Source organism: Taudactylus pleione, unplaced genomic scaffold, assembly GCF_031769625.1.
Source record: "Taudactylus pleione unplaced genomic scaffold, aTauple2 ptg000547l, whole genome shotgun sequence".
NCBI lineage: Eukaryota > Metazoa > Chordata > Amphibia > Anura > Myobatrachidae > Taudactylus > Taudactylus pleione.
Window position 1 is genome coordinate 3,315,978 of NW_028284949.1, and position 136,523 is coordinate 3,452,500.

At 44.8% G+C, this 136,523-nt stretch overlaps 2 protein-coding genes and 1 pseudogene across 2 annotated transcripts; all 3 read right to left on the bottom strand.

Annotated features, from left to right (window-relative positions):
- Positions 1-7,058: 7,058 nt before the first annotated feature.
- Positions 7,059-7,775, bottom strand: LOC148500785 (uncharacterized). The gene has a single exon (XM_088451431.1). The coding sequence runs from the start codon at positions 7,773-7,775 to the stop codon at positions 7,059-7,061; it is 717 nt and encodes a 238-aa protein (XP_088307557.1).
- A 23,852-nt stretch (positions 7,776-31,627) lies between these two features.
- LOC148500786 (uncharacterized) lies at positions 31,628-120,727 on the bottom strand (annotated as a pseudogene).
- LOC148500787 (uncharacterized) lies at positions 78,691-79,407 on the bottom strand. The gene has a single exon (XM_088451421.1). It carries the CDS (start codon positions 79,405-79,407, stop codon positions 78,691-78,693), a length of 717 nt encoding a protein of 238 aa, XP_088307547.1.
- Positions 120,728-136,523: the final 15,796 nt, after the last annotated feature.

The window sequence follows — 136,523 nt, forward strand, 5'->3', positions numbered from 1 at the left end:
TAATGAACTAATGAAGTACACAAAAACAGTCTTTATGTGTAAATGGCAAGAACTTATAAGACCAATTTATTGACTGCTTACAGTTTTATTCCCGTGATCGGCTGGGTAGGGGCCCCGGTGCAACGCTTTGCCCAGGGCCTACAATTCTGTTAAGATGGCCCTGGGTTTTGGATCTGTATTTTTTCTAAAAAAATCACATAATTTTGGACCTGTTTTTGTTTCTACAGTATTATTAGCCTCAACAACATTTATTTTCAGTAATTTCTAGTCAATTTTGGCCACCTCACAGCTCACAATATTGATTTGTTTTCATCTAGTTTAGGGCCAAAAGGTTGCATCCAGCTAGCTGGCTGACTAAGCTAAGCGACAGCAGTGGGCGGCACTAACATGTGGCAGTTCAGCTTCGAACATGGCACAGAGTGGCATTGCAGTGGTAGACAGGATGGCAGTTTAATAAACTATATGACCCCTAGGAATTTAAAAAACAAGAATGTTTACCTTAACTAGGTCCGACGGTGTTGGAATATGTTTATGGACTGAAGACAGGGAAAGGACGGAAGGATTGATTAGTTTTTAATTTATTTAATTTAATGTTTTGATTCTTAAAATTTTTTATGAGGGAAGATCAATATAGGATCAAGTTCTTCAGTTAATAAAAGACATCTTTGATCTTTTTTTATTTTTGATACATCTAATAAAAAAAATTAGGTGACCTTGCTTGTGGTGGTGCTGCTAGAACCTACTGTAAACAGGCATTTACAAGTTTGTACTCAGGGAGGTTGTTAGGGATAATGGGACCAAGACTTGCTGTTTACATCAGAGGAAAGCAGCCTGTAGTTCTCCGGCTGAAGTAGAATTCCCAGCATCTGTGATGTTTGCTGGGCGTACTGGAAGTTATTTGTCAACAACAGGTGGTTACCTCAGCCTTCAGGTTACCTCAGCCTGCTTTACGCACTGTATGTACCATGTAAATATGTAGTTTTGTGACCAATATACTCAACTAATTTTTGTATTAAACGTATTTGCACTTTATTGCACACATCCTGGCAGGAAGATGCTCTGTGCTGCTGCTCATATTTGCCCACCCCATCAATTTGGTGGTTCAGAGTTTTCTTTAAAACAATGAAAGGGGCATACAGGAGATGCTGTCTGTGGCCATTACAATTTCTGGACATTCATAAATCATAAAATTAAAAATGTCAGTCAGCAATGCCCCAAACAGCACATAATGCAAAGAAAAGAGGTGCAGAATTGTCCTTGTGCCCTCCCACCCACCCTTATGTTGTATATATGAAACAGGACATTCACAGTTTAACAAACCAATCACTTCAGCAACAGGGACTGCCACTTGTGGCTGAAATGATTGGTTTGTTTGGGCCCCCACAAAAGAAGCTGCCAATGCGCAGTGGACATTGGTGGCAATGATCCCACACACAAACTGGCTTTACAACATAGGTAAGATCAGATGTTGTCATCATCATCATCATCATCATCATCATCAGTGTGTACATCCTATTCTTCACACAATATTAATTTGTCCCCGCTGGAATCCACCATTACAAGCGTTTCTGTAATTTTTTTACTTAATTGATGGTAAAGGTCTTCCTCATGGAATTTGTAATTAATTTTGATGAACATCATCTTTTGCACATTTTGGGGAAGTTATCTATTACGCCGATCACTGACAAGGTTCCTGGCTGCACTGAAAACTCTTTCACACTGGAGTGTGGGCAACTTAAGCAAAGCAAGCCAGTTTGTGTAAGTGACTCCAAATTGCCTCTTTTTCCTGGCAGTAGTGAAATGGACTGTCTGACATGCCTATTTGGATGCTATCCCTAAAATAATCATCCACCATTCTCTGAATGGTGACCGTATCAGACAAAGTCACGGTACACATGTCACTAAGTGTAGGCAGTTCTTTCAGACCCAACCAGATGTCATTAGGTTTTGCTGACTGATCTGCATCACCACCAGCAGTGGATCTCTTAGGAAAATGTAGTTTTCTCCTGGCAGCTGCAGAAACTGAAGAAGATGCTGCCATGTCACATACCTCTTCAGCTGACAATTTGCATCTTTTCAGATTTATGTCCGTCGGAAAGAAAGACACAAGGTATGACTTAAACCTAGGATCAAGTATGGTCGCCAAAATATAGTGATCTGATTTCAAGAGATTGATGACCCTTGGATCCTGGTGAAGCGAATGAAGGGCTTGATCTACACATCCAACATACTTAGCGGAATCACTCTGTTTCAGCTCCTCCTTCAGTTTTTCCAGCAGCTTTTGCAAAAAGTCTAATTAGGGGAATGACCTGACTCAAGCTGGCAGTGTCTGAACTAACTTCACATGTGGCAAGTTCAAAGGGTTTGAGAACCTTGCACAACCCAGAAATTATTCTCCACTGTGCTTGACTAAGGTGCATTCCCGCTCCTTTCCCTATATCATAGACCATTGTGTAGCCTTGGATGGCATTTTGCTGCTCCTCCATCCGCTGAATTATATAGAGGGTAAAATTCCACCTAGTTACTACCTCTTGCTTCAGCTGATGGCAGGACAAATTTAACAGTAGTTGCTGGTGCTGCAATCTTCGACACACAGTTGCTGAATGTCGAAAATGTCCCAAAATCATCTCCTGCATACCCCCTCATTTTTTTAAAATTTTGCCCCACCAAATTAATTGTGTGAGCAAAACATAGGACGTTTTTGAATTTGCCCACATGTAAGGCTCGCACAATATTGGTAGCATTGTCAGAAATCACAAATCCCGAGGAGAGTCAAAGTGGGGTACCAGTCATTTTGCAATGATTTCCCTGAGTTTTTCTAAGAGGTTCTCAGTGGTATGCTATTAGTGAAACCAGTGTTATACAGAGTAGCCTGCCTCTGAATGAGCTGGCATTTGTTAGATGCTGTTGCTGTTTGAACTGTTGGAGGCAATACACCTACCCAGTGGGCTGTCATTCATGTAATCTTTAGTTTGCCCTATCCCACTTGTCCACATATCTGTGGTTAAGTGGACAGTGGGCACAACTGCATTTTGGAGGACACTAATAAGGCTTTTTTTAATGTCCTTGTATAGACTGGGAATTGCTATTTTAGTGAAGTGGAATCTAGAAGGGACATGCTAGCGGGGACACAGGACCTCAATTAACTGTCTAAAACACACTGCATTAATGGCGGATACTGGACGCACATCTAATACCAGCATAGTTGATATGGCGTCAGTAATCCGCTGTGCAACTGGGTGTCTGCTGTCAAACTTGTTCCCCATTGCAAAGGATTGTTTGACAGTCAATTGTTTTGTTAAACTACTAAAAGTAGGCTTCTTCATGGTCCCCTTCTGGGATGAAGATCCACTCACAGTAGCAGCAACAGGCGTAGCACTCAAGGATCCTTCTGAGAAATCACGGATAGGAGAAGAGTCAGTTATTCTTATGAAATTGGATGCAGGACTACTTCCAATCACGACTGAGGGTGTTGATGATGATGCAGGGGTTGGTGGTGGATATTGCAGGCGCTTGGATCTAACAGAGAGATGGGAGCAGCTAAGTGACACTGGACTGATTGTTACGTTTATTTTAGCCAAAGTTTCTTAATTTGAAAAACGCTTTTCAATTTGATGAATGTGCTGCAAGTGACGTAACAGGGAGGAGGTTCCTAGATGGTTGAGGTCTTTAACTCTACTCACTCTTGCTTGGCAAATTTTATAGATGGCTTGACCGGATTTGGGTGGAAATAATTCCACACAAGTGAAGTGTATTTTTTTGCCTTTTGCCCCGGCATGACAACAGTGGGCAATAACTGTTGCCTGATTTACACAAACAACATCCTCGGCATCAACATCCTCATCATCCTTGTTAGCACCAACTACAGAAATATCCTCCTCATCCTCCTGGTGCAATTCCACAGAAGCAACCTCTATTTCTACGTCAGCATGTTGACTTGTGCTGCTCATCCCCACATTTGCAGAGGGCACACAAATGGTGGAAGGAGGATCCTCTTCAAGTACAGTATTAGAAAGGTCAGGCTCACACATGGCAACCGCGGACACATTTGGACTCTCCCCAGGAATCTGACTTTTCTGAGCACACAGTTGGTTCATGTGCCTTTAGCAATTTTAATTTTTTACACTTCTACAGGGAGAAGGGCTTACATCATCATAAGATGCAGAACCACCATCCATAAATAAAGGCCAAGGCCTTATCTTTTCCTTGCCACTTCGTGTAGTAAATGGCATATTGCTAATTGTTTGTTTCTCTGCAGTCAACTTAGCTTTTAATAATTTTTTTCAACACTGTAAAACATTGCTTGATTTTAGTTAGATGCCCTGACTTAAGCCCTGTATGCCCTTGGGCATCGTCTTTAGTAGATGATCTAGATGGACTTGTATCGTCATGACTGGTGGCACTGGCAGCAGCTCCACCATTAGTATGTGGTTCCTGCTCTCCTCTCAACTGATCGTTCTCCATATTAACAAACACGAATTAAGTGGGGTACAGCACACACGTCAATTTGTACCAATTTTAAATATTACACTGCGGTATCAATGACCTAAAGTGTCACAAGATTTTTTATGAATAAGAAAAACATAACACACTGTGCTACTACTTAGTGTCACAATATTTTTAATGAATACACTGCGTTTCCACTAATAGTGTCAATATTTTTTATGAATACACTGCGTTTCCACTAACAGTGACAATATTTTTTACGAATACACTGCGTTTCCACTAACAGTGACAATATTTTTTACGAATACACTGCGTTTCCACTAACAGTGACAATATTTTTTACGAATACACTGCGTTTCCACTAACAGTGACAATATTTTTTACGAATACACTGCGTTTCCACTAACAGTGACAATATTTTTTACGAATACACTGCATTTTCCACTTACAGGGCCAAATGTAATAGGGTGAGAGTTTAGAAAAGTGAGAGTTTCTGACACTTTATAAACTTTGCCAATGTAATAGAGTCCAAAAACAAAGTAACAGAGTGAACTTGCATGTTTTTTCAGACTTAAAAAACTGTCACGATTTAAAATCTCATTCAGATGTTTTCCCATTTTGAAGATAAAACTCAACCAATGTGAGAGTTTACTGCTAAACTCTCACATTTTCTAAACTCTCACCCTATTACATTTGGCCCACAGTGTCGCAAACATTACATGTATGAATATTACACTGTGGTCTGACAGGCAGTGTCACACTAAAAAAAATAATGATATAGGGTACAGCACAAAAAATATATATTATTTTTTTATTAATTATATAATTAATAGCTTTCATTTTTTTATACACTGGGCACCCTTGGATGGACAGAGCACCCCTGGACGGACACAGCAGCCCCTGCCCTGGACGGACACAGCAGGCCTTGTCCTGGATGGACACAGCAGCCCTTGTCCTGGGTGGACACAGCAGCCCCTGGATGGACACAGCAGTGTAAGGGCTCTATTTATTAACATTATTTTTACTAAAATAAAGTGAAAAAGGGTGTTCACACCCTTTTCACATTATTTTAGTATCACATAAATGTACTAAAGGGCAATTGAAGTAGAATTCGTAAAATTCTACTCCAAGCCCTAATTTTCACTTATTTTTAGTAATCAGATCGCATTTCCCATAATTGTAATGGGAAATGCGATCTGCATGCAAGTTACTAAAAATAAATTGTGAATAAAATACCTGGGGAGGCCCTGTGATAATAACTCCACCTGGAGGTGGCGCTATCCAGGGTCTCCCCCGGTTACCGGACTCCTGCTCCGCTCTAACGGGGAGAGCAGAGCCCAGAGCCGGCCCCAGTGATCAGCTGTGTGGTCTAAACAGATCACATGCTGATACACTGTAAAAAAAATTGTAAAAAAAGGGGAGGGGGGTCGCGATCACGGGGTGCACGGGCACTTGTCACGGTATTATTGGAGAAAATACCGTGATAAGTGTACGGAGGGGATTCGCAGGGACAGAGCTTTATTGCAAGCTCTGTCCCTGCAAGGGTTTTTTAGTAAATCCCTGTAATATCACACTACAATCTGCATCCAAAATGCGGATTGTAGTAAATAGAGCCCTAAGTGAGCACTGTCTGGGTCTCATTCACTGTGCTGAGACAGGCGGCTAAGCTGCCGGGTGTGTGTCTCCATCTGATCCTGCTTCTTTATTCTGGACAGCAGCGGTGTCCATTGTAGTGGCAATAGGGTCTGTAGTATGAAGGGGTGCCCTCCAGGCTTGTGTCATGCCTGGTTTAGCCGGAAGTTCGGCACTGGTGCAGTGTGCAGTCATCTGCCGGGCTTGGTAACTTAGCAGCATAGCAGCGTGCGGGCAGGTGGGCATGTCTGTAGGGGGTCGGCCAATCACAGCTTCAACTGGGATTTTATGTGACCCTGTATCTAACAATCTGGACTAAGTCTCCTCCTTTTGTTACTGCCATATTCCTCACACCGTTTTCTCTTCATAGGTTTTGGTAATGGTGTAACTATACCAGTTTCTAGGCATGTCTGTAGGGGGTCGGCCAATCACAGCTTCAACTGGGATTTTATGTGACCCTGTATCTAACAATCTGGATTAAGTCTCCTCCTTTTGTTACTGCCATATTCCTCACACCGTTTTCTCTTCATAGGTTTTGGTAATGGTGTAACTATTCCAGTTTCTATGCATCCAGTCTCTAGGCATGTCTGTAGGGGGTCGGCCAATCACAGCTTCAACTGGGATTTTATGTGACCATGTATCTAACAATCTGGACTAAATCTCCTCCTTTTGTTACTGCCATATTCCTCACACTGTTTTCTCTTCATAGGTTTTGGTAATGGTGTAACTATACCAGTCTCTAGGCTTCCAGTCTCTAGGCATGTCTGTAGGGGGTCGGCCAATCACAGCTTCAACTGGGATTTTATGTGACCCTGTATCTAACAATCTGGATTAAGTCTCCTCCTTTTGTTACTGCCATATTCCTCACACCGTTTTCTCTTCATAGGTTTTGGTAATGGTGTAACTATACCAGTTTCTAGGCATGTCTGTAGGGGGTCGGCCAATCACAGCTTCAACTGGGATTTTATGTGACCCTGTATCTAACAATCTGGATTAAGTCTCCTCCTTTTGTTACTGCCATATTCCTCACACCGTTTTCTCTTCATAGGTTTTGGTAATGGTGTAACTATACCAGTTTCTAGGCACCCAGTCTCTAGGCATGCTGGACTAAGTCTCCTCCTTTTGCTACTACCATGCTCTTCACGACGTTTCCTCTTCCTAGTCTTTGGAAATGGTGTAAAGCTTCCAGCTTCTAGGCACTTTATGAGATGTTCCCTCATTAGTTCATAGTTGTAGCTGCAGGCGGGAACGTCGTTGTGGAAGAGGATCTCCACAGCAGTTGCTATAGCATATATAGCACATTGACGTGAGTTTTTTGGCTGTTGCTCCACGTCCAGGATCTTGATGTTTTTCAGCGTGTTTTTTCGAACAACAATCCGGTAAAGGTCATACAGTTGTCTGAGAGCACATGGGGTTAACTCTGACTTTTGAGCACTGTCTGCAACTTGTATCTGCCTATTACGAAAGCAGGACATGAAGCAGTGTCTGCGACCTTTATCTGGGTGGATCTGTACAGCTGGCCCAGTGACAGGCGTGTAGGAGCTATACATTCCTCTCCATGTGCTCTGCAAGCCTTGTATATTAAATTGTTTCCGCAGTATGGTCTGGGCGGCATCAATGGTGCTGGCTTCCACAGACCCGCGGCCCAGCAGGGTGAGTCTATGGGTATCTCTTAGCCGTAAATGAGGCAGCCACATGACCTGTAAATGTGCAAGAAGAAACTTGAATTAGGGAAAAATGGCAATATGTTTCTACCTACTAAACCAATGTTACTTACATGTGCTGTAAAGACATGCACAGCATTGGCCCATTGCTTAGGACACTAGGTAATGGTATACAGGTGTAGTGTCGTACTACATATGTAATCAATGTAACAGTATAGTCAAAATATTTGCAGGAAGCCAATGAGAGTAAAATGAATCATTGGTATGTAACAAACAAATAGCATGAAGGAAACATGCTGATATATGAAATCCGGTCCTACGGATGTTTTGCAGCAAACCGGGAACTTTTCTTTACATAAGCTGAGCGATCCTGATGTCTGCGACAATGTGTAAGTAGTGTCACAGATTCTGTTGCACTTGGGGAGAGTTAAACAATAAAATATAAGAGTGGTAAAGAATGATCACCAAAGCCATAAGGTAACATGACTGCTTTTCCCCATTCTGCGCCTTCATGCCGCTGTGCACAAATGTCACTGTAAGATGGCAGTCTAGCACCTTTATGTTCTGGCTGATGACAATGTAGCTGTGGGTTATTATTCGGTTGCAGTTATGATAAAGTCAGTGTGGCCTGGCTGTGTTGGCCTATTAAGGAAAGAGTAGGAATGTCATGGTAGGTAACTTTGGCCTACAGTATTTCTGTTTGCAGGGGCTTCACTAGATATCAGCAACCAGGAAAGAGGTCCTGACAGTCAGGCATCTTTCTTCTTAGTCATGTGAGTGTTGGTAACATTATGTAACTTATTACGTTTCCAAATGGCGAGATGTGGAGTGTGGAAGGACAGTGTCAGCGTGCAGTAGTATACTCTCACATGTGCACTGACCATTGGCCAGAGAGGGATCCCAAGATCCCTCTCCCTTGTCACTGTAGCACATGAAGCATGCAGACACTGTCACCATGTGATGTCATTGTAGAGTAGGAACTGGGCAGTGACAATGCGATCACACGTAACCTCCCTGACGTGTGGGAGTGTCATGGGATTGTTGTGGACATGTAGTACTGTAAAAGCCACATGTGATTCTGAGTTGTACATATGGGGAATGGAAGTCAGTGTCTGATTGTCTCTCTTCTCTTGCACCTAGCATGGAGTTGGTGCAAGTGCAAATACTAATGATGATGGTGTCGGCGGCCGGCGTAATATTAATGGTCGGCGCAGGTTTCTATGTACAGATGCACAAACTCCTGCATGAGCTGAATGTATACCCGCATTAGCATAAGGTAGTGACTCTGAATTAAACTACTGTATAGTCACTTCTCATGTGACTCAGAATAAGCTCCTTAATGTATAGGGTAAGGCAGAGGGGATAAGATGGCGTACTAAGCCATTCCTTAGTAGTCTGTATGAGTTTAGCAATGGTTGTTATTAGTCAGTGACATATGTAATATACAGAGTATTCCTGGTATATGTATGTGTTTCATCATTGGGGACCTGGAATCAGCACCAAAAGAATTTTGTCGTTGATATTCGCAGACAAACTCTGAAAAGTTATCAGAGTTTACTGAACATTAGGCGGCCCTATCGGGCACATTACTTGAAAACATGTGGAAATATATAGCGGGTCCATTAGTGGTAATGAATAGGCCCCTAAGAGTGTCAGACACAAAGTAAGGTGAGGTATTAGTGATCTGTGTAAGGGTATAAGATTGCCCTACAGTGACTTCTATACAAGAGATTGTATTACAGTCATTTATTTTTTTTTTAAATATAAACACAGAGCTGATTGTGTGGGCCAGGGATAATCAACTTGCGGCCCTCCAGTTGCTGTAGAACTACACGTCCCAGCATGCTCTGCCTCAGTTTTGCTGTTAGGGCTGGCTAAAACTGTGGCAGGGCATGCTGGTATGTATAGTTCCGCAGCAGCTGGAGGGACGCATGTTGAATCCCCCTGATGTAGGACAAACAAGCCACAGCATGACACAGACAGAACAGGAGAGTACAATAAGAAATTCTAATTCTGAAATTGATGAGATACATTCTAAGGGGTCTAGTTACTAAGCAGTGTTAGGAGACAGAGTGAAAAGTGATAAGGTACCAGCCAATCAGCTCCTAACTGCCATCTCACAGGCTGTGTTTGAAAAATGACAGTTGGGAGCTGATTGGCTAGCACCTTATCACTTTTCACTCTGTCTCCTAACACTGCTTAGTAAATAGACCCCTAAGGCACTTATTTATATTATAGGTGTGGAAAGCCCAATTGCAGAAGAAAATATGATTAATGATGATTGGTAACAAAAACAATTAGAAATAAATAAAGAAAAGATGACAGGGAAAAAAATATTCCACCCTGCTATTAATACAAAATAGCTCTAAGCATGAATGGTCATAGCATGGTCTACTTACAGCTAATACCCGGGTAGGAACATGGTTGTGAGCAGGGCTGCCATCAGAAATGGTGGGGCCCGGGACTGATAAAATAGGCAGGCCTCCCCCAGGTTATTCGAATCAATCACTGTCCAGCTTTCTTCCCCCACTCCACCCCCTCCTCTTCCCCGATTATTAGATCCAGTCTCTGCCTACTGTGCACAGTATTTTTGTCACTTACCTTATTTCCGTGAAGAAGCTTCTGCTCCTACTCTGCTTCTTCCCTAGCACTGCATACGCTGCTCCAGCTCCTCTCAATCCGCGGCTCCTCCTCTCTCAGGCTCTCCCTCCAGCAGCACGGGGTAACGTAATGACGTCACACGCGTCAACTTCAAAAGAGGAAAACTTTATTGAACATAGCAAACAGGCAGTGTCTATCATGTAGGTTGGTGGAGGAGCGGGCCGAGCGGGCCCGCTGCCTCCTCCATTCATGGGGACCAGGTCGGCGGCCGGTAGCAGCGGAGCTGGGGGCTGTTCCCTTTTTCTTCTGTTTCCAGGCTGTACAGTGGTGACAGCAAGCAGGCCCCGGCGGGCCACCCCTCCTTCAGCCAGGGTCCTGGCCCGGGACTTCAGTCCCGGCAGTCCCCCCTGACGGCGGCCCTGGTTGTGAGGACCCTCTAAAAGCTGCATCCAGCACCAGTCTATGCCAGGCTTAGATGGTTCCACTATAATTGTGCCATGTTATTAAACTATATTTTCAAATAATATTTACTTTCAAATATTCTTACCTTAGACTCTCGTATCAGCAAAACGCGTTAAAGTAATGAAAAAATGTGTATATATAGCTATACCAAAATATAACTAACATACAACTCACTCTCATCCAATAACTAATTGTCCTGTACCAAGCAAGGCCTTTTTCTCACACCTAAGTGACATTACAAAGGCAGCCTATGACATCATCAGCCCCAACCTGCCTGCTATCCACCACTGCATGTAATGACTCCATGTGCTTTACTATAACGTGTGTTTACCAGGGATAGCTGGGCTACAAGAAAATGGCCATTGTTCCCCAGCATGCAGATGAAGCCAACAATTACATTCTAATTCCCATAACAACATTGTGTAAGGGCCTCTTTGTACAACCCAATAGTGACAAATGTATATAACACACGTAACTGTGACAAGGATGATGCCCCTCCCAGCTCTGGGCCCCATATTAGCTGTACCCCTTGTACCCATGGTAGTTACGCCCATGTGTACTTGATCAATGCTACCTAAAACCTGATTGGTTGCTATGGGCAAGTGCTCTACTGGTCCATGTCACTGCTTGATACAGTACATCACCAAAGCTTGCACCTAAATCTAATATTACTGAAACAGTTCTAGCATTAGTAATACAGTACATCTCTCTGTGAGATTTCTATCTGTATAGGGGAGAGGTCACAGCTCCTGATGTGGATTGCCACAATTAGCAGCAGTAAGGTGAGGTATTAGTGATCTGTGTAAGGGTATAAGATTGCCCTACAGTGATTCTATACAAGAGATTGTATTACAGTCATTTATTTTTTATAAATATCCACACAGAGCTGATTGTGTAGGCCAGGGATATTCAACTTGCGGCCCTCCAGTGGCTGTAGAACTACACTTCCCAGCATGCTCTGCCACAGTTTTGCTGTTAGGGCATGCTAAAACTGTGGCAGGGCATGCTGGTATGTGTAGTTCCGCAGCAGCTGGAGGGTCGCATGTTGAATCCCCCTGATGTAGGGCAAACAAGCCACAGCATGACACAGACAGAACAGGAGAGTACAATAAGAAATTCTAATTCTGAAATTGATGAGATACATTCTAAGGGGTCTAGTTACTAAGCAGTGTTAGGAGACAGAGTGAAAAGTGATAAGGTACCAGCCAATCAGCTCCTAACTGTCATCTCACAGGCTGTGTTTGAAAAATGACAGTTGGGAGCTGATTGGCTGGTACCTTATCACTTTTCACTCTGTCTCCTAACACTGCTTAGTAAATAGACCCCTAAGGCACTTCTTTATATTATAGGTGTGGAAAGCCCAATTGCAGAAGAAAATATGATTAATGATGATTGGTAACAAAAACAATTAGAAATAAATAAAGAAAAGATGACAGGGAAAAAAATATTCCACCCTACTATTAATATAACATAGCTCTAAGCATGAATGGTCATAGCATGGTCTACTTACAGCTAATACACGGGTAGGAACATGGTTGTGAGCAGGGCTGCCATCAGAAATGGTGGGGCCCGGGACTGATAAAATAGGCAGGGCCTCCCCCAGGTTATTAGAATCAGTCACTGTCCAGCTTTTTTCCCCCACTCCCCCTCCTCCTCTTCCCCGATTATTAGATCCAGTCTCTGACTACTGTGCACAGTATTTTTGTCACTTACCTTATTACCTTGAAGAAGCTTCTGCTCCTACTCTGCTTCTTCCCTAGCACTGCATACGCTGCTCCAGCTCCTCTCAGCCCGCGGCTCCTCCTATCTCAGGCTCTCCCTCCAGCAGCGCGGGGTAACGTAATGACGTCACACGCGTCAACTTCAAAAGAGGAAAACTTTATTGACCATAGCAAGCAGGCAGTGTCTATCATGTAGGTTGGTGAAGGAGCGGCCCGAGCGGGCCCGCTGCCTCCTCCGTTCATGGGGACCAGGTCAGCAGCCGGTAGCAGCGGCGCTGGGGGCTGTTCCCTTTTCCTTCTGTTTCCAGGCTGTACAGTGGTGATAGCAAGCAGGCCCCGGCGGGTCCCCCCTCCTTCAGCCAGGGTCCTGGCCCGGGACTTCAGTCCCGGCAGTCCCCCCTGACGGCGGCCCTGGTTGTGAGGTCCCTCTAAAAGCTGCCACCAGCACCAGTCTATGCCAGGCTTAGATGGTCCCACTATAATTGTGCCATGTTAATAAGCTATATTTTCAAATAATATTTACTTTCAAATATTCTTACCTTAGACTCTCGTATCAGCAAAACGTGTTAAAGTAATGAAAAAATGCGTATATATAGCTATACCAAAATATAACTAACATACAACTCACTCTCATCCAATAACTGATTGTCCTGTACGAAGCAGGGCCTTTTTCTCACACCTAAGTGACATTACAAAGGCAGCCTATGACATCATCAGCCCCAACCTGCCTGCTATCCACCACTGCATGTAATGACTCCATGTGCTTTACTATAATGTGTGTTTACCAGTGATAGCTGGGCTACAAGAAAATGGCCATTGTTCACCAGCATGTAGATGAAGCCAACAATTACATTCTAATTCCCATAACAACATTGTTTAAGGGCCTCTATGTACAACCCAATAGTGACAAATGTATATAACACACATAACTATGACAAGGATGATGCCCCCCCTCAGCTCTGGGCCCCATAGCAGCTGTACCCCTTGTACCCATGGTAGTTACTCCCATGTGTACTTGATCAATGCTACCTAAAACCTGATTGGTTGGTATGGGCAAGTGCTCTACTGGTCCATGTCACTGCTTGATACAGTACATCACCAAAGCTTGCACCTAAATCTAATATTACTGACACAGTTCTAGCATTAGTAATACAGTACATCTCTCTGTGAGATTTGGAACTGTATAGGGGAGAGGTCACAGCTCCTGATGTGGATTGCCACAATTAGCAGCAGTAAGGTGAGGTATTAGTGATCTGTGTAAGGGTATAAGATTGCCCTACAGTGATTCTATACAAGAGATTGTATTACAGTCATTTATTTTTTATAAATATCCACACAGAGCTGATTGTGTAGGCCAGGGATATTCAACTTGCGGCCCTCCAGTGGCTGTAGAACTACACGTTCCAGCATGCTCTGCCTCAGTTTTGCTGTTAGGGCATGCTAAAACTGTGGCAGGGCATGCTGGTATGTGTAGTTCCGCAGCAGCTGGAGGGACGCATGTTGAATCCCCCTGATGTAGGACAAACAAGCCACAGCATGACACAGACAGAACAGGAGAGTACAATAAGAAATTCTAATTCTGAAATTGATGAGATACATTCTAAGGGGTCTAGTTACTAAGCAGTGTTAGGAGACAGAGTGAAAAGTGATAAGGTGCCAGCCAATCAGCTCCTAACTACCATCTCACAGGCTGTGTTTGAAAAATGACAGTTGGGAGCTGATTGGCTAGCACCTTATCACTTTTCACTCTGTCTCCTAACACTGCTTAGTAAATAGACCCCTAAGGCACTTCTTTATATTATAGGTGTGGAAAGCCCAATTGCAGAAGAAAATATGATTAATGATGATTGGTAACAAAAACAATTAGAAATAAATAAAGAAAAGATGACAGGGAAAAAAATATTCCACCCTACTATTAATATAACATAGCTCTAAGCATGAATGGTCATAGCATGGTCTACTTACAGCTAATACACGGGTAGGAACATGGTTGTGAGCAGGGCTGCCATCAGAAATGGTGGGGCCCGGGACTGATAAAATAGGCAGGGCCTCCCCCAGGTTATTAGAATCAGTCACTGTCCAGCTTTTTTCCCCCACTCCCCCCCTCCTCTTCTCCGATTATTAGATCCAGTCTCTGCCTACTGTGCACAGTATTTTTGTCACTTACCTTATTTCCTTGAAGAAGCTTCTGCTCCTACTCTGCTTCTTCCCTAGCACTGCATACGCTGCTCCAGCTCCTCTCAATCCGCGGCTCCTCCTCTCTCAGGCTCTCCCTCCAGCAGCACGGGGTAACGTAATGACGTCACACGCGTCAACTTCAAAAGAGGAAAACTTTATTGAACATAGCAAACAGGCAGTGTCTATCATGTAGGTTGGTGGAGGAGCGGCCCGAGCGGGCCCGCTGCCTCCTCCATTCATGGGGACCAGGTCGGCGGCCGGTAGCAGCGGAGCTGGGGGCTGTTCCCTTTTTCTTCTGTTTCCAGGCTGTACAGTGGTGACAGCAAGCAGGCCCCGGCGGGCCACCCCTCCTTCAGCCAGGGTCCTGGCCCGGGACTTCAGTCCCGGCAGTCCCCCCTGACGGCGGCCCTGGTTGTGAGGACCCTCTAAAAGCTGCATCCAGCACCAGTCTATGCCAGGCTTAGATGGTCCCACTATAATTGTGCCATGTTATTAAACTATATTTTCAAATAATATTTACTTTCAAATATTCTTACCTTAGACTCTCGTATCAGCAAAACGCGTTAAAGTAATGAAAAAATGTGTATATATAGCTATACCAAAATATAACTAACATACAACTCACTCTCATCCAATAACTAATTGTCCTGTACCAAGCAAGGCCTTTTTCTCACACCTAAGTGACATTACAAAGGCAGCCTATGACATCATCAGCCCCAACCTGCCTGCTATCCACCACTGCATGTAATGACTCCATGTGCTTTACTATAACGTGTGTTTACCAGGGATAGCTGGGCTACAAGAAAATGGCCATTGTTCCCCAGCATGCAGATGAAGCCAACAATTACATTCTAATTCCCATAACAACATTGTGTAAGGGCCTCTTTGTACAACCCAATAGTGACAAATGTATATAACACACGTAACTGTGACAAGGATGATGCCCCTCCCAGCTCTGGGCCCCATATTAGCTGTACCCCTTGTACCCATGGTAGTTACGCCCATGTGTACTTGATCAATGCTACCTAAAACTTGATTGGTTGCTATGGGCAAGTGCTCTACTGGTCCATGTCACTGCTTGATACAGTACATCACCAAAGCTTGCACCTAAATCTAATATTACTGACACAGTTCTAGCATTAGTAATACAGTACATCTCTCTGTGAGATTTCTATCTGTATAGGGGAGAGGTCACAGCTCCTGATGTGGATTGCCACAATTAGCAGCAGTAAGGTGAGGTATTAGTGATCTGTGTAAGGGTATAAGATTGCCCTACAGTGATTCTATACAAGAGATTGTATTACAGTCATTTATTTTTTATAAATATCCACACAGAGCTGATTGTGTAGGCCAGGGATATTCAACTTGCGGCCCTCCAGTGGCTGTAGAACTACACTTCCCAGCATGCTCTGCCACAGTTTTGCTGTTAGGGCATGCTAAAACTGTGGCAGGGCATGCTGGTATGTGTAGTTCCGCAGCAGCTGGAGGGTCGCATGTTGAATCCCCCTGATGTAGGGCAAACAAGCCACAGCATGACACAGACAGAACAGGAGAGTACAATAAGAAATTCTAATTCTGAAATTGATGAGATACATTCTAAGGGGTCTAGTTACTAAGCAGTGTTAGGAGACAGAGTGAAAAGTGATAAGGTACCAGCCAATCAGCTCCTAACTGTCATCTCACAGGCTGTGTTTGAAAAATGACAGTTGGGAGCTGATTGGCTGGTACCTTATCACTTTTCACTCTGTCTCCTAACACTGCTTAGTAAATAGACCCCTAAGGCACTTCTTTATATTATAGGTGTGGAAAGCCCAATTGCAGAAGAAAATATGATTAATGATGATTGGTAACAAAAACAATTAGAAATAAATAAAGAAAAGATGACAGGGAAAAAAATATTCCACCCTACTATTAATATAACATAGCTCTAAGCATGAATGGTCATAGCATGGTCTACTTACAGCTAATACACGGGTAGGAACATGGTTGTGAGCAGGGCTGCCATCAGAAATGGTGGGGCCCGGGACTGATAAAATAGGCAGGGCCTCCCCCAGGTTATTAGAATCAGTCACTGTCCAGCTTTTTTCCCCCACTCCCCCTCCTCCTCTTCCCCGATTATTAGATCCAGTCTCTGACCACTGTGCACAGTATTTTTGTCACTTACCTTATTACCTTGAAGAAGCTTCTGCTCCTACTCTGCTTCTTCCCTAGCACTGCATACGCTGCTCCAGCTCCTCTCAGCCCGCGGCTCCTCCTATCTCAGGCTCTCCCTCCAGCAGCGCGGGGTAACGTAATGACGTCACACGCGTCAACTTCAAAAGAGGAAAACTTTATTGACCATAGCAAGCAGGCAGTGTCTATCATGTAGGTTGGTGAAGGAGCGGCCCGAGCGGGCCCGCTGCCTCCTCCGTTCATGGGGACCAGGTCAGCAGCCGGTAGCAGCGGCGCTGGGGGCTGTTCCCTTTTCCTTCTGTTTCCAGGCTGTACAGTGGTGATAGCAAGCAGGCCCCGGCGGGTCCCCCCTCCTTCAGCCAGGGTCCTGGCCCGGGACTTCAGTCCCGGCAGTCCCCCCTGACGGCGGCCCTGGTTGTGAGGTCCCTCTAAAAGCTGCAACCAGCACCAGTCTATGCCAGGCTTAGATGGTCCCACTATAATTGTGCCATGTTATTAAGCTATATTTTCAAATAATATTTACTTTCAAATATTCTTACCTTAGACTCTCGTATCAGCAAAATGTGTTAAAGTAATGAAAAAATGCGTATATATAGCTATACCAAAATATAACTAACATACAACTCACTCTCATCCAATAACTGATTGTCCTGTACCAAGCAGGGCCTTTTTCTCACACCTAAGTGACATTACAAAGGCAGCCTATGACATCATCAGCCCCAACCTGCCTGCTATCCACCACTGCATGTAATGACTCCATGTGCTTTACTATAACGTGTGTCTACCAGGGATAGCTGGGCTACAAGAAAATGGCCATTGTTCCCCAGCATGCAGATGAAGCCAACAATTACATTCTAATTCCCATAACAACATTGTGTAAGGGCCTCTATGTACAACCCAATAGTGACAAATGTATATAACACACGTAACTATGACAAGGATGATGGCCCCTCCCAGCTCTGGGCCCCATAGCAGCTGTACCCCTTGTACCCATGGTAGTTACTCCCATGTGTACTTGATCAATGCTACCTAAAACCTGATTGGTTGCTATGGGCAAGTGCTCTACTGGTCCATGTCACTGCTTGATACAGTACATCACCAAAGCTTGCACCTAAATCTAATATTACTGACACAGTTCTAGCATTAGTAATACAGTACATCTCTCTGTGAGATTGGGATCTGTATAGGGGAGAGGTCACAGCTCCTGATGTGGATTGCCACAATTAGCAGCAGTAAGGTGAGGTATTAGTGATCTATGTAAGGGTATAAGATTGCCCTACAGTGACTTCTATACAAGAGATTGTATTACAGTCATTTATTTTTTATAAATATCCACATAGAGCTGATTGTGTAGGCCAGGGATATTCAACTTGCGACCCTCCAGTGGCTGTAGAACTACACTTCCCAGCATGCTCTGCCACAGTTTTGCTGTTAGGGCATGCTAAAACTGTGGCAGGGCATGCTGGTATGTGTAGTTCCACAGCAGCTGGAGGGTCGCATGTTGAATCCCCCTGATGTAGGGCAAACAAGCCACAGCATGACACAGACAGAACAGGAGAGTACAATAAGAAATTCTAATTCTGAAATTGATGAGATACATTCTAAGGGGTCTAGTTACTAAGCAGTGTTAGGAGACAGAGTGAAAAGTGATAAGGTACCAGCCAATCAGCTCCTAACTGTCATCTCACAGGCTGTGTTTGAAAAATGACAGTTGGGAGCTGATTGGCTGGCACCTTATCACTTTTCACTCTGTTTCCTAACACTGCTTAGTAAATAGACCCCTAAGGCACTTATTTATATTATAAGTGTGGAAAGCCCAATTGCAGAAGAAAATATGATTAATGATGGTTGGTAACAAAAACAATTAGAAATAAATAAAGAAAAGATGACAGGGAAAAAAATATTCCACCCTACTATTAATACAAAATAGTTCTAAGCATGAATGGTCATAGCATGGTCTACTTACACGGGTAGGAACATGGTTGTGAGCAGGGCTGCCATCAGAAATGGTGGGGCCCGGGACTGATAAAATAGGCAGGGCCTCCCCCAGGTTATTAGAATCAGTCACTGTCCAGCTTTTATCCCCCACTCCCCCTCCTCCTCTTCCCCGATTATTAGATCCAGTCTCTGCCTACTGTGCACAGTATTTTTGTCACTTACCTTATTTCCTTGAAGAAGCTTCTGCTCCTACTCTGCTTCTTCCCTAGCACTGCATACGCTGCTCCAGCTCCTCTCGATCCGCGGCTCCTCCTCTCTCAGGCTCTCCCTCCAGCAGCGCAGGGTGACGTAATGACGTCACACGCGTCCACTTCAAAAGAGGAAAACATTATTGACCATAGCAAACAGGCAGTGTCTATCATGTAGGTTGGTGGAGGAGCGGCCCGAGCGGGCCCGCTGCCTCCTCCATTCATGGGGACCAGGTCGGCAGCCGGTAGCAGCGGCGCTGGGGGCTGTTCCCTTTTTCTTCTGTTTCCAGGCTGTACAGTGGTGATAGCAAGCAGGCCCCGGCGGGTCCCCCCTCCTTCAGCCACGGTCCTGGCCCGGGACTTCAGTCCAGGCAGTCCCCCCTGACGGCGGCCCTGGTTGTGAGGTCCCTCTAAAAACTGCAACCAGCACCAGTCTGTCAGGCTTAGATGGTCCCACTATAATTGTGCCATGTTATTAAGCTATATTTTCAAATAATATTTACTTTCAAATATTCTTACCTTAGACTCTCGTATCAGCAAAACGCGTTAAAGTAATGAAAAAATGCGTATATATAGCTATACCAAAATATAACCAACATACAACTCACTCTCATCCAATAACTAATTGTCCTGTACCAAGCAGGGCCTTTTTCTCACACCTAAGTGACATTACAAAGGCAGCCTATGACATCATCAGCCCCAACCTGCCTGCTATCCACCACTGCATGTAATGGCTCCATGTGCTTTACTATATGTGTTTACCAGGGATAGCTGGGCTACAAGAAAATGGCCATTGTTCAACAGCATGCAGATGAAGCCAACAATTACATTATAATTCCCATAACAACATTGTGTAAGGGCCTCTATGCAGGGTTGCCTACCTTTAACATTCTCTTCCCGGGAGAAGCCCGGGTAAGAGATGCAGCGGGGGCTGACAGGGGCGGGGCTTGACGATTCGCGTCATTAAGCCCCGCCCCCTCGTGATAAAATGGCTGCGATTGGGCACCATCTACATAGGGGGCGGGGCCAAATGCTGTGATTCATGCAGAATCACAGCTTAAGCCCCGCCCCCTTCACGGAGACCCGCGATTGCCGCGGGTATTCTCCTAATTCTGCCCACTTCACTAGGAAGTGGGCAGAATGCGGGAGAAATGCCTACCCTTCCGGCGGTGCGGGGGGTTACCCGAAAAATCGTGCGCCTCCCGCGAAAACCGGGAGGGTAGGCATGTATGCTTCTATGTACCACCCAATAGTGACAAATGTATATAACACACATAACTCTGACAAGGATCATGCCCCCCCTCAGCTCTGGGCCACATAGCAGCTGTACCCCTTGTACCCATGGTAGTTACGCCCATGTGTACTTGATCAATGCTACCTAAAACCTGATTGGTTGCTATGGGCAAGTGCTCTACTGGTCCATTTCACTGCTTGATACAGTACATCACCAAAGCTTGCACCTAAATCTAATATTACTGAGACAGTTCTAGCATTAGTAATACAGTACATCTCTCTGTGAGATTTCTATCTATATAGGGGAGAGGTCACAGCTCCTGATGTGGATTGCCACAATTAGCAGCAGTAAGGTGAGGTATTAGTGATCTGTGTAAAGATTGCCCTACAGTGACTTCTATACAAGAGATTGTATTACAGTCATTTATTTTTTTTAAATATCCACATAGAGCTGATTGTGTGGGCCAGGGATATTCAACTTGCGGCCCTCCAGTGGCTGTAGAACTACACATCCCAGCATGCTCTACCTCAGTTTTGCTGTTACGGCATGCTAAAACTGTGGCATGGCATGCTGGAATGTGTAGTACCACAGCAACTGGTGGGTCACAGGTTGCCTACCCCTGCTATAGACATGGAGAAGGCCCCAAGCCAGATTTTCAAAATGTGAGACAGGAACAACTAAAAATGGCACCACTCCTTATTTCATCTCAACTTTTCCTCTTAACATACTGTGTACAATGTGGAATGAATGAGTTACCCCATGTGCTAACACCTCCCACCCCCTTCCCGCCGATATCTTTTATCGCTGACTTTTAAGGCCCCCATACATCAGAGATTAATTGCAGCAATCGTGCAATTTGCAATCGATTGTGTATAAAAATCTTTTCCTTTTTCAATCGATTGTGGCAATTCTGCAATCTGCAATCGATTGAAAAAGGGAAAGATTTTTATACACAATCGATTGCAAATTGGACGATTGCTGCAATCAATCTCTGATGTATGGGAACCTTCACTCACAGCTCCTGAGGCTGCAAAGAAAAGTGCACCTCTGTGGTAAACCCCGCTAATCGGACTGTTCTAATAGGATTCCCCTCATAGGGCCGTATTCAATTAGCAGCGAAAACGGACATTTTTCGCAAAAAAACAGCGATATTTTCACCAAAAACTGGAGATAAGTTTTCTCCATCACAGACCAGGCAAAAAAAATGCAAAATCCCTATTTTTGGCTAAAAATTTGGGGATTTCTTTCAGAACCCTTTGGACACCCCCCTAATAATAAATGATCCCAAAATTTTTTTGTAAGTTGCGCACTTTGGCGAAAAACGACCGTGTAATTTTTGGTAAAAAACAAAACAAAAACATTGACAATGGTTTTAGTGTATTGGGTCTAATTTTTTGCGGTACGGAATGGATATGTGAAGAGTTTTAAACATCACACGCGGTCGCAGCAGGCGTTTTTTTGCGGTTTTTAAAAATGCATTTTTAAGACATGAAAATATACTTGCACCTATTTTAATGTACCCTCAATTTACGTGGAACAGTCATTTCCTGGAAAAAATAGTTTTGTATCATTTTCAATGTTTTTTATTTTTTTCCCCCAAAATTACGCGGTCGCTTTTCGCCAAAGTGCGCAACTTATGAATTTTTTGGGGATCGTTTATTATTAGGGGGGTGTCCAAAGGGTTCTGAAAGAAATCCCCACATTTTTAGCCAAAAATAGGGATTTTGCATTTTTTTTTTTCGCCTGGTCTGGGATGGAGAAAACTTATCTCTAGTTTTTGGCGAAAATATCAACGTTTTTTGGCCAAAAACTGCATTTTCACCAATGGAAAAAAAACCAGCCGTTTTTGCCGCTAATTGAATACGGCCCCATAGTGGTATATGTCAGCCATTTAGAACCATACCAACAATATATGACATGTAAACATCCCAGCCTGGTTACATGGTGTATTGCTGGCATGGTATATGGGAATAGGTTTCTCGTCTCTGCCGCCAATCTTTGGCCCAGCAAGTACGCTTCCTGCTTCTCTTTTTCTTTTGGTCATTTCTTACAGTGCCGTCACCATAGCAACCATACAACAAGCACAAGCTTTTTCTTTTCCGGTTCAAATTGATGATTGGGAAGTTAGTAGAATGTATTCTACACTTGCTGTACTGTAGAAAATGATGATGTGATGCCTCCAGTTCTCCAATACACTTCCTGGGTGGGATGTACTAAATGGAAAATGCAAAAAACACCTGTTCTCTGGGTTTTGCCGCATGTTCCATATGTACTATTGGGTGGTCACTGGGGCTTCGGACGCGGAGGGTTGTGATGCTCTGATAGTTTGTACAGTGCTGCACCACTAGCACCAGGTTCAGGTGTGTTCGGAATGCTTCGGTGGGCGATTTCCCCGTAGCTAAGGTAGGACACACTGTGACAGACAGACAAGCCTAATGATATCCCCTTTTGCAGACACAGTGACCAGTCAGAAAGGATGGTACAACGCAATTTTATTATTGCAAATAAATGAATTACAATTAATAGGAAATGTATATAATAGACAGAATGAAATCTTGCAGAATTCAATACCAAGCTGATTACTCAACACCTCCCTGTCCTCTACCGGTGACCCCAGCTGGCAAAGATGTAGGAATGACCTCAACCAAGAAAATATGACTGACTGCTCTCTGTCCGTGTAACACTTTGGAGATGGACGTACGCGGCACAGCATCATTTCAGGAAAGCAGAGAATAATTTACCTGCAGCTTATACTTGGATTACATGTTTTTATGCGGTGTATGTTAATCTGGGATGGAAAATACACCACGCCCAATCTATGAAGCCTTTGTAGTGCACCAGCTATGACAGCAAATAGTCTATGCAAAATAATTAGCTCCAAGCAGGGTTATGCACATGCAGGTTGGATAGGTCCTTGTAGTGCACCGGCTGTAACAACAAATAGTCTATGCAAAATAATTAGATCCAAGCAGGGTTATGCACATGCAGGTTAGATAGGTTCTTGTAGTGCACCGGCTATAACATTAAACAGTCTAAATACAAACACAATTCACTTATCAAGAGAGTGTTGCCAACTGAGGTCACACAGGGCTAAGAGATTACCAGCTACCAGAAAGCAATACTAAACAGGTTATGCAATAGTTAAGCAGGTACAGATTTAGCACTAAATCAGCGAATACACTTGAATAATACAGTGGGCAGTAATCAGCATTACAGAATAATATAGCAGACGAAGGGCCACGGCGGGCCACTATCAACCAATTCATTAACACCAATGGCCAACCGTAAACAGAGAAAAATACATATCAATGGCATGACATTTAGTTTAAAGATAGACATAGGAAGTATTGTACATCACCCACAGTTGCATCAGACATGAGCCGACACAAATAAATCACGTCCCCTCCCAGACATGAGCTGGAGGTTCACAGGAGAGAAATAACCACCAATATGACTCTTGGGGGACAGAAGGGGTAACCTATCCCTTACTTCCCTCCCACCCCCTATTTCAACACTTTACCTAATTTAAAGACACTGTCAATGAGAGTTTAAATGGCAGGCTAGTATAAACTGATAACCCCCTGTGTGGGCCTAAACGTAGGTACTGGGCACAACTGCACGGCGGCATCTCCTAGGAGGGGAGAAGGGACCCATTAAAAAGGCTGGGGACACACTAGAAGGCATTATGGGGAGGAGTAAAGGGGTAGACACAGTCTCACCACAGGCAGGGGCTCTTCCGCCCAAACGGATTCCTCGATACTGAAACAGGCACAGCCCAGGATGCAAAGCACCGCACCAGGCTGCGCTTAGTCGCTATGTCTGAGGGCACATGAGCTGGATAATCTGCTCCACAGGGTCCGGCAGCAGGCAACACTGCACAGGTTAAGATAGCGAGATCTCCCAGTGACCCCTTAACACAACAGCAGACGCAGCTCCTCAATCAGGGATATCCATTACAGCATCCGACAGTGCTTCTTCCTTCCATTACAGCATCAAGCGGCCAGTCGTCAGCGGTATTGCGGATCCTCCTCCCCACGCTCCGGTTCTCCGTAGCGTCCTCTACACCGGATGGCACAGCTCCTTTATGCGGCAACGATCCTCCTCAGTGGCGTTCACTCTCGCCCAGCAGCGCGTCCTCTCCCCGGAGGCAGTCTTACTCCTCTTCTGGGGCTGTCCTCTTCATTGCCCGCGCTAGCCAGCAGTCCAATTCATCCTCTGCCTGGGGTCTTCCTCTAAACGGGGATCCCCTTGAGTGGTGACTGCATCTAGCTCCAGGCAGCAGAGATCTTCTGGCTCCGGCAATGGTCACCAGCTCCTCAGCGGGGGTCCTCTGGTCCGCGGGCACTGCTCCAGGTAGCCTGCGGCTGAAAGGGTCTTCTCCCCGGGTCCTTCAGCACTCCCAGCAGTCCTCTGCGGCAGCTCTTTTTAGCGGGGCAGACAGCAGAGATGTCGGTGCAGTGGCAAACGCAGGATTTTAAGAGGGGGGTTTCCAAATGCTTGATTTTAGAGTGAGTGTGGCCAGTCCATGAATAATTAGCACTTAACCATATTTAATATGTGTCATACAAAGTGTAATGTGCATCATAATTCCAGCATATCCAAGACCAGCGATCCCAGTAAGCCAATAAATGTGGCAGTAGGGCCATCCTGCCTGAGCTAAATGTTTTTTTATTTCAGATGGGGGCTCCATTCCAGAGCATTGGAGCAAGTCCGGGAGTCTGGGGGTGCAGCAGAAAAACCTAGCACTACCCTGGGCATATATGTACATATTGGTCTTCTTATGAACTGAATAGTGTATTATACTATATTAATAATTTACCCTATTGATGGTCTATAGCATTACACCCCTAAAAGTGCATGTTTTCCAGATCTCCTAGTTGGTGCACAGGTGTATTTAATACTGGCTGACACATATTAAAAGATCAACAGGGGGTGCTATTTATTTCATTTGTGATTCTGAGAAGAACATGCAGTAAAATTCTATTATTTTACAATTTCTATTGTGGTTATGGGCTGGGGAGGGGGGTTTCCAGGCAACTGGAAACCACCCCTGCATGTGCCTATGTGGTGGGTCCGGATGCCACTTCACTTCCCTGGCAGCAGCACTCCCCAGTCAGCAGCAGTGGGACCCTCTCCTGGTCAACAGTCGCAGGTGAGTCAGGCAGGTGCCACTCCACACAGTCCCGGCAGTACACTCCTAGGGGGTGGCAGGTTCAGTAGTACTCCCCACTCCGTCCCGCAATCCCTCTCCCCCACAGCGGGGATCCTCCCAGCAGCTCGGCCAGCTCTTTATTTCTTGACAGCAATGTTGTCCACATTCAGCCCATCTCACAGGGCATCAGCCCATCGACCCAGTTTCGAGCGCTCAGTGCTTGCGACCGGTTCTGAATCAGGCCCAAAGTTCACTATATCTGCCTATTATAAGGAATGGGGCTGCAGTATATCTATGTGTACATACATAAAAAAAAATTGGGGGACCCCTCTCCGGGCTCTCGGGAGCCATTATTTATAACATTGGTGCCTTCTCTGGCCCTCCTCCCTGGCATAGTCTGGGAATAATTATTGGACCAGGGGATCCAGTAGCAGACCACCCACAGATCTCTCTGCCCTGCAACCTGGGGGGCCAATCAATGGGGGAGACGTTTTCCAGGGTTTCTGGGTCGTTGGACAGAGCACTAATCTTCCCTTGGACTGCACAAGCCCAGAAGGGACTAACAGAAGCAGGGTCACACAAAGGGCCTGATTCAGAGCCGCTCGCTCTGAATCAGGGCCGGGCTTTTTTTTTTTAGAGCGGCCTCTTGGCCGCCGGCATAGCTGTGGGTGACCACCCACAGCTTATGCGAGTGGCCAGGATGATTTTCGCGATGGTCAAGACCATCGCGGCCATCGGGCTTGCGACGAGAACTTTTTGGTAGGGTCTCGTTCATCTCAAGCCCCAGAGAGCTTTCGGCTCTAACAGAGCTGGTAGCTCTCCACTGACATCACTTGTTCTCATGGGAACGCCTCCGTTTGGGCAGCCACCCCCCCGGGCCTCCCACCAAAGGGGGCGAGCTGTCACTCTACATCGACAGCTCGCCCCCTTTGGTGCGAGACCCGGAGCGACGGAGTGCCCGTCGCTAGCCGGGTCTCGCGCATGCGCCCGACGGAGCCGGCTCCATCGTGCGCATGCGCTGTGGGCGACCATCGACCCGGTTGCGAGCGCTCAGCGCTTGCGACCGGTTCTGAATCAGGCCCAAAGTTCACTATATCTGCCTATTAAAAGGAATGGAGCTGCAGTATATCTATGTGCACATACATAAAAAAAAATTGGGGGACCCCTGTTTGGGACACAAATATGGGGGTACCACAGGGTAACACCAGCTTTTGAGGGATCCCAGCATGCCCTGCAGCCGCCGCGTCACTCTGCGCATGCATGCACAGATGGACTCCCGGTTCATAAACCCGGATGTCCAAGGCGCAGTGTTGATCGCAAAGGTTCTTATTGGAAGAGCCGTCCTTTGCTGTACTGATTGCATATGCGATCAGTAAGGAAGCGGTGACTGGCGGGATGTACTCCGCACGGTTAGTACATCCCGCTCCCTGTAAGTATGTGTATTTGCTGGTAATCACGCCCTTTTCCAGCCCGTTATGCTAATTGTGTTTACATCTGGCATCAGCATAGCCTGACATCTGTAGATTGTGTATGGTGGTACAATCTTTTCTTCCAATATTATAGACAGATGAGCTTCGGGGATGGCAAGTTGTAGATTGTATAGGTGTGTACACAAGGTGCAATAAAAAGAAAATAGCAATAACCAATAATAAAAAAAATATTACTAAGAATTATGCCTGGCATTGATCTATTAGTAGTTACCAGCTTGTTTGCCCCTGATATGCCAGTTTTTAACTTTTCTGATGTGCGTGTGAGTTATCCTACGTAACCCATTGTGCTTTTAACATACTAAACTATGGGCCTGATACAGAGTCGTACAGTATTGTACAGCTGCAGGTAAAACGGCTGTGCGGTACCCTGCAACTAATATGCTCATACAGCAGGAGGCGTCTGGTTTAAAGAGACGCCTCCTGACAGCATCGCAGATCTGAGTGCTGCGTATAAAGACGCAGCATCGGATCTTTTGCAAGACCATCGGCTACTTGAGTAACCCGGGAAACTGTGAGAGATCTTGCAGTAGAAGGCTGGAGCATGTGTAATACAGACCCTGCGCATGTGCCAATCCTCTAACATCGGAGTACTACACAAAACAGATAAGTGTTGATGTTGCCTATAGCAATCAACCAGATTCTACCTATCATTTCTCTATTGCATTCTAGAAAATAATACACATAATCTGATTGGTTGCTTCGGACAACAACACCAATTGTTTATTTTAGAAGATTTAGTAAATATAACCCTTAAGGGCTAATTCTGAGTCAGATGCAGGTGCGGCCATGTCTGCGTAATTTGCTGCAATTGTGTCTGCGTCGTTTGCTGCAGTTGTGTCTGCGTCGTTTGCTCCAGTTGTGTCTGCCTCGTTTGCTGCAGTTGTGTTTGTGTCGTTTGCTGCAGTCGTGTCTACGTCGTTTGCTGCGTTGTGTCTGTGTCGTTTGTTGCAGTTGTGTCTGCGTCGTTTGCTGCAGTTGTCTCTGCGTCATTTGCTGCAGTTGTGTCTGTGTTATTTGCTGCAGTTGTGTCTGCGTCGTTTGCTGCAATTGTGTCTGCGTCATTTGCTGCAGTTGTGTCTGCGTCATTTGCTGCAGTTGTGTCTGCGTCGATTGCTGCAGTTGTGTCTGCCTCGTTTGCTGCAGTTGTGTCTGTGTCGTTTGCTGCAGTTGTGTCTGTGTCGTTTGCTACAGTCCAAAATCCAGATCCAAAACCAAAACCGAAAAACAAAACACCAAAAAAAAATAATCCAAAAACAGATTCAGATCCAAAACCAGGGGAGATCCAGATCCAAAACCAAAACACGGGTGTCAGTGCACATCTCTAGTTATAACTATGGGGGTCGCCCGGTGATCCGCAATGGAGGCCAAGGAACAAACCGCCTAAGGGGGTCCATTAAGGGGCCCGGCACTTAATACATAACGCTTCCTGAGTCAAATCCTCCGTACTCATACCTGCAGCGGAATCGGTATGTTGCACCGCCAGCCGCATATTTTGGAGAGGGTAAACTGTCCTTTTAGGAGCTCATATTCAAATAAATTTACAAACTGCTAAATATGTGGGTGTGGTCACTATCCCAAAAGTTATTGGCTCAGTATATGACACTTAAGTTTAAGAAAGCCACACAGGGCCGGCGCTACCACTAGGCAAACTTAGGCAGCTACCTAGGGTGCCGGCCACTAGAGGGCGCTTCTCAGTCCACATATCAGAAACCTGAAGGATGGCCACGCCCCTCCATGTGACATCAGACAAATTTGGCGCTGTTTTCTTCTATTGATTTATATATATATATATATATATAGTATGACAAAAAATAGGGTGACAGCAACCGCTAGTGTCCCAAGCCCGTAAAATTATGACTGAGCAGTGTGTTAAAAATATAACATCAGTTTTATTTAGTAAAAATAAATCAGGCAAAAAATATATTACATAAAATATCACTTTAAACGTAGGCTAGAAATAGGCGGAATATTAAAACAACACTAAAAAAACAGCACTAAAAAAATATATATTATTTCACTTATTATTTATATATATATATATATATATATATATATATATATATATATGTATATACATATATATATATATATATATATATTATATGACAGAAAATAGGGTAACAGCAACCTCTGGTGTCCCAAGCCCGTAAAGTTATGACTGAGCAGTGAGTTAAAAATATAACATCAGTTTTATTTAGTAAGAACAAATCAAGCAAAAAATATATTCCATAAAATATCACTTTAAACGTAGGCTAGAAATAGGTAGAATAATAAAACAACACTAAAAAAACAGCACTCAAAAAAATATATAAATTCAGACACTTTTGCACTGGTAGTCACATAAAAACGGCACTTGAAAAAAAAAAAATTTGAATATAAAAAATATAAGTAAAAGATGGTAAGATGCTTAGCTTTCAGGAGAGGTGCAGTCTGGGAAGGCCGAACGCGTTTCGTCAAATAGACTTTATTAAGGGTGTGCACACTGCTCAGTCATAATTTTACGGGCTTGGGACACCAGAGGTCGCTGTCACCCTATTTTTTGTCTTACAATTTGTTTATATAGGCCACTTACTATTGCCTTTTTTACTTAGGGTTGAGCTGACACCTAGTATATCCATTGGGAGTGTCAAATACGACTGAGTTCTACTAAATTGTGTTATAAAGACTGGTGCACTGTGGTGCTGTATACAGCCTTCATATAATATATATATATATATATATATATATATATAAAATAAGCTTACTATATCATCCCTTCGGGTCATGTGTATATTATTAGGGAGCTGTGTCTGTGAGCTGGGCGGAGGGTTTGGGGGAAAACAGGGGCGGCATTGTGAACCTTTGCCTAGGGCTCCCTGAAACCTTGCACCGGCCCTGAAGCCACAAATTACCCTTTTTTTGTCTAAGTCACATTAGATGTTCCCCATGTGTTAATTCTATTATACATTATTTATATTGTGCTAAAATAAACTGTGGCATCAAACATAACTACGAAAATAAATAAATTACAAGAGAGGGGGGTGGGTTTAAGGTAATAGTCAACAAAAACAGGTATTTGAAGTGATAGAAGTAGAGATTCATTGCTTAAAGAATGGTAGCCGCAGAAAGATGGGATAGCATATGGATACTATATTCACAGGAGTGAGAATTTAATTACAGGTATACACAAGGAGTCCAACCCTGGAGGAAATTTATCCTTATCATGCTGCTGTTAGGGAGTCTGATGTTAGGTGCCAAAAAAGCAGATCTGATGTCAGACAAGAGGTCTGAGTAGATCTTCTGATATAAAGATTTGCATGAGAAGTAGAAATGTGCATTCCAAAAGAATTCTCTAGATCACAGGTTCTCAAACTTGGTCCTCAGGACCCCAAACAGTGCATGTTTTTCAGGTCTCCTCACATAATCGCAAGTGTTTTAAAATGTGTCAGTGAATAATGAATACACCTGTGCACCTGCTATGTGATGTGGAAAACGTGAACTGTGTGGGGTCCTGAGGACCGAGTTTGAGAACCACTGCTTTATATCTTGGTTCTCATGTCCGGTTTGGCCTTTTGACTGGCTGTGATAGGCTGAAGAAAGATTGAGGGTCTCATTCAGAACCGCTTGTAAGCGGCCGTTCGCTCGTTCCGAGCGATGTTCGCACATCTGCGCATGCGTACGGTTTGTAATACACATGCGCGAACCAGTCAGTGCGGACGAAAATCGTTTGTTCGCTATATAGCGAATGCCTGCTATTTTGAGTGACAGGAGGAGGCGTATGTGGGTGGTAACAGGGGAAGGTGCTTGAAAACGGGGAGTGGAATTCAGAACGCAGGCGTGCTTAAAGGTCAAAACGGGCGTTTTATGGGTGTGCATAATTAATACAGCAGTGTCATTGACCACGTCACTTGGTTGTTTTAAAGCCAGAACTGCTCGCAATATAGCGGTAGGAAAAACCAGCCACAAGAATAGCCCCTTTTTTGTGAACGAACGACCGCAAATAGCGTCTGGCTCTGAATCTGAGTTTAATACTGAAACTTTTGAAAACTGCTCTCCAGAATTATGAAATAATTTGCATCCCACAACCTAAAGTGCATCCGGAAAGTATTCACAGCGCTTCACTTTTTCCACATTTTGTTATGTTACAGCCTTATTCCAAACTGGAATAAATTTATTTTTGTCCTCAAAATTCTACACACAATACCCCATAAAAACAACATGTAAAAAGTTTTTTTTGAGATTTTTGCAAATTTAATAAAAAAAAAACAACTAAGAAATCACATGTACATAAGTATTCACAGCCCTTAGCCTAGAGCTGTAGTGAAAAATAGGGGACACAAATTGTGTGGAGTCCCCCTAATTTTTTTCTAACTAGCACTAGGCTGTAACAGCCAGAGCAGTTGTCAATATACCACGGAGACACATAGCGTGGGGCCTGTCTGCCATAACGTCAACCAGCCCTAGACTGCTGGAACCCCTAGAGAAGTGGGGATTCCAAAAAACAATGCCCCCCCCCCCCCAAGGACAACTAGCCCTGGGTATTTCACCTGTAAAAAAATAAAAATAAATTACAGGACATACCATGCAAAGTCTTTAATTCAACCTCCCCTACACATCCCTTGTTTACCTATTTCACAATCCAAATAGATACATCATCTTTCTCTGTACTCGTCCACTTGTGTGAATTCCATTTTATAACTTTCCATAAGATCACAGAATTGTCTTCCCACCTTCGTGAAGTCTCCGATGTTTCACAAGACTTGATTTAGTTGCATAACATTTCCAACAGTCAGAGCATGAAAATGGCTTCTCACCCATGTGACTTCTCTGATGGTTGATAAGATCTGATTTGTTTCTAAAACGTTTCTCACATTAGGAACATGGAACTGGCTTCTCACCTGCATGAGATCACTTATAATCAATAAAAGCAGAACTGCATTTAAAATGTTTCCCACACTAAGAGGAAACGGCCTCTCACCTGTGCGAGTTCTCTGATGATTAACAAAATCTGATCTAGTTGTAAAACATTTCCCACATTCAGAGCATGTAAATGTATTTTCACCTGTGTGCAGATTCTGATGTCTAGAAAGACTTCCTTTGTAATTAAAACATTTCCCACACTCAGAACATGTTAACGGCTTCTCACCTGTGTGCAGTTTCTGATGTAGAAAAAGAAAAGCTTTCAGAACATGTAAATGGCTTTGCACACATGTGAGTTCTCTGAAGAGTAATAAGACTTGATTTGTTTGTAAAACATTTCTCACATTCTGAACATAAAAACGGCTTCTCACCCGTGTGAGTTCTATAATGTGAAACAAGACCTGAGTTCTGTGAAAAACACTTCCCACACTCAGAACATGGAAATGGTCTCTCGCCTGTGTGTACTCTTTGGTGTATGGCAACTTTTGATTTCTGTGCAAAACATTTCCCACACTCAGGACATGTAGACCATTTACCACCAGTGTGAGCTGTATCCGGTTTGTGTAGAGTTGGGGTAATGGGGTTTTCTCAGGAATCTTGTGCGATGTCATTATCTTCTAATTTACAATATGGAGATAAAATTAGATTTCTCCCAACACTATTTCTGACATTGCAGCCGTCTGTTGAGAATAAAATAAATGTATGGAAATAAAATCACAAAGAGAATACAATTTCTGCTATTGCAAAATACATATAAAGGACTTATGCTTGGGCCGTATGTATTACAACAGTCACCACAATAAGATGGAACATAACAATTGTATTTATACCTCCAGCTCAGACATTATGTGATGGCTTTAACACACAATAAGTAAAATTGGCCAGTCCCTGACATTCCAGAAATTCTACTTAACTCTTTTTTCCCCACAACAAAAACAAGTACAATAATGACATCTTTATGGAGGTAGTAAGGAGAGAGGGAAGGCTACACTGCAAGTGGAGAGAGGGAGGGCTACACTGCAAGCGAGAGGAGGTAGTAAGGAGGAGAAAGGGAGGGCTACACTGCAAGCGAGAGGCCAGTGCTCCACATGAGTGACAGGTAAGTGCCATCGGTGATGAGGCCAAGATAGAATATGATACCTGTAGGGTTTAAATTTAAAAATGATACTGAACTTTGGAGATTACCGTATCAATAGAAGGGGAGGGGGCAGAGGATTTCCATTTGTGGGCTATAGTAGCCTGATTGGCTAGTAAAATATGACCCAATACATAACGATCAAACTTGGGAACAGGCAGGGGATACCAGTATAACCAGGCCAGTGTCAGGTCAGGGAGGACAGGGATTTTCAAGAAGAAATTTACTTAAAAACCTCCACCCAAAATGGATATATATAATGGGCAACCCCAAAAACCATGGAATATGCCCACCACCAGGTTGCACAGCCTCCAAGCAAAACTTCAAGGACATTGGCCACATTTCATGGAACCTAACAGGAGCAGGATAAAGCCCATTAAAAGGAACTTACTCTGCATTTCAGCATGCTTAGCACATGTCAAGACGCGATAAGACATGATATACAATCCCACTGCTTGGTGATGTAGCTGCAACAAAGGTCTGCCTCCTATTGTAGTTGTACCACAGTAATCCTAATCAAAACAGGCTGTGAAAAAAAGATTCCAATATACAATTGCCTCCCCCTGGATTTATGGCAAGACAACTAACTCAGAGGTCGTGCGGGAGGCAGGTGTAAGATATTGGTGGTTTTATGTGCCTCTCTTACCGAATTCATAAACTGAAGGTACGGCCTGATTTACCCGAAGTTGGTCAAAAGATAAAAACAACTGAGGAGAGAAAATATCAGTAGTGCTGGGAAGACTGCTCGTCTGTCACAGGGATAGATTCATATCGGGTATTAAACATATGACATAAAATACAGTAATAAACCAATAAAAATGAATTGTATATCCCTAGAAAAAAAACACTGGCTATAATCTCTCATACATGCCGTATCATATAATGAGACAGTCTCATCTTAAAGGTCGAGGAGGGTGGGAGCTAATTCCACACAAAATGTGATATAGAAATGGTTTATACAACATCAGGGCCTGGAGTCGTGCCTTTAGGGAGTTGTACAATTACATATTTCACCTCCCACATGGTCCATGGGACACTCAGGCAATGCTCTTATATGTAGAGGGTATGTTGGGACCAGACAGGAAAGACGATACAGGTGAGTCAGAGTGATGGACATTGGTGCAGAACCAAAATGATACAGTTAGGATTAATAAGACTCTGACTGTCTAGAATGAATTTAATTCTTATACGGACCCAATGACCAGGCAGATTCCAAGCCAATAGCCCACCTGCTTTATTTTATATAATATAATATAACATGTATATAACATATATGGAAGGAAAAGAAATTGAACATAGGGGGGAATTCAATTAGCCGCAATAATAATGCGATAATTTAAAATATGTTACGTTATCACATCCTTTGCGGGTTATTACTGCTCATCATGGCTATGCGCGTTCACTATTTCCTGCAATCCTATTACAAAAGCCAGAATGCGGTATTCGCGATATTATTTTTTGTACATTTTGAAGCGATAAGTATAGGTAATATGGGGAAATGTGCCTGTACCCCAATAAAAGGCAAATGGATATAGGATAACAATATGATTAGTGGCCCTATTGAAAGTATTTGGGGTTCTTAAAATTTGTCAAATGGCTGTTATACGCATGTTTCTTTTTTTGTATATTCTGTTTTTATTAGAATATTTAGGAAAAAAATATTACAAGTGATATAAACATTTCACATCTGATAAACCCGAAGCAGATAATAATTAATTAATTAAATATTCGTTTTCTTAGAAAATCAGGCTAATAGCACAAATAACACAATCTTATATCAAAAAATAAATAAAGAAAATCGAAAAACAGAGAGAAAGAGAAGGACAAGAATAGAAAAGCAGAGAAGGGAAGGGAGGAGAAGAAAGAAGAAAAAGAGGGACTATCGTGTGTATAAGAGTAATAATAGTTGTTACTCTAAGGATCATAATTTATGTTGTGGATGAGGTGGAAGACATATAATTCCTATATGTATCTGAAGACTTATAGTCTAGCCAAGGCGACCAGGTATTGGCAAAGTCAGAGGGCTTATCTAGAGAGGAATATAAAATATCCTCCATTGACATAAAATAATCAAGCCTACAAAACCAGTCTTTACGTGTAGGAGGAGTAGTAGATCTCCAGAGTACAGGTATCACAGCACGAGCTGCGTTACTCAGATGGCGAAGCAGGGATTTCTTGAACTGGGATAGTGGGACCGACGAATGGTTAATTAACCAAAATTCAGGGCCTGTGGGAATGGGAAAGCCTAAAATTTGTTGAGAGATACAGATAACATCGGACCAAAAATTTGATAGTGAAGGACAATCCCACCAAATATGTCGGAGAGAACCTACAGCGGAAGAGCATCTCCAACAAGTATTGGGAACTGATGGGAACATGGAATGCAATATGACAGGATGACGATACCATCGCATTAAAATCTTATATTGTGTTTCCATAACGGTAATATAAATAGAGCTAATGTGGGTTTTAAGAAAGTAGTAAGTCACGTCTGATTCTAGGTCTCTTTCGGGACCAAATAAATTGACGGATCAGTAAAGTGAGTGATCGGAACCAAGATTCCGGAACAGCAATTGGCAACGTCTGGAGAACATAGAGCAGTTTGGGTAGTGTATTCATCTTCACCACATTAATCTTTCCCAACCACAAAAGCTGCTTCAGGTGCCATTGGGAATAATCCGAGCGGATCGAGGAAAGAAAGGGAAGAAAATTTGTTTGGAATAATTGTGACAAATTTCTAGTAAGTTTAATCCCTAAATATGTGATATGGGACGGGTGCCAGGTAAATGGGAAGGAACCTTGTAAACTCGCTATTGTAGGGGAGGGGGCAGATAAATTAAGGGCACTGGATTTTGAAAAATTCATTTTAAAATTGGATAATTTCCCGAACTTTTCAAATTCCAACATCAAGTGTGGTAAAGATATGACCGGTTGAGAAATAATAGCTAGGAGATGATCAGCAAATAATGCGAGTTTATATTCTATCCCGCCAACCTGAACGCCTGAAATATGAGGGTTGATTCTAATAGACCTCGCCAAGGCTTCCATGCAAAGCACAAAGATTAGCGGGGATAGTGGGCATCCCTGTCGAGTGCCATTACTTATTAAAAAGGGATCTGATAAGGTGCCATTGACCCTCACTCTAGCTGATGGAGACTCATATAGGGCTAAAACCCTCTGTATAGCGAGAGGACCCAATCCCACGTGTCCGAGAACAGATCTCATAAATAGCCAACTAATCCTATCAAACGCTTTTTCAGCGTCAGTTGATAGAAGAATGGTAGGTACATTTGTCTGAGACACTAACTGAATCAGGTTGAGAATTTTAGTTGTATTATCACGAGCTTCTCTGCCCCTGACAAACCCTACTTGATCATTGTGAACCAATTGTGGGAGAAGTGGATGTAATCTATTGGCTATGAGTTTGGCGTATAATTTAAGATCAACGTTAAGGAGTGAAATGGGTCTGTAGCTCGGACACAGGGAGGGGTCCTTGCCTGATTTAGGGATTACAGAAATATATACTTCTAAAGATTGTCTAGAAAACTGAGAGTCTGCGGAAATTGTGTTAAAGGCATTTAAAAGCATAGGGGCGAATTTATCCTTAAAAGTGTTATAGTATGCGGTGGTTAGACCATCTGGGCCCGGGCTTTTACCTGAAGGGGAAGAAGATAAGACAGAATCGAGTTCTTTCATTGTGAAGGGAAGCTCTAGGGCGTCTCTATCTGAAGGAGACAAGGTGGGAAAGGTGGCTGTGGAGAGGTAGTTTAATATGTCATGGGAAGAAACAGGAGGTGATGATGTAGAAGAGGAACCCGCCAGGTTATAGAGAGTCGAATAATATTGTCGAAAACAGGAAGCAATTTTAGATGACAATGAATGCGAAGAGCCTGAACTATCTTTAATAGTTGAGATAAATCCAGAAGCTCGCTGAGTCCTCAAAGCCCGTGCTAGAAGCTTCCCTGGCTTATTACCCCACTGATAAAACCGGCTCCTACATTTCCGTAAAGATAACTTTATGTTGTCGGAAAGTAACCTATTAAGTTTCGCACGAGCCTCCGACAATTTCAAATAAATATCGCCAGATAGAGATGATTTATGTGAAGTCTCCAGTAGATTGATATGCTGGAGTAAAGTCGAGATCTGTGCAGGTTTCCGTTTCTTAATGTAAGAGCCGAGTTGAATAAATTTGCCTCTAATTACACATTTATGAGATTCCCAGATAGTAACCCGTGAAACTTCGTGAGTTACATTAAAGGCAAGATAGTCCGAGAGAGCCGTGTCAACTTCTGTCTTACAATAGGGATCTTGTAATAGGGATTCATTAAGCCGCCAAGACCACTGACCGAGAGAAAACCCAGGTAATGTCAATGTTAAAGAAACAGGGGCATGATCCGACCACGTGATGGGACCAATATTGGCGTCAGCGAGCAAATGGAGATGTCTGTGACTCAAAAATAAATAATCCAAACGAGAGTATGTCTTGTGGGGGTTGGAATAGAATGAATAGTCACGACCTGTGGGATGCAAAATTCTCCAGGAGTCGGCCAGCTGGTGATCATGGAAACTCTGTTTAACCTGTCTATACTTAGCCTGTGAGAAACGAGGGGAATTAGAAGAAACATCAAGTATAGGATCCATAGTCCAGTTAAGGTCTCCCCCTAAAATTATAATACCCTTTAACCGAGAATCAAGCTGGTCTAGAACAGATTTCAGAAAGCTATGTTGTGCCTGATTAGGGGCATATACATTAATAAACGTAAAGTCCTGGTGAAAAAGTTGACAAGTAATTACAAGTACTCTATCTGGAATCAGCTTATAAGTTTTAACATCGGAAATGGGTAATCGTTTTGAAAAAAGAATCGCAACTCCCTTAGATTTCCCTTCAGGACTATTACTAAAGAACACCGTAGGATAATGACGGTCAAGAAGGGAAGGGGAACGAACCCCAGATTTAAAATGAGTTTCCTGAATCATAGCTACGTCGACTTTATCTGCCCATAAAGAGCGTAAAAGCTTAGATCTTTTTTCAGGGATATTTAGACCTCGAGCATTAATGGAGGAAACAATAAGCTTGGCAGCTGTAGTCATTTGAGAAGATTTGTAGGGAAGTATGGTAGTGGTCCCTGGGAGAAAGAGAGGGAAAGAAAAGCAGGGGAAAACGAAAGGCAAAAGAAGACAAAAAAAAGAGAAAAAACAAGAAAGCAAAAAAATACAACATTATACAACATCAAGAACATTAGAATTCCCGCGTCTGAGACAGTGGAAAATTTATAATAAACCAATATCTCAGTAAATGGTAACATAGATAGCGGGTTGGGGGTCATAGGGGGTCATAGTCAAACGCAGTCTTAATATAAAACAAAGATACATTTAAACAGTGACATCTTGGCAATAGAAAAGACAATTGCGGATACTAAATATCTATAAACTAGAAAATGTTAGTAAGATTGGGATTAGAACATGAAAACATGTAACTACAGTGAGGGTAATCAATCGTCTCCGAAATGTAGAACCAGAAACAAATAATCGAGACCTACAAGACCATATTGGCATAGTCAGTGTGATCAAAATAAATCACAAATTTAGATATTACATCCAAAATTATTTTCTAGGGTATGAATATGATAATAAATCTGAACATAGTAGAAAACATTAAGCTTGTAGCAAAAATATACTATCAGGAAAAAACCTCAAGTGTCCTCCAATTCAGGCGGATGAGGATGAGTTTTCAATCGTCTTCTGGAATGTTGAACCGAACGCCAAGAAGGGTGGGCCTCTGAGCGGGGAGGTAAGACAAATTGGGCCAGAGGATCTTTCCATTCAGGCGTTTCAACAAGTGGTAGTCCTAGCATAGAGCAGAACACTGGAAGATCTGAGGGAGTATGAAGAAGATGTGTTTTACCGGAGAAAGTAACCTGAAGATGAAACGGAAAGCCCCATCAGTATTTCAATTGCCTCTTGCGGAGTTCGTCAGTTAGCGGTTTTAAGGCTCTGCGAAGTTGAAGGGTATGCCAAGATAAGTCTTGATATATGTGGATAGTCTCTCCATTGAAGTCGACACCCTCCAATTGCCTGACTTTACGCATAATCTCATCTTTTTGGGAAAAATAGTGCAAGCGACAGATTACATCCCTTGGCTTATCAGATGAAAGACCTCGGGGACGTAAAGCCCGATGAGCTCTGTCGAAAACAATTTTATCATGCGGGTCATGGCCGAGGATTTCATTGAAAATTTTAGTGAGGGCGTCGATAATGTTAGGAGGTTGGACATCTTCGGGAAGGCCTCTGATGCGGATGTTATTTCGTCTCCCTCTGTTATCTAGATCACCCACCCTGGATTTTAGAGATTGCAGTTCAGCGGACTGTGATGAGATGATATCTGTCAACTTAGATAGTGTTGTGTCCGTAGATTCTTGAGTCTCTTCCAATGACGTGAGATGATCTGAAAGTAAAGACAAGTCCCGTTTAACAGACGCCATTTCCTGCCTGATGGTAGTTTGTAGGTCCTGTTTGGAGGCAGTATCTTGATGTATGTCAAGATTTCTTTAATCTCGCTGCCCAGTTTGGAAGAGGATTGAAGGGCGGAATCCTCAACTGAGGAAGGGCTTGGCGGGTTAGACGAATTTGAAAGCGAATCAGATGGATTGAGTGCAGGAACTTCTTTGGAGGGGGTAGGGAGAAGGAAGGGTCTCAGGTCCGATTGAGAGGAATAATTTCGGGGACGAGGGTCCTCCCTCTTTTGAGCAGATTTTTTATCTTTGCCCATGATCAGAGATGATAAAATAATATGAAGGCAAAGTGAGCATGCGGAATGTAATACTTAAAAAGACGTCACATAGAGAGACTGCAAATGAGCACAGAACCCCCGAGGCGGCTGGCTAGGTATTCATGTTGAAAGCCAATATCACATTTTCAATGAAGCTAGTATCAGAGTCTCGAGTAATTCCGTATATTAATATAGAAGTATATGAGGTATGTATAGCCAAAAGAAAACCTTCAATATTTTAAATGGGAGTGATTGGTATTAGTAAGGGAGGACTTGTAGAATGTATAAATTGTGGTTATAGCTGTATACCACAAGGTGGCACCAAATCCTCAATTAGGGAGAAGTAGAATTGGGAGACTTGAGAGAAGCTGGTATTTAATTCCCCTGGAATGAACAGCTGGCTGAGATATTAGTAATTGAAAACACCAGAGCAATGGAGCATTAACACTCACCAGTGGTGTCAGGGAACCAGCAGGACCTCAGGAGCATCCCATCCGGACCCCTCCAGCAGCCATCAGTTGTCTCAAGGTCGTGCCCAGTTAACTTCACGACTGGGTGCAGGACACAAGGGCAACACTAAATGTACTGCCTCTAATCTACCCAGAGATGCCGGCAGCAGTCCCAGCTGAGCAGCCAGGCGGTAGCAGCAGGGAGTCGGATGCCGCTTCCAAGGGAGGGTGACTTGATGCAGGAGACAGACAGTCGCAGCCTCAACTGAGCGGCAATAACAGGGATCCGGAAGCCGCCTCCGAGAGCGAGCGGTGCGACACGGGGGAGCCAGGAGCAGTGATCTCAGCCGGACAGCAGCAGCACAAAGCCAGAAGCCGCACTCGAGGGCGGGCGGTGAGAAGGGAGAGACCCGGATTCAGCGTCCCCAGTCCAGCAGCCGGGCGGTGGCGGCGGCCGGGACCTGGCGTCCACGTCAGAGAGGAAGCGGCGAGGAGCAGGATATCCGGAAGCAGCGGCGGCAGCAGCAGGGAGCCGGAGGCCGCGTTCGAGGGCAGGCGGAGATCGCGGCCAGGAGGACCAGTCTGGGGTCACTCCTCTCCACCAAGGTAAGTGTAGGCAGCCAGGGGTCCACGGGAACTGCAAGGAACCACCAGGGGTACACGATGTGGGAAGGGTGGCTAGCAGGGTGCCGGAGCCTCTCTCTGGGTTAGGTGAGAAATTGAGTCCCAGGCCTTGAGGGAGCAGTTAGGCCGCAGACCGCAAAATCACACAAAGTGGTTCCCGACTCTGCTGAGCCCAGTTCCTCTGGTCTCAGGTGGGCGTCTGGGGGTGGTGGACACCCCTCGAGTCCAGGGGGATGTCAACAGCGGGTCAATTTGACTCTGTAGCTCAGGAGCCGATGTGACTTACATCTGTTCCCTAGACCAGCCAGGCCACGCCCCCCATACGCATGTTTCTAACACACTGACCTAATGATAGAAAGTGTTTTTTGGCAAAGTAATTGTTCTTTTTAAATTGGGGGTACATAAAATGTCTAAAAAGTTTATATGTTTGTGTCATTTAAAAGCTCTAACATCAACCTGCAATCTTAAAAACACATGTCCCACTCATACAGCACCCCCATATACCTGTCACACTCATACAGCACCCCCATATACCTGCCCCTCATACAGCACCCCCATATACCTGTCCCACTCATACAGCACCCTTATATACCTGTCCCATTCATACAGCACCCCCATATACCTGTCCCACTCATACAGCATCCCCATATACCTGTCCTCATACAGCACCCACATATACCTGTCACTCATACAGCACCCCCATATACCTGTCCCACTCATACAGCACCCCCATATACCTGTCCCACTCATACAGCACCCCATATACCTGTCCCACTCATATAGCACCCCCATATACATGTCCCACTCATACAGCACCCCCATATACCTATCCCACTTATATAGCACCCCCATATACCTATCTCACTTATATAGCACCCCCATATACCTGTCACACTCATACAGCACCCTCAAATACCTGTCACACTCATACAGCACCCCCATATACCTGTCTCACTCATACAGCACCCCCATATACTTGTCACACTCATACAGCACCCCCATATACATGTCCTACTCATACAGCACCCCCATATACCTATCCCACTTATATAGCACCCCCATATACCTATCCCACTTATATAGCACCCCCATATACCTGTCACACTCATACAGCACCCCCATATATCTGTCACACTCATACAGCACCCCCATATACCTGTCACACACATACAGCACCCCCATATACCTGTCACGCTCATACAGCACCCCCATATATCTGTCACGCTCATACAGCACCCCCATATATCTGTCACACTCATACAGCACCTCCATATACCTGTCACACTCATACAGCACCCCCATATACCTGTCACACTCATTCAGCACTCCCATATACCTGTCCCACTCATACAGCACCCCCATATACCTGTCCCACTCATACAGCACCCCCATATACCTGTCCTCATACAACACCCCCATATACCTGTCCCACTCATACAGCACCCCCATATACTTGTCCCACTCATTCAGCACTCCCATATACCTGTCTCACTCATACAGCACCCCCATATACCTGTCCTCATACAACACCCCCATATACCTGTCACACTCATACAGCACCCCTATATACCTGTCACACTCATACAGCACCCCCATATACCTGTCACACTCATACAGCATCCATACATACGGCGATGCTATTATTAGCATCAAGCGATCGCATATTATTAGCATCATGCGATCGCATATCTCACCATACCCCATACACACATTAAATACGCACAGTTGCACTGTTAACACCATACGCACATTAGCGACTGCATAATAACCTGCGTACGAACGCTGTTTATTAGCTTCATGCGTACGCATCTTCCCCAAATTAAAAGTCCTCACTACATAAATACAGACAGTCACTAAAACATACAAAGGGATCAACCCTGCAAAACATGTACCATGATGAACTTTAACTAGCATCCTTTCCCAAACCCCTAATACTCATACACTGCACACTTACATAAGAGGTTCCATAGCTCCAAAGTGTAATATCTAAGGTTTATTCATTTATTACTAATGTTGTGAAATAAAGATTATTTGATATCTAAGGTTTAGTACATGATAAGCAAACCGTGTTTGGTGTTGTACTGATCTACTCTGTGGCAACAGCTTTCCGGTGTCATCAGAAGATTGCAACATGCATTTGCAACTTAAGGACTGTAGACAGTTAAAATGTACTATGTAATATTAGCAGCTTAGATTTGCATGCAGCGGGAAAAAGGAGACGAAAGGCTGTTGGAGGCTGACCTGTGTCCATTTGAATCGACCTGTTAAATGTCCTGTAACAGAAGCACCGTGACGGAGAACCAATGGAATCATACCAAACTTGCCTATTGTATTGCCTATCCCTGTAAGGGTATATATGTGCTCTCAGATCCCAAACGGGAGTCTTCTTGCTGATGCTGTTGACGGAGGTTTCTTGTTGATACCGGTATCTGGTCCCAGAGCGCGTGAGTATGTAATAACTGTACCTTGGGTCTGTATGATTTATTTGCGCTAAATTGTCTTTAGATCACAGCGTGTAACCTACTGTTTTTATGTTGAATAATAACCTTTTGTGCTTTGGAAACACATTCAAAGTCTGAAGGCATTTATTTACTGTATGACTCATTACGCTAAATAGCGATAATTCTAGAAGGTATAGGCAGGATTTAGAAGGTATAGGCAGGATCGTATAGAGGTTTAGAAGGTATAGGCAGGATCGTATAGAGGTTTAAACCCAGTATCGTTAGTTGGGGGCTCGCAGTGCTAATCACGCAAACCTGTCTGTAACACTCGGTATCGAACTCTCAGCAAAAGGGTGGAGGCACCTGACAGGAGAAAGCATTGTGCATTCGGAATCTGTTACCACCGTTGTTGCTGAGAGTGCGCTATCTGTTACTGTGACTTTAGGAACGCTGATTGAGAATCCAGGGACGGGGGAGGAAAAAGTTTATTTTCCTTCGTCGATAGGTTTTTTTTCCGTTTTTGTTTTATGTGTTAAAAAGGGGTAGTCGCATGCAGCTAAGTTGCAATATAGCGTAAGAGTCATAATATCGTTGTGTAGTAGTCACATTATTGTGTATGCGACTATTCGCACAATAGCGTATCCGTATTTCCGGTCTTGCTGCCACATGTTTTAAACAAAGCCGTTGAGATTACATTATCTATTGTTTCCAATAACTGGGTTAACGTGTATTTTTCTGCGCAGGAAAAAAGTGTGTAACTGAGTATTTGTTTAGGGTGTAACACGGGTCCTAAATGTTAAGGGTATCGCAGGACCCTTAAGTGCTAGGCGTAACGAGCAGCCTAGCAACTCGGTAGCAGCTTACCGTTTACTTTACACAAAGCAGGTGTATGGGTTGTTATTTTTGTTAGGGTTCGGCTCTCAGTGTGATTGCAGTATTCAGTAATCGGTTAGGCTTATTTGAGCACTGTAATTGAACCGCATAGTTTTGGCTAAACTGTGATTGTGAACTGGTGAGAGGGTGGACGAAATCAACTTGAAAACAAAGGGTATAATATGGCCCCCTAGCGGTTGAAAGGTAGTCAAAAAGGGATTTCTGCGTGGGAGCAGCTTTTCTTCCATAGGTGAGTGGAGGTGTCTAGAGGTCTTCCATAGGGTTTGTGGATACGCCATTTTTCCAAGACGTCCACAGGTAAGTGAAAGTATCTTGACTGTCTTTCACCAGTTTAAATTTTTATTGAAAAACGTAGGAGTTGTCCCAGGGTGGGAGCCACGCAAACAGTAGAGATGTTAGACAATGATGTGCTGCTAATGGAAGTGCCGCTTGGATCGGCATGCCGTATAATGCATACTAAGTATGGTGCTTATGCAATTAGGTACTGTGATGTATGGTTTAAGATGACGATAAAGAGTGTAAGACCGTTTCCCAGAATTGGTAGTTTTCATAAGGATGTATTGAACAATGTCCGAGACCACATCAGTCTGGTGTGTTCTCGAGTGAAAAAGGTAAAATATAATGAATGTTTAAAATTGTGGCAGCATGAAGGGGATGCGTGGCTTAAAGGTGTGCAAGCGACGCAAACTAGCGTTGCGAACGCATTACCAGAAAGTACACCCTATGCGGACGGGGGTGCAGGTACAGTTGTTGAAAAAACCCATAAAAATGTAACAAGTAATTTGTACCCTCTCTTAAGTAACCATAAGGAAAATGTTTATGATGTGGATAATGAGCCTATTGTTATGTCTGCCATTTCCCATGCTGTACACATGTTAGATGCTCTACCACGGCAAGCACAAGTGGTGCCACCATCTTCATCAGTGATAGTACAGGAAGTGTTAACATCCACTGCACCCATAGAGGAAGTTGTTAACCCTATACGTAGCAGTAATAGACTAAACCCCCAGCCAGGTAATAAGGTCAAAAGTAGCAGTGCGGCCGGTCTGCATCCCATCTAGACAACAACTGTTCCGAATGGGAATGCAGATGCGAACGGAGTAGTGCCCACAAGGGAAGTAGTAATGCATTGTCCTTGGACAAGAGCGGAGCTAAATTACATAATGAATGATTTCCCCGATCCCAAAAAGGAATTAGCCAAATGTCAAAGATTTTTGAAAAATTTGGGTAGTTCTCCCGAGCCAACCAATAAAGATTGGCGAGTGGTGTTAAGGGCCTGTCTACCACGCAATACCGACGTGACAAAATTTATCACGGATTGTGTATTGGATGGAGGTGTTCCCTTAACAGACGAAATTAACCAAGGTAACATTTCCCGTATTGTAACTCAATTAGGGATATATTTTCCAGTAGTAGTTAACTGGAGCAAAATTTTCACCATAAAACAAAAAGACAGTGAATCTGCAGAAGATTATTGTAACCGGGCTCTGCAGGCTATCACCCAGTACACTGGGTTAGAAGATATTAAAGGTAGCACTCACCACAGGGGAATGATTGTCACTGTACTCATGGATGGTTTTAAAGAGAACCTAAAGATCCGGGTTCAGACCTCACAGCCTGGCTGGAGGGGAGTCACTGTAGACACCCTCATAGAATCCGCAATTGAACATGACAAGAACATCTCTAAAAAGAGAGAGACCCAGAGTGAGAATCTAATGGCTGTCAGTATTCAAGCTCTAGAAGGAATGACGGTAACATCACAGCCAGCATCCACACCTGCACCTGAACAGTTACACGTCCTCACTAATCCTACACCACCGCAAACACAGCCTTACCCCACTTATCACACACAACCACAATTCCCGTACTATCCACAAACCCCATATTTCCCACAATATCCTCTCCCTCAATATCCTTACCCATACCCACCACCTTTCCCTCCTGCTCAACCCACACAACAATCCTTTCATCCACCCCACCCACGAAAGTGTTTTAATTGCAACCAGCCAGGACATGTAAGTAAGAACTGTACTTTATTGGAGAGTGGGAGCCAACGCTAGGGGTTAGGTCATACCTGTAGTCTACAGATAGTCAGGTTAACGGGAAGTACCAGGGAAGAACCGGTAATGATGGTTGATGTAGCTGGTACTAAATATCCTTTTCTTGTAGACACACGGGCGACCAGGTCAGTGATAAAATCTCCCGTAAATTTACAGGTAACCAACGAGACAGTACCAGCAATGGGCGTAACGGGTAAAGTGCAACATTATCCTTTAACAAAATCCGCAGAGGTCACTATCGGGCCATTGCATACCAGGCATTCATTTCTGCTGGCAGCGGCAGCCCCTACTAACCTACTGGGAAGGGATTTGTTATGTAAAATGGGATGTGTCATATACTGTACCCCTGATGGTGTATTTTTAGATATCCCAAAGAGAGTTGCGCACGAGGTGAGGGATATATTGGACACTCCCCAAAGGATAATGTACCACTCTACCGGTTTAAGTTAAAATCGATCTCAGGTAGATCAAATATTATCCCAAATTCCAGATTCACTTTGGACCAAGGATGGACAGGACACTGGATTAATGGCAAACGTAAGTCCCATAATGGTAAATTTAAAAAGTGGTAGGCAAGCTCCAAAAATTCCCCAGTACCCACTAAAACAGGAGGTAGATATAGGGGTTTATCCCATAATTGAGCGATTATTACAACAGGGAATTTTAGGCCCTCATTCAGAGCCACTCGCTAGCGGCAGTACGCTCGTTCCGAGCGATGTTCGCACATCTGCGCATGCGTACGGATCGTTATACGCATGCGCGAACCAGTCAGTGCGGCCGAAATTCATGTGCTCGCAATATAGCGAATGCCTGCTATTTTGAGTGACAGAATGAGGCGTATGTGGGTGGTAACAGGGGAAGGTGCTTGAAAATGGGGAGTGGAGATCCGAACGCAGGCGTGCTTAAAGGTCAAAACGGGCGTTTTATGGGTGTGCATAATTAATACAGCAGCGTCATTGACCACGTCACTGGGTTATTTTAAAGCCAGAACTGCTCGCAAGATTGTGGTAGCAAAAACCAACCACAAGAATAGCGAGCAGTTCATACGCTGTACGATGTACTCGATTAATCTAATAAATAGCGGACATGACGTATGGTGCGTGCGGCCAGGGGGCGTTTTTATCAAAAAAACGAGCGTATGTTTTGCTCGCTCGTTCAGACTTAGAGGTGGGAACAGACTGCAATTTGCGAACGGATCATTTGAATAGCCACCCCTTGTTTTTGAACGAACGACCACAAATAGCGAACGGCTCTGAATCAGGCCCTTAGTTCGTACAGACAGTGTAGCCAACAGTCCCATCTTTCTGGTAAAGAAGAGTGGTGGGAGGGGTTATAGGTTGGTACAAGGCCTTAGAGGTGTTAATAAGGTGGTAGAGAGCCAATTTCCCGTAGTGCCAAATCCAGCTGTCATTCTCATGCAAATCCCGCCAAATGCAACCCACTTCACTGTCATTGACCTCTGTTCTGTTTTCTTCTCTGTGCCTCTTCATCCTGACTGTCAGTACATATTCGCTTTCACATACAGGGGTGTACAATACACATGGACACGATTGCCCCAAGTTTTCATAGACAGCCCCAGTATCTTTTCCCAGGCCTTGCACGACTGTTTACAATCTTTTCAACCTGCCAATGGGTCTGTTCTAATACAATATGTAGACGATTTATTGCTATGTTCTGATTAGTTTATGTCATGTTTAAATGATACTAAACTTTTGTTGCTTCATCTCTCGAAAACAGGACACAAGGTTGCTAAGGACAAACTATAGCCGTGCCAAGCCAGAGTTAAATACTTAGGACATTGCCTAACCCAGGGGTTACGACATCGAACTACTGATCGAATCCAGGCCATACAGAACATGACACTGCCGCAGAACCAACAGCAAATTTGTACCTGCTTGGGAATGTGTGAATACTGCAGAATGTGGATCCCAGGTTTTTCTATTTTGGCCTTGCCATTACAGGACTTAGGACTTCATTCAGAGTCGGTCTAAGCGGCCGCACGGTCGTACAGAAAAAGAGGCCGGATATGCAAATGATTCCCTCGCAAGTTGCGACCCTAAGTTCGGATCGTTAGCTGGTCGACCAAGGGGTTGATGCGGTCGGACCGCTAAAAATACGCCCACATGTCGTACGCATAGCACGTCATCTCCGGCTACATAAGGATTAAACACGAGCATCGACAGCCATCGGAACTGGACGTAGAGCTAAAGGTTGACCTGACCCTCTCTTAAGCTCTACGATCATTTCAGTGTAAAACCTCCCATGTCACGTGTGCCATGACACTACTTTGTAATTTATGCACTCCCAGAAAATGCTGTTCGCATAATGAGGCACGCCTGCGTTCGGATCTCCACTCCCCCGTTTTCAAGCACCTTCCCCTGTTACCACCCACAAACGCCTCAATCTGTCACTCAAACTATGTACCTGGCTGTGTTCAAGGAGAGAGAAATTTCTGATCGTAGCGGCTAGTTTGCGCAAGCGCATTGCGAACTTTGCGCATGCGCAGTATAGCGAACATCGGTGGGTACGACCGTGCGGCCGCTTCGACCGACTCTGAATGAGGTCCTTAGTCTCTTCCTCAAAGCCCGACCGTGTCATACACACAGAGGAATCAGAGCAGGCTTTCCTTAATCTTAAGGATAGTCTGACAAAAGCACCTGCATTGGGAATACCTGATTATGAAAAACCTTTTGATTTGTATTGTACGGAAGCCGATGGTTGCGCAGCAGGTGTCCTCACACAAAAACATGGTGATGCCAGTAGGCACGTAGCATACTACAGTGCACAATTGGACACTGTGGCAAGATCACTCCCAACGTGTTTAAGAAGTGTAGCAGCAACTGCTCTATTGGTCAGTAAGAGTGAGGTTGTGGTACTAGGCCATGATATGATTGTCTATACTCCCCATGCTGTATCTGCTCTGCTGAACTCTGCCCAAACCAGACACGTCTCTTCGGCTAGATTTACCAAGTGAGAACTAGCTCTAATAGTCCCTGCAAACATCACTGTTAAACGATGCAGTACGTTAAACCCAGCAACGTATTTACCATATGTGCAATGTGATGCACAAAGGGTGGAGGGAGACGGGTTGCTGGCGGGAAGTGAGTTCAGCGGACATAGTGATGCACATGATTGTATGGAATATCTGAACCAGACCTGTACTGCTAGACCTGACATACGTGACACACCTTTAGAGAATGTGGATGTGACATTTTACATGGATGGGAGTTGTCATAGACAAACAGACACAGGTGAATTATGTACAGGTTATGCTGTTGTAAATGACACAGACATCATAGAAGCTGGACCCCTTGGTCCTCCTCACTCAGCCCAGGTGGCGGAGTTAGTAGCACTTAAAAGAGCATGTGAATTGGCAGCAGGCAAATCTGCTAACATTTACACTGACTCTAGGTATGCGTTCAGAGTGGTACACGATTTCGGAGCTCTATGGCGTCTGAGAAATTTTAGGACAGCAGCAGGCACACCAGTTGCACATTCCAGACATATAAAACAATTACTAAAAGCAATTCAACTGCCCAAAATGGTGGCAGTAATTAAGTGTAAAGCCCATACATGTGAGGATGATCCGGTGTCACTGGGCAACAACAGAGCAGATGAAGCTGCAAAATGGGCAGCAGGGTTAAAAATGAATGTACTAACAGAACAAATTAAGGCCCTGATTCAGACCCACTCGCGAGCGGCTGTCCGCTCGCAAGTGGGTCGATGTTCTGCACTGAGCATGCGCACGACGGAGGGAGCTCCGTCGTGAGCATGCGCCAGACGCGACGAGCGAAGGACTGTCCTTCGCTCGTTCTGTCTGATCAAAGGGGGCGTGCTGTGGATGTTGATTGACAGCACATCCCCTTTGGTGGGCGTCCCGGGGGCGTGCCTCCCTGACGGGGGCGTTCCTAAGGGAACGCCTCCCGTTAGAAGCCGGCCCACTGACATCACTAGTGATGTCAGTGGGAGTGATTTTGGCTCTGATAGAGCCAAAATCACTCCGGGCCTTGCGGTTAAAAACCTCAACCGCAGGCTCCGGCACGCAGTTTCGATGGTCGCGATGGTCAAGACCATCGCGGCCATCAAACTGCACGCTCGTATAGGCTGTGGGTGGTGACCCACAGCTATACGAGCGTCCAGGAGGACGCTCCATAGTTATGGAGGACGGCCCTCATTCAGAGCGTGCGCTCTGCTCAGAGCGTACGGCTCTGTATGAGGGCCTATGTCTTTTCAAACAATTGATATGCTGAAATTAATTGAGATGCAAAACGTGTTCTACCCAGGAAAAGTCAGTCTGGAAGTCCAAGGGATGTGGGCAAGAGTCCTCTGGACTCTGGAGGGACGGACAAGGTAAGCCAGTAGCTCCCAAGGCATATTACCCCAGCCTGGCTGAGGCAGCGCACGGTCTGACTCACTTGGGAAAGCAAGGTATGTGCAAATTGGTGAGAGCATACTGGTGCGCACCGGGTTTCTCTTCTCAAGCGGAAAAGAGAGCAATGTCCTGTCTGACCTGCTTGAGGAAAAACATTGGGAAAACGATCCCTACCAAACCATCTCACATTCCACCGACTGACGGACCTTTCCAGGTAATACAAATTGATTTCATCCAATTACCACCCTGCAGGAATCTCAAGTATGTATTAGTGTGCACTGATGTGTTTTCCATTTGGGTTGAGGCCTACCCAGCGGCCACTAATACTGCTGCATTTACTGCCAAGAAAATTGTACAGGAGTTTGTATGCAGATACGGTATCCTTAAAATTATCGAGAGTGACAAGGGTACTCATTTCACAGGTGATGTTTTTCAAAATATGTGTAAACTGATGGGTATTAATAGTCGACTTCACACCCCCTACCGACCGCAAGCTAGTGCCAAGGTAGAGAGGATGAATGGGACTATTAAAAATAAACTAAGTAAAATCATGGCAGAGACTGGACTAGGATGGCCGGAAGCATTACCGTTGGTCCTGCATTGCATAAGGACCACTCCTAGACCTCCTCTAAATCTGTCCCCCTTTGAAATACTGTTTGGTAGACAACCTCATTTGTTATTATAAGTCCGCAGGAAGATTTGAAAGGTAACAACGAGGTAACCGTAAAGTATCTTAAATCAATGAGTAAACAGTTAAAACAGCAACAGCAGAAACTGAAATTGTTGTCACATGATATGCCTGAAACTAACTGTCATGATGTTGAACCTGGAGAATGTTATGATCAGAAATTTCTTGCATTCAGGTTGTTTGACCGATCGTTGGGAGGGTCCATATCAGGTGTTGCTGACGAGTACCACCTCTTTGAAGGTGGCCGAGAGAGATACCTGGGTCCATTCCACTCAATGCAAAAAGATCAACAAACCGGTAGAGAAACAAGGCGGAGACAAGGCTGATAACGTGGACCTGTCGATCGCGAGCTTGTTCCAGGAGGATTAAAAGGTTGTAGTGAGATACTTGAGCTAAAGAAATTTGCAGGCCCTTGCTGCGGCGATGGACTGGTCTGCTGTGTTCATTTTTATATTCCCTTCCAGAGTTTCCATCATCCTGGTTTGTCCGGGGATATCTGGTTTCTGTGACGGGGGACTGATAGAGGAGATGGGAGCTGATGGCAGTGCTGATGGAGTGGAGTCAAGAGGAGGAGCGCTATGCCAATCAGGGGAGTGTCTGACCAATCTTAGTACTGTAATTGTTAAGAGATCTGCTGTTTTGGATACTCGGGGACAGTGTGAAGGTCTATCGTCTGAAGATTATTGTATGTGTGAGTTCTGTGTGTCCGTAATTGTCAACCTAAGCATAATCAATATTGGGGTGGGTATTCTTTAGAGGATTATCCCACCATGGTGGGCAGAATTTTGAACCAAACTGACTGTTGGGTGTGCTCTCATGTGCCCCAAGGACAACATAATGTAGGATTAGAGCCATTCCCATTAAATGTCTCTGAAATTATAGAATCACAAAGAGGGCATGAACTAGATGGAAATTTCTTAAGTCCAAACCACCTAATTTTAAACTCCACCAGTACCAAGTAGATAAATCACTTTCATGTTTAAACATCACCAACTCCAATGAACCAGGAAGTTGGGAGGTGACTAGGAATAATCAGACGATGGCCTTCTCACAAAGAGCTGACCGTGAGCCTATGAATTATGAATTGTTACGTACAATTAGGTCAGGTGGAAGACACTTCCGATATAAATATACACTAAGAAACACCAAAGAAATGATTGGTAGAGTACCAGAAGGGTATTGTGCCAAGATATTACAACGAGAAACTTGTATGAGTCAAATGGGAGAACCTGAAGTAGGATCACTTGCTAGGGAAGTGTGTGGGTTATTGATGTTTACCATCCCTTATGTTCTCCCTGATGATGTATATTTTATATGTGGAACGAAAGCATATAAGTGGCTCTCCCCGAGTTCCGAAGGTTTGTGTTACCTGGGAAGAGTAGTCCCAGAGGTTATGACCCTCACACATGTTGAAATGCTTGGTATTCATAAAAACACACCATCACCATATCTTCACACATAGTATGAACACAGAGACAAAAGGAATATGATACCTGGTGATGTGCATAAAGCCACTCAGTTAATTAGTGAGACAACTGGCTTTCAAGTTTTAGTAGCACTGGATCCCACCAGGATCGCTCGAAGTACACTAAATTTTAGATATATCCAAGATCTTGCTAAATTGATTGATAATATCACCGAGATGTATGATGACATCTTCAGGTATACAGGTAGGGAATTGCAAGCGTATAAGAAAGAACTGGTGCAACACAGACTAGTGCTAAATTACTTAACAGCTGTCACCGGAGGGTATTGCGTAACTTTGGCCTCCCAATTTGGAGTGAAGTGTTGCACTTATGTCACAAATGATACCAGCGACCCCAAGGAGGTGATAGACCGGAAGATGGATGAGATTCAGCAGCTAAAATGGGAATTTCGAAGGAACCATAATGCTTCAGTGGCTGAAGTAGAGGAGAAGGTAGAGGAATGAGTTTCATGGTTGAACCCAGGGAAATGGTTCTTAAGTCTAGGGGAATGGGTCCAGGAAATGATCGCAAGCATAGGTAAACTCCTGCTCCTTATACTGGTTGTCATCATAGTAATTGGCATGTGTGTCAGGTGTGTTCCTACTGTGTTGAAGTGTGAAAAATGTAAAAATAAGGTAAACCGGAAGACTGAAATTATGTTGGTGGTTAGTAGTGACAATATGAATACTGAGGTAAATGTAGAACTGCATTATAATCCTGAACTAGGAAATACCATCGTATAATGTATCAATATTTAGACATGCATAAAATGTATTATTAAAATGTTATTTTTAAACACCTTAAATAATGTAAGTCCCTATTCCCCCTCAAGACTTCCTTTATAGGATAGGTGCATCCCCACATCTTTCCCATGATCTCCCAAGATCCGCGGTGTGCGTATAATGGTAGTTTTATGTCCCCTACTAGAGACCCATTATTGATGGATTAAGAACCACCTTGTGCCATCCCATAATAACATTAAATAATATATCATAATGTAAGCCTAAAAATTAAATTTAAGATCAGTATATGATAGCATGTTGGTTGCTATCAAAGGGTGGACTGTCGAAGCTGGATAATTGGCTAAGACAGAATCAGTTTAAAATTAGATTGGAACGACGCCATCTTGCGAATGGCGACAAGACTCCATTTTAATAATGAGATCTGCACGGCGCCATCTTGCGAATGGCTGCCCAGCGCCATTTTAGCGAAACTCACACTTAAGTACATACGGCGATGCTATTATTAGCATCATGCGATCGCATATCTCACCATACCCCATACACACATTAAATACGCACAGTTGCACTGTTAACACCATACGCACATTAGCGACTGTTTGCTAGGGGTCCGTCAACATCCTCAACTATTTGCATCGGGATACATATACGTGTTGTCAACAATCACAGTGTCGACAAGAAGAATGTGAACCTGGCAATGTCGGCATCATTAGGTCAGCAAGTGTACAACCATAAACATGCTAAAGTAGCATATTTTCCTTGTCGACTTTCCATTTGCAACTGCCTATAACCACCAGAGGCATATTTGTCTGGTTTTCTGGTCTGAATGGGCTTGCAATTACTGTACTCGGCCTATGTCAAATCGCCTGGTCCGGCCTATCTAGACACAAGCAGGCATAAGCGGCAGAAATGGGCAAATCTGCATTGGCGCACCGATCTGGTCACATGCAAAAGCAATCATACAAGTTACACTACACAAACTGGCGTAGTAGCTGGACAGACATGCTATTCCAATAGATCTTGGATGACTCCTTGAATAATTTCAACAACACCACTAATATTGTCAATATATAAGAATGTAATAGCAGTAAAATAAATACAAATTGATTAACATCATTGGTTTAATAAGTATGTGAAGATAAAGATGTTAGATCAAAAATATGACTGGTTCACCAGGTGCTGAGACATATAACATACAACCTGTATAAAATCTAGGGGTGAGCGGGTTCGGATTTCTGAAATCCGAACCCCCCCGAGCCCCCCCTATCCGAGGCAGATCCGAGTCAGGCTCGACTTTTCCCGCCTGACTCGGATCTGAAATCGAGGCAAAACGTCATCATCCCGCCTTCCGAGTCTCGCGGGTTTTGGATCCTATATAAGGTACCTGCGTCAGCGCCATTTTCTCACTCGGCTGTGGACAGTGAAGAGGGAGGGTGGGAGTTAGGGCTGGCTGGGCTGTTTAGTGTAGTGTAGTGTAGTGCAGAGTAGTGTTGTGCTGTGCTGTGCTGCTGTTGTCCACTACTTCAAAGTCCATAGGGTTGGCTGTGTTGTGCTGTGCTGCTGTTGTTAATAGGGGCTGTGTCCACTACTTCAAAGTCCATAGGGGCTGGCTGGACTGTGTTGTGCAGTCAGTTCTCCATAGGGGCTGTGTCCACTCCAAAGTCCTGTGCAGTGTCCCAGTCCTAAAGGGGTGCTGTAGTGTTGTCCAGGGGGTGCTCTGTCCATCAGGGGTGCTCCCCCCAAGTGCTAAAAAAATAATATTTTTTGTGTGTTTGTGAATTGTGTGCGCAGTAGCCGCACATGCATCAACAAAGTAGTGCCAAGCGTGCGCCTGTGTCATAAGTAAAGGGCCGGCTGGCTTGACCGTTAAAGGGTGCTGTAACCCCCAAAGTACACTCCAGTCCAAACCAAAAAAAAAATTATTTTCTGTGTTTGTGAATTGTGTGCGCAGTAGCCGCACGTGCATCAACAAAGTAGTGCCAAGCGTGCGCCTGTGTCATAAGTAAAGGGCCGGCTGGCTTGACCGTTAAAGGGTGCTGTAACCCCCAAAGTACACTCCAGTCCAAACCAAAAAAATAAATATTTTCTGTGTTTGTGAACTGTGTGCGCAGTAGCCGCACGTGCATCAACAAAGTAGTGCCAAGCGTGCGCCTGTGTCATAAGTAAAGGGCCGGCTGGCTTGACCGTTAAAGGGTGCTGTAACCCCCAAAGTACACTCCAAACCAAAAAAATTATTTTCTGTGTTTGTGAATTGTGTGCGCAGTAGCCGCACGTGCATCAACAAAGTAGTGCCAAGCGTGCGCCTGTGTCATAAGTAAAGGGCCGGCTGGCTTGACCGTTAAAGGGTGCTGTAACCCCCAAAGTACACTCCAGTCCAAACCAAAAAAAAAATTATTTTCTGTGTTTGTGAATTGTGTGCGCAGTAGCCGCACGTGCATCAACAAAGTAGTGCCAAGCGTGCGCCTGTGTCATAAGTAAAGGGCCGGCTGGCTTGACCATTAAAGGGTGCTGTAACCCCCAAAGTACACTCCAGTCCAAACCAAAAAAAAAATAATTTTCTGTGTTTGTGAATTGTGTGCGCAGTAGCCGCATGTGCATCAACAAAGTAGTGCCAAGCGTGCGCCTGTGTCATAAGTAAAGGGCCGGCTGGCTTGACCGTTAAAGGGTGCTGTAACCCCCAAAGTACACTCCAGTCCAAACCAAAAAAAAAAATATTTTCTGTGTTTGTGAATTGTGTGCGCAGTAGCCGCACGTGCATCAACAAAGTAGTGCCAAGCGTGCGCCTGTGTCATAAGTAAAGGGCCGGCTGGCTTGACCGTTAAAGGGTGCTGTAACCCCCAAAGTACACTCCAGTCCAAACCAAAAAAAAATTATTTTCTGTGTTTGTGAATTGTGTGCGCAGTAGCCGCACGTGCATCAACAAAGTAGTGCCAAGCGTGCGCCTGTGTCATAAGTAAAGGGCCGGCTGGCTTGACTGTTAAAGGGTGCTGTAACCCCCAAAGTACACTCCAGTCCAAACCAAAAAAAAAAATATTTTCTGTGTTTGTGAATTGTGTGCGCAGAAGCCGCACGTGCATCAACAAAGTAGTGCCAAGCGTGCGCCTGTGTCATAAGTAAAGGGCCGGCTGGCTTGACCGTTAAAGGGTGCTGTAACCCCCAAAGTACACTCCAGTCCAAACCAAAAAAAAAATAATTTTCTGTGTTTGTGAATTGTGTGCGCAGTAGCCGCACGTGCATCAACAAAGTAGTGCCAAGCGTGCGCCTGTGTCATAAGTAAGGGGCCAGCTGGCTTGACCGTTAAAGGGTGCTGTAACCCCCAAAGTACACTCCAAACCCAAAAAATATATATTTTCTGTGTTTGTGAATTGTGTGCGCAGTAGCCGCACGTGCATCAACAAAGTAGTGCCAAGCGTGCGCCTGTGTCATAAGTAAAGGGCCGGCTGGCTTGACCGTTAAAGGGTGCTGTAACCCCCAAAGTACACTCCAGTCCAAACCAAAAAAAAAAATATTTTCTGTGTTTGTGAATTGTGTGCGCAGTAGCCGCACGTGCATCAACAAAGCAGTGCCAAGCGTGTGCCTGTGTCATAAGTAAAGGGCCGGCTGGCTTGACCGTTAAAGGGTGCTGTAACCCCCAAAGTACACTCCAGTCCAAACCAAAAACAAAATAATTTTCTGTTTGCGAATTGTGTGCGCCGTAGCCGCACGTGCATCAACAAAGGAGCAGCGCCAAGCGTGCGCCTGTGTCCCATAAGTAAAGAGCCGGCTGGCTTATTTCATAAAGGCTGGTGTACCCCACAAAGTGCACTACTCTCCAGCAAAAATAAAAAAATATTTTCTGTGTTTAGCCACACGTATATATCAAATCTATATAACATAAATGGAGGACCAAACTTTCTCCGATAAAAATAAAATAGAGAAAGATCAAGAACCACTTCCTCCTAGTGCTGAAGCTGCTGCCACTAGTCATGACATAGACAATAACATGCCATCAACGTCATCTGCCAAGGCCGATGCCCAATGTCATAATAGAGGGCACATACAATCCCAAATGACAAAGTTCAGGAAAATGACCTTGAAAAAAACATTTAAATCAGCTGAAGAGAAACGTAAACTTGCCAATATGCCATTTACGACACGGAGTGGCAAGGAACGGCTAAGGTCGATCCCTAGTATGTTCATGACTAGTGGTTCAGCTTCACATGACGATGGAAGCCCTCCTCCCACTAAAAAAATCAAAAGAGTTAAGCTGGCAAAAGCACAGCGAAGAACTGTGCTTTCTAAGAAGATATCACAAATCCCCAAGGAGAGTCCAAATGTGGTGGTGGTTGCGATGCCTGACCTTCCCAGCACTGGACGGGAAGAGGTGGCTCTTTCCACCATTTGCACGCCCCCTGCAAGTGCTGAAAGGAGCACCCACAGTCCACTTGCTGATATGCAAATTGAAGATGTCACTGTTGAAGTACAACAGGATGAGGATACTGGTGTAGCTGGTGCTGAGGAGGAAGTTGGCGAGGAGGATTCTGATGGTGATGTGGTTTGTTTAAATCAGGCTCCGGGGAAGACAGTTGTTGTCCGTGGGATGAAAAAGCCCATCACGGTCATGCCTGGGCAGAAGACCAAACATTCCACCTCTTTGGTCTGGCAATATTTCTATCCAAATCCGGACAACAACTGTCTTGCCATATGTACCTTATGTAAAGGTGGAATAAGTAGGGGTAGGGACGTTAACCACCTAGGAACCTCCTCCCTTATACGGCACCTGCAGCGCGTTCATAATAAGTTACTGTCAAGTTCAGAAACTTTGGCTAAGACCGTAAGCAGTCCAGGGACACCTAAATCCCGTTGTCCTGTTGTATCCAAGCGCATGCAAACAACACCGTCAACTCCCTCCTCGTCAATTTCCTCCTTAGTCAGGATCGGAAGTAGTCCTGCAGGCCATGTCACTGGCATGACTGACTCTCCTATCGGGGATTCATCCGGAGGATCCTGCATTGCTACGCCTCCTGCTGTTGCTGCTGCTGGGAGTCGTTCATCATCCCAGAGAGGAAGTAGGAACACCACTACTTTTACTAAACAACTGACCCTCCAACAGTCCTTAGCGAGGAGGATGAAGTACGACAGCAGTCATCCTGAAGCAAAACGTATAACTGAGGCCTTGACTGCTATGTTGGTGTTAGACGTGCGTCCGGTATCCGCCATTAGTGCAGTGGGATTTAGACAATTGATGGAGGTAGTGTGTCCCCGGTTCCAAATCCCGTCTAGATTCCACTTCACTAGGCAGGCGATACCGAGACTGTACAGAAACGTCAGAAAAAGTGTCCTCAGTGTCCTGAAAAATGCCGTTGTACCCAATGTCCACTTAACCACGGACATGTGGACAAGTGGAACAGGGCAGACTAAGGACTATATGACTGTGACAGCCCACTGGGTAGATGTATCACCTTACGCGCAAACAGCAGCAGCGTCACCAGTCGCAGCATCTCAGAAACGCCAGCTCGTTCCAAGGCAGGCTATGCTGTGTATCACCGGTTTCAGTAAGAGGCACACCGCCGACAACCTCTTAGAGAAACTGAGGGAAATCACCGCCCAGTGGCTTACCCCACTTAGACTCTCCTGGGGATTTGTGATATCTGACAATGCCACCAATATTGTGCGGGCATTACATCTGGGCAAATTCCAGCACGTCCCATGTTTTGCTCACACAATAAACTTGGTGGTGCAGAATTTTCTGAAAAGCGACAGGGGCGTGCAGGAGACGCTTTGGGTGGCCCGAAAAATTTCTGGCCACTTTCGCCATTCAGCGACTGCGTGCCGAAGACTGGAGTGCCAGCAAACACTCTTGAACCTGCCCCGCCATCACCTGAAGCAAGAGGTTGTGACGCGGTGGAACTCAACCCTCTATATGCTTCAGAGGATGGAGGAGCAGCAAAAGGCCATTCAAGCCTATACATCCACCCATGACATAGGCAAAGGAGGGGGTATGCACCTCACTCAAGCGCAGTGGAGAATGATTTCCGTGTTGTGCAAGGTTCTCCAGCCCTTCGAACTTGCCACACGTGAAGTCAGTTCAGACACTGCCAGCTTGAGTCAGGTCATTCCCCTCATCAGGCTTTTGCAGAAGCAGCTGGAGAAAGTGAAGGAGGAGCTAAGACGGAGCGATTCCGCTCGGCATGTGGGACTTGTGGATGAAGCCCTTCATTCGCTTTGCCAGGATTCCAGGGTGGTCAATCTGTTGAAATCAGACCACTACATTTTGGCCACCGTGCTTGATCCTAGGTTTAAAGCCTATGTGGTGTCTCTCTTTCCAGCCGACACAAGCCTGCAGAGGTGCAAAGACCTGCTGGTGAACACACTGTCAGCTGAAGCGGAACGTGACACGTCAACAGCTCCTTCTTCATTTTCTCCTGCAACTGGGGCTGCCAGGAAAAAACTTAGGTATCCTAAGCAACCCGCTGGCGGTGATGCAGGGCAGGCAGGACCAAGTTTGGACATCTGGTCCGGACTGAAGGACCTGGCAACAATTTCTGACATGTCTACTGTCACTGCATATGATACTGTCACCATTGACAGAATGGTGGAGGATTACATCGGTGACAGCATCCAAGTAGACATGTCAGACAGTCCATACCTGTACTGGCAGGAAAAAGAGGCAATTTGGAGGCCCCTGTACAAACTGGCTCTATTTTACCTGAGTTGCCCCCCCTCCAGTGTGTACTCCGAAGGAGTGTTTAGTGCAGCCGGGAACCTTGTCAGCGAAAGGCGTAGGAGGTTGCTTCCACAGAATGTGGAGAAGATGATGTTCATCAAAATGAATTATCAGCTCTTCCAGGGAGACCAGCCTCCAGAACTTACAGAGGGACCTGTGGTGGTGGATTCAAGTGGGGACGAGTTAATACTTTGTGAGGATGAGGATGTACACACTGAAGAGGGTGAGGAATCGGTGGATGAGGAGGACGAGGATGACATCTTGCCTCCGTAGAGCCAGTTTGTGCAGGGACAGATTAATTGCCAGCTTGTTTTGTGGGGGCCCAAACGAACCAATCATTTCAGCCACAGTTGTGTGGCAGACCCTGGCGCTGAAATGATTGGTTTGTTAAAGTGTGCATGTCCTGTTTATACAACATAAGGGTGGGTGGGAGGGCCCAAGGACAATTCCATCTTGCACCTCTTTTTTTTCTTTGCATTATGTACAGTTTGGGGCCTAGTTTTTCAAACTGCCATCCTGTCTGCCACTGCAGTATCACGCCTAGATGGGTCACGTGTTTGTGCCGCCCACTCGTGTCGCTTAGCATAGTCATCCAGCTACCTCGGTGCAACCTTTTGGACATAAAAACACTATTGTGAGGTGTGAGGTGTTCAGAATAGACTGGAAATTAGTGGAAATTAAGGTTATTGAGGTTAATAATAGCATAGGAGCAGAAAAACCTACAAATTCTGTGATTTTAGCTGTTTTTATGCTTTTTTTCAAAAAAATACAGATCCAAAACACAAAACCCAGAACCCAAAACACGGAAGGGTGGTTTTGGCAAAACCAATCCAGATCCAAAACACGAAGAAAGATCCAGATCCAAATCCAAAACACAAAACACGAAAAGTGGCCAGTGCACAATCATGTATATAATAGTGATACAGTAATATTGTGTTACTGCCATACACTGTAAGAAGCCACAGGATCCTGAGAGTCCTCTGTGCTGGTGAGCCTGGGGCTGGGGTCCCTCTGATCTGAATAGTGATCTAACACAACACTGTGCTGCTAGATACCGGCAACCATTTTCTTGTAGTACAGCTGGTGAATATCCTATGCTGGACAGATGCTGTACTTTGTTTCTGTGGGATAACACAAACTCTGTCTTGTGAATAGCGGAACCTGCATGTGGTCTGACTGGTAACAATGTTATAATTAAGAGTAAAATGTGCAATTATTATTATTACAGTACCGTACTCAGCGAAAACGGTGGCGGCCATTTTGTTATAGTCTCCCAGGCAGCGATTATTTTTACAGTAGATACCCTGCCTGTAACAAGTGACGCTGCGGAGTGGGCGGAGCCACAGAGGCAGGAGGCGCCATATTGTACCAGGTCACAGTGGCTTCTCTTTCTGGGTTAGATTACCACAACAGTGATTTTTTTTTTTTTCACCTCGAGTATGGTGTGAGACGATAACTAGGCGGAGGTAATATATATCTGTAATACATATTATTATATAGGGGAGGGGAGTGTAAATTGAAATATGATGAGGAATAACACAGCTCCCAGCACACACTGATATGTATTAGTAGTATTATCTTATTTATATATTATAGGATTATTATATTATTTACTATTATTATATAGAGGAGTGAGGACTGAACAGTGATAAATGAGGGGGAGATAACACAGCTCCCAGCACACACTGGTATGTGGTGTTATTATTATATAGAGGAGAGGGGACTGTACTGTGATATACAGTATGATGGGGATAACACAGCTCCCAGCACACACTGATATGTGGTATTATTATTATATAGAGGAGAGGGGACTGTACAGTGATATATGATGGGGGATAACGCATCTCCCAGCACACACTGATATGTGGTATTATTATTATATAGAGGAGAGGGACTGTACAGTGATATATGATAGAGGATAACGCAGCTCCCAGCACACACTGATATGAAGTATTATTATTATTATTATTATTATTATTATATAGAGGAGAGGGGACTGTACAGTGAAATATGATGGGGAATAACACAGCTCCCAGCACACACTGATATGTGGTATTATTATTATTATATAGGGAGAGAGGACCATGCAGTGATATATGATGGGGATAACACAGCTCCCAGCACACACTGATTGGTATTATTATTATTACATAGAGGAGAGGGGACTGTAAAGTGATATATAATGAGGGAATAACACAGCTCCCAGCACACACTGATATGTGGTATTATTATTATATAGAGGAGAGGGGACTGTACATAGATATATGAGGGGAATAACAGCTCCCAGCAGACACTGATATGTGGTATTATTATTATATAGGGGGAGGAGACTGTACAGTGATATATGATGGGGGATAACACAGCTCCCAGCACACACTGATATGTGGTATTATTATTTAGAGGAGAGGGGACTGTACAGTGATATATGATGGGGGATAACACAGCTCCCAGCACACACTGATATGTGGTATTATTATATAGAGGAGAGGGGACTTTACAGTGATATATGATGGGGAACAGTACAGCTCCCAGCACACACTGATATGTGGTGTTATTATATAGAGGATAGGGGACTGTACAGTGATAAATGATGAGGAATAAGGAAGCTCTGACGGGATGCAGTCGGGAAACCGGCTAACGTGATCCCGACAGCCGGCTTCCCGACTGCTTTATCCTGGTGTGGGTTAAATGACAGGTGTCTATATCTAGACGCCTGTCATTTTCCCGACGCCGGGAGACAGGCGCCCGGCATCCCGATCGAAGGGATGCCGGGCACCGCGAGTGGACAGCCGCTGGGGGGAGGGTTAGGTTTAGCGCACCCGGGGGGGACTTAGGGTTAGGCACCCCCCCAGGAGGGTTAGGCTAGGGGGAGGGAGGGTTAGGTTTAGGCACCCCCAGGGGGGACTTAGGGTTAGGCACCCCCCCGGGGAGGGGGGGTTAGGGTTAGGCACTTACAGGGGGGGATTAGGGTTAAGCACTTGGGGGGGAGGTTAGGGTTAGGCACCCCTAAGGAGGGTTAGGGGGGTTAGGTTAGGTTAGTTATTACTTATTATTACGATCGGGATTTCCAGCGCTGTCGGGCTGCCGCTGGCGGGATCTGTTCATCTGTCGGGCTGCCGCTGCCGGGAATCGTACCGCCGGCCATGCGACGTCGACGCTGCCGCGCAATGCGCTGGGGAGGGGGGAGAACACCCGGGACACCTGGAGGTACAGCAGCAGGTGAGTCACTGGAGGGGGCGAGAGGAACGATAAGGGAGTCACTGGAGGGGGGAGAGGGCATTACAAATTGTGGCTATGTGTAAAGGAATTATGATACTTGGCATTATGTGTAAAGGCATTACAATATGGGGCATTATGTGTAAAGGGCATTACTGCATGGTATAATGTGTAAGGGGAATTACTGCATGGCATAATGTGTTATAAGGGGTACTACTTGAATGGACTCTGTGTGGCATAACGTACGTACTCTGGCAGCGCCATATTCATAAACTGCTGCAGTGTAATGCGAGTAGTGGGCAGTAATGTGTGGTGCAATTTTAATTGGGGGAGTTAATGCGTGACGACTTCCCTTCCCCACAAGGCCACGCCCCTTTTGCAGAGTGAGCTGTCCATAATTACAATATGGGGGGCGCCAGTCCCTTACTTTGCCATGGGCGCTCGGACCCCTAGATACACCCCTGCTGGATCTGATCATAATTGTGGCCGGAGGCAGGCCACACGGGGTTAATGGCTGCCACAGCACTGAAGGGGTTAACCCCCGTGCTGTGCCGCCATTTTTAAAAGGACAAAAAGGCGCCAGGCGCCCATTTTTAAAAGGACAAAAAGGCGCCAGGCGCCCATTTTTAAAAGGACAAAAAGGCGCCAGGCGCCCATTGTAAATGTATACTCTGCGCTACGCGCTGAGTGTTGATAAGTGTGTTTTTAATGTTCTATATGCCGCGGCCTGGACTTGCTGCACTGGGGGAGTGTAGGTAGAGTGTGTCATGGCCGCTGCGGGACAGGGAGAGCCAGCTCCCACTGCGACCAGCGCTGAAACAGTTAAAGTGGACAGTTTAAAAGTACATTGCACATGGTTCATAGTAAACTGTATTAATAAACACATTTTGCGGTAGAGCACTGCATCTGCAATGCATTGGTGTATAAAGTAAAGTAGTATAGTCTATGACATGTTTGAATATATATTTGTATGTAATATGGGTTTAAATTAGGGATGTGCAGGCTCGGTTCTACTCGGTTCCGTTCGGGTGTTTTTACCGAATCTTATTGGGTATCAGCTGTCACGAGTTTTGGATAGCCAATAAGATTCGGTAAAAAAACCCGAACGGAACCGAGTAGAACCGAGCCTGCACATCCCTAGTTTAAATGCACTTATAGAAATGTAAAATGTCCTGACCTTTGGAGACAAACTGCTCGTTAGACATCCTCGCCTAGGGATAGATATGGTAATTACCCTAGCCTGGCAGTGGGGATGGATATGGTAATTACCCTAGCCTGGCAGTGGGGATGGATATGGTAATTACCCTAGCCTGGCAGTGGAGGGTTAGGTGTTGACTGAAGAAGCCTTTCCTTTGAAATGCGGGCTAGGGAGACACCTGTGTGTCTGTATACGATACCAAGCAAATTTGTAAAAGACAAGTTGTTTGTGTTTAGGAAGCTTCTATGTTGTGTAAGAGCTTAGAAGGTGTAAGACTCAGAAAGCCCAAACTGGTTTAGTCATAGACATGTGAAGAGACGAATGCAATAGAAATTTGCATTATATTTACCGTTTCAGAAACAGTATATGCTAACTCAGTCTGTGCTTAGGAAACCAAATGTTTTTGGGTGGTATCAAGGAAATTGATTTCATTTCTGTGAAATGTAAGACGTATTTATTTATGTTTTGTGAGAGAGCCTGATTGGCTAGAAGGAACACAGGGTGGATTTGCCCCCCTGTGATGTTGTGTGTAAGAATGACATAAAAAGAGGACCTGTGAGCCCTGTATGGGTACAACCCTGTAACTTCTTTGAGGAGAAGAATTGCTGCTTGATTTTCTGTGTGATATTCCCCTTCAGGCGGAAGGGAGGGTCTTCTTTAAGACATTGAGCAATAAAACACCATTTGCCTTTACTTCAATTGCCTCAATCTTGCGACCAACAGAATTGCGCCAAAACGCTATTCCGTTCTCCTGCTGTTCTGGGTAAGAGCTCAGCGTCTCCAAGTTCAAGCCCTCTGCCAGCTATCGTGCAGACCTGGTCCATTGCGAGGGATCAGGTGGGAACAGCCGACACCAAACAGGAGGTGTGTCCGCAGTTAATCAAACGCATACGCAGCAGAAGCGGTTCCAGGTGCCGAGGCAGGAACCTGATTGTAACGTAAAAAGCGGTTCCAAACATCAATGGTAGAGCTTGGTGGTGGCAGCATCGTTACACGCCCACGGCGCAGTGGGCGGATTCAGTGACAGGCAGTCACTGACGGTGAGTGGGAGTTCAAAAGTCTGACCAGTTTAACCGCTGAATCAGCGGGTTTAATGTTGATGAGGGATAGTATATTCCTGCTGTTTCAAACTCACAGTGGTGTTGGACATTATTCTCTATCTCTTCCAAAGTAGGAATCATAGGAGAACGCCATAATTGAGCAATCCTAATTTTAGTTGCTATAAGGATGTGTCCCATTATATATCGTTCATTTATAGTCAGGGATTCCTTATATATGTGAAAGAGAGCTATAACAGGCTATGGAGATATAGATATCTTTAAAATTTTAGATATCAGAGTAAACACCTTTCTCCATAATATAGTGATACAGGGACAAGACCAAAATATGTGGAGTAAGGAGCCCACGTGGCCACATTTCCGCCAACATAGATTAGATTGGGATGGTGAGATGGTAGGCATTAATTTAGGAGTGAAGTATTGACGATGGAGTAACCGATAATACTATTCCATATGGGATATACATTTGGATAATTTAAAACTTGTTTTAAAAATTAGACGGCAATCGTCTTCTGAGAAGACGCAGGATAGATCTACTTCCCATTTCTGTATAGTTGTAGGTTTATTAAATTCTGTAGGTGTAGTTAGGTAGAAGTACCACCATGTGATACCGCCTTTGCTATTAGTTTTATTTAGTTGGTTGACTAAGAGTTTAGGAAGGTCGTGGACAGTATGAGGGGATGGGGTTATACTGTGTAGCCAATGTCTGATTTGTAGATATTTATAAAATTCCCGAGAAGAAATGTTAAATTGTGTGTTAATTTGAGTAAATGGATATTGCCATAAGTTGTAATTTCTTTAAGGGAGAGTATACCCTGTGTTCTCCAAGTCTCAAGACTTAAGTTAGATATAAGGGTAGCCAACCCTTCCAGAGTAAAGCCGGTTGAGGGTAAATTAAGATCTGAAATCACTTTAACCATTTCCAACCAGGCTTTTCTGGTTGTGGATACTGCCGTGGATCTTTCAACCCACAGAATTTTAACCAGAGTTGGCAACCATAAACAGTAAGTGAGCGGGAAGGGTGAAACCATATCACATTCAAGCTGGACCCAAGGCTTTAATTTTTCTTTTGAGAACCAAGGGGTTAATTGTGCTAGCAAAGATGCTATTTGGTACCAATGTAAATCTGGAAGTCCCTGACCACCTTCTGATAGTGGTAGGGATAGTTGTTTTCGTGCCAATCTGGGTTTCTTACCCTTCTATATATAGGAAGTAAAAAGTTTTTGGATCTTGATATGGATATAGTTTGGAATTAATATGGGTATTGTTCGAAAAAAATACAATATTTTTGGCAGTGCAACCATCTTTAAGGCTGAAAGCCTGCCCATCCATGATACATTGTACATCATCCAATCGTTTAATAACAATGACAATTGTCGAATCAGAGGTAGATAATTAGCTGCAATTAGACTGTTAGTAGTAGCTGTTAAGTGGATTCCAAAATATTTTATAGTGATCCTGCCAAGCATATGAATAAATCGCTTTAAGGGATGTCAATAGACTTTGGGAAAAGTTAATAGGGAGTGCCTCCGTTTTGGAGCAGTTCAATTTATAGTAGGAGATATCCGAAAATGTTTCTATCAAACCATGTAGAGCAGATAGGGTGTTGGTCAGATCTGTGAGGGTCAGAAGAATGTCATCGGCGAACAGGCTTGTTTTATACATTTTACCAAAAAGTAAGGGTCCCGAAATATTATGGTCCTTTCTAATGGCCTCTGCCAGGGGCTCTATCGCCAGGGCAAACACCAGTGGGGAAAGAGGGCACCCCTGTCTTGTGCCATTTGTAATCAAAAATGGAGTGGATAATATACCACTGACAAAAACTCTGGCCGAAGGGGAAGAGTATAATTCCAATATTGATGTTAAGATACTGCTTTTAATTCCAAATTTCTCCAAAACTGCTCTCAAGTAGCTCCAGTTTAATCTATCGAACGCTTTTTCCGCGTCTAATGATAGGAGGAGAAGGGGTTGATCAGAACTGGAGAATGCTTCAATAATATTAATCACCTTTCTCGTATTGTCAGGACCTTGCCTTCCCATCACAAATCCTACCTGGTCTTGGTGTATTAGCGCGGGAAGATATATATTAAGTCTATTTGATAAGAGCTTGGCGAATATTTTTATATCCGTATTTAGGAGGGATATCGGCCTATAATTAGTCATGGATGTCAAGTTTTTTCCTGGCTTGGGAAAGGCTACTATTCTTGCCTCTAGCATTTCTCCTGGAAACGAGCCCCCTGATGAGATATCATTAAACATTTGTGTTAAAATAGGAGACAGTATGTCTTGGAAGCTTTTAAAAAATGTATTTATATATCCGTCCGGTCCAGGTGCCTTGTCTAAGGGGAGGGAGCCTATTACTGATATGATTTCCTCCTCGGACCAAGGATCAGCCAGAGAACTTAAAGTATCCTCATCCAATGATGGCAGATCGACGGTACCGAGAAAACTCTCAATCTGCGCTGGCGTAGGTTGGGACGTTGACGGGTCATCTTTTAAATTATACAGGGAAGAATAATACTGCGCAAAGGATTCTGCTATATCATAGGGGTCTGTAATTTTGATACCTTTAATATTGGATATTGTTCTAATACTCTCTTTTGCTTTTTTCCCCCTCAACTTCCGTGCTAGTAAACGACCAGCCCTGTCTCCGAGATTATAGCACTTTTGACGTAGCTTGAACATTGTCTGGTGCACCTTTTTAAGAGCCAGAGTGTTCCATTCTGTTCTAACCCTGAGTGATTCTCTATATAGTGTATCATCATTTGGGTTAAGTTTATGTTTAGCGTCCAGGTCTGCCAATCGACATTCGATATCTACTTGGTGAAGAACGGCTGCCTTATGTAAACGAGCCGCTGCCTGGATCGCTGATCCTCTTATAACAGCATTTAGAGAACACCAGAATGTGAACGAGGAGGTATCTTCTGGTTTGGTGGTTTCTATATACATGGTGAGGGCATTAGAAATGATTTGTTTAGCTTCCGGATTTTCTAGGAGATATTCTCTCAAATGCCAAGGTCCCGGGGGCGTTCTTAATCTGGTGATATCCCAATCTATAGAGAGAGCCGCATGATCTGACCATGCAACTGGTAGGATTAAAGATTGTTTAATATATGGTAAGGACCATTTTTCTGTTATGGCTAAATCGATACGAGAATATGTTTTGTGTACCTGGGAATAAAAGGTGTAGTCTCTCTCCCCGGGATGTCCCGCCCTCCAAACATCATAAAACTCATATTCACTGAGACTTCGTCTAAAGCCGTGAGAACGATCTGAAGAGGGACATGAACCCATCTTAGATCTGGATGTGGATTTATCCCAAAACGGGTCAGGCACTATATTGAAATCCCCTAATAGTAGTAAAATACCTTATTTACATGACTGGAGGGTTGTGCAAAATTTCCTGATAAAAGGCACTTGTTTCATGTTTGGGGCGTAGATTGTTGCAATCGTCACTTGAATATTATCTATTTTACCTACAAGTATTATGTAGCGGCCTTAATGATCCTTTATTTGTTTTTCCAAAACAAAATTACATGCATTAGAAAATAGAATCGCCACTCCTGCTTTCTTACATGGGCCGTTGGATGTGTAACAAAGAGGATATTTGAAATGAGAGAATTGAGGTGGGGAAGAATGCTGGAAATGGGTTTCTTGTATAGCAATTATATGGGCTCTGCATTTAGCAAAATGTCTCAATGCCAGATTTCTTTTATTGGGGGAGTAGAGTCCCTTAACATTAATAGAAATGATCTTAACCATTTGGATATAAAAAAATCAATGCTTGGTATTAGTTTAGTATATAGATTAGAAGATCCGCGCTAATTGATGGTGCAGTGTGTGTATTGTTCCCAATTAAGGATACAGATGACTAGACCCCACAAAATATTAATTTACTTTATTAATAGAATTGATGAGATTTTAAAAAATAATACATTTCTTGGAGTCACAGTGCTCCCTATGCAGCTAAATAACAGGTCAATGGATAATGTTCCTGAATTGGCTATTTATGTTCCAAAGTTTAAAGAGTACCCTGACCGGGATTTTTGTCTTTAGGTCTGCACTACCCTGACCGGGTGAAGTAAACAGTTATGGGATTCCCTGATCGGGTGTAAGTTTTTAAATGAATCCGCTGTTGTGCAATTTGTTAGCTGATTTGAAAATTATTAGGGAGAGTGAAGAATTGTTCCAATAGGTGAAGCGGGGAGGGGGGGAATGTTGCTGGGGGCTGTGTCTGGTGGAGCGGCGTCCCGTGTCCTACCAGGTGCACAACTTACCCAGTGTAGCGCTCACCTCCTGGTGAGCGATGGATTGGTCTTCTGTTCTCAGCGTCCTAGCAGATGTCCTTCTTTCTGCTAAGTCTCTGGGCTGCTTTACTCACCGGTCCGTCGCATTCTTCCGAGGTGCCGCGCTCTCACAAGAATGCGTGGCCCTCGATGTTCACGCTCCGGGAACCGTTCGCTCAACTCGTCGGAGCGAGGAGACTAGGTGTTGGTATACTCACCGTTCCGTTGCGTTCCTTCCGAGGTGCCGCGCTTTCACGAGATTGCGCAGTCCTCGGTGTTTACTCTCCGGGATCCGGTCGCTCGACTCGCTGGAGCGAGGAGACTTGTGGGGATGGTGTGTCCAATCGTTGATGTGTGGTAATGTGCTCCGACGCGTATCGGCCACTTGGCCTTCCTCAGGGAGTTAAGTGAGCTTCCTCTTGGTTGTGGTGTCTATTTATAGGGAATAGGAGTTCTGGCGCCATCTTTGTTGTGGTATCGTGCCATAGTTCTCACATCCGGAATCCCTGGATGTATCTTTATGGGGGCCATTTTGATAAAGGGAAAACAACTTGGTTTTGCCAGTTTCTTGTTTTTAATGGTGTAGTTGTTAATCTTCCTCATTAGTCAATATCTAAGTAATTATCCCAATCTAGATTGTCTACTCTTAGGTAGTATATTGGTAGGAATTAAATTAATTAATTTAATACTTTTGTAGATTGCACTGGCCTAATTTGCGTAGTCGCTGATCATTCATTCAAAAATACGGCTTTGATTTCGTTATCTATGTTCAGGCCTCGGGGTTGAATGTCTTCAGGGTGAAAATCCATTTGAGCTCATTGCGATTAAGCACCTTCTCAAAATCTCCTCCCCTCCAATTCTTTTCAATCAGGTCAATCCCTATGAATCTCAAACCCTGTGGATTCTGGTTATGTTTCTCCTTGAAGTGGAGTGAGAGGCTATGTGTGTCTAGCCCTTTTCTAATATTGCGGATGTGTTCTGATATTCTCACTTTAAGTGTGCGGATAGTTCGGCCTACATATTGCAGACCACAGGGGCATTGGATGAGGTATATTACCCCTGTGTTATTGCAACTAATATGGTGTTTGATCTTGTACGTTAGATTGGTGGATGTGGATTGAAATTGCTCTATCCTCATTGGGGTAGGTAGCCAATGAGGCATTTAACCCCCGTCGCCCAAGGCCGCAATACAAATCTTATCTTAACACATTAGCATTCAAAAAGAATATATCAACTGGTAGGCATCTGTCGAAGCTGGATAATTGGCTAAGACAGAATCAGTTTAAAATTAGATTGGAACGACGCCATCTTGCGAATGGCAACAAGATCCATTTTAAAAATGAGATCTGCACGACGCCATATTGCGAATGGCCGCCCTGCACCATTTTAGTGAAACTCACACTTAAGTACCGCCGCCTAAACCTAAGTCCTCCCCGGGGGAATGCCTAACCCTAAGTCCTCCCCGGGGGTGCCTAACCCTAGCCCTCCCTCCTCCTAGCCTAACCCTAACCTCCCGGGGGGTGGTGCCTAACCCTAAGTCCCCCACGGGGGCCCTAAACCTAACCATGCCCCCGCCGCCAAAAGCGCGCCGTTCTCCTGGCATCGGTAATATGACAGGCGTCTGGGCCATGTACGAATGGTCATGACGCCTGTCATTTAACCCTCGCTGGGATAAAGCAGTTGGGAAGCCGGCTGTCGGGATCAGGTCCGCCGGCTTCCCGACTGCATACCCATGGTATAATAGTAACATCTGTTATGTTGCAGTCTCTGATATGTGTTTGAGGGCAGCAAAAACAAAAAAAGTCATCATTTACCATAGTCCAAATTAATTATTTCGTTATTATTGTTATTACATAATGAACTAATGAAGTACACAAAAACAGTCTTTATGTGTAAATGGCAAGAACTTATAAGACCAATTTATTGACTGCTTACAGTTTTATTCCCGTGATTGGCTGGGTAGGGGCCCCGGTGCAACGCTTTGCCCAGGGCCTACAATTCTGTTAAGATGGCCCTGGGTTTTGGATCTGTATTTTTTCTAAAAAAATCACATAATTTTGGACCTGTTTTTGTTTCTACAGTATTATTAACCTCAACAACATTTATTTTCAGTAATTTCTAGTCAATTTTGGCCACCTCACAGCTCACAATATTGATTTGTTTTCATCTAGTTTAGGGCCAAAAGGTTGCATCCAGCTAGCTGGCTGACTAAGCTAAGCGACAGCAGTGGGCGGCACTAACATGTGGCAGTTCAGCTTCGAACATGGCACAGAGTGGCATTGCAGTGGTAGACAGGATGGCAGTTTAATAAACTATATGACCCCTAGGAATTTAAAAAACAAGAATGTTTACCTTAACTAGGTCCGACGGTGTTGGAATATGTTTATGGACTGAAGACAGGGAAAGGACGGAAGGATTGATTCGTTTTTAATTTATTTAATTTAATGTTTTGATTCTTAAAATTTTTTATGAGGGAAGATCAATCTAGGATCAAGTTCTTCAGTTAATAAAATACATCTTTGATCTTTTTTTATTTTTGATACATCTAATAAAAAAAATTAGGTGACCTTGCTTGTGGTGGTGCTGCTAGAACCTACTGTAAACAGGCATTTACAAGTTTGTACTCAGGGAGGTTGTTAGGGATAATGGGACCAAGACTTGCTGTTTACATCAGAGGAAAGCAGCCTGTAGTTCTCCAGCTGAAGTAGAATTCCCAGCATCTGTGATGTTTGCTGGGCGTACTGGAAGTTATTTGTCAACAACAGGTGGTTACCTCAGCCTTCAGGTTACCTCAGCCTGCTTTACGCACTGTATGTACCATGTAAATATGTAGTTTTGTGACCAATATACTCAACTAATTTTTGTATTAAACGTATTTGCACTTTATTGCACACATCCTGGCAGGAAGATGCTCTGTGCTGCTGCTCATATTTGCCCACCCCATCAATTTGGTGGTTCAGAGTTTTCTTTAAAACAATGAAAGGGGCATACAGGAGATGCTGTCTGTGGCCATTACAATTTCTGGACATTCATAAATCATAAAATTAAAAATGCCAGTCAGCAATGCCCCAAACAGCACATAATGCAAAGAAAAGAGGTGCAGAATTGTCCTTGTGCCCTCCCACCCACCCTTATGTTGTATATATGAAACAGGACATTCACAGTTTAACAAACCAATCACTTCAGCAACAGGGACTGCCACTTGTGGCTGAAATGATTGGTTTGTTTGGGCCCCCACAAAACAAGCTGCCAATGCGCAGTGGACATTGGTGGCAATGATCCCACACACAAACTGGCTTTACAACATAGGTAAGATCAGATGTTGTCATCATCATCATCATCATCCGTGTGTACATCCTATTCTTCACACAATATTAATTCGTCCCCGCTGGAATCCACCATTACAAGCGTTTCTGTAATTTTTTTACTTAATTGATGGTAAAGGTCTTCCTCATGGAATTTGTAATTAATTTTGATGAACATCATCTTTTGCACATTTTGGGGAAGTTATCTATTACGCCGATCACTGACAAGGTTCCTGGCTGCACTGAAAACTCTTTCACACTGGAGTGTGGGCAACTTAAGCAAAGCAAGCCAGTTTGTGTAAGTGACTCCAAATTGCCTCTTTTTCCTGGCAGTAGTGAAATGGACTGTCTGACATGCCTATTTGGATGCTATCCCTAAAATAATCATCCACCATTCTCTGAATGGTGACCGTATCAGACAAAGTCACGGTACACATGTCACTAAGTGTAGGCAGTTCTTTCAGACCCAACCAGATGTCATTAGGTTTTGCTGACTGATCTGCATCACCACCAGCAGTGGATCTCTTAGGAAAATGTAGTTTTCTCCTGGCAGCTGCAGAAACTGAAGAAGATGCTGCCATGTCACATACCTCTTCAGCTGACAATTTGCATCTTTTCAGATTTATGTCCGTCGGAAAGAAAGACACAAGGTATGACTTAAACCTAGGATCAAGTATGGTCGCCAAAATATAGTGATCTGATTTCAAGAGATTGATGACCCTTGGATCCTGGTGAAGCGAATGAAGGGCTTGATCTACATATCCAACATACTTAGCGGAATCACTCTGTTTCAGCTCCTCCTTCAGTTTTTCCAGCAGCTTTTGCAAAAAGTCTAATTAGGGGAATGACCTGACTCAAGCTGGCAGTGTCTGAACTAACTTCACATGTGGCAAGTTCAAAGGGTTTGAGAACCTTGCACAACCCAGAAATTATTCTCCACTGTGCTTGACTAAGGTGCATTCCCGCTCCTTTCCCTATATCATAGACCATTGTGTAGCCTTGGATGGCCTTTTGCTGCTCCTCCATCCGCTGAATTATATAGAGGGTAAAATTCCACCTAGTTACTACCTCTTGCTTCAGCTGATGGCAGGACAAATTTAACAGTAGTTGCTGGTGCTGCAATCTTCGACACACAGTTGCTGAATGTCGAAAATGTCCCAAAATCATCTCCTGCATACCCCCTCATTTTTTTAAAATTTTGCCCCACCAAATTAATTGTGTGAGAAAAACATAGGACGTTTTTGAATTTGCCCACATGTAAGGCTCGCACAATATTGGTAGCATTGTCAGAAATCACAAATCCCGAGGAGAGTCAAAGTGGGGTACCAGTCATTTTGCAATGATTTCCCTGAGTTTTTCTAAGAGGTTCTCAGTGGTATGCTATTAGTGAAACCAGTGTTATACAGAGTAGCCTGCCTCTGAATGAGCTGGCATTTGTTAGATGCTGTTGCTGTTTGAACTGTTGGAGGCAATACACCTACCCAGTGGGCTGTCATTCATGTAATCTTTAGTTTGCCCTATCCCACTTGTCCACATATCTGTGGTTAAGTGGACAGTGGGCACAACTGCATTTTGGAGGACACTAATAAGGCTTTTTTTAATGTCCTTGTATAGACTGGGAATTGCTATTTTAGTGAAGTGGAATCTAGAAGGGACATGCTAGCGGGGACACAGGACCTCAATTAACTGTCTAAAACACACTGCATTAATGGCGGATACTGGACGCACATCTAATACCAGCATAGTTGATATGGCGTCAGTAATCCGCTGTGCAACTGGGTGTCTGCTGTCAAACTTGTTCCCCATTGCAAAGGATTGTTTGACAGTCAATTGTTTTGTTAAACTACTAAAAGTAGGCTTCTTCATGGTCCCCTTCTGGGATGAAGATCCACTCACAGTAGCAGCAACAGGCGTAGCACTCAAGGATCCTTCTGAGAAATCACGGATAGGAGAAGAGTCAGTTATTCTTATGAAATTGGATGCAGGACTACTTCCAATCACGACTGAGGGTGTTGATGATGATGCAGGGGTTGGTGGTGGATATTGCAGGCGCTTGGATCTAACAGAGAGATGGGAGCAGCTAAGTGACACTGGACTGATTGTTACGTTTATTTTAGCCAAAGTTTCTTAAATTGAAAAACGCTTTTCAATTTGATGAATGTGCTGCAAGTGACGTAACAGGGAGGAGGTTCCTAGATGGTTGAGGTCTTTAACTCTACTCACTCTTGCTTGGCAAATTTTATAGATGGCTTGACCGGATTTGGGTGGAAATAATTCCACACAAGTGAAGTGTATTTTTTTGCCTTTTGCCCCGGCATGACAACAGTGGGCAATAACTGTTGCCTGATTTACACAAACAACATCCTCGGCATCAACATCCTCATCATCCTTGTTAGCACCAACTACAGAAATATCCTCCTCATCCTCCTGGTGCAATTCCACAGAAGCAACCTCTATTTCTACGTCAGCATGTTGACTTGTGCTGCTCATCCCCACATTTGCAGAGGGCACACAAATGGTGGAAGGAGGATCCTTCAAGTACAGTATTAGAAAGGTCAGGCTCACACATGGCAACCGCGGACACATTTGGACTCTCCCCAGGAATCTGACTTTTCTGAGCACACAGTTGGTTCATGTGCCTTTAGCAATTTTAATTTTTTACACTTCTACAGGGAGAAGGGTTTACATCATCATAAGATGCAGAACCACCATCCATAAATAAAGGCCAAGCCTTATCTTTTCCTTGCCACTTCGTGTAGTAAATGGCATATTGCTAATTGTTTGTTTCTCTGCAGTCAACTTAGCTTTTAATTATTTTTTTCAACACTGTAAAACATTGCTTGATTTTAGTTAGATGCCCTGACTTAAGCCCTGTATGCCCTTGGGCATCGTCTTTAGTAGATGATCTAGATGGACTTGTATCGTCATGACTGGTGGCACTGGCAGCAGCTCCACCATTAGTATGTGGTTCCTGCTCTCCTCTCAACTGATCGTTCTCCATATTAACAAACACGAATTAAGTGGGGTACAGCACACACGTCAATTTGTACCAATTTTAAATATTACACTGCGGTATCAATGACCTAAAGTGTCACAAGATTTTTTATGAATAAGAAAAACATAACACACTGTGCTACTACTTAGTGTCACAATATTTTTAATGAATACACTGCGTTTCCACTAATAGTGTCAATATTTTTTATGAATACACTGCGTTTCCACTAACAGTGACAATATTTTTTACGAATACACTGCGTTTCCACTAACAGTGACAATATTTTTTACGAATACACTGCGTTTCCACTAACAGTGACAATATTTTTTACGAATACACTGCGTTTCCACTAACAGTGACAATATTTTTTACGAATACACTGCGTTTCCACTAACAGTGACAATATTTTTTACGAATACACTGCATTTTCCACTTACAGGGCCAAATGTAATAGGGTGAGAGTTTAGAAAAGTGAGAGTTTCTGACACTTTTTAAACTTTGCCAATGTAATAGAGTCCAAAAACAAAGTAACAGAGTGAACTTGCATGTTTTTTCAGACTTAAAAAACTGTCACGATTTAAAATCTCATTCAGATGTTTTCCCATTTTGAAGATAAAACTCAACCAATGTGAGAGTTTACTGCTAAACTCTCACATTTTCTAAACTCTCACCCTATTACATTTGGCCCACAGTGTCGCAAACATTACATGTATGAATATTACACTGTGGTCTGACAGGCAGTGTCACAGTAAAAAAAATAATGATATAGGGTACAGCACAAAAAATATATATTATTTTTTTATTAATTATATAATTAATAGCTTTCATTTTTTTATACACTGGGCACCCTTGGATGGACAGAGCACCCCTGGATGGACACAGCAGCCCCTGCCCTGGACGGACACAGCAGGCCTTGTCCTGGATGGACACAGCAGCCCTTGTCCTGGGTGGACACAGCAGCCCCTGGATGGACACAGCAGTGTAAGGGCTCTATTTATTAACATTATTTTTACTAAAATAAAGTGAAAAAGGGTGTTCACACCCTTTTCACATTATTTTAGTATCACATAAATGTACTAAAGGGCAATTGAAGTAGAATTCGTAAAATTCTACTCCAAGCCCTAATTTTCACTTATTTTTAGTAATCAGATCGCATTTCCCATAATTGTAATGGGAAATGCGATCTGCGTGCAAGTTACTAAAAATAAATTGTGAAAAAAATACCTGGGGAGGCCCTGTGATAATAACTCCACCTGGAGGTGGCGCTATCCAGGGTCTCCCCCGGTTACCGGACTCCTGCTCTGCTCTAACGGGGAGAGCAGAGCCCAGAGCCGGCCCCAGTGATCAGCTGTGTGGTCTAAACAGATCACATGCTGATACACTGTAAAAAAAAATTGTAAAAGGGAGGGGGGGTCGCGATCATGGGGTGCACGGGCACTTGTCACGGTATTATTGGAGAAAATACCGTGATAAGTGTACGGAGGGGATTCGCAGGGACAGAGCTTTATTGCAAGCTCTTGCCCTGCAAGGGGTTTTTAGTAAATTCCTGTAATATCACACTACAATCTGCATCCAAAATGCGGATTGTAGTAAATAGAGCCCTAAGTGAGCACTGTCTGTGTCTCATTCACTGTGCTGAGACAGGCGGCTAAGCTGCCGGATGTGTGTCTCCATCTGATCCTGCTTCTTTATTCTGGACAGCAGCGGTGTCCATTGTAGTGGCAATAGGGTCTGTAGTACGAAGGGGTGCCCTCCAGGCTTGTGTCATGCCTGGTTTAGCCGGAAGTTCGGCACTGGTGCAGCGTGTAGTCATCTGCCGGGCTTGGTAACTTAGCAGCATAGCAGCGTGCGGGCAGGTGGGCATGTCTGTAGGGGGTCGGCCAATCACAGCTTCAACTGGGATTTTATGTGACCCTGTATCTAACAATCTGGACTAAGTCTTCTCCTTTTGTTACTGCCATATTCCTCACACCGTTTTCTCTTCATAGGTTTTGGTAATGGTGTAATTATTCCAGTTTCTAGGCTTCCAGTCTCTAGGCATGTCTGTAGGGCGTTGGCCAATCACAGCTTCAACTGGGATTTTATGTGACCCTGTATCTAACAATCTGGACTAAGTCTCCTCCTTTTGTTACTGCCATATTCCTCACACCGTTTTCTCTTCATAGGTTTTGGTAATGGTGTAACTATTCCAGTTTCTAGGCTTCCAGTCTCTAGGTATGTCTGTAGGGCGTTGGCCAATCACAGCTTCAACTGGGATTTTATGTGACCCTGTATCTAACAATCTGGACTAAGTCTCCTCCTTTTGTTACTGCCATATTCCTCACACCGTTTTCTCTTCATAGGTTTTGGTAATGGTGTAACTATACCAGTTTCTAGGCATCCAGTCTCTAGGCATGTCTGTAGGGGGTCGGCCAATCACAGCTTCAACTGGGATTTTATGTGACCCTGTATCTAACAATCTGGATTAAGTCTCCTCCTTTTGTTACTGCCATATTCCTCACACCGTTTTCTCTTCATAGGTTTTGGTAATGGTGTAACTATACCAGTTTCTAGGCACCCAGTCTCTAGGCATGCTGGACTAAGTCTCCTCCTTTTGCTACTACCATGCTCTTCACGACGTTTCCTCTTCCTAATCTTTGGAAACGGTGTAAAGCTTCCAGCTTCTAGGCACTTTATGAGATGTTCCCTCATTAGTTCATAGTTATAGCTGCAGGCGGGAACGTCGTTGTGGAAGAGGATCTCCACAGCAGTTGCTATAGCATATATAGCACATTGACGTGAGTTTTTTGGCTGTTGCTCCACGTCCAGGATCTTGATGTTTTTCAGCGTGTTTTTTCGAACAACAATCCGGTAAAGGTCATACAGTTGTCTGAGAGCACATGGGGTTAACTCTGACTTTTGAGCACTGTCTGCAACTTGTATCTGCCTATTACGAAAGCAGGACATGAAGCAGTGTCTGCGACCTTTATCTGGGTGGATCTGTACAGCTGGCCCAGTGACAGGCGTGTAGGAGCTATACATTCCTCTCCATGTGCTCTGCAAGCCTTGTATATTAAATTGTTTCCGCAGTATGGTCTGGGCGGCATCAATGGTGCTGGCTTCCACAGATCCGTGACCCTGCAGGGTGAGTCTATGGGTATCTCTTAGCCGTAAATGAGGCAGCCACATGACCTGTAAATGTGCAAGAAGAAACTTGAATTAGGGAAAATGGCAATATGTTTCTACCTACTAAACCAATGTTACTTACATGTGCTGTAAAGACACATGCACAGCATTGGCCCATTGCTTAGGACACTAGGTAATGGTATACAGGTGTAGTGTCGTACTACATATGTAATCAATGTAACAGTATAGTCAAAATATTTGCAGGAAGCCAATGAGAGTAAAATGAATCATTGGTATGTAACAAACAAATAGCATGAAGGAAACATGCTGATATATGAAATCCGGTCCTACGGATGTTTTGCAGCAAACCGGGAACTTTTCTTCACATAAGCTGAGCGATCCAGATGTCTGCGACAATGTGTAAGTAGTGTCACAGATTCTGTTGCACTTGGGGAGAGTTAAACAATAAAATATAAGAGTGGTAAAGAATGATCACCAAAGCCATAAGGTAACATGACTGCTTTTCCCCATTCTGCGCCTTCATGCCGCTGTGCACAAATGTCACTGTAAGATGGCAGTCTAGCACCTTTATGTTCTGGCTGATGACAATGTAGCTGTGGGTTATTATTCGGTTGCAGTTATGATAAAGTCAGTGTGGCCTGGCTGTGTTGGCCTATTAAGGAAAGAGTAGTTATGTCATGGTAGGTAACTTTGGCCTACAGTATTTCTGTTTGCAGGGGCTTCACTAGACATCAGCAACCAGGAAAGAGGTCCTGACAGTCAGGCATCTTTCTTCTTAGTCATGTGAGTGTTGGTAACATTATGTAACTTATTACGTTTCCAAATGGCGAGATGTGGAGTGTAGAAGGACAGTGTCAGCGTGCAGTAGTATACTCTCACATGTGCACTGACCATTGGCCAGAGAGGGATCCCAAGATCCCTCTCCCTTGTCACTGTAGCACATGAAGCATGCAGACACTGTCACCATGTGATGTCATTGTAGAGTAGGAACTGGGCAGTGACAATACGATCACACGTAACCTCCCTGACGTGTGGGAGTGTCATGGGATTGTTGTGGACATGTAGTACTGTAAAAGTCACATGTGATTCTGAGTTGTACATATGGGGAATGGAAGTCAGTGTCTGATTGTCTCTCTTCTCTTGCACCTAGTATGGAGTTGGTGCAAGTGCAAATGCTAATGATGATGGTGTCGGCGGCCGGCGTAATATTAATGGTCGGCGCATGTTTCTATGTACAGATGCACAAACTCCTGCATGAGCTGAATGTATACCCGCATTAGCATAAGGTAGTGACTCTGAATTAAACTACTGTATAGTCACTTCTCATGTGACTCAGAATAAGCTCCTTAATGTATAGGGTAAGGCAGAGGGGATAAGATGGCATACTAAGCCATTCCTTAGTAGTCTGTATGAGTTTAGCAATGGTTGTTATTAGTCAGTGACATATGTAATATACAGAGTATTCCTGGTATATGTATGTGTTTCATCATTGGGGACCTGGAATCAGCACCAAAAGAATGTTGGCGTTGATATTCGCAGACAAACTCTGAAAAGTTATCAGAGTTTGCTGAACATTAGGCGGCCATATCGGGCACATTACTTGAAAACATGTGGAAATATATAGCGGGTCCATTAGTGGTAATGAATAGGCCCCTAAGTGTGTCAGACACAAAGTAAGGTGAGGTATTAGTGATCTGTGTAAGGGTATAAGATTGCCCTACAGTGACTTCTATACAAGAGATTGTATTACAATCATTTTTTTTTTTTTTTAAATATCCACATAGAGCTGATTGTGTGGGGCCAGGGATATTCAACTTGCGGCCCTCCAGTTGCTGTAGAACTACACGTCCCAGCATGCTCTGCCTCGGTTTTGCTGTTAGGGCTGGCTAAAACTGTGGCAGGGCATGCTGGTATGTGTAGTTCCGCAGCAGCTGGAGGGACGCATGTTGAATCCCCCTGATGTAGGACAAACAAGCCACAGCATGACACAGACAGAACAGGGGAGTACAATAAGACAACCTAATTCTGAAATTGATGAGATACATTCTAAGGGGTCTAGTTACTAAGCAGTGTTAGGAGACAGAGTGAACAGTGATAAGGTACCAGCCAATCAGTTCCTAACTGCCATCTCACAGGCTGTGTTTGAAAAATGACAGTTGGGAGCTGATTGGCTGGCACCTTATCACTTTTCACTCTGTCTCCTAACACTGCTTAGTAAATAGCCCCCTAAGGCACTTATTTATATTATAAGTGTGGAAAGCCCAATTGCAGAAGAAAATATGATTAATGATGATTGGTAACAAAAACAATTAGAAATAAATAAAGAAAAGATGACAGGGAAAAAAATATTCCACCCTGCTATTAATACAAAATAGCTCTAAGCATGAATGGTCATAGCATGGTCTACTTACAGCTAATACACGGGTAGGAACATGGTTGTGAGCGGGGCTGCCATCAGAAATGGTGGGGCCCGGGACTGATAAAATAGGCAGGGCCCCCCCAGGTTATTAGAATCAGTCACTGACCAGCTTTTTTCCCCCACTCCCCCCCTCCTCTTCCCCCGATTATTACATCCAGTCTCTGCCTACTGTGCACAGTATTTTTGTCACTTACCTTATTTCCTTGAAGAAGCTTCTGCTCCTACTCTGCTTCTTCCCTAGCACTGCAGACGCTGCTCCAGCGCCTCTCGGTCCGCGGCTCCTCCTCTCTCAGGCTCTCCCTCCAGCAGCGCGGGGTGACGTAATGACGTCACGCGCGTCAACTTCAAAAGAGGAAAACATTATTGACCATAGCAAGCAGGCAGTGTCTATCATGTAGGTCGGTGGAGGAGCGGCCCGAGCGGGCCCGCTGCCTCCTCCATTCATGGGGATCAGGTTGGCAGCCGGTAGCAGCGGCGCTGGGGGCTGTTCCCTTTTTTTTTGTTTCCAGGCTGTACAGTGGTGATAGCAAGCAGGCCCCGGCGGGCCCCCCCTCCTTCAGCCAGGGTCCGGGCCCCAGACTTCAGTCCCGGCAGTCCCCCCTGACGGCGGCCCTGGTTGTGAGATCCCTCTAAAAGCTGCAACCAGCACCAGTCTATGCCAGGCTTAGATGGTCCCACTATAATTGTGCCATGTTATTAAACTATATTTTCAAATAATATTTACTTTCAAATATTCTTACCTTAGACTCTCGTATCAGCAAAACGCGTTAAAGTAATGAAAAAATGCATATATATAGCTATACCAAAATATAACCAACATACAACTCACTCTCATCCAATAACTGATTGTCCTGTACCAAGCAGGGCCTTTTTCTCACACCTAAGTGACATTACAAAGGCAGCCTATGACATCATCAGCCCCAACCTGCCTGCTATCCACCACTGCATGTAATGGCTCCATGTGCTTTACTATAACATGTGTTTACCAGGGATAGCTGGGCTACAAGAAAATGGCCATTGTTCAACAGCATGCAGATGAAGCCAACAATTACATTCTAATTCCCATAACAACATTGTTTAAGGGCCTCTATGTACAACCCAATAGTGACAAATGTATATAACACACATAACTATGACAAGGATGATGCCCCCCCTCAGCTCTGGGCCCCATAGCAGCTGTACCCCTTGTACCCATGGTAGTTACGCCCATGTGTACTTGATCAATGCTACCTAAAACCTGATTGGTTGGTATGGCAACTGCTCTACTGGTCCATGTCACTGCTTGATACAGTACATCACCAAAGCTTGCACCTAAATCTAATATTACTGACACAGTTCTAGCATTAGTAATACAGTACATCTCTCTGTGAGATTTCTATCTGTATAGGGGAGAGGTCACAGCTCCTGATGTGGATTGCCACAATTAGCAGCAGTAAGGTGAGGTATTAGTGATCTGTGTAAGGGTATAAGATTGCCCTACAGTGACTTCTATACAAGAGATTGTATTACAGTCATTTATGTTTTTAAATATCCACATAGAGCTGATTGTGTAGGCCAGGGATATTCGACTTGCGGCCCTCCAGTGGCTGTAGAACTACACGTCCCAGCATGCTCTGCCTCAGTTTTGCTGTTAGGGCATGCTAAAACTGTGGCAGGGCATGCTGGTAGGTGTAGTTCCGCAGCAGCTGGAGGGACACATGTTGAATCCCCCTGATGTAGGACAAACAAGCCACAGCATGACACAGACAGAACAGGAGAGTACAATAAGAAATTCTAATTCTGAAATTGATGAGATACATTCTAAGGGGTCTAGTTACTAAGCAGTGTTAGGAGACAGAGTGAAAAGTGATAAGGTACCAGCCAATCAGCTCCTAACTACCATCTCACATTCTGTGTTTGAAAAATGACAGTTGGGAGCTGATTGGCTGGCACCTTATCACTTTTCCCTCTGTCTCCTAACACTGCTTAGTAAATAGACCCCTAAGGCACTTATTTATATTATAAGTGTGGAAAGCCCAATTGCAGGAAAAAATATGATTAATGATGATTGGTAACAAAAACAATTAGAAATAAAGAAAGAAAAGATGACAGGGAAAAAAATATTCCACCCTACTATTAATATAACATAGCTTTAAGCATGAATGGTCATAGCATGGTCTACTTACAGCTAATACACGGGTAGGAACATGGTTGTGAGCAGGGCTGCCATCAGAAATGGTGGGGCCCGGGACTGATAATATAGGCAGGGCCCCCCCAGGTTATTAGAATCAGTCTCTATCCAGCTTTTTTCCCCCACTCCCCCCCTCCTCTTCCCCGATTATTAGATCCAGTCTCTGCCTAATGTGCACAGTATTTTTGTCACTTACCTTATTTCCTTGAAGAAGCTTCTGCTCCTACTCTGCTTCTTCCCTAGCACTGCATACATTGCTCCAGCTCCTCTCGCTCCGCGGCTCCTCCTCTCTCAGGCTCTCCCTCCAGCAGCGCAGGGTGACGTAATGACGTCACACGCGTCAACTTCAAAAGAGGAAAACTTTATTGACCATAGCAAGCAGGCAGTGTCTATCATGTAGGTTGGTGAAGGAGCGGCCCGAGCGGGCCCGCTGCCTCCTCCATTCATGGGGACCAGGTCAGCGGCTGGTAGCAGCGGCGCTGGGGGCTGTTCCCTTTTCCTTCTGTTTCCAGGCTGTACAGTGGTGATAGCAAGCAGGCCCCGGCGGGCCCCCCCTCCTTCAGCCACGGTCCTGGCCCGGGACTCCAGTCCCGGCAGTCCCCCCTGGTTGTGAGGTCCCTCTAAAAACTGCAACCAGCACCAGTCTATGCCAGGCTTAGATGGTCCCACTATAATTGTGCCATGTTATTAAACTATCTTTTCAAATAATATTTACTTTCAAATATTCTTACCTTAGACTCTCATATCAGCAAAACGCGTTAAAGTAATGAAAAAATGTGTATATATAGCTATACCAAAATATAACCAACATACAACTCACTCTCATCCAATAACTGATTGTCCTGTACCAAGCAGGGCCTTTTTCTCACACCTAAGTGACATTACAAAGGCAGCCTATGACATCATCAGCTCCAACCTGCCTGCTATCCACCACTGCATGTAATGATCCATGTGCTTTACTATAAAGTGTGTCTACCAGGGATAGCTGGGCTACAAGAAAATGGCCATTGTTCACCAGCATGCAGATGAAGCCAACAATTACATTCTAATTCCCATAACAACATTTAGGGGAATTCAATATGGGTGTAAAAACTCCGTTTTTGCGTTAATATCGCACCTATGACGTTATTATCGCAGGTTTTAGTTTTACACCGTATTCAATTTCAAAGACTTTTCGCAGGTTCGAAAAGTCTTTGATAAAAAACGAGGATAACTTTTCACCATTGAATAGGTGTCGAAAAAAAGTGCAGAATTGGGGTTTAGGGGTGCAGGCTTAAAAAAAATAGCCTGCACCCCTGGGAATGACATTTTAAAAATAACTGTCAAAAAAAAAAAAAAATCGAGACACCCCAAAAAATTTATTAAAAAATTGGGGCAAAAAAAAAAGGGAAAAAATTGTTTAAAACTAGTGAAATAGGTTCTGGGCTATTCTGCAAGTATGCGGCAGCTGTTTTCTAGAATAGATTTATAGCGGCAGGTGCACAATTGCAGAATTTTTAAAAACTTACTTTAGGGACATCAAAATATGCTAGTACCCATTTTCATGTACCCCAAATTTGATGGGACCACTTAAAAAAATGTAAAAAATAACCTAAGTGCTCTTCTGCATCACTTCTTCAATGTCGAGAAAAAAGCTCCTGCCGCAGCTGTTTAAATCCCCGACTTTCATTTGCTGGCTAAAATGGGGGGACCCATAGTGATCCCCCAAGTTTTTACAACTTTAGGGGGGTCCTACAATTTTTTCCAGGAAAATTTCGTTTTTTTACGCAAATCCCACTTCGCCAGGTCCTGTTTTTGGAGGTTTTATATTGAATACGGGGATAAAGCGGGCGCGTGCCCGATACTTTATTCCTGAAAACTCTCTGATGTGGAGCGAAAAGTCCAGCACGGACTTTTCGCTCCCATATTGAATACCCCTCATTGTGTAAGGGCCTCTATGTACAACCCAATAGTGAAAAATTTATATAACACACGTAACTGTGACAAGGATGATGCCCCCCCTCAGCTCTGGGCCCTATATTAGCTGTACCCCATGTACCAATGGTAGTTACGCCCATGTGTACTTGATCAGTGCTACCTAAAACCTAATTGTTTGCTTTGGGCAAGTGCTCTACTGGTCCATGTCACTGCTTGATACAGTACATCACCAAAGCTTGCACCTAAATCTAATATTACTGACACAGTTCTAGCATTAGTAATACAGTACATCTCTCTGTGAGATTGGGATCTGTATAGGGGAGAGGTCACAGCTCCTGAAGTGGATTGCCACAATTAGCAGCAGTAAGGTGAGGTATTAGTGATCTGTGTAAGGGTATAATATTGCCCTACAGTGATTCTATACAAGAGATTGTATTACAGTCATTTATGTTTTTAAATATCCACATAGAGCTGATTGTGTAGGCCAGGGATATTCAACTTGCGGCCCTCCAGTGGCTGTAGAACTACACATCCCAGCATGCTCTGCCTCAATTTTGCTGTTATCACATGCTAAAACTGTGGCAGGGCATGCTGGTATGTGTAGTTCTGCAGCAGCTGGAGGGACGCATGTTGAATCCCCCTGATGTAGGACAAACAAGCCACAGCATGACATAGACAGAACAGGAGAGTACAATAAGAAATTCTAATTCTGAAATTGATGAGATACATTCTAAGGGGTCTAGTTACTAAGCAGTGTTAGGAGACAGAGTGAAAAGTGATAAGGTACCAGCCAATCAGCTCCTAACTACCATCTCACAGGCTGTGTTTGAAAAATGACAGTTGGGAGCTGATTGGCTGGCACCTTATCACTTTTCACTCTGTCTCCTAACACTGCTTAGTAACTAGACCCCTAAGGCACTTATTTATATTATAAGTGTGGAAAGCCCAATTGCAGAAGAAAATCTGATTAATGATGACTGGCAACAAAAACAATTAGAAATAAATAAAGAAAAGATGACAGGGAAAAAAATATTCCACCCTACTATTAATACAAAGTAGCTCTAAGCATGAATGGTCATAGCATGGTCTACTTACAGCTAATACACGGGTAGGAACATGGTTGTGAGGTCCCTCTAAAAGCTGCAACCAGCACCAGTCTATGCCAGGCTTAGATGGTCCCACTATAATTGTGCCATGTTATTAAACTATCTTTTCAAATAATATTTACTTTCAAATATTCTTACCTTAGACTCTCGTATCAGCAAAACGCGTTAAAGTAATGAAAAAATGCGTATATATAGCTATACCAAAATATAACTAACATACAACTCACTCTCATCCAATAACTGATTGTCCTGTACCAAGCAGGGCCTTTTTCTCACACCTAAGTGACATTACATAAGCAGCCTATGACATCATCAGCCTCACCCTGCCTGCTATCCACCACTGCATGTAATGGCTCCATGTGCTTTACTATAATGTGTGTCTACCAGGGATAGCTGGGCTACAAGAAAATGGCCATTGTTCCCCAGCATGCAGATGAAGCCAACAATTATATTCTAATTCCCATAACAACATTGTGTAAGGGTCTCTATGTACAACCCAATAGTGACAAATGTATATAACACACGTAACTGTGACAAGGATGATGCCCCCCCTCAGCTATGGGCCCCATAGCAGCTGTACCCCTTGTACCCATGGTAGTTACACCCATGTGCACTTGATCAATGCTACCTAAAACCTGATTGGTTGCTATGGGCAAGTGCTCTACTGGTCCATGTCACTGCTTGATACAGTACATCACCAAAGCTTGCACCTAAATCTAATATTACTGACACAGTTCTAGCAGTAGTAATACAGTACATCTCTCTGTGAGATTTCTATCTATATAGGGGAGAGGTCACAGCTCCTGATGTGGATTGCCACAATTAGCAGCAGTAAGGTGAGGTATTAGTGATCTGTGTAAGGGTATAAGATTGCCCTACAGTGACTTCTATACAAGAGATTGTATTACAGTCATTTATTTTTTATAAATATCCACATAGAGCTGATTGTGTAGGCCAGGGATATTCAACTTGCGGCCCGACAGTGGCTGTAGAACTATACATCCCAGCATGCTCTGCCTCAATTTTGCTGTTAAGGCATGCTAAATCTGTGGCCGGGCATGCTGGTATGTGCAGTTCCACAGCAGCTGGAGGGATGCATGTTGAATCCCCCTGATGTAGGACAAACAAGCCACAGCATGACACAGACACAACAGGAGAGTACAATAAGAAATTCTAATTCTGAAATTGATGAAATACATTCTAAGGCACTTATTTATATTATAGGTGTGGAAAGCCCAATTGCAGAGAACAATTGCAGAATTCAAAAGTCTTCTGGACATACCAAAAAGTATTAATCAAAGTAAAGGTGCATATTCACTACACGAGAGTGGAAAGACTGTTGGATTACAACATCGTAATCGTGCAATCGTTCATCATCCTGTGAAGTGGATAATGTGCTATATGTAGTTCAGTGCAGGCCCCTCCCTCATCTCCGAACATGCACTTAATTGCACTTACCTGCATGCACAACCTGTTGATATCGGCAGAGTGGCCTGCATGTTCGAACGATGACAGATGCCGGTAACGACCAGCGGGATTCTGCATCGCTGGTCGTTGCCGACATACTCACTGCACGATTAATGAATGATAACGATGTCGTAATCGTTCAATTATTTATTTTTATCGTGTAGTGGATATGCACCTTAACAATCAAAATCAGGAACAAAGTAAGAAAATTCCTACTAAGAGCAGCATGTCCAAGTTTTAGGGCTCTATTTACTACAATCCGCATTGGTAATGCAGATTGTAGTGTGATATTACCGACTGAATTCACATTGCGAATTCAGGCAATATCACAGGGATTTACTAAAAATCCCTTGCAGGGATAGAGCTTGCGATAAAGTTCTGTCCCTGCGAATCCCTTCCACACACTTATCACGGTATTTTCGCAAAACATACCGTGACAATTGCCCCCGCATGCGCCGACTGGCTGCTGCTGATACCACCCGGGCGTTAAGCCCCTTCCCCCGCGACCCCCCCTCCCTTAATTGCACTTACCTGCATGATCCGGGCTCCGGTGATGTCCTCCATGGCTCCGGTCAGCTGACATTCCATACTGCACTGGGACCCGGTCACCTGATGACCGGGCCGCAGTGCAGTACGGGAGACCAGCTGACCAGAGGGAGGACATCACCGAAGCCCCGAACTCCGGTCCCTGGACTCAGGTAAGTAAATTTTTTATTTTTTTTTGCAGTGTATCAGCGTGTGGTCTGTTTAGACCACACAGCTGATTACTGGGGCCTGCTCCGGGCTCTGCTCTGCCCGTTATAGCGGAGCAGGAGTCCGGTAACCGGGGAAGACCCTGGATAACGCCACCTCCAGGTGGCGTTATTATCACAGGGCCTCCCCAGCTATTTTTTTCACAATTTAAGTTTAGTAACTTGCACACAGATTGCATTTCCCATTACAATTATGGGAAATGTGATCTGATTACTAAAAATAAGTGATACTTAGGTGTTGGAGTAGAATTTTATGAATTCTACTCCAATTGCCCTTTAGGTGATACTAAAATAATGTGAAAAGGATGTGAAAACACCCTTTTTCACATTATTTTAGTAAAAATAATGTTAATAAATAGAGCCCTTAGTCATTTTCCTTCCATATACATCCAATAATGTTACAAAAGTAATTATCAAACATCTGTACAGCTCTCTATGTTGAACGACAAAGTCATTACATGGTTTCCAGTGCTACTATCAAGAATTCAACAGCGCAGAAAGTACTTTAGGCTGAAGTCTACAAATGACTAATTATATCACCTATGAACCAAAAAAGAAGGATTGAACTATGACGTTTAGTGACTAGCCTACAATTATGTATGTAAATGACAATAGTACGTCTTCAAACTCTAATATGAAAACATAAGATCTAATAATTAGATTTTTTTTCAACACAAAGAAATAATTAATTAATCCATTTTTGGTTATTGACTATTTCCCTCCCTATATGTTGGTTCTTTGCTACAGTAGTTATCTGTATTACTGCTACAGTATGTGATAGTCTATCAGCTCTCATTAGATCATAAGGATGAAGCTGCATTATACTGTGGACCAGGTGTAGGCAACCTGTGGAACTCCAGATGCTGTGGGACTACACATCCCAGCATGCCCTGCTACAGTTTTGCTGTTAGGGCATGCTAAAACTGTGGCATGGCATGCTGGGATGTGTAGTACCACAGCAACTGGTTGGTCACAGGTTGTCTACCCCTGCAATAGACATGGAGAAGGCCCCAGCTCAGATTTTCAAAATGTGGAACAGGAACAACTAAAAATGGCCCCACTCCTTATTTCACCTCAACTTTTCCTCTTCACATACTGTGTACAATGTGGAATCAATGAGTTTCCCCATGCGCTAACACCCCCATCCCCTTCCCGCCGATGTCTTTTATCGCTGACTTTTAAGGCTCCCATACATCAGAGATTGATTGCAGCAATCGTGCAATTTGCAATCGATTGTGTATAAAAATCTTTCCCTTTTTCAATCGATTGCATATTGCACAATTGCTGCAATAAATCTCTGATGTATGGGGGCCTTAACTCACAGCTCCTGAGGCTGCAAAGAAAAGTGCACCTCTGTGGTAAACCCCGCTAATCGGCCTATGCTAATAGGATTCCCCTCATAGGGCCGTATTCAGTTAGCGGCGAAAACTGACATTTTTCGCAAAAAAAACGATATTTTCGCCAAAAACTGGAGATAAGTTTTCTCCATCCCAGACCAGGTGTTTTTCGCCAAAGTGCGCAACTTACGAATTTTTTTGGGATCATTTATTATTAGGGGGGGTGTCCAAAGGGTTCTGAAAGAAATCCCCACATTTTTAGCCAAAAATAGGGATTTTGCATTTTTTTTTTCGCCTGATATGGGATGGAGAAAACTTATCTCCAGTTTTTGGCAAAAAACGTCCGTTTTCGCCAATGGCAAAAAAAACAGCCATTTTCGCCACTAATTGAATACCGCCCCATAGTGGTATATGTCAGCCATTTAGAACCATACCATAAATATATTACATGTAAACATCCCAGCCTGGTTACATGGTGTATTGCTGGCATGGTATATGGGGATAGGAGTCTCGTCTCTGCAGCCGATCTTTGACCCAGCAAGTACGCTTACAGCGCTGTCACCATAGCAACCATACAACAAGCACAAGCATGATTGGGAAGTTACAGAATGTATTCTACACTTGCTGTACTGTAGAAAATGATGATGTGATGCCTCCAGTTCTCCAATACACTTCCTGGGTGGGATGTACTAAATGGAAAATGCAAAAAACACCTGTTCTCTGGGTTTTGCCGCATGTTCCATATGTACTATTGGGTGGTCACTGGGGCTCCGGACGCGGAGGGTTGTGATGCTCTGATAGTTTGTACAGTGCTGCACCACTAGCACCAGGTTCAGGTGTGTTCGTATGCTTCGCTGGGAGATTTCCCCGTAGCTAAGGTAGGACACACCGTGACAGAGAGACAAGCCTGATGATATCCCCTTTTGCAGACACAGTGACCAGTCAGGAAGGAGGGTACAATGCTATTTTATTATTGCAAATAAATGAATTACAATTAATAGGAAATGTATACAATAGACAGAATGAAATCTTGCAGAATTCAATACCAAGCTGATTACTCAACACCTCCCTGTCCTCTACCGGTGACCCCAGCTGGCAAAGCCGTAGGAATGACCTCAACCAAGAAAATATGACTGACTGCTCTCTGTCCGTGTAACACTTTGGAGATGGACGTACGCGGCACAGCATCATTTCAGGAAAACAGAGAATAATTTACCTGCAGCTTATACTTGGATTACATGTATTTATGTGGTGTATGTTACTCTGGGATGGAAAATGCACCATGCCCAATCTATGAAGCCTTTGTAGTGCACCGGCTATGACAGCAAATAGTCTATGCAAAATAATGAGCTCCAAGCAGGGTTATGCACATGCAGGTTGGATAGGTTCTTGTAGTGCACCCGCTATAACAGCAAATAGTCTATGCAAAATAATGAGCTCCAAGCAGGGTTATGCACATGCAGGTTGGATAGGTTCTTGTAGTGCACCAGCTATGACAGCAAATAGTCTATGCAAAATAATTAGCTCCAAGCAGGGTTATGCACATGCAGGTTGGATAGGTTCTTGTAGTGCACCGGCTATAACAACAAATAGTCTATGCAAAATAATGAGCTCCATGCAGGCTAATGCACATGCAGGTTGGATAGGTTCTTGTAGTGCACCCGCTATAACAGCAAATAGTCTATGCAAAATAATGAGCTCCAAGCAGGGTTATGCACATGCAGGTTGGATAGGTTCTTGTAGTGCACCAGCTATGACAGCAAATAGTCTATGCAAAATAATTAGCTCCAAGCAGGGTTATGCACATGCAGGTTGGATAGGTTCTTGTAGTGCACCAGCTATGACAGCAAATAGTCTATGCAAAATAATGAGCTCCATGCAGGCTAATGCACATGCAGGTTGGATAGGTTCTTGTAGTGCACCCGCTATAACAGCAAATAGTCTATGCAAAATAATGAGCTCCAAGCAGGGTTATGCACATGCAGGTTGGATAGGTTCTTGTAGTGCACCAGCTATGACAGCAAATAGTCTATGCAAAATAATTAGCTCCAAGCAGGGTTATGCACATGCAGGTTGGATAGGTTCTTGTAGTGCACCGGCTATAACAACAAATAGTCTATGCAAAATAATGAGCTCCATGCAGGCTAATGCACATGCAGGTTGGATAGGTTCTTGTAGTGCACCGGCTATAACAACAAATAGTCTATGCAAAATAATGAGCTCCATGCAGGCTAATGCACATGCAGGTTGGATAGGTTCTTGTAGTGCACCGGCTATAACAACAAATAGTCTATGCAAAATAATGAGCTCCAAGCAGGGTTATGCACATGTAGGTTGGATAGGTTCTTGTAGTCCACCTGCTATAACAGCAAATAGTCTATGCCAAATAATTAGCTCCAAGCAGGTTGGATAGGTTCTTGTAGTGTACCGGCTATATCAACAAATAGTCTATGCAAAATAATGAGCTCCATGCAGGGTTATGCACATGCAGGTTGGATAGGTTCTTGTAGTGCACCAGCTATGACAGCAAATAGTCTATGCAAAATAATTAGCTCCAAGCAGGGTTATGCACATGCAGGTTGGATAGGTTCTTGTAGTGCACCGGCTATAACAACAAATAGTCTATGCAAAATAATGAGCTCCAAGCAGGGTTATGCACATGCAGGTTGGATAGGTTCTTGTAGTGCACCCGCTATAACAGCAAATAGTCTATGCAAAATAATGAGCTCCAAGCAGGGTTATGCACATGCAGGTTGGATAGGTTCTTGTAGTGCACCAGCTATGACAGCAAATAGTCTATGCAAAATAATTAGCTCCAAGCAGGGTTATGCACATGCAGGTTGGATAGGTTCTTGTAGCGCACCGGCTATAACAACAAATAGTCTATGCAAAATAATGAGCTCCATGCAGGCTAATGCACATGCAGGTTGGATAGGTTCTTGTAGTGCACCGGCTATAACAACAAATAGTCTATGCAAAATAATGAGCTCCATGCAGGCTAATGCACATGCAGGTTGGATAGGTTCTTGTAGTGCACCGGCTATAACAACAAATAGTCTATGCAAAATAATGAGCTCCAAGCAGGGTTATGCACATGTAGGTTGGATAGGTTCTTGTAGTCCACCTGCTATAACAGCAAATAGTCTATGCCAAATAATTAGCTCCAAGCAGGTTGGATAGGTTCTTGTAGTGTACCGGCTATATCAACAAATAGTCTATGCAAAATAATTAGCTCCATGCAGGGTTATGCACATGTAGGTTGGATAGGTTCTTGTAGTGCACCGACTATGACAGCAAATAGTCTATGCAAAATAATGAGCTCCGAGCAGGGTTATGCACATGCAGGTTGGATAGGTTCTTGTAGTGCTCCGGCTATAACAAGAAATAGTCTATGCAAAATAATTAGCTCCAAGCAGGGTTATGCACATGCAGGTTGGATAGGTTCTTGTAGTGCTCCGGCTATAACAAGAAATAGTCTATGCAAAATAATTAGCTCCAAGCAGGGTTATGCACATGCAGGTTGGATAGGTTCTTGTAGTGCACCGACTATGACAGCAAATAGTCTATGCAAAATAATGAGCTCCGAGCAGGGTTATGCACATGCAGGTTGGATAGGTTCTTGTAGTGCTCCGGCTATAACAAGAAATAGTCTATGCAAAATAATTAGCTCCAAGCAGGGTTATGCACATGCAGGTTGGATAGGTTCTTGTAGTGCACCGGTTATAACAGTAAACAGTCTAAATACAAACACCAATCACTTATCAAGAGAGTGTTGCCAACTGAGGTCACACAGGGCTAAGAGATTACCAGCTACCAGAAAGCAATACTAAACAGGTTATGCAATAGTTAAGCAGGTACAGATTTAGCACTAAATCAGCGAATACACTTGAATAATACAGTGGGCAGTAAACAGCATTACAGAATAATATAGCAGACGAAGGGCCACGGCGGGCCACTATCAACCAATTAATTAACAACAATGGCCAACCATAAACAGATAAAAATACATATCAATGGCATGACATTTAGTTTAAAGATAAACATAGGAAGTATTGTACATCACCCACAGTTGCATCAGACATGAGCCGACACAAATAAATCACGTCCCCTCCCAGACATGAGCTGGAGGTTCACAGGAGAGAAATAACCACCAATATGAATCTTGGGGGACAGAAGGGATAACGTATCCCTTCCCCCCCTATTTCAACACTTTACGTAATTTAAAGACACTCTCAATGACAGTTTAAATGGCAGGCTAGTATGAACTGATAACCCCCTGTGTGGGCCTAAACGTAGGTACTGGGCACAACTGCACGGCGGCAGCTCCTAGGAGGGGAGAAGTGATCCACTAAAAGGGCTGGGGACACACTAGAAGGCATTATGGGGAGGAGTAAAGGGGTAGACACAGTCTCACCACAGGCAGGGGCTCTTCCGCCCAAATGGATTCCTCGATACTGGAACAGGCACAGCCCGGGATGCAAAGCACCGCACCAGGTTGCGATTAGTCGCTATGTCTGGAGGCACATGAGCTGGATAATCTGCTCCACAGGCTCAGGCAGCAGGCAACACTGCACAGGTTAAGATAGCGAGATCTCCCAGTGACCCGTTAACACAACAGCAGACGCAGCTCCTCAATCAGGGATATCCATTACAGCATCCGACAGTGCTTCTTCCTTCAGGGCTCCGTACAGGCAGCCAGTCGTCAGCGGTATCGCGGATCCTCCTCCCCACGCTCCGGTTCTCCGCAGCGTCCTCTTCACCGGATGGCACAGCTCCTTTATCCGCCAACGATCTCGCCCAGCAGCGCGTCCTCTCCCCGGCGGCAGTCTCACTCCTCTTCTGGGGCTGTCCTCTTCATTGCCCGTGCTAGCCAGCAGTCCAGTTCATTCTCTGCGTGGGGTCTTCCTCTAAACGGGGATCCCCAAGAGTGGAGACTGCATCTAGCTCCAGGCAGCAGAGATCTTCTGGCTCCGGCAACGGTCACCAGCTCCTCAGTGGGGGTCCTCTGGTCCGCGGGCACTGCTCCAGGTAGCCTGCGGCTGAAGGGGTCTTCTCCCCGGGTCCATCAGCACTCCCAGCAGTCCTCTGCGGAAGCTCTTTCTAGCGGGGCAGACAGCAGAGATGTCGGTGGGTCTGGATGCCACTTCACTTCCCCGGCAGCAGCGCTCCCCAGTCAGCAGCAGTGGGACCCTCTCCTGGGTCCTAGCAACAGTCAACAGTGGCAGGTGAGTCAGGCACAGGTGCCACTCCAGACAGTCCCGACAGTACTCTCCTAGGGGGTGGCAGGTTCAGCAGCACTCCCCACTCCGTCCCGCAATCCTCCCCAACAGCGGGGATCCTCCCAGCAGCCCGGCCAGCTCTTTAGTTTGGGACAGCAGTGCTGCCCACATGCAGCCCATCTCACAGGGCAGCAGCCCGGCAGGTCTCTCCGGGCTATTTATAACTTTGGTGCCTTCTCTGGCCCTCCTCCCTGGCACAGTCCGGGAATAATTATTGGACCAGGGGATCCAGTAGCAGACCACCCACAGATCCCTCTGCCCTGCAACCTGGGGGTCAATCAATGGGGGGGCCATTTTCCAGGGTTTCTGGGTAGCTGGACAGAGCACTAATCTTCCCTTGGGCTGCACATGCCCAGAAGGGACTAACAGAGGCAGGGTCACTATATCTGCCTATTATAAGGAATGGGGCTGCAGTATATCTATGTGTACATACAAAAAAAAAAATTGGGGGACCCCTATTTGGGACACAAATATGGGGGTAGCACAGGGTAACACCAGCTTTTGAGGGATCCCAGCATGCCCTGCAGCCGCCGCGTCACTCTGCGCATGCATGCGCAGATGGACTCCCGGTTCATAAACCCGGATGTCCAGGGCGCAGCGTTGATCGCAAAGGACAGTTCTTATTGGAAGAGCCGTTATTTGTTGTACTGATTGAATATGTGATCAGTAAGGAAGCGGTGACTGGCGGGATGTACTCCACACGGTTAGTACATCCCGCTCCCTGTAAGTTTGTTTATTTGCTGTTAATCACGCCCTTTTCCAACCTGTTATGCTAATTGTGTTTACATCTGGCATCAGCATAGCCTGACATCTATAGATTGTGGACCTCATTCAGAGGCGGTCGCAATAAGCGATTGCTCTCTCTGAATGAGGGCGGGCGCTTCTGTTATTTTGGTGCGGCCTCCTGGTCGCAAGCTAAGCTGTGGGTTACCACCCACAGCTTAGCTAGCGACCAGGGTGATGGTCGCGATGGTGATCACCATCACGACCATCGGGGCTTGCGACCAGATCCTAAGGTTGGGTCTGGGCACTCGCAAGCCCCAGGGAGCTTCCTGCTCTGATCGAGCAGGAAGCTCCCCACTGACATCACTGATGATGTCAGTGCAGCACCCACAAAATGGTAGGCGTTCCTTAAGGAACGCCTCCGTTTTCTAAACCACCCCCCTGGCCCACCTACAAAAAGGGGTGAGCTGTCGATCAACATCGACAGCCGCCCCTTTTGTAGTGAGCTCCGGAGCGAGAGAGTTTGTCTCTCGCTCCGGGGCTTGCGGACGCGCAATGCGGCCGCTGCGCGTGCGCAGGGCCACCCATCGATCCGGTTGCGAGCACACCGGTGCTTGCAACCGGGTCAGAATGACCCCCGGTGTATGGTGGTACAATCTTTTCTTCCAATATTATAGACAGATGAGTTTCGGGGATGGCAAGTTGTAGATTGTATAGGTGTGTACACAAGGTGCAATAAATAGAAAATAGCAATAACCAATAATAAAAAAATAATTACTAAGCATTATGCCTGGCATTGATCTATTCGTAGTTACCAGCTTGTTTGCCCCTGATATGCCAGTTTTTAACTTTTCTGATGTGCGTGTGAGTTATCCTACGTAACCCATTGTGCTAATAACATACTATACTATGGGCCTGATACAGAGTTGTACAGTATTGTACAGCTGCAGGTAAAACGGCTGTGCGGTACCCTGCAACTAATATGCTCATACAGCAGGAGGCGTCTGGTTTAAAGAGACGCCTCCTGACAGCATCGCAGATCTGAGTGCTGCATATAAAGACGCAGCATCGGATCTTTTGCAAGACCATCGGCTATTTGAGTAACCCTGGGAAACTGTGAGAGATCTTGCAGTAGAAGGCCGGTGCATGTGCAATACAGACCCTGCGCATGTGCCAATCCTCTAACATCGGAGTACTACACAAAACAGATAAGTGTTGATGTTGCCTATAGCTACCAACCAGATTCTATCTATCATTTCTCTATTGCATTCTAGAAAATAATACACATAATCTGATTGGTTGCATCGGACAACATCACCAATTTTCTATTTTAGAAGATTCAGTAAATATAACCCTTAAGGGCTAATATTGAGTCAGATGCAGGTGCGGCCATGTCTGCGTCGTTTGCTGCAGTTGTGTCTGCGTCGTTTGCTGCAGTTGTGTCTGCGTCGTTTGATGCAGTTGTGTCTGCGTCGTTTGCTGCAGTTGTTTCTGCCTCGTTTGCTGCAGTTGTGTCTGCGTCGTTTGCTGCAGTTGTGTCTGCGTCGTTTGCTGCAGTTGTGTCTGCGTGGTTTGCTGCAGTTGTGTCTGCGTCGTTTGATGCAGTTGTGTCTGCCTCGTTTGCTGCAGTTGTGTCTGCCTCGTTTGCTGCAGTTGTGTCTGCGTCGTTTGCTACAGTTGTGTCTGCGTCATATGCTGCAGTTGTGTCTGCGTTGTTTGCTGCAGTTGTGTCTGCGTCGTTTGCTGCAGTTGTGTCTGCGTCGTTTGCTACAGTTGTGTCTGCGTCGTTTGCTGCAGTTGTGTCTGGTCGTTTGCTGCAGTTGTGTCTGCGTGGTTTGCTGCAGTTGTGTCTGCGTCGTTTGATGCAGTTGTGTCTGCCTCGTTTGCTGCAGTTGTGTCTGCCTCGTTTGCTGCAGTTGTGTCTGCGTCGTTTGCTACAGTTGTGTCTGCGTCATATGCTGCAGTTGTGTCTGCGTTGTTTGCTGCAGTTGTGTCTGCGTCGTTTGCTGCAGTTGTGTCTGCGTCGTTTGCTACAGTTGTGTCTGCGTCGTTTGCTGCAGTTGTGTCTGGTCGTTTGCTGCAGTTGTGTCTGCGTCGTTTGCTGCAGTTGTGTCTGCGTCGTTTGCTGCAGTCGTGTCTGCGTTGTTTGCTAGTTTCATGGGCGATTTTCACAAAACTGAGATATCCACTTGCAGCATCTTCAGAAAGTGTATATCTGTCGTAAGGCCCCATACACGGGGCGATTTGTATCCGATCCGATCTCGCATACGATTCCCTTGAAAATTCTTCCCTTGACATTCTGTACGATTTGTATTTAGAAATGGTGCAATTCTACAAACGACCATACGATCCGATGTATCTTAAACGATTGTAAATAATTTACGATCAATCGTATGCAGCAAATACACACACGATGCATCTGTTGGAATGACACAAGGGGAGGGCTTATCTAGGGGGTATAAAAGGCAGCATCCATGTTAGATCTGTGCACACTGCTCAGTGACTAGTGAGGCTTGGTTTTATATCATGCTGAACGCTGTACTTTGCTAGTGTGTTTTGCTTTGTTAAGACTTGCCTTTTACAAAGTGTGTTATTTCTCTACTTTTTGATGGATTCCATTAGAGATGAGCGTGTTCGGTTCTCAGAGAACCAAACCCACCCGAATTTCGAGGATGCGGGGCGATCCGAGGCGATCCCTAATCGAGGCAAAACCTCGCGATCTGCTGTCAGATCTCGAGGTTTTGCCTTGAGCGGCCATTTTTTAAAATCCCTTTGCCTTCAATGGGCAAAGCACTGATTGGCTGACAGAGCCATCTGTCACGGCTCTCAGCCAATCAGCATTAAGCCCATTGAATGCAGGGAAAAAAGAAGAGGGTGCTGGTACACGTTGCCGGCAACTCCAGCTGCCAACAAACCTGCTGCCGGCACCCCCCGCTGCCGACACACCAGCTGTCGGCAGCCCCACTGCTGACACCGCCGGCAGCCCCACTGCTGACACCACTAGCTCTCCCATGCTTCCGACACCGCCGGCAGCTTACATTGAGAACACCCCTGCACTGCCGACATAGTCAGCAAACCTGCACTGAGGACACCGCTGGCACCCCCACTTTGCCGACACCGCCGGTACCCTGCACTGAGGACACTGCCAGCACTCCCACACTGCCATTCCATGTTCTGAGGACACCGTCGGCAACCTCCGCACTGCCAACACAGCCAGCAAACCTGCACTGAAGACACCGCTGGCACCCCCACACTGCCAACACTGCCGGTACCCTTCACTGAGGACACTGCCAGCACTTCCACACTGCCATTCCATTTACTGAGGACACAGTCAGCAACCCCTGCACTGCCGACACAGCCAGCAAACCTACACTGAAGACACCGCTGGCACCCCCGACATCGCCAGTACCCTTCACTGAGAACACTGCCAGCACTTCCACACTGCCATTCCATTTACTGAAAACACCGTCAGCAACCCCCGCACTGCCGACACAGCCAGCAAACCTGCACTGAAGACACCTCTGGAACCCCCGCACTGCTGACACCCTTCACTGAAGACACTGCCAGCACTCCCACACTGCCATTCCATTTACTGAGAACACCGTCAGCAACCCCCGCACTGCCGACACAGCCAGCAAACCTGCACTGAAGACACCGCTGGCACCCCCGCACTGCCGACATCGCCGGTACCCTTCACTGAGGACACTGCCATCCCTGCAGCACTGCCATCCGATGTACTGAGGACACCGTCGGCAACCCCGTACTGTCGACACTGCTGTCACAGTAAGTGTACTTTTGGTGTATCCAACCTGCACTGCATCCAACCTACTATGTATCCCGCACTGTATTCAACCCACACTGCAGCCGGCCTCCACTGTATCCAACCCACACTGTATCCCGCACTATATCAGACCCGCGCTGTATCCAACCCACACCGTATCCCGCACTATATTAGACCCGCACTGTAACCCACACCGTATCCCGCACTATATTAGACCCGCACTGTAACCCATACCGTATCCCGCACTATATTAGACTCGCACTGTAACCCACACCGTATCCCGCACTATATTAGACTCGCACTGTAACCCACACTGTATCCCGCACTATATTAGACTCGCACTGCAACCCACACCGTATCCCGCAATATATTAGACCCGCACTGTAACCCACACCGTATCCCGCACTATATTAGACTCGCACTGTAACCCACACCGTATCCCGCACTATATTAGACTCGCACTGCAACCCACACCGTATCCCGCAATATATTAGACCCGCACTGTAACCCACACCGTATCCCGCACTATATTAGACTCGCACTGTAACCCACACTGTATCCCGCACTATATTAGACCCGCACTGTAACCCACACCGTATCCCGCACTATATTAGACCCGCACTGTAACCCACACTATATTAGACTCGCACTGCAACCCACACCGTATCCCGCAATATATTAGATCCGCGCTGTAACCCACACTGTATCCCGCACTATATTAGACCCGCACTGTAACCCACACTGTATCCCGCACTATATTAGACTCGCACTGTAACCCACACCGTATCCCACACTATATTAGACCCGCACTGTAACCCACACTGTATCCCGCACTATATTAGACTCGCACTGTAACCCACACTGTATCCCGCACTATATTAGACCCGCACTGTAACCCACACTGTATCCCGCACTATATCAGACCCGCACTGTAACCCACACCGTATCCCGCACTATATTAGACTCGCACTGTAACCCACACTGTATCCCGCACTATATTAGACTCGCACTGTAACCCACACCGTATCCCGCACTATATCAGACTCGCACTGTAACCCACACCGTATCCCGCACTATATTAGACCTGCGCTGTAACCCACACCGTATCCCGCACTATATCAGACTCGCACTGTAACCCACACCGTATCCCGCACTATATTAGACCCGCGCTGTAACCCACACCGTATCCCGCACTATATCAGACTCGCACTGTAACCCACACTGTATCCCGCACTATATTAGACCCGCGCTGTAACCCACACTGTTTCCGACCTGCACTGTTTCTGACTCACAGGTGCGGAAGGTACGAGCACTGTTTTTAATGGTCAGGGAGATTTTGGGGAACTGTTCAAGAAAACGTCTGATTGATCGAGGCTTTACAAGGGTCAGTCATTGGTGGCCCGGCACCCCCCATGAGGAAAATACAGACTGGGCAGTGAGAATAGGCATGTGCTGGGGGCAACTAATTGTTTTGAGCAAGGATATTACAGGCACGGTGTTGATTTGTAGTAAATGTCTGAGTTGCATTGTTACTTTCTATTGAACGTACTTGTTAGTTGGTTTGGCCTATGTCTGTGTTGGTGAACAATATTGTGTGAAGTGGTCAAAATTGACTGGAAATTACTGGAAATAAATGTTATTGAGGTTAATAATACTGTAGGGACAAAAAAAGGCCCAAATTATGTGATTTTAGCTGTTTTTATCATTTTTTGAAAAAAAATATCCAGATCCAAAACCAAAACCGAAAAACAAAACACCAAAAAAAAAATAATCCAAAACCAGAGTCAGATCCAAAACCAGGGGAGATCCAGATCCAAAACCAAAACACGGGTGTCAGTGCACATCTCTAGTTATAAATATGGGTGTCGCCCGGCGATCCGCAATGGAGGCCAAGGAACAAACTGCCCAAGGGGGTCCATTAAGGGGCCCGGCACTTAATACATAACCCTTCCTGAGTCAAATCCTCTGTACTCACACCTGCAGCGGAATCGGTATGTTACACCACCGGCCGCATGTTTTGGTGAGGTTACACTGTCCTTTTAGGAGTTCATATTCACATAAATTTACAAACTGCAAAATATGTGGGTGTGGTCACTATCCCAAAAGTTATTGGCTCAGTATATGACACTTAAGTTTAAGAAAGCCACACAGGGCCGGCGCTACCACTAGGCAAACTTAGGCAGCTACCTATGGCGCCGGCCACTAGAGGGCGCTTTTCTGTCCACATATCAGGAGCCTGAAGGATCGCCACGCCCCTCCATGTGATGTCACACAAGGGGCGGGGCCACAATTGCCAGTGATTACAGCAATACCCGAAGCATCCTCCTCAGGATACTTTGGGGAGCTGTAAGGGCAGCAGTGTGACCGACTTGTTACTCATGGGCTGGCTGCTGGCACTGACAGACTGTATGTGGTACTCTAGAGAAAGATGGCTGATTGCAGAAATCCCCATGTGGGTGCTGAGCGAATTTCATAGTACAGGAGTAATCAAGGGACATCTCAGATGGTGGTGACCAAGCTCTGGAGATGGTTCACGGATTAGAGATGGTGGAATGAGAATTGTGGTGGATTTATAATTATAATGATATTAGCAGCGATCATCATAAGTTGGAGGTGGTGGTGACCAAGCTCTGGAGATGGTTGGATAAACGGAGATAGTGGAATGAGACTCAGGCTGGCTGCTGGTACTGTGCTGCACATAGTCACACACACAGCCTGCCAGTACCAGCAGCAGCCTGTGCCCGTGATGTGATGAGGAGAAGAGCGCATTGTGTGCTACCGCATTCATTCACTTACCGTCTCCTCCGCACGGACGCCCTCACCGCCTCGTCCATACCTCCGCACCCGCCCAGTGCTGCTCAGCCTCAGGGTTGCTGATGGCGCTTAGTGAGCCCCACAAACTCGTCGTCCAGTCCGGTGGCTGGCAGTCCATCCGCCCGCCCACGCTAGCTGTGAAGGCTGAAGCAGGCTAAGCTAGCAGCCAGTGGCCACTGTAGTATCCGCACCGGTACCACGTCTTCCACATAGCCGCTGCCCGCCGAAATCACAGACTGCGCGGGCCAGGAAGGGATGGCGTGTGACGGGGGTAGGGCGAAAGTGCACCAGTGGGGTGGGTGGGCTGGGCAGAGCCCGGCATGACAGTGACAGCCAGAGCCGGGCCAGCCAGGGAAAATGCCGGTAGAAAATCAGCGCGCCCTCTGTAGGTGGCGCCCTTGTGCGGCCGCTCAGTTGGAACATGCCTGGAGCCGGCCCTGATTCTAGGCACCCTGCTAGCCAGATGAGGCTATCATAAAAAAGTTTTGAGGGCCAGACTAAATGATTACAGGGGCCTTATACGGCCCCCGGGCCTGAGGTTCCCCATCCCTGATCTACATGCTGCAGGCGGGAGGTTCCCCTGCTCTGAGCTAGTGTAATGTGCTGTGCTGTCCAGGCTGTCATCCCTCACACAGCCAGCCAACAGGACAGCTCCGACCCTGCTGCTCCTTCCTCTCCCCTCCTCACTCCAGTCCCAGACTCCCAGCCAGTCACAGAGTAGCTCCGCCCCCTAGATGGCACAGTGCCTGAGACGAGGAGCTGTGATGGCTAGGAGCAGCAGCAGCCATGCTGAGAGAGTGGCAGTCAGGCTGGTAAGTGATGGGAGCTGCTGACTGTGTATATCCTGTGTCAGAGGTAACCTGACACCAACAAGTGCAGCACATGGAATTATTTAGTTATGAAAACACTTCTGTGCCCCCCTCCCCCCTGCTGCTGGAGGCTGATAGAGATGAGTTAATTCCCCCATACACCAGCAATTGATTGCAGCAATCGTGCAATTTGCAATCGATTGTGTATAAAAATCTTTCCCTTATTTCAATCGATTGCAGATTGCAGAATTGCCACAATCGATTGAAAAAGGAAAAGATTTTATACACAATCGATTGCAAATTGCACGATTGCTGCAATCAATTGCTGATGTATGGGGGCCTTAAGGCTCCCAAACAGAAAGTGTGCATGACATGTGGGGCAGATATAGGATCTATACAATATCTTAGGTCCTTACAGCTATATAGTACTCTGCATCTCCCCTGCTGTAAGAGGTCTGGCTATAACTACACTCTGGGCCTGATTCAGAGTCGCACGTAAACGGCCGCTTGTTCGCTCCGAGCGATGTTCGCACATCTGCGTATGCGTTTTAGTATGCATGCGCGAACCAGTCAGTGCGGTCAAAAATCGTGTGCTAGCAAAATAGCGAATGCCTGCTAATTTGAGTGACAGAATGAGGCGTTTGTGGGTGGTAACAGGGGAAGGTGCTTGAAAATGGGGAGTGGAGATCCGAACGCAGGCGTGCCAAACGGTCAAAACGGGCGTTTTAAGGGTGTGCATAATTAACAAAGCAGCGTCATCGACCACGTCACTTGGTTGTCTTTTAGCCTGAACTGCTCGCATGATTGCGGTAGGAAAATCCAACCACAAGCACTGCGAGCAGTTCATACGCCTTTCGATGTTCCCGATTAATCAAATAAATAGAGATGACGTAGGATGCGAGTGGCCAGGGGGCGTTCTTTCCAAAATAGTGAGCGCATGTTTCGTTCGCTCGTTCAGACATAGAGGCGTCAACAGACCGCAAAGAGCGAGCGCTTCATTTAAATAGCCAGACCCTTTTTCTGAACGAGCGTCCGCAAATAGCACTCGGCTCTGAATCAGGCCCTCAGTGCTCCTAGGTGTGATATTGCTCAAAACTACAATCATACTGTATTGTACCTGAACGCTGAGCTGTAATGTTTTGAAAATACACTTTTTGTTTTTTTACAAATCATCTGCTCGCAGCATCTGCTGTTCCTAACATGGTATGTATATATATAGATAGATAGATATAGATATATAGACATATATATATATAGATATATTATATTGTATGACAAACAATAGGGTGACAGCGACCTCTGGTGTCCCAAGCCCGTGAAATTATGACAGAGCAGTGTGTTAAAAATATAACATCAGTTTTATTTAGTAAAAATAAATCAGGCAAAAAATATATTCCATAAAATATCATTTTAAATGTGGCTAGAAATAGGTAGAATGATAACACAACACTTATATATATATATACTTACTATATCATCCCTTCGGTCATGTGAATATTATTAGGGAGCTGTGTCCATGAGCTGGGCGGAGGGTTTGGGGGAAAACAGGGGTGGCATTGTGAACCTTTGCCTAGGGCGCCCTGACACCTTGCGCCGGTCCTGAAGCCACAAAGTACCCTTTTTTTGTCTAAGTCACTTTCGACGTCACTTTAGACGTTCCCCATGTGTTACTTCTATTATACTTTATTTATATTGTGCTAAAATAAACTGTGGCGTCAAACATAAGTACGAAAATAAACAAATGACAAGAGAAGGGGGTGGATTTAAGGTAATAGTCAACAAAAACAGGTATTTGAAGTGATAGCAGTAGGATTGAGGACCTAATTCAGAAGCGGCCGTATGGTCTACGACCGCACGCTCGCCTCGATGTTTTGCCAGTGCGGAAACGCACGAGGGAGCCGGCTCCCTCGTGCGCATGCGTGAGACCCGCTACGACCGACAGCGCTGGTCGTAGCGGGTCTCTTTCCAAAGGGGGCGAGCTGTCGATGTTGATTGACAGCTCGCCCCATTTGGAAAGCGGGCCGTGGGGGTGGCAGCCCAAACGGAGGCATTCCCATGGGAACACCTACCATTTGGGGGAGGCCCCACTGACATCACTAGTGATGTCAGTGGAGAGCTTCCGGCTCTGACAGAGCCAGAAGCTCTCCAGGGCTTACAAGTGAGACCCTACCCTAGGGTCTCGTCGTAAGCCCCGATGGTCGCGATGGTCAATGACCATCGCGACCATCACCCTAGCGGCCGTTAGAGCTGTGGGTGTTAACCCACAGCCTAACGACCGCAACAGAGGCGGGCGGTCAGGATGCAAGTGGCCGCCCAGTTTCTGAGCGACCGCTTGCATCCTCCGACCGCCTGTGAATGAGGCCCTGAATGCTTAAAGATAGGTAGCCGCAGTAATATGGGATAGCATATGGATACTATATTCACAGGAGTGAGAATTTAATTACAGGTATACACAAGGAGTCCAACCCTGGCGGAATGTGTCCTCATCATGCTGCTGTTCGGTAGTCTGATGTTAGGTGCCATAAAACCAGATCTGATGTCAGAGAAGAGGTCTGAGTAGATCTTCTGATATAAAGATTTGCATGAGAAGTAGAAATGTGCATTCCAAAAGCATTTCTCTACATCACAGGTTCTCAAACTTGGTCCTCAGAACTCCAAACAGTGCATGTTTTTCAGGTCTCCTCACATAATCGCAAGTGTTTTAAAATGTGTCAGTGAATAATGAATACACCTGTGCACCTGCTATGTGACTTGGAAAACGTGAAATGTGTGGGATCCTGAGGACCGAGTTTGAGAACCACTGCTTTATATTCTGGTTCTCATGTCCGGTTTGGCTTTTGACTGACTGTGATAGGCTGAAGAAAGATTGAGTTTAATACTGAAACTTTTGAAAACTGCTCTCCAGAATTATGAAATAAATTGCATCCCACAATCTACAGTGCATCCGGAAAGTATTCACAGCGCTTCACTTTTTCCACATTTTGTTATGTTACAGCCTTATTCCAAAATGGAATAAATTCATTTTTGTCCTCAAAATTCTACACACAATACCCCATAAAAACAACATGTAAAAAGTTTTTTTTTAGATTTTTGCAAATTTAATAAAAAAAAAATAACAACTAAGAAATCACATGTACATAAGTATTCACAGCCCTTAGCCTAGAGCTGTAGTGAAAAATAGGGGACACAAATTGTGTGGAGCCCCCCTAATTTTTTTCTAACCAGCACTAGGCTGTAACAGCCAGAGCAGTTGTCAATATACCACGGAGACACATAGCGTGGGGCCTGTCTGCCATAACGTCAACCAGCCCTAGACTGCTGGAACCCCTAGAGAAGTGGGGATTCCAAAAAACAATGCCCCCCCCCCTAAGGACAACTAGCCCTGGATATTTCACCTGTAAAAAAATAAATAAAATAAATGACAGGACATACTATTATTATTATATTTTATTTATAGGGCACCACAAGTGGTCCGCAGCGCCGTACATACAGTAAAGGGTACACAGAACATTACATTACAATACAGTAACCAACTTATAAACAGAGCACAAGTAACAATTAGCAACACAATTCTCCATACACAATACAGCTGGGAAGGTGAAGGCTGTCATAGAAGTGCTAGAGAAGAAGGCTGTGAGACAGTGGGGAGGAGGACCCTGCTCCTAGGAGCTTACAATCTAGGGGAAAGGGGAGACATACAGATGACATGAGGCATGAGTATGTAGAGGGGGACCTGAGTGGAGGAAGTAAGCAGGGTAGAGATGGCTGAGGCGGGAGGGACAGAGACCTGGTAACATGGTTATGTGGTGGAAGGGTATGCTTTGGTGAACAGGTGGGTTTTCAGTGCACATTTGAAGCTCTGCAGGGTCGGGGAGAGCCTGATCGAGTGAGAGAGCTCATTCCAGTGAAGGGGGGCTGCACGAGCAGAATCTTGGATACGTGCATGAGATGAAGTAACCAGGGTGGAGGAGAGGTAACAGTCATTGGCAGACCGAAGTGAGCGGGAGGGAGTATGTAAGGAAATGAGGTTTGAGAAGTAGGGAGCAGTAGAGTTAGAGAGGGCCTTGTATGTGAAGGTGAGGAGTTTGAAGAGGATTCTGTAGGGGAATGGGAGCCAGTGCAGGTTTTGGCAGAGGGGAGCAGCAGAAGTGGAACGGCGGGAGAGGAATATAAGTCTAGCTGCCGCATTGAGAACAGACTGGAGGGGAGCAAGATGGCAAAGTGGAAGGCCAGTAAGGAGAAGGTTGCAGTAGTCAAGCCGAGAAATGATTAGTGAATGAATAATCAGTTTGGTAGCATTCTGGGAGAGGAAAGGCCTAATACGAGCGATGTTGCGTAGCTGGAGCCGACAGGATTGAGACAGAGATTGAATGTAGGGTGTGAAGGAGAGGGTGGAGTCAAGGGTGACACCCAAGCAGCGAAGTTGGGGGACAGGGGAGATGATTGTGTTGTCAACAGTGATAGCGAGATTGGTTGAAGTGGAGACTCTATTAGGGGGAAAGATGATGAGTTCGGTTTTGTCCATGTTGAGCTTCAGAGAGCGCTCTGACATCCAGGAAGAGATGGCGGAGAGGCAACTGGTTACCTGAGAGAGGACAGAAGGGGAGAGTTCAGGAGAGAAGAGGTATAGTTGTGTATCATCGGTGGTATTGGAGGCCAAAGGAGCTGATGAGTTCTCCTAGTTTAGAAGTGTACAGGGAGAAGAGCAGTGGGCCCAGGACAGAACCCTGTGGGACACCAACGGGAAGGGTGGAAGGGGGGGAGGTGGAGCCGGAGGAAGACACAGAGAAGGAGCGGTTGGTGAGGTAAGAAGTGAACCAGGCATGGACGGTGTTAGAGATCCCAAAGGTCTGAAGGGTGCGAAGGAGGAGAGTATGGTCTACGGTGTCAAAGGCTGCAGAGAGGTCCAGGAGGATGAGCAGAGAGAAGTGGCCCCTGGATTTGGCTGCAAGCAGGTCATTGGTGACTTTGGCCAGGGCAGTTTCAGTGGAGTGACGTTGGCGAAAGCCAGATTGGAGAGGATCAAGGATGGAGTTGTCAGAGAGATAGCTGGTGATGCGGCTATAGACAAGCCTCTCAAGTAGTTTGGAGGCAAAAGGGAGAAGAGAAATAGGGCGGTAATTGGCAGGTGAGGACGGGTCGAGGTTGGGTTTTTTAAGAATAGGTGTGACAAGAGCATGTTTGAACGATGAGGGAAAGATGCCGGTGGAGAGAGATAAGTTGAAAAGTTGAGCAAGGTGGGAGCAGGCAGTGGAGGAGAGGGAGCGTAGAAGGCGAGAAGGGAGGGGGTCAAGGGGGCAGGTGGAAGGGGGAGAGGACAAGATGAGGAAGTGGACCTCATCACCCGTGGTGGGGCTGAAGGAGCACAAGATGGGGTGGCCGGGAGGTGCGGATGGTGGGGGAGGTGGTTTTGCAGCAGGGAGATTGGGGGATATACTGTGACGAATTGCCTCAATTTTGGAAGAGAAGAAGGAGGCAAAGTCAAATGCAGTGAAGGAGGACGGAAGGGGTGGAGGTGGGGGGCAGAGGAGGGTGTTGAAAGTACCAAAGAGGCGGCGGGGATTGGAGGACTGAGAGGAGATGAGCAACTGGAAGAAGGATTGCTTGGCGAGGGAGAGGGCCGAGCTGTAGGAAGAGAGGACAAACTTGAAGTGAAGGAAGTCCGCCAAAGAGCGAGTTTTCCTCCAGAGGCGCTCGGCTGTGCGCGAGCAAACCGTGTCAGTTTGGACTGCCAGGGCTGGGGTTTGGACTGACGGATGGGGACAGAGGAGGGGGCAACAGAGTCAAGTGCAGAAATGAGGGTGATGTTGTAGAAAGAGGCTGCCTGGTTAGGGCAGGCCATGGTTGATAGAGGAGAAAGGAGAGTATCAAGTGAGGAAGACAGGACAGCAGGGTCGAGAGACTCATTGCCGCATCACCAGCATCACCAGATTGCTTCTGGTGATGGTGGCTTTGGGTGAGGGGGGGAGTGGAGGACTTGAGAGAGTGAAGGAAAGTAGATGGTGGTCAGAGAGGGGGAAGGGAGAGTTAGAGAAGTCAGAGAGAGCACACAGATGGGTGAAAACGAGGTCAAGGGAGTGGCCGAGGCAGTGGGTAGCAGCGGAGGTCCATTGAGAAAGTCCAAAGGAGGAGGAGAGGGCAAGAAGATTGGTGGATGCAGGATTTGTGATGTCAATAGGGATGTTAAAGTCACCAAGGATTATAGAGGGGAGGTCAGCAGAGAGGAAGTGGGGAATCCAGGCGGCAAAGTTGTCAAGGAATTGGCTGGAGGAGCCTGGGGGACGGTAGATGACTGCAACACGGAGATGAATGGGGTAGAAGAGACGGATAGAGTGGACCTCAAAGGTGGAGAAAGAAAGGGAGGGCTCAGGTGGGATAATGCGAAAGGTACAGTTGGGGGATAAGAGGATGCCAACTCCGCCACCTTGGCGGTTGTCAGGTCTGACAGAGTGAGTGAAGGAGAGGCCCCCATAGGAGAGCGCAGCAGGGGAGGCAATGTCAGAGGAGGAGAGCCAGGTTTCAGTGATAGCGAGAAGATTTAAAGAGTGGGAAATAAAGAGGTCGTGGATAGCAGGCAGTTTATTGCAGACAGATCTGGTATTCCAGAGGGCACAGGAAAATGGGAGGGAGGGGACGGGGGATATGTGGATAAGATTGTCTGGGTCGTGTGTGAGGGGGTGAGGGCTAGATCTAAGGGGAAGGTGTAAGCCGGTGGAGATGGTTGGTATGGGGCGTCAGTGGGGCCGGACCCAGACGGTAGGCGTTCCGATGGGAACGCCTCCGTCTGGGCAGCCACGCCCCCGGCACGCCCACCAAAGGGGGCGTGCTGTCAGTCACCATCGACAGCACGCCCCCTTTGGTGCGAGACCCATAGCGACAGCTTGGCTGTTGCTATGCGGGTCTCGCGCATGCGCACGACGGAGCTCCCTCCGTCGTGCGCATGCGCATTAGGGCACCATCGACCCGCTTGCGAGTGTCCAACGCTCGCGAGAGGGTCTGAATTAGGCCCTCAGAACATGGAAATGGTCTCTCGCCTGTGTGTACTCTTTGCTGTATGGCAACTTTTGATTTCTGTGCAAAACATTTCCCACACTCAGGACATGGAAACCGTTTACCACTAGTGAGAGCTGTATCCGGTTTGTGTAGAGTTGGGGTAATGGGGTTTTCTCGGGAATCTTGTGCGATGTCATTATCTTCTAATTTACAATCTGGAGATAAAATGAGATTTCTCCCAACACTATTTCTGACATTGCAGCCGTCTGTTGGGAATAAAATAAATGTATGGAAATAAAATCACAAAGAGAATACAATTTCTGCTATTGCAAAACACATATAAAGGACTTATGCTTGGGCCGTATGTATTACAACAGTCACCAAAATAAGATGGAACATAACAATTGTAGTTATACCTCCAGCTCAGACATTATGTGATGGCTTTAACACACAATAAGTAAAATTGGCCAGTCCCTGACATTCCAGAAATTCTACTTAACTCTTTTTTCCCCACAACAAAAACAAGTACAATAATGACATCTTTATGGAGGTAGTAAGGAGGAGAGAGGGAGGGCTACACTGCAAGCGGAGAGAGGGAGGGCTACACTGCAAGCGAGAGGAGGTAGTAAGGAGGAGAAAGGGAGGGCTACACTGCAAGCAAGAGGCCAGTGCTCCACATGAGTGACAGGTAAGTGCCATCGGTGATGAGGCCAAGATAGAATATGGTACCTGTAGGGTTTCAATTTAAAAATTATACTGAACTTTGGAGATTACCGTATCAATAGAAGGGGAGGGGGCAGAGGATTTCCATTTGTGGGCTATAGTAGCCTGATTGGCTAGTAAAATATGACCCAATACATAACGATCAAACTTGGGAACAGGCAGGGGATACCAGCATAACCAGGCCAGTGTCAGGTCAGGGAGGACAGGGATTTTCAAGAAGAAATTTGCTTAAAAACCTCCACCCAAAATGGATATATATATAATGGGCAACCCCAAAAACCATGGAATATGCCCACCACCAGGTTGCACAGCCTTCAGCAATACTTCAAGGACGTTGGCCACATTTCATGGAACCTAACAGGAGCAGGATAAGACGCGATAAGACGTGATATACAATCCCACTGCTTGGTAGTGTAGCTGCAACAAAGGTCTGCCTCCCATTGTAGTTGTACCACAGTAATCCTAATCAAAACAGGCTGTGAAAAAAAGATTCCAATATACAATTGCCTCCCCCTGGATTTATGGCAAGACAACTAATTCAGAGGTCGTGCGGGATGCAGACGTAAGATATTGGTGGTTTTATGTGCCTCTTACCCAGTTCGTAATCTGAAGGTACGGCCTGATTTAACCCGAAGTTGGTCAAAAGATAAAAACAACTGAGGAGAGAAAATATCAGTAGGGGTGGGAAGACTGCTCGTCTGTCACAGGGATAGATTCATATCGGGTATTAAACATATGACATAAAATACAGTAATAAACCAATAAAAATAAATTGTTTATACCTAGAAAAAAAACACTGGCTATAATCTCTCAAACATGCCGTATCATATAATGAGACAGTCTCATCTTAAAGGTCGAGAAGGGTGGGAGCGGATTCCACACAAAATGTGATATAGAAATGGTTTATACAACATCAGGGCCTGGAGCCGTGCCTTTAGGGAGTTGTACAATGGCATATTTCACCTCGCACATGGTCCATGGGGCACTCAGGGAATGCTCTTATATGTAGAGGGTATGTTGGGACCAGACAGGAAAGATGATACAGGTGAGTCAGAGTGATGGACATTGGTGCAGAACCAAAATGATACAGTTAGGATTACTAAGACCCTGACTGTCTAGAATGAATTTAATTCTTATACGGACCCAATGACCAGGCAGATTCCGAGCCAATAGTCCACCTGCTTTATTTTATATGATATAATATAACATTTATATAACATATATGGAATGAAAAGAAATTGAACATAGGGGGGAATTCAATTAGCCGCATTAATGCGATCATTTAAAATATGTTACGTTATCACATCCATTGCGGGTTATTACTGCTCATCATGGCTATGCGCATTCTCTATTGTCCTGCAATCCTATTACAAAAGCCAGAATGCGGTATTCGCAATATTATTTTTTGTACATTTTGAAGCGATAAGTATAGGTAAATATGGGGAAATGTGCCTGTACCCCAAAAAAAGGCAAATGGATATAGGATAACAATATGATTAGCGGCCCTAATGAAAGTATTTGGGGTTCTTAAAATTTGTCAAGTGGCTGTTATAGGCATGTTTCTAACACACTGACCTAATGATAGAAAGGGTTTTTTGGCAAAGTAATTGTTCTTTTTAAATTGGGGGTACATAAAATGTCTAAAAAGTTTATATATTTGTATTCATTTAAAAGCTCTAACACCGACCTGCAATCTTAAAAACACCTGTCCCACTCATACAGCACCCCCATATACCTGTGCCACTCATATAGCACCCCCATATAAAGGTCCCACTCATACAGCACCCCCATATACCTGTCACACTCATACAGCACCCCCATATACCTGTCACACTCATATAGCACCCCCATATACCTGTCCCACTCATACAGCACCCCCATATACCTGTCCCACTCATATAGCACCCCCATATACCTGTCACACTCATACAGCACCCCCATATACCTGTCACACTCATACAGCACCCCCATATATCTGTTGCACTCATACAGCACCCCCATATATCTGTCACACTCATATAGCACCCCCATATACCTGTCCCACTCATACAGCACCCCCATATACCTGTCACACTCATACAGCACCCCCATTTATCTGTCCCACTCATACAAGGCTTCTAGGTTTATTTCAAAGTGGGTTTTTTTCTAAGTGGGACTACATGTACAGCATAACTTAAAGAGTTAGTCAGGAGTTAGTCAGGAGGAAGACAGGAGGACAACATTTTAAAAGAACTCTCTATAACTTGGAAAAAGCAAAGGATCTTCTGAGCTTCTGGAAACCCTGCTACTCAGCCACCAGCTTCCATTATAACCTGGACACACCTTTTGCCAACACCCTGCTTCATCACTGTAAGCAACTACCTGCTTACTGAACATTTAATACTTGTATGTTTGCGTTTCTTCTCTACATTGTTTAAATCATTCCAATACCACTGTCAATTTATCTTTATACCACTGTAGTACCCACCATTGTTTCACACGTATACCTTTTTCTATATATATATATATATATATATATATATTCATACTTTAGACTAATTCTCAAGTCTTGCTACTTTAACAGCTCTAAACTCTTTTTTTGGTTATAATATATTACTGTAGTTGTGCCTTTACATCTTCCTGCACTGTTCTTCCTTTTATCTGATGTTGACCTTTGTCCTGTACTGCTCCCTCATCTCACACTCATTACTACTACTGACTTCCCCCCCCCCCGACTGCCTCATCTACACGATGTCTCTTTTCTTCTACTCCTCCCTCACTCAGCTGCTACATTATTTTCTCCTCTACCACCAGTTTTCACCTCTTTTCTCCATCCATAGTCCCCTCTACATTCTCCCCCTCCTCTGTCTCTCTTCATCACATATTAGTCTCTCAACTGCATCTCCCACAACTCCAGTATTATTCACTACTCTTCCACCATGGTCCTGCTGCACCACCACTAAACCCTGCACCCTCTCTTTTCTCCAAGATACTTATCCTTCTCCCCCCCCACACCACACTAAACCTCCACCTTACCCATCACCTGCTGTCACCCTTCCTCATTCAGAAGCCAGCCACATAACCCCACACTCCTTATGCCCCTTCTCTAGATCAATATCACCTCCACACTACATCAACCCTAATAATCTCATTCTCCTCTCGCCTCTTAACTCTATCCCTCTCTCCTGTTCCTTCTGGAAAGCCAGTTTTGTCTATAATAAACTGGTCCCTGTTCATGAGCACTTCATCTGTAATGCCTTGATTCTCCTTGCCATCACCAAACCCTGGGTTTACCCCTCTGACACCACTGCTCCTGCAAAATTCCTCCATCACTTGGCTTCCTGGCTTTTAATCTTCATCTGGGCCCTCAAGACCCATTTCTTCCTCAATGCTTTCCAGCGCTCATCCTAACCCACTACTCTATGCTCCTTCCTCACTATCTAGCCCATCTGTGTCACCCCTGTTTGTCTGACCCTCCCCTCAGAATGTAAGCTCTCACGAGCAGGGCCCTCTTTCCTCACATGCTTCTTCTTGCCTTACTTTTACTTTCATTTACAATGGTGCCTAAAACTGCTTACTGACACCCTGCTGCTTATTTAGGTGTTATGCAGCATTGTTTATAAATCATGTGCTTGTCCTGCATTGTCTGTACTGTTAATAACTGTTGTCTTGTGTGCTCATTTGTTTTTGTACTTTGTAAGGCGCTGCGGAACCCTTGTGGCGCCATATAAATAAAGGATAATAATAATAATAATACAGCACTCCCATATATCTGTCCCACTCATACAGCACCCCCATATACCTGTCACACTCATACAGCACCCCCATATACCTGTCCCACTCATACAGCACCCCCATATATCTGTTGCACTCATACAGCACCCCATATACCTGTCCTACTCATACAGCACCCCCATATACCTGTCCCACTCATACAGCACCCCCATATATCTGTTGCACTCATACAGCACCCCATATACCTGTCCTACTCATACAGCACCCCCATATACCTGTCCCACTCATACAGCACCCCCATATATCTGTTGCACTCATACAGCACCCCCATATAGCTGTCACACTCATACAGCACCCCCATATACCTGTCACACTCATACAGCACCCCCATATACCTGACCCACTCATACAGCACCCCAATATACCTGTCACACTCATACAGCTCCCCCATACACCTGTCACTCATACAGCACCTCCATATACCTGTCCTCATACAGCACCCCCATATACCTGTCACACTCATACAGCTCCCCTATATACCTGTCACACTCATACAGCACCCCCATATACCTGTCACACTCATACAGCACTCCCATATACCTGTCCCACTCATACAGCACCCCCATATACCTGTCCTCATACAGCACCCCCATATACCTGTCACACTCATACAGCACCTCCATATATCTGTCACTCATACAGAACCCCCATATACCTGTCCTCATACAGCACCCACATATACCTGTCACACTCATACAGCACCTCCATATACCTGTCACTCATACAGCACCCCCATATACCTGTCACACTCATACAGCACCTCCATATATCTGTCACTCATACAGCACCCCCATATACCTGTCCTCATACAGCACCCATATATACCTGTCCTCATACAGCACCCACATATACCTGTCACACTCATACAGCACCTCCATATACCTGTCACTCATACAGCACCCCCATATACCTGTCCTCATACAGCACCCATATATACCTGTCACACTCATACAGCACCCCCATATACCTGTCACACTCATACAGCACCCCCATTACCTGTCACACTCAGAGCACCCCATATACCTGTCACACTCATACAGCACCGCCATATACCTGTCCCACTCATACAGCACCCTCATATACCTGTCCCACTCATACAGCACCCCCATATACCTGGGCCACTCATACAGCACCACCGTATACTTGTCACGCTCATACAGCACCCCCATATACCTGTCACGCTCATACAGCACACCATATACCTCTCACTCTCATACAGCACCCCCATATACCTGGCTCACTCATACAGCACCCCCATATACCTGTCACACTCATTCAGCACCCCCATATACCTGTCACGCTCATACAGCACCCCCATATACCTGTCTCACTCATACAACACCCACATATACCTGTCCCACTCATTCAGCACCCCCATATACCTGTCCACATACAACACCCACATATACCTGTCCCACTCATACAGCACCCCATATGCCTGTTCCACTCATACAGCACCCCTATATACCTGTCACTCATACAACACCCCCATATACCTGTCAAACTCATACAGCACCCCCATATACCTGTCATACACATACAGCACCCCCATATACCTGTCCCACTCATACAGCACCCCCATATACCTGTCCCACTCATACAGCACCCTCATATACATTTCTCACTCACACAGCACCCCCATATGCCTGTCCTCATACCGCACCCCCATATACCTGTCACACTCATACAGCACCCCCATATACCTGTCTCACTCATACAGCACACCCATATACCTGTTCCACTCATACAGCACCCCCATATACCTGTCCCACTCATACAGCACCCCCATATACCTGTCACACTCATACAGCACCCCCATATACCTGTCACTCATACAACACCCCCATATACCTGTCACACTCATACAGCACCCCCATATACCTGTCACACTCATACAGCACCCCCATATACCTATCATACACATACAGCACACCCCTATTCCTGTCCCACTCATACAGCACCCCCATATACCTGTCACACTCATACAGCACCCTCATATACATTTCTCACTCATACAGCACCCCCATATACCTGTCAGACTCATACAGCTCCCCCATACACCTGTCACTCATACAGCACCCCCATATACCTGTCACACTCATACAGCTCCCCTATATACCTGTCACACTCATACAGCACCCCCATATACCTGTCACACTCATACAGCACTCCCATATACCTGTCCCACTCATACAGCACCCCCATATACCTGTCCTCATACAGCACCCCCATATACCTGTCACACTCATACAGCACCTCCATATATCTGTCACTCATACAGAACCCCCATATACCTGTCCTCATACAGCACCCACATATACCTGTCACACTCATACAGCACCTCCATATACCTGTCACTCATACAGCACCCCCATATACCTGTCACACTCATACAGCACCTCCATATATCTGTCACTCATACAGCACCCCCATATACCTGTCCTCATACAGCACCCATATATACCTGTCCTCATACAGCACCCACATATACCTGTCACACTCATACAGCACCTCCATATACCTGTCACTCATACAGCACCCCCATATACCTGTCCTCATACAGCACCCATATATACCTGTCACACTCATACAGCACCCCCATATACCTGTCACACTCATACAGCACCCCCATTACCTGTCACACTCAGAGCACCCCATATACCTGTCACACTCATACAGCACCGCCATATACCTGTCCCACTCATACAGCACCCTCATATACCTGTCCCACTCATACAGCACCACCGTATACTTGTCACGCTCATACAGCACCCCCATATACCTGTCACGTTCATACAGCACACCATATACCTCTCACTCTCATACAGCACCCCCACATACCTGGCTCACTCATACAGTACCCCCATATACCTGTCACACTCATTCAGCACCCCCATATACCTGTCACGCTCATACAGCACCCCCATATACCTGTCTCACTCATACAACACACTAATATACCTGTCCTCATACAACACCCACATATACCTGTCCCACTCATTCAGCACCCCCATATACCTGTCCACATACAACACCCACATATACCTGTCCCACTCATACAGCACCCCATATGCCTGTCCCACTCATACAGCACCCCCATATACCTGTCAAACTCATACAGCACCCCCATATACCTGTCATACACATACAGCACCCCCATATACCTGTCCCACTCATACAGCACCCTCATATACATTTCTCACTCACACAGCACCCCCATATGCCTGTCCTCATACCGCACCCCCATATACCTGTCACACTCATACAGCACCCCCATATACCTGTCTCACTCATACAGCACACCCATATACCTGTTCCACTCATACAGCACCCCCATATACCTGTCCCACTCATACAGCACCCCCATATACCTGTCACACTCATACAGCACCCCTATATACCTGTCACTCATACAACACCCCCATATACCTGTCACACTCATACAGCACCCCCATATACCTGTCACACTCATACAGCACCCCCATATACCTGTCATACACATACAGCACACCCCTATTCCTGTCCCACTCATACAGCACCCCCATATACCTGTCACACTCATACAGCACCCTCATATACATTTCTCACTCATACAGCACCCCCATATACCTGTCAGACTCATACAGCACCCCCATATACCTGTCTCACTCATACAGCACACCCATATACCTGTTGCACTCATACAGCACCCCCATATACCTGTCCCACTCATACAGCACCCCCATATACCTGTCGCAATCATACAGCACCCCCATATACCTGTCATACACATACAGCACCCCAATATACCTGTCCTCATACAGCACCCCAATATATCTGTCCCACTCATACAGCACCCCCATATATCTGTCGCACTCATACAGCACCCCCATATATCTGTCCCACTCATACAGCACCCCCATTACCTGTCACACTCAGAGTACCCCCATATACCTGTCTCACTCATACAGCACCCCCATATACCTGTCTCACTCATACAGCACCCCCATATACCTGTCCCACTCATACAGCACCCCATATACCTGTCACGCTCATACAGCACCCACGAATACCTGTCATGCTCATATACCTGTCATGCTCATACAGCACCCCCATATACCTGTCATGCTCATACAGCACCCCCATATACCTGTCCCACTCATACAGCACCCTCATATACATTTCTCACTCATACAGCACCCCCATATACCTGTCACGCTCATACAGCACCCCCATATACCTGTCACGCTCATACAACACCCCCATATACCTGTCTCACTCATACAGCACCCCCATATACCGGTCCCAATCATACAGCACCCCTATATACCTGTCTCACTCATACAGCACCCCCATATACCGGTCCCAATCATACAGCACACCCATATACCTGTCACGCTCATACAGCACCCCCATATACCTGTCACACACATACAGCACCGCTATATATCTGTCGCACTCATACAGCACCCCCATATATCTGTCGCACTCATACAGCACCTCCATATACCTGTCGCACTCATACAGCACCTCCATATACCTGTCAGACTCATACAGCACCCCCATATACCTGTCACACTCAAGCAGCACCCCCATATACCTGTCACGCTCATACAGCACCCCCATATACCTGTCATGCTCATACAGCACCCCCATATACCTGTCTCGCTCATACAGCACATCCATATACCTGTCCTCATACAACACCCACATATACCTGTCCCACTCATACAGCACCCCCATATACCTGTCCCACTCATACAGCACCCCCATATACCTGTCACGCTCATATACCTGTCTCGCTCATACAGCACCCCCATATACCTGTCCTCATACCACACCCACATATACCTGTCCCACTCATACAGCACCCCATATACCTGTCCCACTCATACAGCACCCCCATATACCTGTCCTCATACAGCACCCCCATATACCTGTCACACTCATGCAGCACCCCCATATACCTGTCACTCATACAGCACCCCCATATACCTGTCACTCATACAACACCCCCATATACCTGTCACACTCATACAGCACCCCCATATACCTGTCCTCATACAACACCCCCATATACCTGTCCCACTCATACAGCACCCGCTTATACCTGTCCCACTCATACAGCACCCCAATATACCTGTCCTCATACAGCACCCACATATACCTGTCCCACTCATACAGCACTCCCATATTCCTGTCCCACACATACCGCACCCCCATATACCTGTCACACTCATACAGCACCCCCATATACCTGTCATACTCATACAGCACCCCCATATACCTGTCCCACTCATACAGCACCTCCACATCCATGTCTCACTCATACAGCACTCCCATATACCTGTCCCACTCATACAGCACCCCCATATACCTGTCACACTCATACAGCACCCCCATATAGTTGTCACATTCATACAGCACCCCCTTATACCTGTCACACTCATACAGCACCATTATATACCTGTCCCACTCATACAGCACCCCCATATACCTGTCCTCATACAGCACCCACATATACCTGTCACTCATACAGCACCCCCATATACCTGTCACACTCATACAGCTCCCCCATATATGTGTCACTCATACAGCACCCCCTTATACCTGTCACACTCATACAGCACCCCTATAAACCTGTCACACTCATACAGCACCCCCCATATACCCGTCACACTCATACAGCACCCCCATATACCTGTCCTCATACAGCACCCCCATATACCTGTCACACTCATACAGCACCCCCATATACCTGTCCCACTCATACAGCACTCCCATATACCTGTCCCACTCATACAGCACCCCCATATACCTGTCCCACTCATACAGCACTCCCATATACCTGTCTCACTCATACAGCACCCCTATATACCTGTCACACTCATACAGCACCCCCATATACCTGTCACACTCATACAGCACCCCCATATACCTGTCACGCTCATACAGCATCCATACATAAGGCGATGATATTATTAGCATCATGCGATCACATATTATTAGCATCATGCGATCGCATATCTCACCATACCCCATACACACATTAAATACGCACAGTTGCACTGTTAACACCACATTAGCGACTGCATAATAACCCGCGTACGAACGCTGTTTATTAGCTTCATGCGTACGCATCTTCCCCAAGTTAAAAGTCCTCACTACATAAATACAGACAGTCACTAAAACATACAAAGGGATCAACCCTGCAAAACATGTACCATGGTAAACTTTAACTAGCGTCCTTTCCCAAACCCCTAATACTCATACACTGCACACTTACATAAAAGGTTCCATAGCTCCAAAGTGTAATATCTAAGGTTTATTCATTTATTACTAATGTTGTGAAATAAAGATTATTTCATATCTAAGGTTTAGTACATGATAAGCAAGCCGTGTTTGGTGTTGTACTGATCTACTCTGTGGCAACAGCTTTCCGATGTCATCGGTGAGAAGATTGCAACATGCGTTCACAACTTATGGACTGTAGAGAGTTAAAACACTAAAATGTACTATGTAATATTAGCAGCTTAGATTTGCATGCAGCGGGAAAAAGGAAACAAAAGGCTGTTGGAGGCTGACCTGTGTCCATTTGAATCGACCTGTTAAATGTCCTGTAACAAGCATCGTGACGGCGAACCAATGGAATCATGCCAAACTTGCCTATTGTATTGCCTATCCCTGTAAGGGTATATATGTGCTCTCAGACCCCAAACGGGAGTCTTCTTGCTGATGCTGTTGACGGAGGTTTCTTGTTGATGCCGGTATCTGGTCCCAGAGCGCGTGCATATGTAATAACTGTACCTTGGGTCTGTATGATTTATTTGCAGTAAATTGTCTTTAGATCACAGCGTGTAACCTACTGTTTTTATGTTGAATAATAACCTTTTGTGCGTTGGAAACACATTCAAAGTCTGAAGGCATTTATTTACTGTATGACTCATTACACTAAATAGCAATAATTCTAGAAGGTATAGGCAGGATTTAGAAGGTATAGGCAGGATCGTATAGAGGTTTAAACCCAGTATCGTTAGTTGGGGGCTCGCAGTGCTAATCACGCAACCGGTCTGTAACACTCGGTATCGAACTCTCAGCAAAAGGGTGGAGGCGCCTGACAGGAGAAAGCATTGTGCATTCGGAATCTGTTACCACCGTTGTTGCTGAGAGTGCGCTACCTGTTACTGTGACTTTAGGAACGCTGATTGAGAATCCAGGGACGGGGGAGGAAAAAGTTTGTTTTCCTTCGTCGATAGGTTTTTTTTTCCGTTTTTGTTTTATGTGTTAAAAAGTGGGAGTCGCATTATTGCATACGCAGCTAAGTTGCAATATAGCGTAAAAGTCATAATACGGTTGTGTAGTAGTCACATTATTGTGTATGCGACTATTCGCACAATAGCGTATGCGTATTTCCAGTCTTGCTGCCACATGTTTTAAACAAAGCCGTTGAGATTACATTATCTATTGTTGCCAATAACTGGGTTAATGTGTATTTTTCTGTGCAGGAAAAAAGTGTGTAACAGTGAGTATTTGTTTAGGGTGTAACACGGGTCCTAAATGTTAAGGGTATCGTAGGACCCTTAAGTGCTAGGCGTAACGAGCGGCCTAGTAACTCGGTAGCAGCTTACCGTTTACTTGACACAAGGAAGGTGTATGGGTTGTTATTTTTGTTAGGGTTTGGCTCCCAGTGTGATTACAGTATTCAGTAATTGGTTAGGCTTATTTGAGCACTGTAATTGAATCGCATAGTTTTGGCTAAACTGTGATTGTGAACTGGTGAGAGGGTGGACGAAATCAACTGGAAAACAAAGGGTATATATGGCCCCCTAGCGGTTGAAAGGTAGTCAAAAAGGGATTTCTGCGTGGGAGCAGCTTTTCTTCCATAGGTGAGTGGAGGCGTCTAGAGGTCTTCCATAGGGTTTGTGGATACGCCCTTTTTCCAAAACGTCCACAGGTAAGTGAAAGTATCTTGACTGTCTTTCACCAGTTTAAGCTTTTAATGAAAAACGTTGGAGTTGTCCCAGGATGGGAGCCACGCAAACAGTAGAGATGTTAGACAATGATGTGCTGCTAATGGAAGCGCCGCTTGGATCGGCACGCCGTATTATGCATACTAAGTATGGTGCTTATGCAATTAGGTACTGTGATGTATGGTTTAAGATGACGATAAAGAGTGTAAGACCGTTTCCCAGAATTGGTAGTTTTGATAAGGATGTATAGAACAATGTCCGAGACCACATCAGTCTGGTGTGTTCTCGAGTGAAAAAGGTAAAATATAACGAATATTTAAAATTGTGGCAGCATGAAGGGGATGCGTGGCTTAAAGGGGTGCAAGCAACGCAAACTAACGTTGCGAACGCATTACCAGAAAGTACACCCTATGCGGATGGGGGTGCAGGTACAGTTGTTGAAAAAACCCATAAAAATGTAACAAGTAATTTGTACCCTCTCTTAAGTAACCATAAGGAAAATGTGTATGATGTGGATAATGAGCCTATTGTTATGTCTGCCATTTCCCATGCTGTACACATGTTAGATGCTCCACCACGGCAAGCACAAGTGGTGCCGCCATCTTCATCAGTGATAGTACAGGAAGTGTTAACATCCACTGCACCCGTAGAGGAAGTTGTTAACCCTATACGTAGCAGTAATAGACTAAACCCCCAGCCAGGTAATAAGGTCAAAAGTAGCAGTGCGGCCGGTCTGCATCCCATCTGGACAATAACTGTTCCGAATGGGAATGCGTATGCGAACGGAGTAGTGCCCACAAGGGAAGTAGTAATGCATTGTCCTTGGACAAGAGCGGAGATAAATTCCATAATGAATGATTTCCCCGATCCCAAAAAGGAATTAGCCAAATCTCAAAGATTTTTGAAACATTTGGGTAGTTCTCACGAGCCAACCAATAAAGATTGGCGAGTGGTATTAAGGGCCTGTCTACCACACAATACCGACGTGACAAAATTTATCACGGATTGTGTATTGGATGGAGGTGTTCCCTTAACAGACGAAATTAACCAAGGTAACATTTCCCGCATTGTAAATCAATTAGGGATATATTTTCCAGTAGTAGTTAACTGGAGCAAAATTTTCACCATAAAACAAAAAGACACAAACCCCATATTTCCCACAATATCCTCTCCCTCAATATCCTTACCCATACCCACCACCTTTCCCTCCTGCTCAACCCACACAACAATCCTTTCATCCACCCCACCCACAAAAGTGTATTAATTGCAACCAGCAATGGTGGGAGCCAACACTAGGGGTCGGGTCATACCTGTAGTCTACAGATAGTCATGTTAACGGGAAGTACTAGGGAAGAACCGGTAATGATGGTTGATGTAGCTGGTACTAAATATCCTTTTCTTGTAGACGCACGGGCGACCAGGTCAGTGATAAAATCTCTCGGAAATTTACAGGTAACCAACGAGACAGTACCAGCAATGGGTGTAATGGGTAAAGTGCAACATTATCCTTTAACAAAATCCAGAGAGGTCACTATCGGGCCATTGCATCCCAGGCATTCATTTCTGCTGGCAGCGGCAGCCCCTACTAACCTACTGGGAAGGGATTTGTTATGTAAAATGGGATGTGTCATATACTGTACCCCTGATGGTGTATTTTTAGATATCCCAAAGAGAGTTGCGCACGAGGTGACGGATATATTGGACACTTCCCAAAGGATAATGTACCACTCTACCGGTTTAAGTGAAAATCCATCTCAGGTAGATCAAATGTTATCCCAAATTCCAGATTCACTTTGGACCAAGGATGGACAGGACACTGGATTAATGGGAAATGTAAATCCCATAATGGTAAATTTAAAAAGCGGTAGGCAAGCTCCAAAAATTCCCCTGTACCCACTAAAACAGGAGGTAGAATTAGGGGTTTATTACAACAGGGAATTTTAGTTCGTACAGACAGTGTAGCCAACAGTCCCATCTTTCCGGTAAAGAAGAGTGTTGGGAGGGGTTATAGGTTGGTACAAGACCTTAGAGGTGTTAATAAGGTGGTAGAGAGCCAATTTCCCATAGTGCCAAATCCAGCTGTCATTCTCATGCAAATCCCACCAAATGCAACCCACTTCACTGTCATTGACCTCTGTTCTGTTTTCTTCTCTGTGCCTCTTCATCCTGACTGTCAGTACCTATTCGCTTTCACATACAGGGGTGTACAATACACATGGACACAATTGCCCCAAGGTTTCATAGACAGCCCCAGTATCTTTTCCCAGGCCTTGCACGACTGTTTACAATCTTTTCAACCTGCCAATGGGTCTGTTCTAATACAATATGTAGATGATTTATTGCTATGTTCTGACTCGTTTATGTCATGTTTAAATGATACTAAACTTTTGTTGCTTCAACTCTCGCACACAGGACACAAGGTTGCTAAGGACAAACTACAGCCGTGCCAATCCAGAGTAAAATATTTGGGACACTGCCTAACCCAGGGGTTACAACATCTCACAAATGACAGAATCCAAGCCATACAGAACATGACACTGCCACAGAACCAACAGCAAATTCGTACCTTCTTGGGAATGTGTGGATACTGTAGAATGTGGATCCCAGGTTTTTCTATTTTGGCCTTGCCATTACAGGACTTAGTCTCTTCCTCAAAGCCCGATCGTGTCATACACACAGAGGAATCAGAGCAGGCTTTCCTTAATCTTAAGGATAGTCTGACAAAAGCACCTGCATTGGGAATACCTGATTATGAAAAACCCTTTGATTTGTATTGTACGGAAGCCGATGGTTGTGCTGCAGGTGTCCTCACACAAAAACATGGTGATGCCAGTAGGCCCGTAGCATACTACAGTGCCCAATTGGACGCTGTAGCAAGTTCACTCCCAATGTGTTTAAGAAGTGTAACAGCGAGGGCTCCATTGGTGAGTAAAAGTGAGAACGTGGTATTGGGCCATGATATGATTGTCTACACTCCCCACACTGTATCTGCTCTGCTGAACTCTGCCCAAACCAGACATGTTTCTTCAGCTAGGTTTACCAAATGGGAACTAGCTCTAATTGCACCTGCAAACATCACTGTTAAACGATGCAGTACGCTGAATCCAGCAACGTATTTACCATATGTACAACATGATGTACAAAGGGTGGAAGGAGACGAGTTGCTGGTGGGAAGTGAGTTCAGCGGACATAATGATACACACGATTGTATGCAATATCTGAATCACCTTTACTGCTAGGCCTGACATACGTGACACACCTTTAGAGAATGTGGATGTGACATTTTACACGGATGGGAGTTGTCATAGACAAACAGACACAGGTGAATTATGTACAGGTTATGCTGTTGTAAATGACACAGACATCATAGAAGCTGAACCCCTTGGTGCTCCTCACTCAGCCCAGGTGGCAGAGTTAGTAGAACTAAAAAGAGCGTATGAATTGGCAGCAGGCAAATCTGCTAACATTTACACTGACTCTAGGTACGCGTTCGGAGTGGTGCATGATTTCGGAGCTCTATGGCGTCTGAGAAATTTTATGACAGCAGCAGGCACACCAGTTGCACATTCCTGACACATAAAACATCTTTTAAAAGCAATCCAACTGCCAAAAACGGTGGCAGTAATTAAGTGTAAAGCCCATACATATGAGAATGACCCTGTGTCACTGGGCAACAACAGAGCAGATGAAGCTGCAAAATGGGCAGCAGGGTTAAAAATGTTTTTACCAACAGAACAAATTATGTCTTTCCAAACAATCAATATGCTGAAATTAATTGAGATGCAAAATTTGTATTCAATCAAGGAAAAGTCCTCCGGGCTCTGGAGGGATGGACAAGGTAAGCCAGTAGACCCCAAAGCATATTACCCCAGCCTGGCTGAGGCAGCACATGGTCTGACTCATCTGGGAAAACAATGTATGTGCAATTTGATGAGAGCATGGTGCGTACCGGGTTATTCTTCACAAGCAGAAAAGAGAGCAATGTCCTGTCTGACCTGCTTGAGGAAGAACATAGGGAAAGCGATCCTTACCGAACTGTCCCAAATTCCACCAACTGACGGACCTTTCCAGGTGATACAAATTGATTTCATCCAATTACCACCCTGCAGGAATCTCAAGTATGTATTAGTGTGCACTGACGTATTTTCCAATTGGGTTGAGGCCTACCCAGCGGCCACTAATACTGCTGCGTTTACTGCCAAGAAAATAGTACAGGAGTTTGTATGCAGATACGGTATCCCTAAAATTATCGAGAGTGACAGGGGTACCCATTTCACAGGTGATGTTTTTCAAAATATGTGTAAACTGATGGCTATTAATAGTTGACTTCACACCCCCTACTGACCGCAGGCCAGTGCCAAGGTAGAGAGGATGAACGGGACTATTAAGAATAAGTTAAGTAAAATTATGGCAGAGACTGGACTAGGATGGCCAGAAGCATTACCGTTGGTCCTGCATAGCATAAGGACCACTCCTAGACCCCCTCTAAATCTGTCCCCCCTTTGAAACACTGTTTGGTAGACAACCTCATTTGATTATAAGTCCACAGGAAGACTTCAAGGGTGACAACAAGGTAACTGTAAAGTATCTTATATCAATGAGTAAACAGTTAAAACAGCAACAGCAGAAACTGAAATTATTGTCCCCTGATATGCCTGAAACTAGCTGTCATGATGTTGAACCAGGAGAATATGTTATGATCAGAAATTTCTTGCGTTCAGGTTGTTTGACTGATCGGTGGGAAGGTCCGTACCAGGTGCTGCTGACAAGTACTACATCTTTGAAGGTGGCTGAGAGAGATACCTGGGTCCATTCCACTCACTGCAAAAAGGTCAACCAACCGGTGTAGAAACAAGGCAGAGACAAAGGCTGATAACGTGGACCTGTCGATCGCGAGCTTGTTCCGGGAGGATTGAAAAGGTCGTAGTGAGATACCTGAACTGAAAGAAATTTGCAGGTCTTTGTCGTGGCAATGGACTGGCCTGCTGTGTTCATTTTCATATTCTCTTCTAGAGTGTTCACCATCCTGGTTGGTTCGGGAATGTCCGGTTTCTGTGACGGGGGACCGATAGAGGAGATGGGAGCTGATGGCAGCGCTGATGGAGTGGAGTCAGGAGGAGGAGTGCTATGCCAATCAGGGGAGTGTCTGACCAATCTTAGTACTGTAATTGTTAAAAGAGCTGTTATTCCGGATACTCGGGAACGGTGTGGAGGTTTATCATCTGAAGATTCCTGTATTTGTGAGTTTTGTGGGTCCCTAGTTGATGAGAACTGTATCCAACGGTGCCAACCTAAATATAACCCGTACTGGGGTGGGTATCCTTTAGAGGATTATCATAGCATGGTTGGCAAAGTTTTAAATCAAACTGATTGTTGGGTGTGCTCACATGTGCCACAGGGTCAACATAATGTAGGGTTGTGCCATTTCCGCTGAATATTATGGAAATTTTAGAACTAAAAAGGGAAAACATTGGATGGAAAATTCCTCTCATCCAAACCACCTCATTTCAAACTATATCAATTCCAAGCAGATAGATCACTTTTGTGTTTAAACATAACCAATCCCAATAAACTAGGCAATTGGGAAGTGACGGGGCATAATCAGACGATGACCTTCTGAGAGCTGATAATAAGTCCATGAGTCATGATCTGTTACGCTCAATTAAATCTAATGGGAGAAACTTTAGGTATCGTTATACATTAAGTTCCACCAAAGAAATTATTGGTAAGGTACCAGATGAATATTGTGCTAAGATAATACAACCAGAAACTTGCATGTACCAGATGGAAGAACCTGAAATAGGATTATTTGCAAGGGAAATGTGTTTAATGATAATGATGCATACTATTCCTTATGTTCTCCCTGATAATGTATATTTTATATGTGGAAGAAAAGCATATAAGTGGCTCTCCCCGAGTTCCGAAGGTTTGTGTTACCTGGGAAGAGTAGTCCCAGAGGTTATGACCCTCACACATTTTGAAATGCTCGGTATTCATAAAAACACACCATCACCATATCTTCACACATAGTATGAACACAGAGACAAAAGAAATATGATACCTGGTGATGTGCATAAAGCCACTGAGTTAATTAGTGAGACAACTGGCTTTCAAGTTTTAGTAGCACTGGATCCCACCAGGATCCGTTGGGGGTACACTAAATTTTAGATATATTCAGGATCTTGCTAAATTGATAGATAATATCACCGAGATGTATGATGACACCTTCAGGTATACAGGTAGAGAATTGTAAGCGTACAAGAAAGAACTGATGCAACACAGGCTAGTGGTAAATTATTTAACCGCTTTCACTGGAGGATATTGTGTAACTTTGGCCACCCAATTTGGAGTAAAGTGTTGCACCTATGTCACCAATGATACCAGCGATCCCAAGGAGGTGATAGAGCGGAAGATGGATGAAATTCTGCAGCTAAAATGGGAATTTCGGAAGAACCATAATGCTTCAGTGGCTGAAGTAGAGGAGAAGGTAGAGGAATGGGTGTCATGGTTGAACCCTGTGAAATGTTTCTGAAATGATGCAAGCATAGGTAACTTCCTGATCCTTATACTGGTCGTCATCATAGTAATTGGCATATGTGTCCGGTGTGCTCCTACTGTGTTGAAATGTGGAAAATGTAAGAATAAGGTAAAACGAAAGAACGAAATTATGATGGTGGTCAGTAATGACAATATGAATACTGAGGTAAATATAGAACTGCATTACGACCCTGAACTTGGAAATACCATCATATGATGTATTATATTTAGATGTGCATAAAAAGTATTATTAAAATGTTATTTTTCTCATTCAAACATCTTAGATGATGTAAGTCTCTATTCCCCATCAAACTTCCTTTATAGGACTGGTGCATCCCCACATCTTTCAAATGCTCTCCCAAGGTCCGTGGTGTGCGTATAATGGTAGTTTTATATTCCCTCCTAGAGACACATTATTTATGGATTAAGAACCACCTTATGCCATCCCATAATAACATTAAGTAATATATAAATGTATGCCTTTATTAATTTTTTTAATCAGAGTGTGATAGCATGTTGTTCGCTATCAAAGGGTGGACTGTCGAAGCTGGATAATTGGCTGAGACAAGATCAGCTTAAAATAAGATCGAAACGACGCCATTTTGCGAATGGCCGCAAGACACCATTTTGGAAATGAGATCGGCAAGACGCCATTTTAACTAAACTCACACTTAAGTACATATGGCGATGCTATTATTAGCATTAGGCGATCGCATCTTTTACCATACCACATACACACATTAATACACACAGTTGCGCTGTTAACATGTCGCATATTAGCGAATGCATAAGGCCCAGTATGAAAACGCTGTTTATTAACCTAGCGCGAACGCATCTGCCCCAAGTTAACTAGCGTCTTTTCCCAAACCCCTAATACTTACATAAAGCACACTCACATAAAAGGTTCCTTAGCTTTAAAGTATAAGATCCAAGTTTTATTCATTTATTACAAATGCTGTGAAATAAAGGCTATTTTGGTATCTAAGGTTTAATACGTGATAAGTAAGCCATGTTTGGTATTATACTGATCTGCACTTTCTCAACAGCTTTCCGGTATCATCGGTGTGAAGATCGCAACATGCATTCTCAACTTATGGACCGTAGAGACTTAAAGCACCAAGATGCACATTGTAAAACCAACAGCCTAGATTTGCATGAGGCGGGAAAACGGAGGCAACAAGCTGTTAGAGGCTGTTCTGTGTCCATTTGTATCAACCTGTTAAATGTCCTGTAACAAACGCACCGTGATGGGGAACCAATGGGATCAGCAACAAACCTCTCTATTGTGTTGTCTGTTTCTGTAAGGGTATAAATGTGTGTGTTGTGACCCCAGTCTGGAGTCTTCTTGCTGATTGACGGAGGTTTCTTGCTGATGCCGGTATCTGGTCCAGAGCGCGTGCGTATGTATAACTGTATCTTGGGTCTGTATAATTCTTTGCGCTAAATTGTACTTAGATCACAGCATGTAACTTACTGTACTTTACTTGAATAATACTTTGTGCTTTGGAAACACATGTTCAAGGGCTAAAGTCTTTATTTTACTGTATGACTGCGTACGCACATAGCGTCAATATTAGAAGGTATAGGTAGGAGCGCATAGAGGTTTAAATTCAGTATCCTTACCATGCTTCTAAGGTAGGCCATATACTCCAAAAAGCTTTCAGCCTGGTGATTATCATTGTGTGGGGGAACCATTGCCTGCTGTCCAGTACACAAAAGGAGGAGGAAAGATTTTGAAAACATCTGTAAACCTCCAGCCTCTAATCGATTTGGGAAATCCATCTGACGGAGGAGCAACCCAAGGCCCCTGCATTTACCCTTTTGTGGTGATATGCTTTTTATCTTTATTTCTATGTGAGTGCAATGTGTTAATAAATGTTGTCCTTTTTCTCTGTTCTCTCTCTGTATGATTAAGATACACATTTGGGAGGAGAAAACCTGAACCCCTAGGAGTAAATTTACTAAGATGGGAGTTCTATTTAAGAAGTGATGTTGCCCATAGCAACGAATCAAATTCTACTTCTCATTTATCTAGCACCTTCTGGAAGATAATACCTGGAATCTGATTGGTTGCTATGGGCAACATCACTTCTTAAATAGAACTCCCATCTTAGTAAATTTACCCCCTAGTGGCTGAAATATCCTCATCTTAATGCTGGAGAAGGGAAACACGTAAAAGAAACCTTAAAAGGAAATTCCTTTGTTTGATGTAAGGACCTTATTGTATACCTACCTTGCGCCAATTTGAAGGATACATTTTGTTTTGTGTATATTTTTCTAACAGTTGACAGTTGGGAGCTGATTGGCTGGAGCACCATTTATCATACACAGTGACATTTATCACTCATTTTGGTGATAAAACTCGTTAATAAATGAAGCCCCATATCACAGGGGATCCTGGGATGAACTTCATAGTCATATGTGAATGGGCCCTTTTGATATACAAGGGGGAGATGTATCAAGCCTTGGGGAGTGATAAAGTAGATAAGTTGCCTAAAGCAACCAATCAGCTTCTAGTTATCATTTCAAAGCCTGTGCCCAAAGCAACTAATTGGCTGCTTTCTGCAACATTTCCACTTTATCTCTCTCCAAAGCTTGCTACATCTCCCCCATATTCTGCTACCTCCCCCCACAGGATATCTCCTGGCATCAGGCTACTTTTAGTGAAGATTGCTGTAGCTGCCAAGAAAACTCTCATCTCACAATGCACCTCTTCTGATGGTCTGAGTATGTCCCTTCTGATTCCCCGGATTTCCCATCTCTGATTCCCGGATTTCCCATCTCTGATTCCCCGGATTTCCCATCTATTTTCTCCGGATTTCCAGAAACCCTGCAACAGGTGCCCCTCCTGTATAATACTGTTACGTGTCTTTATTATAGCGCTGCCTAACCAGCATCTCATTCCTTGTGACTCCTCCCAGCTGTTATACTGTGTTATGTGTACTCTTTTCTCTTTCTGCTTTATTTTATGTGTTTAACACCTTTATGGGCAATTTATCTGGATGCTTGTTTGCCTTTGCTTTTATTAAGTTATTAATCTTCAAATAAACTATATACATATTGTTATATTTTATTTTATATATATATATATATATATATATATATATATTGTGACACAGTCAGATTAGGGGTCCCTCTCCTGGGTAGAGGACTCCTTCCTTACACACACACACAGCAGCAGAGAAGCAGCACACCAGTCTGGATGCGAGTACAAGCTGGTCGGCGCCATTCTTTATTGTACAATGTCAGAAATAACATAAAGAAAACATAAACATAAATCCTAGCCCTGTCGGGGCACTAACTTCACAGGTGGTTCCCTCACTACCAGAACCTGGCAGGGCCTAATGCCCTCACCAGCAACAAAGGCACAGCACAACACTCACAGTTAGGTTTTCAAGTGTCTCTGAGCAAACTCCCTGCCTGCTCTCCCAGGTGAGACACTCAGCCCTAAACAAACTAGGCTTATATTGGCCACCTTCAGGTGGAAACCCTAACAAGCCTGTTACCAGGCTGCAAGAACCAAAACCTGGAGTGGCCGTGGGTGGAGCCCTCCCTCTCCTCTCACCCACAACCCCCAGGTCCCAAACCGGCTTTTCAAAAAGCCGAAACTCAAGCCTGCTACACTGCAGACTTTCTCCTGGGGGTTTAAACACATAAGACAGGAATCTGGGACAAATGTACCTGCCACAGACCACTTTACCAGTGATCCTATCACAATATATATATATATATATATATATATATATATACATACATATACACACTAGCTGGGACACTCACTGTTGTCAAGGTTGAAGACTGGACCTTGAAGTACGTCTGCAGACTTTGTTTTTTACATTGTCCTGACCTATAACCCCATTCCATTGATCCTGAAGAGGACCCACTGTTTGCTAACATGGCTTTAGCCCTGAAAAGAACCTATCCATTTATATAGAGTATTTAGACTGTTACCACAACACTGAGGTATAAACAGTGTTGTTTAAGCAATGTTGCTGCAAAACTGCAACTGCGATTGCAATCTGCTTTTGGCAACGAACTTTGACCACTATTAGATTTAGGAGGCATATATACGTGTGTGTTTAAATTATACTATAAAATATATACAACCTCCTAATCTTCGGCACTCCTAAATAATCAAATACTTGCATGGGTGCCCTCCATGGAAAATGGTCCCTTGTACAAACGAATGCAATAAAGGCAGCACTAGACGACTTGTTAAATGCATTAAAGATTAAAATTTTACTCCAACGTTTCAGGCAGATGCCCGTCATCAGGGATAAGAATACAAACGCACATAACACATTTAAATAGCTACATCAAATAGGCAATTAGAGCCCCGTCCGCTAACAAAAGAACATCAGCGTAAAGTTACAAATAATTATCTCAAGCTGTAAAAAGCATTTCAAACCAAGCGTTTCATTTAAGCCCTTCAGAGTTAGGGTATCAAGTTTATTAATCCAATGACATTCAAGCTGTAACAATTGCTTAGGTCTATTGCCCCTCTAATATTGGGCGGAATGTGATCAATCATTCTAGAGCGGATATCAGCTACCCCATGCCTAGCTATCAGGCAGTGGGGGCCTACTGGTTGGTCACTGTGGCCCGAATAATTGGCTGCTCTGATGGCAGATCTATGGAGTGCAATCCTCTCTTTAAATTGTCTTTCTGATGTGCCCACGTAGTGTAAGCCACATGGGCAAGACAGAAGGTAAATGACAAAGGAGGTACTGCAGGTAACCGGATGTCTAATTTAATTTTTTTACCCATGTAAGGGTGATTAAAAGTATCACCTGTTATTACCAATCTACGGGTAATACAGCCAAGGCACCGATGATACCCATTCTTTTGGGTCAGAAAGTTTACTGGTTTATTTTTGTGTTTTAGCTTAGCCACATCTAATTTGACCAATCTGTCTTTAAGATTACGCTCCCTCGTGTAGCATGGCATTATCCGTGAATTAAGTAACCCAGGTAGATCCTCATCATTATTTACTAACAGCCATAGTTTCTTGACAATCTTGGTGGTAGATGTGCTATTTGCAGCAAATCTATTTGCCCACAGGATGATCATTTGGGCTGTTGACTGATCGTTCCGCACAGAACTGAACGTCTGCTCTCTAGGTATCTGTAGCACCCGATTTTTACATTTTCATTGATTCTCTCAAATTGTACCCTCTTTCAACAAACTCATGTACCATGTTTTCCATTTGTAATTACTGTACTTGTGGGTCACTGGTGAAGCGTTGCACCCTTAAGAACTGGGATAAGGGTAACCCCTGTCTCAACGGTAGTGGATGGAAACTATCATATTTAAGAACCGTGTTCCTGTCTGTGACCTTTACAAAGATAGATGTATTTAGCCGGTCCTCATCCTTTCTGATTTTCACATCTACGAAGTGTACTAGATGGGTACTCATGGTGTACGTGAATTGTACCTCTTGGTGAGCATCAAATAACTGCTAAAGTCCTACCTACGTACGGGATCCAGTCAAGATGTCTATAGACAGGATTTCGGACAACAGGATACCGATGTCGGAATCCTGACGCCCGTCAGAATGCCGGGATCAATATATCGACGTCGGCATCCCGAAGGCAAGTGTGCGGTTAGGGTTAGGCCAGAGATGGTGGGGTTAGGTTTAGGGATCTGCCTGGGTGGGTTAGGGTTAGGCTGCGGGGAGGGGGTGTGGTTATGGTTAGGCATCACCGGGAGGTTAGGGTTAGGCACCGCCCGGGGAGGGTTAAGTTTAGGGTGCAGGAAGGGGGGGGGGTTAGTTTTAAGCACCACCGGTCAGGATGTTAGGGTTAGGCACCACCGGGGGGATGTTAGGGTTAGGCACCACCGGAGGAGGGTTATGGGAGGGGGAGGGTTAGGATACTTACCGGCCCCTGTCGGGATGTTCACCATCAGGATGCCGCTGTTAGTCTTCTGACCGTCTGCATCTTGTCCGCCGGTTAATCACACCGATTCCCTCAGTCCCTGACCAGATGATCATTAATAAAACAAGAATACTGTAAAAGATTGTTGTTAAATTCACTCCGGGTTTCCTCCCACACTCCAATAATATACTGGTAGGTTAATTGGCCTCCAAAAAAGAAAAAGAAAAACTAGAGTGTATGTGTGTGCTAAGGAATTTAGATTGCAAGCTCCACTGGGGCAGGAACTGATGTGAATGGCCGAACATTGTCTGTAAAGCGCTGCGGAGTATGTGTGCGCTATATAAATAACTAGTAATAAAGAATAATAAAATGCAGTACAATTATTGATTGCCTTGAACTGGAAACAAATTAGCACCCCATCAATGAGAGTCCTAATAAAATATGGTACATAACATCAATGGAGTATATAATCACTCTTCTCCATGGCACTGTGCTGAAATTTCATGCAACCAGGGACCCCCGTTATTCTACAGACCTCAGACGGCTACCCGGATTAGCATGTTGCCTTTCCCCCCATCCCCAGATTAACAATGGGGTGGGTGGAGCTGCAGCTCCAGGCCCCCAACTAAAACAGGCCCACAGCATCTACAGGGCTGCTGCCTGCTGGTGACAGGAAATTTATATTTCCCTGCTACAGCCAGAGGGCCAGCGGCAGCCCAGGACCTGCCCACT

Bases quoted from the DNA above. Each gene is read 5' to 3' on its own strand.
- LOC148500785 (XM_088451431.1), bottom strand. From the start codon at position 7,775: ATGTGGCTGCCTCATTTACGGCTAAGAGATACCCATAGACTCACCCTG.
- LOC148500787 (XM_088451421.1), bottom strand. From the start codon at position 79,407: ATGTGGCTGCCTCATTTACGGCTAAGAGATACCCATAGACTCACCCTG.